The sequence below is a fragment of the Odontesthes bonariensis genome, chromosome 21 (assembly GCF_027942865.1).
Source record: "Odontesthes bonariensis isolate fOdoBon6 chromosome 21, fOdoBon6.hap1, whole genome shotgun sequence".
Classification (NCBI taxonomy): domain Eukaryota; kingdom Metazoa; phylum Chordata; class Actinopteri; order Atheriniformes; family Atherinopsidae; genus Odontesthes; species Odontesthes bonariensis.
The window spans coordinates 32,222,384-32,333,382 of NC_134526.1; the positions used below are offsets into that span (position 1 = coordinate 32,222,384).

Genomic DNA, 110,999 nt, shown 5'->3' on the forward strand with positions numbered 1-110,999 from the left:
GTACATCGCTTCCCTGAGGGATATTCAGCATCCCCTCCCTAACTAATTTTCTTTTGGGATAATTTTGTTGTGTAGTTCTCCACCATCATCTTGGCATGATGGGAAAGGCCTCCCAGAACTCAAGCTTATGAGTCCTCCGGCCGTACGTCCTGTAGTGGTTCTGAATCTGTGGAATAATATTAGCAAATCTCGCAGCGCAGTAGTGCAAAATATCATTTGCACTGTATTTCTATACTTGGGGCATCTCTCTTTGAAAGGTTCAATTTTAATGCCCAATTCATTCTTTATTTATTTATTTTTCATATGGACCTCAAATCAAAACAAAACCAAAATACAGAAAATAAATGAAAATAAAAATAAAAAATCATAAAACAAACATAAACCAAAACAAAACAACTGGCCAGTTGGTATAACCCTTGGTTTTAGGAACCAGAATAGTCATCAAGCTGCTGTGCAGCTTTAATGAGAAATTCAGTGTCATCTCCTTATTGTGCTGTGAAAAAATTTTCAAATTATCTAGTGAACAAATCATCACGATCAACATCAACACAGTTGGTATAATCCTTCTTTTATAGGACAACACCAGAATTCTCACCAAGTTGCTGTCCAGCATTCATGAGATCTTCTGTATTATCCATTTATTCTGCTGTGGAAAATCATTTAGACAGTTTTGGGATCATGACAACACACAAACAACACTCAACAGCAGACAACACAGGTTAGGACAACAGATGACAGACAACAGATGACAAACATATATCGCATTTCTGGGTTTGCTCAAGCAACCCTCCTGTTTCCATTGGGGTCTAAGTATACAAACAGTGGTCTTCATATTATGAGTCTGATTCCATGTCTTCTTCTTCCAGGTCCGGGAAGTCTTAATGCAAAAGAAGACACAAACGCACACAGAATTTTTGGGAAAATTTGAGAAGTTTTAGTAAACCATGATAAATTGTTAATTAATTGCCGAACTGCTCCACTGCAGTTTCTCCTCCTGTGTTGTTGTTTGCTGCAGGACAGAAATGTTTGTGGTTAGATCTCACCTTGGGAGCAGCACAGCATCAAGAAAGCAGACATTTTCCAATGACGAACTGATTAATTTGTTTAGGATAAATATTTTCTGTCCTTTCTGAATTCAGGTCAGATCGTGAAAAATAACATTTCAGCATAATCTGCTTTATTCTTACTTGTTTGCTAGTAGTAATGTTGTTTTAATTTTTACCAGTGGCTGTTTCGTGATGCTGAGCCGTACACAGACAGTTCAGGAATAGCATTAAGTTTTTTCCGGTTCTAATTGAATTAGAAACACCTCATGTGGTACCAACGGTGTGACATCAGAGCTGTTTCTAACATCACATAATACCAAAACATGTTTCCATACAGATATTAAAAACCTAGGTTAATTTTATTTCTTTATTTATCCTAATTCATCCTTTATTTTTCTTTGAGGATCACATTGTGGTCCCTGTTTCCAGTATGTGTGGTGTGTGTGTGTGTGTGTGTGTGTTCCCAGAGCCAGACCGAACTTCCCGACCAAATTTTATGGGCGGGGCTAAGTTCGGCTGGCACCCAGGCTACTGCACAGCCGCGGGGCCTTTAAAAATTGAACATTCTAAATGTGACGTCACAAGCTACCAAAGCTACCAAAGCAAATTCTCTGGCGAAGCTTCTCCAGCTACCTCCGCTACCAGGTAGCGTAGGTCGCTCTTGGTACATGCAGCATATGAGCTCCACTATAACTCTGTACGCCTAAGATATAGCTTAATCTGCTGCTCAGATCATCACCGGAACATCTTTATTTCATCACATCACACCAGTTCTACTGCAGCTTCATACAAATTCAGAGTGGAATTCAGAATTCTTCTGTTTGCGAACAAGGTCATCCACAACGTCGCCTCCTTACTTATCTGATCTGATTCAAGTTGCCACCTCCTCAGATCCTCCTATGGAGCATCTCCTCCTCTGCTTCCAAACCCTGAAATCTTCAGGCCATGTCTACATAGATATGTATATCCAACCAAGAATACTGATACTCCCAAACTTGGTTTCATGTGGACAGAGCCACAAACATCAGCAACACTGAGACTCTTTTCCTGCTTAAATCCAGACTCTAATCAAGACTGCTTACTCCTTGTAAATCCAACGTTACATTAGATGGTTTTATCTGGTTTATTGTTGTTGTAAGGGGACATTTTGTCTTTTGAATTGCACCTAAATATTAATTCAAATTCAATTCAGTTCAAAAATACTTTAATCCCATTCTTTACCCCGCCCATTGGGAGATGCATAAAGTATTTTTTGATTCTATTTCTATTCTATTTACCATGGTAATGGACACAATTCTTATTTTTCTTGTAGCCTTCTTTATTTTACACTGTGTCTCTTCATTAGCATTGTGTTGCCTTCATGGCATACATTTGAATGTGCCTTTACTTTAAAAAATATATATATATTTTGAAATGTGTTTATTTTACTAAGGAAGCTACAGGTTTACAGTTTATTTCCTGTTAGTAGTACGAAGGAGCTGGCTGAATCTGCTCACCTGTGTTTTTATGTTCATCCTGTGTAATCCACACTATAAACTCAACAGAGACAACGTTGTGAGTAAATAATTTCATAGTTTGATGCATAAATTAATGTTGAAAAATATTATTTACATGGAAAAGAATTTGAAGAAAAATTGTTTATTTATATGTGGTTACATTTAGGAAAAGCACATGTTGCAGAGTAAAATGGTATGTTGTATTCTGTTTTGTTACAGTTTTCACTTTGTCCCTGTAATATAATGTGAAAGAGCCACAGTAAACAGCAACGCAAGCTCACTACGACTCAAATTTATCATTTCCAAGGAAGATTTTAGCTAGTTGTAGAGCTGCAGTTCCTACAAGCATGCTGTTTTTTCTACAGCTCGGAGTGTCTATGTAGATCCCAGTCTCATCTGACCCTATCACCTGCCCCATTGGTCCGATGGCCCACTTATGACAGATGAAAATCCATCAAATGTCAAATCAGAACAGACCACAAAGACGCCATCAAAAGCCCACAAAAATGTCAAGTGACTATAAAGGAAAACAGTGGGCTGAAAACCAAAGTTGTGAACTGCAATATTTCAGCCCCCAGGCGCTCTAAAGTAGTTTCACATCAAGGGATGTGCATAAGAAAAATGAAAGTACCTAAAATTCATAATGATAGTAAAAGAGAACTGATTATACCTTCTCTCTACTCCTCCTACCATTCCTTTCTCCTTTCCAGTTTCCACACCTCCATCCTTAACCCTCTGCCCCCCACATCCCCACCTCCTTTGTTACTGCCTCTCCGTCTCTCTCTGGTTCTTCCTTCTTTATTTTTCCATCCCGCTCTATTATTCATTACTCCATCCTTCCTCACTAAGCTCCCTGCTTTTCCATCTTTGCACAGCTCTTCAAACCTGTAATGACTAAACTGTCCGTTGCTAAAAAAAAATAGCTGTCATAACAATAGATATTTGACTTTTTTTATTTTCTTATACAGGGGTTATATAGTATAGTTTTCACATGAAGTGATGGCTCATCCCAAATATGTATGTGGTCATTTATTAACAAATAATGTATTGATGGATAGAAATCATGAAGAGGTGGAGGTGGAGAGGAGGTTGATTGCATGAAAGTCAGTCTGAACAGAAGAGAGTTCTAAGACTAAAAAACTAGCAGGCAAGAAGACAATTGGACGAAAACATTGTAATACCACCGACCATCCTTTTTTTTTTTTATCCCTACAAAATGGCAAATAGACACTATAGCACTTTTCTAGTCTAAGTGACCACTTCAAGCACTGTATTCCACAAGCACAAATAATATTGTATTTTCAGGATGTTATAGGTGGCACAAATTTCGTAACAGTTTCACATAATGGAAAAAGGAGCCATGTATTGATTTGTGGAGATAATAGAGGGTATTTAACCGTTTTGAAGCCTGGAAATTGTTGTAATTTTGAAACTTTGGAGCCTTCTTTGTGAACAACTACAGTTTGGGCCACGGGCCAATCTAGGTTTTTACTAATTCTGGAGTGAGACTGCTTTGAAACAAAACAAGTTCACATTACCTGAAACATTACATTTCAGTATGAAGTCTTGGGTAAAACTAATTGTATAGCTGAGCAAATATAATTATAGTTATGGGTAATGTTGGGATTCTTCCATCCATTTTTACAGACAAGACTGCAATTCCATAAAACATCCACTAAAGGAACGTGACGAAAGCACTTAGTATGGGTGTGTGTGCAAGAGTGAGCGACTGTGAGTCACTGACTTAAGATACCAGATACTTAACTGTGATAAATGATGCAAAACTTCCTTGTAATAGGAGATACAAGAAGCGGTTAAAATGTCTGCCTAATGGAGAAATATGACACAGAATGGGGATGAATGAAGATGGTGTGTATATAGAGAATATCAAAGGACAACAAAGGAGAGGAGTTGAAAGTGAGTGAAAGAAGATGGGATGAGATCAGTTAGAGCAGAGGAGGAGGCAGGATACAAAAACCAAAGAGAAGAAAGGGAGATTAGAGGACATCATTCTCTTATAGTTTCTTTTTACTATTACTTAAGTACAAAAACAAGGCCCAATTTGTCAAAACCCTGCTTAAAATTAACACACCCTTCTCCCAAGGAGCTAAACACCACAGATATTTTGCTAAATAACACAAGTGAAAATTATACAACTGCAAAAAAAATAATTATTTTGTCATCATGTTGCACACACAATTCCATCCATCTGTTTGCTATACCCACTTAATTCAATGTAGGGTCGCTGGGGGAGCTGGAGCCTATCCCAGCTGTCATCGGGCGAGGGGCAGGGTACACCCTGGACAGGCCGCCAGTCCATCACAGAGCCACATAAAGGAAAAACAACCAAGCACGCTCACACCTAGGAACAATGTAGAGTCACCAATTAACCTGACAGGCATGTTTTTGGGCTGTGGGAGGAAGCACAGGGAGAACATACAAACGCCACACAGAAAGGCCCCAGTCTGGATTTGAACCCTCTTGCTTTGAGGTGACGGTGCTAACCATCACGCCACCAGCTCGCATTAAGATAAAACATTTCTTCCGGGGGAATCCAAGATGGCCGAGATGGAGTTACTAATACAATCAGACAGACTGCGAAAGACCAAAAGACCAGGGCGCTAGGGCTAGCCCCTCAAACGAGGCGGGTGGCAAGCTTAGCATGGTGGCCATTGCCAACCTCCTGGAAGAACATTGTGAAGCCCTCTCCGCTGATTTTAAAGCCTAAATTTCAACACTCGAAGCAAAGTTAGACCACATCCACACCACAGTGTCAGACCACGCTCAGAAGATGACGTCTCTTGAGGCAAAAGCTACTTTACAAGAAGAGCCCCTGCTGTTAGTGGAGGAATCTTACGCGACAGTAGCGGAGAGTAATGCTAAACTGTTAGCTAGAGTCTCGGAGCCGGCGAAATATCAGAGTTGTCGTAGGGTTGTCACGGTTGAGGAATTCCCCCTGCGATGAGTCAAAGGTGCAAGCGCAAATCGTGGCACCAGCACCTAGCTGTGGCACTTCCGGTGGCATCTGAGGAGATGCCGCGGCATCTACCGACATGCCACCGCTAAGTGTATCTGAAATCAATAGACAGACAAGAGTTTCAACCTTGTTCTATTTTTTTATTTTTTTATCATCATACATAATATGACACAGCTACATGTCTTTCAATGTATTAAGTATAAAAAATACAATAAAAATAATTTCTCTATCGTTCAAATTTTGACTGTTTTCTTTTAATGTCACTGTTAATTTGTCTTTATCTTTCTGTTTTTGTGTAATGCCAACCAACACCTATTACCTGATATTTGCTGATGCATGTACCAAAATAACAGTGAGTTACTAATGAGCTACGGCTTAATTTTGAATCTACAGTGTGATTCTCACCCTGTAATCCTCAATAAAATGTTAACAATTTTGCAAAACATTTCATTAGCTTAGTATAAATAATTTTAATAGGCCTACATTTTTCAATTTTGACAAAACAAGTTTTTTAATGGTTGCCAGATTGTTGTTTATATAACATTTTTGAGAAAGTGACGGCAGGAGATACGGAGCATCAAAGGCAAGGTAAGTAGGCTATGGCTTACTAAAATAATTATTTGTCAGAAATGTAGTTGATGATAAAGGAAGTAGGAGAAGGAAATAAAAAAACAAATCCAATTACGATTATTTTAACATAACCCGTATTGACCCGTTGACCTGGACTTACTAAATACCTCTTTCAGCACCAGGTAGCATCCAAGTACTCCCGGAAGATCTGGAAACTTAGTATCCAAGGCCAATCCTGAAGTTGGTCAGCTGACCCGAGAGTGGTTGGCGACAGAAAGTAGTTCAGTTAGCAAGGCTCTCCCCAGGCCAGTACGCAGCCAGTCAACCAATCTATGTGTAGTTGTGTGGCTTAAGCCAGGGATAGCCTAGAATTAGGGGGATGGTGAACAGGCTGATACTGGTAAAAAGTCATTTGTTCTGTGTGACTGTCATCTAATATCACTGACTCAAGTGAAGTCTGGTGAAAAACAGTACTAATAAAGTGCCAATCCAGAGCTGTGGCCAAAAAAGGCTGAAGGATGGGCTCATATGACAATTTAAGGTGAGTGGCTCGTTCATCAATATATTTCTGTACTGCATGGTGGAGTGGTGGTTCGCACTGTCGCCTCACAGCAAGAGGGTTCCAGGTTCAACTCCCAGCTGGGGCCTTTCTGTGTGGAGTTTGCATGTTCTCTCCGAGCACTCCAGCTTCCTCCCACTGCCCAAAAACATGCATGTTAGGTTTGTCTAGAAATTCTCCCTAGGAGAGTGTGTGTCTTGTTTGTCTCTGTGTGGCCTTGTGATGGACTAGTGACCTGTCCAGAGTGCACCCTGCATCTCACCCAATGACTGCTGGGATAGGCTCCAGATCCCCTGTGACCTGACTGACAGATTAAGCAGGTATAGAAAATGGATGGATGGATACTTCTGTGTCTGATATATACAAGTTTGTTCATCCATCCATTTTCTATACCCACTTATTCCAATTCAGGGTTGCCGGGGGCTGGAGCCTATCCCAGCTGCCATCGGGCAAACGGCATGGTACACTCTGGCTAGTCCATCACAGGGCTAACACAGAGGCCAAAGGCCATGCTCGCTCCTAAGGTCAATTCAGAATCGCTAGTCAACCTGACAAGCATGTTTTTGGACACTGGGAGCAAAGCCAGAGTACCCAGTGAGAAACCAGGAAGAATCTGTAAACTCCCCACAGAAAGGCCTCTGCCAGGATTTGAACCAGGTAACCTCATGCTGTGAGATGAAAGCGCAAACATATTTTTTGTGAAATTACTATGTGTAGTGTTTTGCAAAAAGTGTGAGACTCACAATGTGTTTGATACGGTGGCCCTGAAGTGCAAATCGCCACGGCAAATCAAAAAACACAACAGCAAAAGAGAAAACACAACGACATTAACCAAACGGAAAAGGTAGGTACCCTCGGGTGACATGAATCGTCCCTGATTGGACTGGTGGTGGTCCGTCCTTTGAACTGGAAGGACTATGGTTTACATGTTTTCAAAATATGAGCGCTGCTAGTGACAACGCACGCGCTGCTATTAAAGAACCCAGGAAAAGTTATTTAATAGCAGGGGTGGCAGTGTAGAGATAAAGTGCAGGCATAGAGGGAAGTACAGAAAGAGAAAGGGGGGGTAGGGAAGTGCAGGGTAAGTGTTGGGGTAAGAGATGCTCTCTGAAGAGCTGGGTCATCCAGTGTTTCTTGAAGATAGACAGGGATACCTTGTTCTGGTAGGCTAGCGCTCGGTAGGTCATTCCACTATCGTGGAACGACACAGGAAAAGAGTCTGGATTGTCTTCAGTGTGAGGTAGGCACTGCTAGAGTTACAGAGTTGTGTCATAAGCCTGATTGTGTTGCATGTCGTTGTGTAGACAAGAACTGCTAGAAGTAGTTGGAAGAATAACTGAATAAAATAAAAGTTTCAAAGGTGTGTTAAACGATGATTCAGTTAGACCATTTAACGATAACACAGTATATAATGAGAAATGTCAAGATTTACAGTTATTGGCACAATAGATCTTGTAACACGAGATTACACTGAATCTGACTGGGCAAAGGAAAAACATTACATTGTCTTTATTTCAGTTAGCAGTAGTTTGTACAGACTGCAGCTCGTGGCGTTTTGATGGATAACTCTCATCACTCTCCACCTTCAATAAAGTGGAGAGGATCATCGTGGACTACCTGAATATACCACAGGAGGGCATCACAGCTTCATAATTCTACAGACTTAATGCATCCCCGTTTATGGCGTGGGAGGGAGCAGGGCCCTGCCACTGCTCACACCACATATTGTTAAATAACAACAGGGACTCTCTTACAGAGACAGGGACCTTTTTTTGTTTTCTTTACAAACTGATTTTCTCATATCTAGATGCTTGCTTTGTTTCCGTTTGTATGTCCCTTTAGGATTTCTGTTAGTGTGTGGGTGTGTGCGCTTCATTTACTCTTTGTATCATGTATATACCTTTTTTTTCATGTCAATAATTTTTTTAACCATTACATTTTTTTTCTTTATTTAAAAAATAAACAAAAGGCACAGGAACAGGACAGAGTTTTTCGACAGAGCAATTACTGTCTCAGTTTAAGCTCGTTTTGCAACTCAAACATTTCAGAGAAGTAATTACTTAATGCAAGCAAACTAATGCAAAATTATTTCTTTTCTAAAAATAGACAACAGTAAAAAACAAAAAAAAATAGAATGATTTGAAAATCTCTGAAAGCAAAGTTTTGCTACTATTTCATGAAGAATATTAGTCTTCTTGAATATGATGGCAGCAACACTGCACACTGGCAAAAAGAAAACCAAAAAGAACAGGATTGAGAAAAAAAAGCTGGAAAAAATAGTGGTACTAAAAAAAGGTTGTCAGTCTATCACACTGGCAAACAAGATTTATATTTTATATCACCACTTAACCTGACGTGTATGTTTTGGACATCTGGAATAAAGTACCTGGAGAAAACCCATAAATGTAGGATTGTGGAGGTACATGCTGAAACTAATCAGGTTAATTGGCAACAGGTCAGTAAAACAACTGGGTATAAAAAGAGCACTTAAGTGGGGCAGAGTCTCTCAGAGGTACAGATGGGCAGAGATTTAGCTATCTGCAAATATTGGAGCACTTTCAGAATAATGTTCCTCGATATGAAATTACTAAGACTTTAAATATTCCATCATCCACAGAACATAATATAAAAAGATTGAGATAGTCTGGAGGCATCTCTGTGATCAGGAAAACAGCTGAAAATTAATTCTGGATGCCAGTGATCTTCAGGCCCTCAGGCATCAAATGCAGGTTAAAGCTCTATCAAGCAGAGAAGAAGCCATATGTAACCAAGATCCAGACACACTACCGGCTTCTCTGGACCAAAGCTTATTTAAAATGGACTGAGGCAAAGTGGAGAACGATTCTGTGAGAGTTATCAAAATATTTAAATTTGTTGTGGAAATCCTAAATGCCATATCCTGCATCTTTAATACCCAACAATAACCATGTAGTTTGTTCTGTGTTAATATGCAAGGAAACAGGAGCAGAATGCTTTACATTACACTTCCAAATATCAGCAAACAAGACATGTCAAAGTGAAGTTATTTGGAAACACAAGTGGTCAGAATCAGATACAATCAAACGTCTTCCACTTGGCTGTTGTGATAAGTTTTTTTTAAGATTTATGTTCATACTCAGCATGTGAAACACATGACACACACAAGATGTTCATCAACCTTTAGATTTTTGAAGCAACCATAGACAAAACGCAGAAATGAAATTTATTTGATTTAACGGCTAAAAATACCTGAAAAAAGTTGTATGGAACACTTTTTTTTGTAATTTCTTAAAATTTTTGTAGCCTTCCATGGAGCATTTTTTTCAGTTTCCACCTTAAAGTTGAACTCAGATTGAGATCCGGACTGTTTGCTGGTCATGTCATTGAGCTGATATGTCTTTCCTGAAGAAAAGATTGGCCGCTCTTTGCTCTGTGGAGAGATGCATCATCATCCTGAAAATGAGCTCCTTTGGATTGATGGAATGAGTCCAAAATGTCAGAATCCAGCTGTGCATCTCCTGTAGAGGTGATGGCTGCCATCTCCCCTGGTCCTTTACCTGCCATCAGCCCCATTTCATCACTGATGGTGGAAATGTGCTGGTTTCCTTCAGCCAGTCTGAACATATGCAGGAGCATATGTTCCATCGTTTCATTGGAGCAAACTAAAGTTCCAGCATCGTCTCCTTGGTGATTCATCTCTGAGTCTCTCTTGCATCCAACCATCCACAGTCCATGGCTGCTTCTCTTCAGCCCGCTGTGACCTGCTTTTCTTCTCTTTAGGTGTTAGTGATGCTTTCCTTTGGCTTCTCTGGATGGAAATCCATTTCCCTCAGTCGGGTTCTTACAGTTGGCTCACAAACATTGGCTCCTGTTTCTGACCAATAGGGTTTCATTTCTTTTGTTGAACATTTTCTATTTTCAGACATATCCCTTTAAGTTTTCTGTCCTGACTCTGACGTCTTCCTTGGTCGACCTGTATGTTCCCCTTTACAACTTTCTCATTCTGTTTGGACCTCAGACCCAGCTGACAGGGAACATCCAACATCTTTTGCCACACTTTGAGTTGAATTACCTTCTTGAAGGAGTTTTAGAATCCATTGTTTCCACTGACAGTTGGGGCCATGTTTCCTGTCAGTTATTTGGGTGCATCATCTCTGCAGGGCTCTCTTTTAAATGCAGACTCACTTGGATGTTTAGACATTTTTGGAAATCGCTAAAATTATATCAACTTTATGAACATTTCTTTTGCTTTGTTTTGCAAAGCCAAAATATTTTTAAGTCATATGTGTTTTGTTTATTGAACCAGGGGCTGGAATCCATCCAAGCTGCCAATGGGCAAGAGCCACAGTACACGTTGACAGGTCGCAAGTCCATCAAGTCCAGCAAGTCACCAATTAACAAATCCGGGGGAATGCAGGAATCAGTATCATGGCCAAGGACACTTCGATAAGTAGAGAGACTGTGCCACCAACCTTCTGGAATGGTCACCGTACTAGCTGAGCCAGCTCATCAGATTGTTTATATGGACATTACCTAATACACCACAAGATGGCAATATTGTATCTCCATGCACCTGTGGAAAAAATGCAGTTTACTTCAGTCAATAGAATCAGATGGTGTACTTTTGTGTTTTAAACAGTACATGACTGATAAATCATGATAACTACACGATCACTGTGATTCTTACAACTGAAGAGGAGGTAACTGAAATTATCATTGGTAGTTCGAAAAGGGAGCATCATGTGAAATGGGCCAGGTAGATTTTAGATAATTAATAATGATTATGACAACCAGTTTGTGCCCCACTGACACCTCTTGGTTATGCAGAGAGACTAGAGAAATGTGATGCTCCTTAGTTCTGTGGGTACAGTGCTCTAAGTTTGTGCTGCCAATAAGATGGCATACTGCCCGAAATCCCCTTTTCAACACAGCATCTTACATTTATCTTTGAAATACATAAGGTAGTTGAGTTTTTATTTTGCTTAATTAATCATAGACCAACGGAGGGGCCAGATCATGTAATTTTGTCAGTTAAAGGTGATAGAGAAAGGTTGAATGGGGCATTAATCCTTGTTCTGTGATGCGATATGTAGCCCAAAAAAAATTGTTTGGGTCTGTAATGGCTCAGAACCTCCCTAAAAGGCTCTCTGAAACAGCTGTTACTATGCTGGGTTTAGAATGTCTTTTTCCCTTGTTGGCGTCGTTTCAGAGCTTATCTGGCAACCTCATTATGAAATGCAGGTAGGTGATGGCGCTATTCGGCTGCCGTTGCTTGATTGGCTGCCCTTGCTCTCACTGAAAACAGAGCTATAGAGTAATACACTGACTGAAAAGAAAGCTCATTCCCTTTAGATGAACAAGCCAGAGCAAACGTGCAATTCTTAGAACAGGAATATGGCACAACACACATTTAAAACAAAATAAAATGTGACACTTACAGGCTGTACTGATTGCTGGGGTTGATTTTGTTCAGAATCAGAATCAGAATTCGTTTTATTGCCATTGTTAGTGAACAGTGTTCACTCACTAGGAATTTGCTGCGGCGTAAGGTGCAAACATGTAACATAGGATATAATAATAAAAAATAAAGAATAAAAATATATGAATATAAAATGTACAAGGTGTGTACAACAATACACAGTATCCAATATACAGAGCAACAACAGTGCAGCTTCATTAGTGCAATTTTAATGATGGTAAAGTGACTGGGGCAGGTAAAGGGGGAGTACTTGAAACAGAGGTTCTGACACTTGCTGGCACTTCGTGTGTACTCCCCACAGCGGGGAGACTCAGAACTAAAACCAAAAACGTGAAAAAGATGATTTTGATTCTCTATCCCCTTTAAAAAAAGAATATGAATTTGGCTATAATTGTCCATCCATCCATTTTCTATACCTGCTTAACCCAACTCAAGATCATGGGGGAGGTTGGGGCTGGGGCTGGGGCTGGGGCTGGGGCTGCGTCCCGGTTCGAGTCCCGATTCGAGTCCCGGACGGCGCTTTGCTGCATGTCTTCCTCCTCTCTCTACCCCCTGCTTCCTGTCTCTCTCCAACTGCCCTATCCATTAAAGGCCCCCCCCAAAAAAAAAAGATCATGGGAGGGCTTGAGCCTATCCCAGTTGTCACAGGGCGAGAGGCAGTGTGCATGCTAGACTGGTTGCCAGTCCATCACAGGACCACAAAAAAACAAACGAGACACACAACCATCCACGCTCACACTCTATTACGGCTAGGTGCCTAGCCGACTCACAAAAAGGACCCAAGAGCAGACACAGAACACTGGGAGATTTAGAGAATTAAAACAGAGTTTGTTATTTATATACAGTTGTGTGGTGTTGGAAGCCAGAGCGAGGATCCGGGTAAACGTGGAACTGAGAGAGGAGGGAGACGGTTGGTGGAGACAGGGGCGGTTCTAGGGGCGGGGCCACAGGGGCATTGGCCCCAGCTGAAATCTGATTGGCCCCCTGACGTGCTCCTGTCCTGTAACTCATCTGTCTTTTGTCCGGTTCAGTTCCGTCACAAAAAACGAAGAATAATGCTGTTTTAGAGTGAAATGTACAGTAGTCACCCACATGCGACTTTGTGTATGTTTGTGAGAGAGATGTTTTGAACTGACAGTATTTGTAAAAAAGTAAAAAGGTTTTAAAAAATTAAATAAAATGCTGTGTGTGTTTGAGAGCATTTTGTCTATGTACAGTAAAAATGCATGTAAAATTGGTTAGGAGTTTTTTTTTAATGACGTGTTTAATTAAGTGTTTGAACATGGTGTGACTGATGAAATGTATATACAGTACCTTACCAAAAATGGGAATTGTGTGCAAGGGTGTTGGACAAATACTTGGCCCCTCTATGAACACTGTGGCCCCTTGATGGCCCCTTACTCAGAAATATCCTAGATCCGCCACTGAGTGCAGAGCTGATAAGGTCATTTGTTCAGACAAAGGTAATGATCAGTTCTAACTAGGTCTAGATGGGAATCCAGAATGTTAGGGGAGGATACTGGCTGTGGTTCTTTGTTGGCGGCAGGGCAAGCAGGAAGGTAGGGGAAACAGGAATCCAACAATGGACTCTAAATCCTTAGCATGGGAATCCAGAGTGGGGAGAATTCTTCTGAAGAAAAAAAGGAAGGCAAGGTAAGTACTACAAAATAACTCTCTATGGAACACATGAGTCGGCCTACCACTGGTGAAGTGATGCTATCTGGCGAAGGCTGCTTGCTCCTGCAGCCCCACTGTGTCTTGATGAGGACAGACGAGGAACAGGTGTGAAGGCAGGAGCAATACAGACACTGGCTCAGCCCCACCTTAGGCCTACAAACCACAACAACAACACAGTCTAGCATGATCGTGACACACTTACTCCTAGGGAGAATTTCAAGTCACCAATTAACCTGACATGCATGCTTTTGGGCGGTAGGAGGAAGCCGGAGTACCTGGAGAGAACCCACGCATACACAGGGAGAACAAAAAACGAAAACTTATGCTCCTACTACCTGACTGTCTTTCATAGAACCTTTCGTTTTACTACCATTGATGCATCACACAGGATTCTGATCATTGTTGCATCCTGTAATTAGAAAGCACTGATAAACATTTTTACTTCTGAAGCAGTTTGTATCAATGATGTCTTTCAATAGGAAACTTTTGTTGTTTCTGTTTGCTTTAACATTGGGAGAGAACACCAGATTTGGGAGAGAACACCAGATTTTTTTATTTAAATTTTATAAAAAGCATCTCTCCCTGATAAATTGTTATGTGTTTTATTGGAATCAATATTTATATTTTAATTAACATTTTAAAGTCTGGCCCTGCCACCGGACCTCTCGCTCCACGTTGCAACTATTTGCCCACCATCTCTTCATGGGAAGCTTGTTCTGCTCCCTCATTGATCCTGAGCAATTCAATTCAATTCAATTCATTTTTATTTATATAGCGCCAAATACAACAAATGTCATCTCAAGGCACTTAGATAATAAAGTCCAATTCAAGCCAATTGGAATTCAATTAATTGTAATCATAATTATTCATAAAATAATCCAATTCGTTCATATAGAGCCAATTCAAAAACAATTTCCTAGCTAAGGAAACCAACAGAGTGCACTGAAACCTTTTGTTTTTTCGGTCCAATCTCCCGGCCTGAGCATGCCTGAGGCGACTGTGGAGAGAAACGACTCCCTTTTAACAGGAAGAAACCTCTGGCAGAACCAGACTCAGGAAGGGTGGCCATCCGCCTCCACCAGCTGGGGTTTGAGAAGACAGAAAGGGGGGGAGGGCCGCGGCGGCACTGTAACACCATTCAAAGGATATCTGTTGGAACAGGGAAACACAAGTTAATAACCACAATAATGTCACATATACATAAAGAGAGTAAAGTGAGGAAAGGTGTGACAGATGAGGCCCCCCAGCAGGCTGGGCCTATAGCAGCTTAACTATTGACCCATCCCACGTGACGTCACAACAAAAGCGTCAGCCATTTTGGACGTGAAAACGAGTAGTCTACCACAGCCAACAACGGAGGAGCGAGGAACATTCAAAGGAAAATATCGATTCGATCAGTAAGGTTTACATCATGCCGGCATATTGTTGCGCACCTGGGTGTACCAACAGTCACCAGACGAGGAAAGATTTGTCTTTTTACCGGATCCCCACTGACCTTGAGCGACGGAGAAGATGAGTCGCGGCGATCAATAGGAAAGACTGGCAACCTTCAGTATACCAGCGGTTGTGTAGTGACCACTTTGTTGGAGGTAAGTGTCGAATAAAGATATATAACATATACATATACATGCAAAATAAAGATAAAGCCTTAGAGGGATTTTCCACGGCACACCAGATGATCTCTCACGGCACACTAGTGTTCCCCTGTGCCATTTCAGGGTTGCCTTTCTACTAGATAAAACATAACACAGCGCCTTTAGTAAAGCACTACGACTTGGTCATTGCAGTTCTCGTAATAGCAAGATTATAACACCGTGTCAACGGGTTTACATGTCATTTATCCTGGTGAACAACGTGAAATGAAAAATGTAAACAAACTTTAGCTGTAAAAAGATGGCGCCCACTGGCTCCAGGGACGATCCACTGGTAAAAGGCAGGTCACATAGCCCGACACAAAATATTTGTAGGCATCCAAACTCTTGTATGCCTTTAGATCCTTTCCCATGTATGGCGATGGGTTTTTTACAACATAAATATAAAGGTCGTGGGGGCCGAAGTCGGGTAAAGACGAGGCGGTGGCATGCTGTCGGACGTCTGTAAACAGCCCTAGTGGAAGCAAGAATACGTCGTTTTCTAAACCTCCAATTTTCAGCTTCTCCAAATACCTCTCCCTCTGCTGGCCCACTAAATGCCCGACCTCGCTGGATAGTGGAGTTTTTTTTTGCATCTTGTTCTTTCTTCTTTTATTCAATTTTCAGTCTGTCTGTATCGTTACTGTTACTATCGTTACTCGCAAATCGTTGTCTTCTATACGTCCAAAATGGCGGTTGCTTTACGAAAGTCACGTGACTGGGAAGGGTCAATGGGATGTTTCAGGATCACTTGAGCCATCCCTAACTATAAGCTTTATCAAAAAGGAAAGTTTTAAGCCTGGTCTTAAAAGTGGAAAGGGTGTCTGCTTTCCGGACATTTACTGGCAGCTTATTCCACAAGAGAGGGGCCTGATAACTGAAGGCTCTGCCTCCCATTCTACTTTTAGAAACTATGGGAACCTCAAGTAAACCTGCAGTTTGGGAACGAAGTGCTCTGTTCGGAAAATATCTTACAATGAGATCTTTAAGATATGATGGAGCTCGGTCATTAAGAGCTTTATATGTAAGGAGAAGAATCTTAAATTCTATTCTGAATTTAACAGGGAGCCAATGAAGAAAACAATAGAATAGAATAGAAAAATACTTTATTTATCTCCCAATGGGGGAAATTCAAATTCGTCAAGTAGCTCAACGTTTTTTTAAATATTTACAATGATTGAATTAACAACAAGAAAACAACAATAATAATACTACTACTAACTAAATAATAATAAATGACGAAGTGGCAAAATAAACAAATAAATAAAAATCAATCAATCAATTTGAGAAGCTTCTCTCTATACTCAGTGATATGATGAGTATGTTTTATCACACTATCATTGTGTCATGGGACTATGTTTTAGATCACGTCTTAGTTTAGTTCTTAGTTAGATCATGTTTTAGGTTCAGGTCTTGTTTAGTTTTCATGTCATGCCACCCTCTCCTGCCCTGCCATCAGCCTCACGTCCCTCACCTGTGTTTTCCCCATCAGCTGCACTCTATCCCTAATCACCCTTCACAGTATTTAGTTTCCAGATTCCCTCATTGTTTTGTCAGATCCTTCCCCATCATCTATGGTCCAGGTCACAGTAAGCCACGTATTTATTCATGTCAAGTCAAGTCTTTTGTTTTTTCACAGTCTTGTTTTTTTCTTACAGTCTCATCCAGTTTTTGATATCCGGCTCGGCCGCGTTTTCTGTTAAAACCTTTTTTGAGAAAATAAATTAAGTTTTTGATTTCCAAGAAGTCCGCATCCTTATCTCTCCACCCACCTTTGCTGACAGAGGCGGAGCCGGAGACCTTCCGGCGGGCGGCCGGACCTCCGACGACGAGAGAAAAAAGAAAAGAGAGATCAATTGATTTGTCTGTTAAATTTTGTTAATTAACCCTGTATTTTTTTAGGAACCTGCAAAGGTGGTTAAAGCCCACATGACCTGTGCTCAGCTGCAGTAAGTTCTGTAAGTTAAAGGACACCTTTTCTTCCTGTAGCTGGGCGATGAGTAGTTGCCTGTCTGTCTGGTATTTTGGACACTGAATCAAAACATGTTCTACAGTCTCCTGGCTGTCGCTGCACTCACAGGTCCCATCAACATGCTTCTTCATCTTGTTAAGTGTGCTGTTGAGTTTTGTGTGACCGACCTCATTCTGGAGAACCCATCCTCCACCTTCTTCTCTCTTTTTGTGTTCCTAGCCCTCCCCACTTCATTCTGAATGGCATGGTACTGCCGTCCTGTGTCTCCATTGTTCCATAGTCGTTGCCATTTCTCCCGTACCCTGGCCTTGGCAACACTTTTTATCTCGGCCTTGCTGTACTGTATTTCGAGCTCAACGCTCTCCTTCTTTACAGCCTCCTTTGCCAGTTTGTCCGCCCACTCATTGCCTCTGACACCTATGTGGGCTGGTACCCATAGGAAGACTATTTCTATTCCAGCCTTTTTCAGCTTATTTGCTCTCTGCATTATGTCATATATGAGGTCTTGCCTCGATTCAGACTGAGCATTCCCTATGCTTATGAGTGCTGAGCTACAGTCAGATGCAACCACCACCTTCTGTGGCTTATTGACCTCAATCCATTGTATTGCCAATCTTATCGCAACTAGCTCAGCTGTGTACTAGAGCCTGGCTCGGGCCGGATTTTTCTGTCCGAGCCCGGCCCTCAACCGACAGAAAAGTTCTCAAATCCGACCCGAGCCCGAGATTAATTAAAATATTTGTGTCCGAGCCCGCCGGAAGCCCGAGACCAGTGACCAACGCAAAACGGCGCACCCTAATCAGTAAATACACATTGGTGACAGCGCACCATTATGCACCATAATCCATTATAGCTTAAAGCGTTTCCACACAGTGGATTTCCCCCTCTCATTTTCCACAACTTTCAGTTCTCCAGAAGCTATTTTTCTTTTAATGTCCTTCATAGCGCTTCCAGCCAACTGAGCTCGGCTGCACTGATCGCACGTGTTTAATGTAAAGTTGTTCGAATGTTCGATATGCGTGCGTGCGCACCGAGCATGCACAGACCACAGATGCACACAGATGCATGCTGCATGGCATGAGGCACGAATAGCCTACCAACATTTTCATTTATGCATATTCAATTATTTATGTTTATCACAAAAACTGACGTTTGCAATGAACTGAAACCTGTCCTCTGGCTGTTTATAATTTTCACGATGTCTGCTTGCTTTCGAGCCCGACCCGAGTCCGACAAGACATTCTAAGTTTTTTGTCTGAGTCTGGCCCGGCGGGTTCCGACCGGGCCTGTCGGGCTTCGGTCGGGTTGCCATACTCTACTGTGTACACTGCCAGGTCATTACTTACTCGTTTTGCCATTACAGCCTGAGCCCTTGGAACGGCATAGGCTACACCAACCTTTTCATCAATTTTAGAGGCGTCTGTATAGATAGCCACTGATTCTGTGTACTTTTCCCTCATGTACCACATCACTGTGCCGCTGTCCACTTCATTGTTTCGTCTCTCCTCAAGCAACCATAGATTCACTCTGAGTTCCTCACATAGCCAAGGAGGGACTGCTGGGTACACAACTGTGGGGGATATAATAACAGTACTCAGCTCCATCTCATTCACCTTTCGGTTAATGGTCCACCCAAAGCTCTTCGCCTCCTTCTCTCTTTCTTGAGTGTGTATCAGCACTGTTTGTGTCATGTGGCCGTCACTATGCCCCCTCAAGTTTGCCCAATATACTATGGCGAGTTGCTCTCTCCGTAGGTGGAGGGGCATCTCCCCCATTTCAACTTGTAGTGCCGCTACCGGGGTTGTCTTCACCGCCCCACAACATATTCTGAGGGCTTTGTTGTGGACTACATCTAATCGCTTAAGCGATGTCATAGCGGCTGACCCATACGCCATACACCCATGGTCAAACACTGACCTTATCAGTCCTGTGTATATGGTTATTAGTGCTGACCTGCATGCACCCCAGTCCACTCCACATAAGCATCTCATAACATTCAGCACCCTCTTACATTTGTCCACCATCTTATTAATGTGCACACTCCATGTAAGTTGACGGTCAAACCACACACCCAGGTATTTGAAGGAGTCAACCCTTTCCACCTCCTTCCCAGCCAGCCTCAGCTTAAATGCATCACTTGTCCTCTTCCTAGTAAATAAAATGGATTTGGTTTTGTCCTCCGATATCCTAAATCCCCACTGGATGGCCCAGTCTTGCACTATATTTAGTGCCTGTTGCATTTTCTGGGTTATAAATGCCATATTCCTCCCTCTTTTCCAGATTGCCCCGTCATCTGCAAACAGTGCAACCCCCGTTAGGTGTCGTACATCCTTGAACATGCCATTAATCATGATGGAGAACAGCAAGGGATTAACAATGCTCCCCTGCGGTGTGCCATTTTCCACTGGGTAACACTCACTCATACATCCATTCATACGTACCATTATTGTTCTGTCTGACAGGAATGCCTTAACCCATTGGAGCATTTGCCCCTTGACACCCAGCTGGTTCAATTGGATCAGCAATCCTTCTCTCCACAACATGTCATACGCTTTTTCTATATCAAGAAAAACTGCTGCTACTGCCTCCTTATTTATCTGTGCCTTCCTAAGTTCGTCTTCCAGACACAAGACTGGGTCCATTGTCCCTTTTCTGAACCCACATTGATAGTTTTCTAGCCTTCCATTGGCCTCAACCCAGTAGCTCAATCTATCGTTGATCATTTTCTCCATGGTTTTACCCATGTGTGAAATCAACGCTATAGGCCTATAGCTTGCAGGCTGCTTAGGATCTTTCCCAGGCTTTTTAAGAGGGATGATGACCGCCTTCTTCCACTCAGTTGGAATCACCCCTGACTCCCATACTTTATTGAATAACTTTAAAATTGTGCCTTGCCCTGTCTCCGAAAGGTTTTTGAGCATGCTGTAGCATATTTGGTCCTTCCCTGGTGCTGTTTTCCCTAACTTCCTTAGGGCACCCTTGAGCTCAGACCTTGTGAAAGCTCTGTTCAACACTTCCTCCTCTTCTCCTGCTCGTGTGTCAAGGCGAAATTTACTGAGAGTTTCTTCTCTTCTTCTTTTCTCTTCTTGCCTTAGGTTGTCTGTGCAATGCACCTTCACCAGTGTTTGTGCTATAACCTCTGCCTTCTCCTTACTATCGGTGAAAATCCTCTCACCATCGGTCAGCACTGGGTACTCATATGACTTTCCATTTCCTTTCATCTTTTTGATCATCCCCCATACTCTCTCTACTGGGGTAGTTCTACCTATGGAGCTACAAAATTTCCTCCAGTATTCTCGCTTTGCCCTTTTCACTGTTTTCCTTACCACTGCTAGCTGCTGCTTGTATTCAATGAGGTTTTTAAAGTTATGTGTCCTCTTGAGGAGTCTAAATGCTCTGTTTCTGTCCTTAATGGCTTGTCTACACTCCTCATTCCACCATGGTACACTAGGGGTGGGCGATATGTATCGTTTACGAAATTATCGTGAATGTTGTTTTGACGATGAGTAATTTTGCAATATCGAGATATAGGCAAAAAAAAAAAAAAAAGTTTTTTTTTTTTTTTTTTCAATCGCCAAAAATCAATAAAGTGCGACGCCAGTGGTCCTCTGCCCTTACCACGGCGCCATGCCCTGCTTTGAACACTCTAATTTTTTCAAAGTAAACGCTTCGGACCCCGCGGGACACTCAGCTAAGAGCATCGAGGGGGCGCCGAGAGGCCGGGGCTGGGACAGCGAGAGGCCGGGGCTGGGACAGCGAGAGGCAGGGGCTGGGACAGACGGCAGCTCGCCTCGCGGCGGACCGTCAGGTCGATCCCGAGATCCAACTACGAGCTTTTTAACTGCAGCAACTTTAAGATGCGCTATTGGAGCTGGAATTACCGCGGCTGCTGGCACCAGACTTTCCTTTCAATTGATCCCCGTTAAAGGATTTAAAGTGTCCTGTATTGTTATTTTTCGTCACTACCTCCCCGAGTCGGGAGTGGGTAATTTGCGCGCCTGCTGCATTCCTTGGAAGCCGTTTCTCAGGCTCCCTCTCCGGAGGGAGAAGAAGCCTGAGAAACGGCTCGAAGTTATCAGTCACCAAAGCGGCCGGGGCACCCCGAGAGGCACCCGCATGGGTTTTGGGTCTGATAAATGCACGCATCCCCGAAGGTCAGCGCTCGTTTTGCATGTATTAGCTCTAGAATTGCCACAGTTATCCAAGTAACGGTAGAGCGATCAAAGGAACCATAACTGATTTAATGAGCCATTCGCAGTTTCACTGTACCGGCCGTGTGTGCTTAGACTTGCATGCTTATGTTCATTTTATTGTGATCTTAACGCAAGTTTGAATTTTTTTTTAAATATCGTCAAAATATCTTTATCGTGAAAATCCTAAAAGATATCGAGATATTTTTTTTTGCCCATATCGCCCACCCCTATGGTACACTTTTCGTGAGAGTCTTAGGTTTTGACTTTGGTCTTGCACCCCCAGCTGCACAAATAATGCTGCAGCTGACCTCTGTATTAAAATTCTCCACATCTAGGCTGTCATCAATTCTCTGTAATAGCTCTTCACTTGTCTGTCTGAACTTATCCCAGTCAGCCTTTTCTAAAATCCATTTCTCATCTCTTACCTCTTGTTCTTTTCCTATTCCTATGCCCACCTGGGTTGTGATTGGGTAATGGTCACTTCCCACAGTCTCATCTCTCCTTGCCTCCCACTCACACCTGTCTGCTATATCCTTCGTTACAAAAGTGAGATCAATGGCTGACTCTATCCCTCTTACTATATCCACCCTTGTGCCTAAACCATCATTCATACAGACCAATTCCTTTTCCTCAACAAACTCTTCTAACACCCTTCCATTCCCATCCTCTCTCTCTCCCCATAGCGTACTGTGGGCATTAAAATCACCACACCACACAGCCTTTCCCCTAATCTCCTCCCACATCTCTTCAAACTGTCCAATCTGCATTGCTCTGCATGGGTTATAGAAGTTGATGATAAAGATACTACCCTCTCTCAACCATATCTCCACTATCACATATTCCAACTCTTCCCCTCTTTTTACTTCTCTGTATTGAATCCCCTTCTGTATGAAGGTGGCAACCCCACCCCCTTTGCCTACTTCCCTGTCCATTCTTACAGCATTGTATCCCTTAATGACAAAGTCTAGCCTTGGTATAAGCCATGTTTCTTGAACACAAATTATATTGGGCTTATTATCCAGGTTCTCAACATAGCTCTTAAATTCCTGCCCGTTTGCAAGTAGGCTCCTGGCATTCCACTGCAATATTATTAAAACCATTATGTAGGCATACTCCATTCTTGAGATTGAGATTGCTGAATTTCTTGTAGCCCATCCCTCACTGCCTCCCAATGCAGCCCTGCTACCCCCAAATATTTCTCATCCGCGTTAACAATTATCTTAATTTTTCTGGTTTGTTGATCGGTCTGTGCTGAGCAGTTGATCACCTCCATCATGAACAGTACAAAGTCACTTTTACTCACGATTAGAGTATCCTCCTTAATTTTCTCACACTTTTTACACTCAACGTCTAGCGTGTTTCTTCCAATTCGGGTTACCTGCTCTTGTGACCCTATCCTCGCACCCCTTGAAGACGGTACTTTCCTCGCTGCCTGCGCATATGACATGCCTTCTGTCACTCTTACATGCTGTACCTCTTGCATTCTCTTGCTTACTGCACAACCTCGATATGCTGAGCTGTGTTCGCCTCCGCAATTGCTGCGCTTAAGTTTAGCGTCTTTCTCGCACTTGCCATACTCGTGTTCCCCACTGCATTTGCTGCACCTCAGTTTCCCTTTACAAACCGCTGCGATGTGTCCATATTTCTGGCACTTAAAACATCTGAGCGGTGGTGGGATATACACCCTTACACCAAAGCTCATATACCCAATGAATACCTTCTCCGGTAGCTTTGCTTCATCAAATGTCAGCAAGATTGAGAGACTGTCCGTCAACACACCATCTCTTTTGGTCTTCAGCCGCTTCGCCTCTTTAACCTTAACATTGCGTATGCCTTCAACCACATCAGTTAACGCTTCAGTCAGCGGCACCCCTGATATGACGCCTCTCATAAGTTTTATGTCAAACGCCATTGTACACTTAATCTTTTTACCATTTAGCTTGCTGACTGTGATTGCTTTCTTCTGCTGCTCCTCATCCTTACACTCAACAATCAAACCACCACTCGCAGTCTTTTTAGCACTTCTTACCTCTCCAAAGTCCTTATGCAATGCCTTAGTGAGCTGAGTTGGGTTCCAGTCCTCAAATGTAGCTCCTTCCTGCTCCAACCTAACAAACACTTTAAATTCCTGCCTCCGTTCGATTACACTAACCAGGCTAGCGGTCTCCATATCATCACTAGAACTCACATCCTCACTTTCCGACTTGTTGTCTTTTGTCCGTTTATTCCTATTACTGCTCTTCGCACCTATCCATTTTCCAGCATTTCCTAAACTCCCGCTCTGCCTGTCAACAAACTCCTTTCCTGGTCCGTCACTTCCACCTCCCCATTCCTGTCCAGTCACAGCCCAGTCGTTGCCAACCACCTCCACGACACTTCCTCCACTCCTCTCAGCCATCCTTCTTCCTCCTCATGATCTAACTAAGAACTAAACTAAGACGTGATCTAAAACATAGTCCCATGACACAATGATAGTGTGATAAAACATACTCATCATATCACTGAGTATAGAGGGAAGCTAAAACTGGAGAAATATGATCTCTGCTGTTAGTTCTCATCAAAACTCTGGCTGCAGCATTTTGGATCAACTGAAGGCTTTTCAGAGAATATGTGGGACAGCCCAATAATAAAGAATTACAGTAGTCCAATCCTGAAGTAACAAATGCATGGACTAGTTTTTCTGCATCACTCTGAGACAAGATGTTCCTGATTTTAACAATATTACGAAGGTGAAAGAAGGCAGTCCTAGAAACCTGTTTTATATGCGAGTCAAATGATAAATTCTGGTCAAAAATAACTCCAAGGTTCCTCACTGTAGAACTAGAAGCCAAGGAAATACCATCTAGAGTAACTATATAGTTAGACAGTTTCTCCCTGAAACGCTCAGGTCCAAAGATAACAACTTCAGTTTTGTCTGAATTTAGAAGCAGACAGTTCTGAGTCATCCAGGTCTTTATGTCTTTAAGACATGCTTGTAGTCTGACCAACCTATTGGGTTCATCTGGTTTTATAGAGAAGTACAGCTGAGTATCATCAGCATAGCAATGGAAATTTACGCCATGCTGTCTAATAATGTTACCTAATGGAAACATGTATAAAGTGAAAAGAATCGGTCCAAGCACAGAGCAGCTCTGTAAGGTTGAGCATCTGCCACGGCTCAGAAAGTCCTGGGTTGAAAGTAAAATATCAGTTTGTTTTTTTTATCCTTCAGTGTTTCCCTAATAAGTTAAAGACATGGTTGGTAATCCTGTTCAGAAACACATTTTGTAATACTGGGTGAAATGGTCCGTCTATCTACAAAAAACCAATCAGATGCCTCTGCTTTCTGCCCACGCCCCCCTCTGCCGGCTCCCTGCTCCATGTGCGCACGTGGTTCTACCGGCTTCGGATGAAGCACTGACGGAATGGGGAGGGGGGGGTGGAGCTTAGAGGAGGGGACACTTTCGAATCTTGCTAGCTCTCTTGGTAGCTCTCTAGGATTACCTACCATAGCTTTAATGTAAATTAAAGACAGCAAATAGGCTGTACAACTTCAGCCATGTGAAAGAGACTGTATGACCACTTCTACTTATGCCATAGGTATTTCAAATCAGGACTGTCATGTTTTACATTTCTGATCATGTTTCTGTCCAGTCTTTGGTTTTGCCATGTTTTCCTCGGTCACTCTTGCCCTGCCATCAGCTTCACTCACGTCACCTGTGTTTCTCCCCTCAGCTGCCTTCACTCATTAATCACCCTCCTCAGTATTTAGTCTCCAGGTTTTTCCATGTTCCATTGCCAGATCTGCACCGTCATTCATGCTGTGTTTCAGGTTTGTCCATGTTGTCTTGTTCATGTCAGGTTTTCACAATTATTGTCAGGTTTTTGTTTTGTCAAGTTTTTCATAGTTTGGTTTTTGTATTCCGGCTCAGCCGCGTTTTCATTTGGATTATTTAAATAAATCAAGTTTTATTTTTGGAATATCTGCATCCGGGTCCTCCTTCAACACCACGCTATACAACCACTACTCGTTATGACAAGGACATATTGAAACATAACCAAATCCTTATCAGGTCTCCAAATTGAGTAAATCTATCCTCAGAGTAACAACAACACATCACATATCTTACTGTCATTATTTATTGAACAAAAATTGAGACAAAACACGGAAGCAGCGAGTGAGAAACTAAGTGAACCCCTGATCCAGCAGCTGGTAGCAGCAGTGTGTGAGAAACTAAGTGAACCCCTGATCCAGCAGCTGGTAGCAGCAGTGTGTGAGAAACTAAGTGAACCCCTGATCCAGCAGCTGGTAGCAGCAGTGTGTGAGAAACTAAGTGAACCCCTGATCCAGCAGCTGGTTTCCTGTGGGACGTTCTCAGTCTCTCTCATGGTTGTGGAGAAATCTTGGCCCACTCTTCTCTCCAGCTGCTTCAGCTCATTGAGGTTTGCAGCTTTGGTTTCTGCACAGCTCTCTGAAGGTCCCACCACAGCATCTCAGTCAGGCTGAGGTCTGGACTCTGACTGGACCATTGCAACACCTTGATTCTTCTCTTCTTCAGACATTCTGTTGTAGTTTCACAGCTGTGTTTGGGATCTTTGTCCTGTTGATGAGCCAGTTTCAGCCCAGCTTAAGCTGTTGGGCAGACGGCCTCACATCTGACTCTAGAACACTTTGGTATCCAGAGGAGTTCATGGTGGACTCAATGGCTGCAAGGTGCCCAGGTCCTGTGGCTGCAGAACCAGCCCAGATCATCAGCCCTCCACCACCGTGCTTTACAGCTGGTGGGAGATGTTTGTGCTGATATGCTGTGTTTGGTTTCCTCCAAACATGCTGCTGTGCATTATGAGCAAACATCTCCACTTTGGTCTGCTCTGTCCAAAGGACATTGTTCCAGAAGTCTTGTGGTTTGTTTAGATGCAGCTTTGCAAACCTAAGCTGTGCTGCCATGTTCTTTTTAGAGAGAAGAGGCTTTCTCCTGCAACCCTTCCACACAAGCCATACCTGTTCAGCCTGTTTCTAACTGTGCTGTCATGAGCTTTAACCTTTAACATGCTAACTGAGGCCTGCAGAGTCTGAGATGTAGCTCTTGGGTTTCTGACCTTGGGGTGACCTTTAACCTTTAACATGCTAACTGAGGCCTGCAGAGTCTGAGATGTAGCTCTTGGGTTTCTGACCTTGGGGTGACCTTTAACCTTTAACATGCTAACTGAGGCCTGCAGAGTCTTGAGATGTAGCTCTTGGGTTCCTGACCTTGGGGTGACCTTTAACCTTTAACATGCTAACTGAGGCCTGCAGAGTCTAAATGTAGCTCTCGGGTTTCTGACCTTGGGGTGACCTTTAACCTTTAACATGCTAACTGAGGCCTGCAGAGTCTAAATGTAGCTCTTGGGTTTCTGACCTTGGGGTGACCTTTAACCTTTAACATGCTAACTGAGGCCTGCAGAGTCTGAGATGTAGCTCTTGGGTTTCTGATCTCCAGGTGACCTTTAACCTTTAACATGCTAACTGAGGCCTGCAGAGTCTAAATGTAGCTCTTGGGTTTCTGACCTTTGGGTGACCTTTAACCTTTAAAATGCTAACTGAGGCCTGCAGAGTCTGAGATGTAGCTCTTGGGTTTCTGACCTTGGGGTGACCTTTAACCTTTAACATGCTAACTGAGGCCTGCAGAGTCTGAGATGTAGCTCTTGGGTTTCTGACCTCCGGGTGACCTTTAACCTTTAACATGCTAACTGAGGCCTGCAGAGTGTGAGATGTAACTCTTGGGTTTCTGACCTTGGGGTGACCTTTAACCTTTAACATGCTAACTGAGGCCTGCAGAGTCTGAGATGTAGCTCTTGGTTTTCTGACCTTGAGGTGACCTTTAACCTTTAACATGCTAACTGAGGCCTGCAGAGTCTGAGATGTAGCTCTTGGGTTTCTGACCTTGGGGTGACCTTTAACCTTTAACATGCTAACTGAGGCCTGCAGAGTCTAAATGTAGCTCTTGGGTTTCTGACCTCCGGGTGACCTTTAACCTTTAACATGCTAACTGAGGCCTGCAGAGTCTGAGATGTAGCTCTTGGGTTTCTGACCTCCGGGTGACCTTTAACCTTTAACATGCTAACTGAGGCCTGCAGAGTCTGAGATGTAGCTCTTGGGTTTCTGACCTTGGGGTGACCTTTAACCTTTAACATGCTAACTGAGGCCTGCAGAGTCTGAGATGTAGCTCTTGGGTTTCTGACCTTGGGGTGACCTTTAACCTTTAACATGCTAACTGAGGCCTGCAGAGTCTGAGATGTAGCTCTTGGGTTTCTGACCTCCGGGTGACCTTGGGGTGACCTTGCTGGGACGTCCACTCCTGGGCAGATTGACAGCTGTCCTGAATGTTTTCCACCTGTGAATAATCTTTCTCTCTGTGCAATGATGGACTGCAGATAGTTTGGAAATGGCCTTCTAACCCTTCCCAGGTTGATGGGCAGCAACAGCTGCTTCTCTAAGATCGTTGCTGATGTCTTTCCTCCTTGGCATCGTGTTAACACACACCTGAATGCTGCAGAACTTCTGCGTTTCTAGAGGTGCTCACACTGACTGATGATCAGTTAATCAGAGCATTGATCAGCAGCTGGCTGCTACTGACCCTCTTTGTTCCTGTGGAAGCAGGAAGGGTTCACCTAGTTTTTCACTCGCTGCTTCTGTGTTTGTCTGTTTTTCCTCCATAAATAATGACACAGTGTGATGTTTGATGTTCTGAAAAATATATATTTGTTCATTCTTGTATCCCAATATGTAAAACCTCAGAATTTAAGAAGAGTGTACTTTCTTTTTGTCATGACTGTTTATTTTAATATTTATTTGAATGAAGCCCTTTTCTGGTACAGCAAAGTCATGGAATACTGAGGGTAAAACTACTTTATGTTACCTGTTTATAGTGTAAAAGCTGATCATTTTGTCAAGCTCAGCCTTTTGAGGAAGTCGTAGCTTATTGAATTGAGATGAAATGTCCTACAGCAAGGTGTGTACAAAGGTGTTGCTATTGATATCACATTCAAAGCTATTCATCCCAAATGTGCTTAAGATGTCACATTTGTGAGCTGTGGCTAATACCTAATATGTCTAAATACTGATGCATCAATGTGTAAGCGTTTCATTCTTTCATTATTGCTGTTGTTTGAGCTTTAGTTAGTCTGTGCATTGGAAGGGTTTAATGAAAAATGAAAGTAAACGAGACTCCGTGCCTCTCATCACTCTCAGGTGCTATTTTGGGAGTTAGAAATGAAGTCTGTAATGATGATGTTTTGTTTTATTTCCCCCCCTTTGGCAAATAAACAGAAATTCACCAAAATACAGAGAGACACGAAAAAAGATGCTTATAAGCTTTAATTCAAGGAAGTTCAACGAAAGAGCCAGAGTGAATCGGCATTAAACGTTGTATGTGGTGAGCATGCAAAGCAGAAAAGAAGGCAAATTATCAGTGGACTTTTAGCATTCAGCTTTAGCTTCTTGGAGGTTTAGGCCTCAGCTGAGCCTTCCTCTCCTTGGTGGATGTAGCCATTGATGAAGTCCAGATACTTGGACACCTGAGTGTAGAGGCCAGGGCTGGATGGGAGACCACAACCTCCAGAGCTCAAGATTCCCACCTGCACAAAGCCTTTGGCTGTGCGACACACCAGTGGGCCGCCATCGTCCCCCTGTGGAGGCACAAACAGCTGTCTCTCAGATGCTGACATTATGTCTGTCTCTCCTCTGAGTAGTGTTCAATCATTGTTTTAACTGGTTGAGCTACCACACACCAGAAAAATATGAAAAAAATATGAAAAATACTGTAGGTAAGTAGCTGGGATATTCGGAGATGTGGAAAAAGCTCCTAAGAAATAGCAGAATAAAGTAAATTCAGTTTACTGTATGACAGGGGAGGCACTCAAGATCTTACATCAGCTAAATTACAGTTAGTAGCAACATTAAGCATCAAAGCCTACATGTCTCTGGCCATCAGAGCATTGTAGCATTCAACAGTTGGAACTTCTTTAGGTGGAACTAGTTCCAGTTGACGAGTGAGGTCTTAAAGGCAGAAGGCTTGAGCCCGTCACAGGGCGGCATGTTCAAGCTTGGACACTGCCTGATAAAATATTATTGTGGAAAGAGGAAGTAGTGAAGCCATCAAGCTGACACAAAAGAGGAAACGATAACAGTTTGTTGGACATGACTCGGCCCAGCTGAACAGTTTAAATTCAGCTCCATCCAAAGACTGGTTAGCACAGTGCTTTTTTTTTCAAACAAAAACTTAAAAATATAAAGTTAAATCAGAATGATTTCTGTTTAAATGTGACGGTCCAGATTAATGTAGCATAAAACTTCTCAGTTGTAAGTTTGTGTTTGAATAAGTGCATTTTCCACAATATTACTTTTAATCTATAAATATTTAGAAATGAATATTAGAATTGAATTTTCAACCACTGATTTAGGCCATGGATTGTTTTCTCAACATCATGGAAAAGAACTGATTCTTAAATTGTAAGACCCACCTTGCAGGCGCCCTTCCCTCCAGCTCTGTACCCTGCACACAGCGAGTTAGAGGGCAGCTTGCCGTACATGGCGTTACAGCTTTGCTGAGAAAGGATTGGAATCTTAAGCTGCTGAAGGACCTCTGGATCTGGCAGTGGAACTGCATGGACACACACACAAAAAAAAGTCCAGGACAGAAGGGGATGTGTTCATGTTAGTATGATTATATAACCTTTATTTAAACTCGGAGATATATTGAGGAAACAACCTCATTTACAATATAGACAAAATACACAAAAACATTAGAAGACACAGTTAAAAAACAACATTTAGAACATACAGGAAGCTTAACAGAAGTGACAAAGATAGGCTGCGAAAACATATAAGTCTAATTAAAAACCGGAGCAGTCGGAAGTAAAATAAGGTATGATTATGGATTTAAAATCTCCTAATGCTATGAGTGTGGTAAGTTTCAGATGGTTTTGGAAGGTATTCCAGGTTTGAGGTGCGCAGTAAGAAAAACTGGACTTTCCAAATTCAGTGCAAGCAGAGGGAACTTTCAGTGTGAGCCAGTCCTTTGAGCGTGTATGATAAAGACTTGTATTAAAAGATATTAAAGAGTTAATAAAAGATGGCAGGAGACCAGAGAGAGCTACAAAAATAAATAAAAAACAATGGCTATCACGCCTATTAGACAGAGATGTCCATTCAACTTTAGAGTACAGCTCACAGTGATGGGTGTTTGTAATAAATCTCAGGGCTGAATGATACACGGCATTCAGTGGATGTAAAGTTGTTGCTGATGCATGTCTATTTAAAATGTCTCCATGATCTAAAACTGACATAAAAGTTGCCTCCATAAGTTCCTTCCTACAATGCAGAGGAAAGGATGATTTGTTCCTGTAAAAAAAGCCTATTTTTTGTCTTATTTTACTTACTAGATTAGATGCATGATATTTGAAAGTAATTTTGTCATCAATCCAAATCCCAAGATATTTATACTTGGTGACTCTTTCAATTACTACCATTACTAGTGGAGATAGTTTGGCTAATGTAGGTGATATTGATTGATTTAGTGAAAAGCATCAATTTAGTTTTACCTGCATTAAGAACCAGTTTGTGATTATTAAGAGCAACTTGTAAGTCAGTGAAACAGTGCTGAAGGAGTTCAATAGCAGAGGGTACAGAGTCAGATATACAATACAAAATAGTGTCATCAGCATAAAGATGGATGCTACAGCCAGTGACAGTGGTTACAATGTCGTTGATATACAATGAGAACAGGACGGGTCCAAGGATAGATCCTTGAGGCACACCTTTTGCAACATGAGCAAAGTTTGACTTAACATTACCGAGAGTCACACATTGCTGTCTGTCTGTAAGGTACCTTTTAAACCATTTAAAAGCGATATTATCAAATCCAATATTGAGAAGTGTAGTTAAGAGCAGTTCATGGTCAACTGTATCGAAGGCCTTTGAGAGGTCAATAAAAAGAGCTGCACAGTGTTTCTTTTTATCTAAAGCCAGAATGATATCATTTAAGACCAGTGTTGCAGCGGTAATAGTGCAATGTTTTTCTCGAAAACCAGATTGATGAATACTTAGAGTGTACTGAAAGAAAATTTTGAAGTTGATTGTTAACCAGTGATTTCAGTATTTTTGCCAGGCACGATAGTTTGGATATAGGCCTGTAGTTATTAAGGTCGACTGTTCCACCGCCTTTATGTTAGGGAGTAACTAAGGCAGTTTTCCAATCTTTAGGAACTGCACCAGCTAAAATCGAAAGGTGAAAAATATATGTTACATAATTTACTATTAGTGGAGCAGCTGGCTTTGGAAAGTATTGGTCGAGTTTGTCCTCGCCAACAGATTTCTTAGTGTGTATAGTCTGTAAAGCCTTGGCCACTTCACCAGGAGAGAAAAGTTGTAGGCTGAAACAGGGCTTTGGTAACATGTTGATGTCGGATTTAATGATAGGCAGAGGGGGTCTTGTGTATGTATGGTCGAATAAGTTACCAGCAGACACTTTGATGTACTTTTATGTGCAAGATCAGGTCTGTATCTATGACAGCAGAGATTCAAAAGAGCTTGATTTCCAACAGCCAACAGAATTATGCGGACATGTACAAATTCATTGGGAGTGTTGAAATACTTCAATCTTCTTAGAGTGTAAAGTGGTCATGGTCAAAAGCACATGTCTTTATAGACAGCCCAAGCTGTTGCAGTCGTGTGTGTGCATTTTATAGACTAATACGAAACGTACCATCCTTGCCAATCTGTCCCCAGCCAGTGATCCAACACTCGGATGATGAATCAAAGGTGGCGTCAGCACTGGGCAGGCTCACCGCAGCAATCAGCGGGGAGGTTTTCGCCTCTCTCTTCAGCCTGATCAGAGCAATGTCGTTTTCATAGTGACTGCCCAGAGCCCGGTATTCAGGATGACGGATGACATGTGTTATACTCATGTAATGAACAGATGCCTTTTGCAGCTCATGTGACCCGGCCCAAGCTCCTGATCGATGCTCATTCGGCTGAAGTTTCCTGGCAACATAAATACACAAAAAGTTTTTCAGTATTCACCAATGACCCACTGGTTCCCACACACTGCTCCACATCTAGCTTCTTTTCAAAGGAATTCTCAGGTTGCTTACTCAATACAGTAATGTATCCAGAAAACCACAAGGGTTTGTAGGTCGGACATCACAAAGAAACACTTACTTATCCCAGCAGTGCGCAGCAGTCAGCACCCACTCCTTGTTGAGGAGGGAGCCGCCACAACGCCATTTTTTCAAGCCATTTTCTGTTGTGATGTTGAGGTGGATCATCCACGGCCAAGTGCCCCTCTCAGCGTTCTCTCCTCTAATGATGGAGCTCCTCACTTTAGCTGCTAGTAAACCTGAGAAAACGTTTCAAACTTCTGATGATGGTAAAGTGGAAGCATTTGGCCAAATGAAATATAACAAGTTTGAAATTTTCCCATAAACATGGTAACTGTCATGTTTGTATGGTGAACATGGGAAAGAGAGGGAAACAGAGTGCATTCCATTATATTATCATCCTCCAATATCAGTATAACAAAAGAGCTCATTTCCTGTTTTTTGGAATATAAGACGTAAGATTTTGCTGCCACAGTTTCTGATCTTAGAAGATTTTCATTGACAAATATAGCATCTCCAAATGTATTATTAGAGCTGGTAAATGGAAGCCCAGCCCTCTAAAACTAGACACAGATTAATCAACACAAAATAATGTTCACAGGCGTGGTATATTTACCTCCAGTGTTGTGGAGCAGTACCAGCAGAAGGAGCAGTTTACACACAGCCATGGCTGGACCAGAGTGAAGCGAAGCAGAGGCTGTGCAGGCGGCCAGGAGGAGTCGGAGCTTTATGTACACAGCTGGAGAGGTGAAGCTCCTATCAGCACCATCACCCATCCCTTTTCCTCTTCTAGCACACCAAGACAGAACATTTAATCAAGAACATTTAGGAACACTTCCAAGATGCTTGCTTGACATGTAATATTTCTGCAGCATTACAAATAAATCTCATATTTTAAATCTACATTTGTGTGAAATTTTTCCGATGCTATGATGAATAAGTTCAACAATGTATAACATAAGTTGGTCACTTATTTCCCAGCATCCCCTCTATACTACTGAATATAAAATTCGATAGGTAGTAGGTTTTGATAGTGTCGCCATTTTTTAAATACAAAGCCATGGTAATTAGGTATTTATTGTCTAATCTAGAATTTTGATCGGGGACAGGCAAAATGTACAGTTTATACTGAAGCTCTTCAGATATCCCTCTGGTTTAGTGATGAGTGCAATGAGACTTATTGAAGGATAAGAGACTTATTTCTCCACCTCAGTGGTTCTCATCTTCCATCTCATATGGAGCATTTCCATGAAATGCCACTTTATAATCCCAGTATTGCACTTTCCTTAAAACAAGGTTTGCTTATTTTTACCCCGCTATAAATAGGCTACAATATAACAAATGTCTTGCAACGGCATAATTGTACTTTAATGTATTATTCAAGAAAAACTACTACCAGTAATGCACCTTTTTAGTTCGTTTAAGGGTATTTAGGTGTTTTTTTTATGTACATATATGTACATAGACATACATATGTCTGTACTGTCATCTCCACAGCATGCTAAAGCCTCTCAGTGGAGTTAAAAGTCTGGACTTTGTGGTGTCCAATCCATGTCTCGTACTTTCTGAACCACTCTTTCACAGTTGGAGCCCGATGAATCCTGACACCTTGGAGTATGTCCGTGCCATCGGGGAAGAAAAAAATCTATCGATGGAAGAACCTGGTCATTTAGTAGAATCGTGTGGTTAGCTGACCTCACTTTTTAGCACATAACATTGATGAACCTCGACATAACAAGCCCAGATCATATCATGCCTGTCACAGAGACACATCATCTGTTCCCATTTCTTTAGCTGCATGTGTGAAAAACAGCAAAGATAACACAGGCTGACAGACAGAAAACAGGATTTCTGCAGCAACAAGGTGATTCTCAAAGAGCTGTTGCGTAAAACTTGGCATATCTCAGCATGGTGTGCAGTGTGTCCTTTTTTTATGCCTTTAATGGACAGGAAAGTTGAAGAGAGACAGGAAGCAGGGGGCAGAGAGAGGGGGAATGACATGCAGCAAAGGGCCGTTGGATGCGGGACTCGAACCGGGGCCGAGGCAGAAATGGGCTCCATGGAAGGGTGGCTGTCAAGAAGCCGTTCTTGAGGAAGGGAAACAGGGAGAAAAGCAGTTTTTGCTTTATATACTTTACTTACACATATGCTTACACCTGCTTCTATAAAACACCGATGTCATACCCCAAATCGTTGAATTTTCCATGAAAGTTACTTGAAATCCAAATAATTGGGATCTCTCTATGTATTTGTTTGTTTGACATTAGTGCTGACATCTCAACAAAGATGTGGTGAATATCGCAGAGCCGACCGGGAACCTGCGGAGTTGGCTCTGTTTCCAGGGGAATTTAATAGGGCGAAACACCACGTGACGATGTGACGTTTACAAACAAGGAAGTCACACAAACAAAGTGGCCACAACTGGTTTCCAGTCCTCTTTCCAGTGTCCGTTTGCGGAGGCTTCTTGAGTGCCGATGTGTTGTGGCCCCTGAAGCAGTGTGAGGTGTTAGTTTGGAGCCCGGCGGGAAACATGGAGGAGGAGAGCCGCAGCAGGACGGCTTCTGTCCGGCGCCCTGATGCGACCGGTGGGTCAGCCTTCTGTCACCAGAGTCCAGGCACAATTTCAAACTTTATTCCACCTGCCACTAACGCTTTGTTCTATCAATGGCTTGTAGGTCAATGGCGGAACTGTGTTGGGTTTTGGTGAGTGTCCGGTGCTCGGAACCAGCAGCGAGGACAGAGAGCAAAGCTGCCCGTTGAAAGAAGCTTTTCTCCGGGGAGCTTTCTGACATTAGACCCGTTAATCACACAATATTCATGTTGGGAGTAATATGTCAAACCAAATGGCGAGAAGCAATCACAAGAACTGCTGGCTGTGAAAGTAAAGTTGAAACGGTGTCACGTGATTCCGCGCACGCGCACAGTCAGGGCCATGTTCATTTCTGACATGTGTGCGACACACTCCTTCAGTTTGGAACATGCTTCTCTCAGAAACTAAATATTCCACACAAAGGAAGGTTTTGCTTGGTGGGATTGTGGGAATGGATGCAGTAAATACAACATATTAGAGTTCTACCCCAAACACGTGATGATTAGGCCTCCAAATGAGCTGGTGGATCTCAGGTTAGCCTAGAATTCAGTGTTGTTTATTCATTTTCAGCTTAAAGAGGGTTTGTGTTGCTTTAACTTGTGGAATAAATCCAGTGTGCTGCAGTGAATAACAGGAGAGGTTTGGGTACATGTCTGATAATGAGTGACAGGCTGACACCGTACCTATGGAATCAGGTTTCCTGCAGAGAAATGCTGCAGTCAGTGTTTTAGCTGCTGTTTACTGGATCTGTTTTTTCTTCTTTCACCCGTTCCGTTCCGTCCTGCTCAGGCTTCTTGGATTGTGCAACAACTTTGCTTATGTGGTCATGCTGAGTGCCGCACGCGACATCCTAAAGAAACAGGAGCCAAACAATTCCACTGCATCTGTAAGGAAGCTACTGTGTACTAAAGCCTTTGTGTCACATGATTCATTTAAAATAATTGCTAATGGTGGAAAAGCGTCTGTGTCGTTGTTAAATGATGCTCTTCCTTTCCATTCTAGGCTTCAGTTCCATTAGCTGTTGATTCCCACGCTGGCAACAACAGCAGCAGCAACTATGACTGCAGTCCTGTCACCACTGGGGTAAAGAGAGATTCACCACACAGCTGTCTCAGTGAACAGTCCGTACGCTGAGCGGCCACAGCGTTAAAACAGCTAAATGCCTCCAACACTTTGAGGACCGGACTCTCTGAAGAGGTCCTGCTGTATCAGGCATTAAAACATGCTAACGTATTCATTGAAGTACCGCGTTTTAGTTTGATAACTGATTGAAATCCTAATTTGAAAACAGATTGAATAAGCAAAAGGCAATCTGTGATTTCTTTGGGAGGTTTTTCAGTTGCTGCTGATATTTTACCAGAGAAATAGTTTCTTAGAGAAAGATGTTTCATTTTCTGCATTTACCAGACGCTTTTATCCAAAGCGACTTCCACTCATATCCCTGGTAGGCAGGTCGGGTAAGGGGGTCTTGCCTCAGGACCCCTACTGGAGGTAGTACCTTGTAGGCGGGGATGTCAGGATTTGAACCCAGGTCACCCACATGAAAGATGTTCCATTCCTTCCCGTTCCACACTCATTCAGCTGTGGCCTTCCACACAGCATAGTTAAACCTGAGTAACCTGCTCTGGAACGAGGATGACAACAGAAATGAAGGCGGCCTTATTTCAAATCAGTCAGGAAGAATTCCTCAGTGCTGGCGACGCTTCGATGGAAACATGTCCAGCACACCTAAAGGACATCTCCCTGCTCACATGCACACTGAGCTGTGAGGTGACTGACTTTAAGTGAAGCACCAGCCCTGGAAGCAGCCCCTCAGGTGCCCCCCTCATATGACATGTGGCTCCACCTGCACGTCTGTGCAGATGGCAGCTCAGTCTGTAATAGGTTAACACACTCTTCAGGTAGATTTCATTCACGTGCCAAACTTCTTCTTTGACTTGAAAAGATGAAACAGTTCAGACTTTTTATTTTGATCATTAATGAGAATGAGTTGAAATATAGTCTGACTCTCTTCATGGATAAATGTATTCAAACTGGTGTGTGCAGGCTGTGCTGTTAGCTGACATCCTCCCAACGCTCGTCATCAAGCTGGTTGCCCCCTTTGTGGTTCACAAAGTACCTTATGGGTAAGACACTTTGTATTTGCACGTGCAGTATTCAGAGAATGCTTCGTTGGAAAATGCACCACTCCACTTTTGGATGGAGAGGAGTGAGTAACTGGATAGTAACTGACTTCTAGAGCACATATGCTATTGCTGTGTAAACAAAGCCATGGAAATGGTAACAATGGCAAAAGCTCAATTCGTCACCATTCGTCTCCTTTTTTTGGTTGTTTTGTCTCTAGTGTTCGCGTGTTGTTCTGTGTCATCATGGCAGCAACAAGTTTCCTGCTGGTGTCCTTCTCCTCTGCCGTGTGGATGAGTATTCTGGGTAAAACCAGCTGTTATTAGCTCTTATGCTGTCTTTTACCAGTGTTGATGGTGCAAGTGACTTGAATGTGAGAATTCAGAAGATGAATTTGATGGAGTTTGAAACTGTCATTTCCTCTCTTATCTGTTGTGAGCGCTGCAGTTGTTCCACAGGAACAGGATTTCATTTTAGAGATGTGTATCATCAAAGTAAGACTGATGAGTCAACTGATGTTGAGGTCCAGCTCAGATGCAATGCTTAGATCTAGTTTTCTTGTGCATACGTTTAAGAAAAATCTGCACCATTGCGCCACACACTGAGACCTCATCTGTCTCCCCCTCCAGCCTGTTTGTGTCCAGCAGTCAGGTGAAGAAGCAGCTGGAGAGACTGAACCAGTGCCTAAAAAATAGGAAATGAGAAAAATGGGATGGAAAAATCCCCTCAAACTTAATGCAAATAAGACAAAGGAGATAATTGTGGATTTCAGGAGGAACATGAATATCACTACGTCTGTCCTGAGAGAACATGTGGAGGTGGTGGAGGGCTGCAAACCTAAGAATAAAATCCCTCACACACCATTGTATTTTATAGGAGTGAGTTTTGCCAGTATCAGCTCAGGACTGGGAGAACTGTCCTTCCTCTCTCTCACTGTCTTCTTCAGTAGGTAAAAAAATCATTATTTCATTTCATCCCCCTTTAGTTCACAAAATGTCTCTTCATTCAAGTTCTGTTTTGAGCTTTAGTCGACAGCACTGATTGGATCTGTACCTACTCTGTACCTCATGTGGTTTTTCTTTAACCCTGATATCCTGACCAGGTTGGACCTGCTGTCATAGAAACATCACTTTCAACACAATTATGGACTGCTGCAGTCACATTAACAGACACACAGCAGTGGGATATTTACAGTCCAGCCCGAAATGATTCATACCTGCAAAATTTTGACTTAAAGTTACTTTTATTCAACCAGAAAGTTTTTTTTGATTGGAAATGACACAGGCGTCTCCCAGAAGATAAAAAGATGATGTACAGGAGGCATCATTGTGGAAAAAATGATTTCTCAGCTCTTATTTACATTTGAACAAAAAATGATTCATACCCTTCTCAATAATCAATAGAAAAGCCTTCATTGGCTATTACAGCAATCAAACGCTTCCTATAATTGCTGCCCAGCTTTTTCATGTCTCCACTGGTATTTTTGCTCATTAGTCTTTAGCGATGAGCTCCAACTCTTTCGGGCTGGAGGGTCTCCTTGCCATCACCCTGATCTTTAGCTGCCTCCACAGACTCTCAATTGGATTCAAGCCAGGACTCCAGCTGGGCCACTGCAAAACGTTCATGTTTTTGTCCGCTCAGCATTTCTTCACCACTTTCGCTGTGTGTTTTGGGTCGTTGTTGGGCTGAAATGTCCACTGGTGCCCAAGGCCAAGTTTCTCTGCAGACTGCTTGATGTAGTGTTTGAGAATCTTGATGTATTGCTCTTTTTTCATGGCGCCGTTTACTGTGATCAGGTTCCCTGGTCCATTGGCTGAACCCCCCCCAAAGCATTAGGTTCCCACCACCATGTTTGAGAGTGGGGATGGTGTTCTTAGGGCTGAAGGCTTCTCCTTTTTTTAAGGCAAATGAAGGATACATCATTGTGGCCAAACAATTCAATTTTTGCTTCATCTGACCATAAAACAGAAGAGCAGAAGTCTTCTTCTTTGGGCTTTTGTGTGCCTTATCTGGAGAAGCGGCATCCTCCTCGGTCTGCGTCCGTGGAACCCAGCAGTGTGCAGTGTCCGTTGGACTGTCTGCCACCAGTAGAGTCCAGATTCTCCAGGATGGCCTTGGTGGGTATCCGTGGACTCTTTTTCACCTCTCTCACTATCCTCCTGGCCAGCACAGGTGTCACTTTGGGCTTCTGACCACGTCCTCTGAGATGTTCCACAGTGCGGAACCTCTTGTATTTTCTAGTAATACACTAATAGTGTCCGTTACACTAGGGCTGAACGATTTTAAGAAAAAATTGAAATTGCGATTTTTCTGGCAGAGATTGCGATTTCGATTTCAACCACGATTTATTTTCTTTAAATCAAGTTTCAGTGTAAATTAATTCAATGCGGCTGGCCCCGGTTCGACTCCCGCACCGGGCGGCCCTGTGCTGCGTGTCTTTCCCCTCTCTCTGCCCCCTGCTTCCTGTCTCTCTCAAACTGTCCTAACAATAAAGGCATAAAAAGCCCCAAAAAATAGCTGCGGTCGGCACCTTTTTTGTAGTCATATTAGCTTGAACTGTCATGGGATTCTGGAAGTAGAATATTAGGCTGTTTAGGAAAAATAACGAATTCTGTAGCTCCCTCTGAAGCCTGTAATCATGCTTGCAAAAATCGAGCGCTCCCGGCTGTTTTTAACCAATCAAGTTAGGGTGGAGGAATCCTACCTGTCAATCACAGCTTGTGCACACGCTGCTGAGCTTGTGTGCGCTCGCGCCGGTGTGCGCGCACACCGGTGTGATTCGGAGCTTGTTAGAGGTTGGGGGAGGGACCTGAAAGTTGTATCAGTTCGAATTTTCCGACTTTAGACTCGCAATTTTGAAAACCTGCCGACGGCAGCTTTTCAAAAAAAAAAAAAAAAAAAAAAATATGCACCAAAAAAAAACCCGCAGCTTTGACGATCGCAAAATCGTGTTGTCTGAGATCGCGATTTTCGGTCGAAAACGATAGATCGTTCAGCCCTACGTTACACTGTAGTAACAGTAATACACTGTAGCCACTGCAACTTGAAAACTTTTAGCTATGGCCTTATAGCCCTTTCCTGACTTGTGAGCAGGCAGAATGTGCAGCTGCAGGTCCTCAGTGAGTTCCTTTGTCTTAGCCACGACTGTCCACAAACCAGCTGCAGAGCGCTGCTGTTTTTCACCTGTTGAGTTGATTAAAACAGCTGTTCCCAATGAATCAGGGTAACTGGGATGCTTTAGAACAGCTTGGAGCATTTGGAATGGTATAGAAGTTTGGATTTTCCAAAAGACTGACAGTTTGCAAAGGGTAGGAATAATTTTGGACATGCCACTTTTTGTTCAAATGTAAATAAGAGCTGAGAAATAATTTTTTCCACAATGATACCTCTTGTACATCATCTTTTTATCTTCTGGGAGACGCCTGTGTCATTTCCAATCAAGAAAAAACTTGCTGGTTGAATAAAAGTATATATAAAATAAAAAATATGTGTATATATAAAATAAAACATAAGATTTGCCAGGGGTATGAATAATTCAGGGGTTAACTGTATGTACATGTATATATATATTTTGATATGACATCTTGACATTCTTGATTTCAGACATAGTCTCTGAGTTTGGGTTGTTAACACTGGTTTCCCACCTGCCTTAGAAATGTCTTAGAAGGCTGGGGCTCTGGCACTGGTGCTGCAGGTGTTGCTGGTTCCGTCCTCTACTCAGGCCTCATCCAAGTTGGTCTCTCACCCCGGATCACACTGCTCATCATGCTGGTGGTCCCATTTGCTATGATAGTTAGGTAAGTGTGCAAAGTGCTAAAATCAGAGAAGCCTGCATTTGTTACCTTTTGTTGTGAATAGTCCAGCATTTGTTCCTGATGATATCTGCAGTCAGTCATTTTCACATTCAAATCTGCACAAAAGCATTAAAGAATAGAAACGGTCTCGGGGGCTTCTTGTCTGTAAACATCATTGTTCTGACCCACAGAGTTGCCTCTTTGCTGTGCCTCAAACCTTGTGGCCACTAAAAGTAACCCATGTAGATCCGTTTACAGCTGGAACACTACAACACTTCAGTGGCTCAAATGGAACTGCACAAATGAACATAGTGTTCATTTAGCTTACCTCGTTGAGAATTCAATCTTTTGCAAAGTGAATTGGGCAGTGTTCAAAGGAAGAGGCCTGGGTCAATTTTTTTTAATATCTCCTATTGTTGTTCCTGAGAGATGGCAAGCTGAAGCCAGAGATGGGCGGACAGATGGGGGCTTTGTCAGCAGTAATGAAGGTGCTGCACCGGTCCATTGTTGGGCCTTTCCTGAGCTGAAAGGCACAACTTTCAACTTACTGCTCCACCTTTGTTCCAGTCCTTACCGATGGTCACGACATCTGTGTAGTGACCGAAAGAATGAGATCAGAGATATGCGGGGCTGAAACAAGTTTCCTTCGGAGGGTGGTTGGGCTCAGCCTTAGAGAGGAGGTGAGGAGTTGGACCATCCTGAGGGAGCTCAGAGTCTTGCTGTTGCTTCTCTGCATTAAAAGGAGTCAGCTGAGCTGGTTCAGACATCTGATTAAGATGCCTCCTGGTCACCTACCTTTGGAAGGATTTTTGGGCATATCCATCTGGGAGGAGGCCCCAGGGCAGACCTAGATCACACTGGAAAAATGATGTCCCTTCTGGCCGGGGAACACTTTGGGATCCCTCAGGAGAAACTGGTGAGTGTCGCTGGGAAGATGGATGTCTGGGTTTCCCTCCTGGACCCATTGCCTCCATGATCCAGCCTCAGATAAGCACAAGACGATGGATGGATGGAAATGATCAGTAAGGGAGTAAATGGCAGAAACATTTTATGCACAAATGACTACATTTTCCTTGGATTTTCATGGGTGCATTTGTGTGTATACTTGTTTTTCCTACATGACGGTGATGGAAATCTAACAGAACACAAACTTCTAAGGACTTCCTGTAAATATGGGGCAGCAATTTTTATCCCAACGAGTATAAATGAATTCTTATGCTTAGGTTTAGGGTAGGTTCGGGTTAAGCATTCAGTTAGGGTAGTTGGGGCTAAGGTAAGGGACAAGGGACTGCATCGTGTCAACAGAGCCCCCCACAGGTAATATTAATCAGACATTTGTGTGTTTGTATCCCAACACAATCACCAGTTATTTTGGCCTGCTGGTTCCTGCATCTTCAGTACCTCAGTGGAGGACGATGGAGACCCAGAATGCGGCTGTGAATTCAGATGAAAGACAACGGCTTGTGGATGGAACAGAAGAGGAGGAGGAGGAGGAGGAGGGGGAGAAATCTATCCCAGGTAAAGGTAACAGCCAACGGCCAACAGCACAACATAATCAGAGGTTAATTGGTACTTTTACAATTTCTTCCAGAAATGTGGAATCACCGCTCTTGGAGCTTGTTCATACAGTTGTTTCAATTTGTTGGAAAAAGAGAAAATAGCTATGAGCCAGCTTTTTTAGTGAACAGCCCAACATTCTGGCTTTGCAAAAGATACCTTTAGAAATGTTGTGCTTGGGTGAAGTTTGATATTAATACTTACATTGCTGTAATCATAATGTGTCAGTATTTTTGTTGCCACATTTCATTTGACTATAAGGTGATAAAAGCACATTTTCTGGTTTCATATGAACATTTTTCTTTAAATGAGAGCTTACACTTCACGTGACTCGCATCAGATAACTTTGTTTGGTTCAGATGTTTTATCTTGATTTTCCAGAGGAAGCGATGGGGAATCTGCATGAATATCTCAATAACAGTGATAAACAGCTTGCACTGCATTTAGAGTGAGTGAGTGCGACAGTCACAAAGTAACACTCTTTGAGAGCACTTCTTTTTAGGGGACGTAATTGATATTTACATCGTTAAATTTAAATTTGCTTGCTAAGTTAAACATGTGACTGACACTATCCATTTAGTAAGCATTCAGTTTCAGTTTGCTTATGTCCCGCATGTTCACAATAAAAGTCATTTCAAGGTCCAGTTCATAACAAAAGCCAAGCCAAGGAAACCGACATATCCCAACAAATGTCTTTGATCCAATCCCCCGTCCTGAGCGTGCGCGAGGCGACCGTGGAGAGAAAAAAGTCCCTTTCAACAGGAAGAAACCTCCATCAGAACCAGAACCAGGATGGGCGGCCTCCGGCTGGACCAGCTGGGGGCTGAGAGGACAGGAGAGGGGGGACGACAAGCACCATAACACCATGCTGCATTGTTTCCTTTTGATAGCAGTTCGTATGTTCATTACGCCTCATCAGTACCAGTTAGTCTTCTGTGCCGACACATGCCCTTCACTAACCAAAAATGAATTCCACAATGACATTTCTAATTCTCACTGGCATAAGCTAAACTGCCCCTAAAATGAGTATTACCAAAAGGACCAAAGGGACAATGTCAGCTTTGAACTTTTGAGTTGTAATTTATTGTTACGTGGGTGAAGAGATCATCACTTTACCATCAATTCTCTTTAGCTTTGGACACAGTTGCTGCACAAGCTGCACAAAAAAGGAAATTGATATGTAAATGTACTTTATTTCTACAGCCCTATACAGACAGTCCTTACGATGTACCAAAGTGCTTTACAGCAGGTAATAAATAAAGAGAAGAATAAGTAAAAACAAATAAAAACAATAAAAGAACAGTGAAAGCAATAAAATACAACAAAATTGAATAAGATAAAAGTGTCATCATACTACTGGGTATTAAAAGCAATCCTAAATAAGTAGGTTTTTAGCCTAGATGTGAAGAGGCCCAGGTCAGAAATAAGACGCAGCTCAACGGGGGGCTTATTCCAGAGCCTGGGGGCAGCGACAGAAAAGGCTCGGTCACCCCAAAGGGATATTTAGTGTCCCTTTAAAAGGATGCTGCTTTGTTCTTCAATAACCACACCGGCCATGTTTTCTTTGCCCTGAATATAACAGAGGACAGGGCTACAGGACCTCTCCCCTTCACAGAGAGGCTGCTGGTCATCAGAGTAAGTGCCTTCCTCACATGACTGTACTTTAGTGTGTGTCGGTGTGATGAACTGGGATGAAACATGACTTCTGTGAGCAGGGCTTGCTGAGGTTCATCTTTCCCCTTGGACTGGTCTACTTCGCTGAGTACTTCATCAACCAAGGCCTGGTGAGTTGCGTAGTGCCATCTGGCATCACTCTGGCCTCACTGCACTTTGTCTGCAGAGTCAAAGCAGACTTCCTCTTGGTGGAAGCTGTTTGGGGTATTGAGATGTAACATGGATTACACAGCTTTTTAAACATTAAGAACTACAGCAATGTCTCTCAAGTTGTTGAGCCAAGAATAATATCCATTTTTTATCTTCTCAGATGGAACTCCTGTTTTTTCCCGACTTCTTCCTTTCCCACGCAGAGCAGTATCGCTGGTTAGTTAACCATTTGGACCTATTATTCTGGCAGACCCATTCATTCTGATTTTAAACGGTTCTGTGTGTTCATTGTTTGTCTGTGAGCTCAGGTACCAGACTCTATACCAAATAGGTGTGTTGCTGTCCCGATCCTCCCTGCGCTGCGTGAAGATCAGGAAAATCTGGACTCTCTCTTTGCTGCAGGTGAGAGTAAGATCAGGTACAGGTCGGCTGAAAGGACACATGTTGAATGTTTAGTACATCTACGACCGCTGCAATTCAACGACTTCATCTGTGATATGCAACTCTGCCAACTCGATCAATTAGGCTGTAGAAGAAGCTGTGAATAGCACAGCCTCTCAGATTAGTCCTGAGTTGTTTCTACAGTAATGCAGCATGCTTCAATATGGTAAAGATTAGCCTGAACAAGTAAGAAATCAGACTTCATAAACATGCCAGCACAAGAGCATTAGTATCACCTGAACATCTCCAGTGATCAGGAGCAGCGGAAAAGGCTTTTCTGCCATTAGCATGAGGGGCAGTTGCTGAGAAATAACACTCTGGGGACATTATGCTTAAGACAAACGTAAAGTCTGTGCTTAAGACTGAAAAATGAATTTGGTGTTTCTGACATGCTGCACAGGTATAGTCTGGAAAAACTCTGATGTAATTCATAGTCAGTGAAAGCCAATTTCCATTTTCCACATCTGCACATGCACAAGGCCAGAATGACGTACTTTTAATTCTCTGCATCACTACGCAGAGCTCTGCCATGAGCCTCTGCACCTTCCAACGTGCAGCCGGAATATTTGGAACCGAGCAGACTGCGTGCACTCACCACGCATGTGTTAGGATCCATCTCCTTCCATAAAGCAAGAAACAACACCAGAGGAACAAGACCGAGGAGAGACTTTGAGTCAGTTGCTGTGGATAGCAACGAGCACGGGCTGTTGCTCAAGAGGTTGTCTGCCGATCAGTGGTTTGTAGTTTGATGCCCAGCTTCCCTGAACCACATGCTGCCTCTGATGCATCCATCAGTGTGTGAGTGTGCACACACTGATGGCACCATATTTGCCCCCGCTACGGACACGCCCTCCAACATAAAGTCAGTTTTTTAAATGAAGCGTCATCAGCTTGTTATCTGTTGTCTGACCACATTTGAAGTTGGTGTGGGGAACAACGTCACATCCAAACTCACGCTGCCCCCATGGCCACACTTTCTGCATGTACTGATCAAGTTTCAGGGGGAGATGATAAAGTATGTAGAAGGGATTTGTAAAAACTTTGAGGCAATGCAAGGTTATTTATACAGCAGCATTCATACACAGGCCAACGCAGAGTGCTTTACAATGGGAACAAAAACATCCATCCATCCATTTTCTGTCCCCGCTAAATCCGTGGGCCGGGTCGCGGGGGGGCCGGAACCTATCCCAGCGGTCATCGGGCCACAGGCGGCGTACACCCTGCAGGGGCCACGAGTCCATCACAGGGCCACACAGAGACAAAGCAGACACACTCCTCGGGACACCAATTAACCTAACATGCGTGTTTTTGGATGGTGGGTACCCGGAGAGACCCCACGCATACACGGGGAGAACATGCAAACTCCTCACAGAAAGAAGCAGCCGGGAGTTGAACCTGGAACCCTCTCGCTGTGAGGCGACGGTGCTGACCCCCACACCACCGTGCAGCCCCATCACAATCATACAAGGAAATGAAAAGAATAAATATTAAAGAATTCAGATCAAGCTGACAGAAAGGCATACAGGATAGTAGTTGATTAAAGTCATTAATGGATCGATGAGGCTGCAGATTGAAATGATCTGACAGTCTGAAGACACACTTACAGTAATCTGGCCTACTGAAAACAAAAGCATGAACAAGTTTTTCTCTGTCTTGCTAAAACAGAAAACCCTTCATTCTAGCAATGTTTTCCAAGTGGTGATAAGTAGATTTAGTAATAGCCTTTAAGTGGTCATTAAAATTAAGATCTGAGTCAATAATTACACCAAGATTTCTAACTTGATTTGTGGCTCTCAATGACACAGAGTCTAGGTGAGCACTGATCTTTGACCTTTTAATTTTGGGACCAAAATTAAAAGGTCAGAATGGTGCAACCCCCGCTCTGTGCCGGGGGCTGCTCTGTGCGGGGGGCTGCTCTGTGCCGGGGGCAGCTCTGTGCCGGGGGCTGCTCTGTGCGGGGGGCTGCTCTGTGCGGGGGGCAGCACTGTGCCGGGGGCTGCTCTGTGCGGGGGGCTGCACTGTGCGGGGGGCTGCTCTGTGCGGGGGGCTGCTCTGTGCGGGGGGCTGCTCTGTGCGGGGGTTGCTCTGTGCCGGGGGTTGCTCTGTGCCGGGGGCTGCTCTGTGCGGGGGGCTGCACTGTGCGGGGGGCTGCTCTGTGCCGGGGGGCTGCTCTGTGCGGGGGGCAGCTCTGTGAGGGGGGCAGCTCTGTGCCGGGGGCTGCTCTGTGCGGGGGGCTGCTCTGTACCGGGGGCAGTTCTGTGCGGGGGGCAGCTCTGTGCCGGGGGCTGCTCTGTGCGGGGGGCAGCTCTGTGCGGGGGGCTGCTCTGTACTGGGGGCTGCTCTGTGCGGGGGGCAGCTCTGTGCGGGGGGCAGCTCTGTGCAGGGGGCTGCTCTGGAGCTGATCTTTAAAAGAATGTTGCAAAAGCTGCCCAACATAGCGGCCCGTGCGGCCCCCCTTCTACATAACAGCCTTCAGACATCAGTAAGTCGTCACGTTGACTGTCACACAATGACTAATGATTCATCTCATTCTTAATGTGGTATATTCGGCTGAATGCAGCTGAAAATCCTGTTTCCTTGCAGCGTGTGTGGCTGCAGACTTCCATGTAAGTGTTGTTTTCTTCTTCTGCTCCTCTGCCTGCCACAGGTGCTGACTGCAGTGTTTCTGCTGTTTGCTGTGCGCTACCAGTTCCTGCCCAGTGCCTGGCTGGTGTTTGCAATCGTTCTCTGTGAGGGTCTGCTGGGTGGGGCTGCGTATGTCAACACCTTCTACTTCATTAGCGAGGAGGTTTGTAGTTCAGGATTATGAAGAGCCCATGTTCGATGTCCATGCAAATTCAACACTTTGTTTCCTTGCTGCAGTCTTAATATCGTATGTTACTTGTTGCTTTCCATTTTTTTCTGCAGACACAACTGTGTGCTGCTTGATTTGATCTGTGTATTATTCTGCAGTAAGGGTTGGAAGTAGCTGGGTCCTGACGGGTTTGTTCCCCCACACAGGCTGAAGACAGACACAGGGAGTTTGCCATGGCAGCTGCCAGCGTAGGAGACAGTCTGGGCATAGCTCTGGCTGGACTCGCAGCCTTTCCCATCCACCGGTACTTCTGTTCCCTGTGATGGAGCCTACAAATGGACCAGCAGAATGAAGGAGCACCACATGGATGCATTTCAGCTCAGCACTTTCTTTTTTAATGATGGCTCACAGACTTTACTCCTTCAGAAACATCATTGATTCCATATGTTCACCATTAACTACTGTCATTCAATTCAATGCAGCTTGATTTATAGAGCGCCAAATTACCACAAATGAAGGTACTTCAGTAATACAGTCCAATTCATTGTAATCATAATCCAATTCATTCATATAGAGCCAATTCAAAAACACTTTCCTAGCTAAGGAAACCAACAGATTGCACTGAAACTTGTCTTCGGTCCAATCTCCCGGCCTGAGCGTGCCTGAGGCGACTGTGGAGACTGGGACAGACAGCAAGGACGGCTGTTTGCAGTGTTAGCAGGAAGTGACCAAACCCCAACACCTGAGTGCTGGAGTTCAGCTTAAAAGAAAAGCTTTTGTTTTCCCATGTTCATGAAATCTTTAAGATAAATCATGTTGACCTCTGACTACAACTCAGAGACATTTTATGGAGGTGGAACCAAAACTCTGCTTTTAAATGACTGCAGTAATGGTGGTTTCCCACAGAGTATCTTATCATTCAGTAGATATTTACATCTCATTGTAGGAAATCTCCAGATGCACTAATGGTGGCTTATTCCTGCTCTGAGAAGTGAAAATGTCAGCTGTGAAAGGACGTGCTGCAACCAAAGACCGCTCCAAAGTCATCTTTGGATCGACTAAATCCGATACCAAAGCTAGCACATCCCCATCAAAAACTGTTTGGTGCCTTTCAACATTTGGAATGAGTTTGAGACAGATTATCGCTTCAAAAACACTGACTTATACTGTTGTTTTGCTTTTTTAATCATTTACTGAAGCGGCCAACAACACCTTGTACTTTAAGTCTGTGGCCCGGGGAAACACATTATTTTTCCTCTTTTATTCATGTGGATCACTTTTAGATGTTGTTTAATGGAGCAATTTGAAAAAAAGAGGAATGATCTGAGGTTTAATGAGCTTTCAGTAAGCCACAAAATTTCAACTTCAATGAACTTGTAAAGTAATGGACGTGGATAGTTTAATTGGAGATTCCCAATGACCTTAGTTTGTGAGATCCTCTTATACTTCCTCATCATTCTGTGCGTATGTGGCACCACTGTGCCTGAGGTTACTGCTCCATGTTGGCCTGGACAGAGATCATTCAGACCCTGAACATCCAGCAGAGTCCAGGCCCTGCTCTCTCCTGCATTATCAACATATTTGTCGAAAGCGTTTGACACTGTTTGACTCCTTCATTCAGGACTCTCAGAGCATGTTTTCACTTGGTTCACAACTTAGTTCAGTAATAGGACTCAGTGTATTAAATATCAAGTCCATTTTCTAAATGTGTTATTGTCCACCAGGGGGTGCTGCAGGCCTCTGTTTGGGATTATGGAGCTCTTCTGTATATGAATGCTTCTGCTCAGTATCTTTGAATGATTGACACTGCTTGCCATGCTTCCCTGATTGTAACCCGGGTGGAATGCCCTGTTAGGCCACCCGAAGGATGGTATACTTTTAGAAATAAGGCCATACTGGGCCTACTTCCTACCCGTGTAGCACAGAAGTGCTGATGCCAACTCTTTCCGATCATTTGTTGCTTTCTCTTTCATGTGTTCATTCTGAATTTGTAAAAGAGCTTCTGTCAGCTCTCCACCTTTTGCATGGAAAGACTTGAAACTAACTGAGCTCATTTAAATCCAAACAGAGTTCTTGAACCTGACTCCACTACATTAACTTGTTGCTTGGAAATGTAATGATTTGTTTCTTTTTATTTGTCTTTTGCTTGCGTTTTAATTGTGTAATTTTGTAGGTGTGTTTTGTTTTTGCTGTTGCCTGTCTCAGCCAGAACCCCCTTGAAAAATGTTTTTAATCTCAGAGGGATTTTCCTGGTTAAATAAAGGTTAAATCATTTTTTTATTTATTTTTTTTTAAATATCCAGGGAACAGACAATGAGGTGGTAAAATCTTACAAGTACCTGGGTGTTCACCTGAACAATGGACTGGACTGGACTGGACTCATTGTACCACTGCACTTAGACAGAATGGGCTGAGTAGACTGGACCCGCTCAGAAGGCTCGGGGCCTTCGGGGTGCAGGGGCCACTGCCCAGGACCTTTTATGGCACTGTTGTGGAATCATTGGTTTTCTTTGGTGTGGTCTCCTGGGGCAGCAGCATTTCAGCTGCTGACAGCAGGAAACTGTACAAAGTGATCAAGAAGGCCAGCTTTGTTCTGGGAAGCCCCCCGACACGGTGGAGCTGGTGAGTGAGAGGGGGATGAGAGCAAAGGTCTCATGCTTGAGGATGAACAAGCTCCATCCTCTGACGGAGAGTCTGAAATCACTGACGGGCTCCTTCACCGGAAGTGTGAAGGAGAGCTATCCCAAGTCCTTTATTCCTGCTGCAGTCAGCTTTGCTCCAAGAAGAGCAAAAACAAGCACTGCCTCATTCAAGATGTCCTCTGGACAGCAGCACCTGAATGCGTTGTTGGGTATTAACGGCACGTCACATGTTCCTGTGCCATGGCGACTATCGCAGTCCCATCGCAGCTGCTGGCCTTCAACTGGACTCCGGCCACGAGCCCGGTCTGGATTTTATTTGGCACTTATGGCCTTTATGGGAAAGTAGCTTGACAGGAAATGGGGCAGAGAGTGAGAGAGAGGGGAAGGACGTGCAGTAAAGGGCCCAGGAGTCAGGACTGGAACTGGGGACTGAACCACCTGATGAGATAACCAGCACCCCTTACAAAAAGAATTTCTGATTTGAAATTTGGGAGACACCATTACAGTTTTTCCACTTTGCCTCATTTGATTTTAAATTAGCCTGAACCCAGAGGGGGGGTTTAACATTCAATTCAATTCAATTCATTTTTATTTATATAGTGCCAAATACAACAAATGTCATCTCAAGGCACTTAGATAGTAAGTCCAATTCAAGCCAATTGGAATTCAATTAATTATAATCATCATTATTCATGAAATAATCCAATTTGTTCATATAGAGCCAATTCAAAAACAATTTCCTAGCTAAGAAAACCAACAGATTGCACTGAAAACTTTTAATTTTTCTTTTTTTACATAAGGATGAAGAAACAAAATGGCAATAGTTTTCAGATGATATCCTAAACCCATCCCAAATCCCAGCTGTATTTGCTACACAGCACCCAGTTTTTCATACATACTTTATATATTTTTCATATACGTGTGTGTGTGTGTGTCACCACCTGTTAGAACAAACCAAGCCTTGAATGGCTGAATGCTGTGGCTGCCTGCTTTGTGTGTCGTTGAAGATGACTTGCGTATAATACATGATATTATTGCCATTACTCTACACCCAGTAACCTGAGACGTTAGGAGCATTTAAGGAATGTTTGCAAATTAATCAAAAGTTCAAAACAAAGCAGTGACTACAAGCTCTGTGTGCTGGGTTTTATCAACTACTAAATTCTCTCAACGTCTGACGGGATGGGAAGTTTCTGCCATCTTTAAAATTCTACGCTGATATTATCTGGGGTTCACCTCAGGCTCAAGGAGAGGTCACTGTGCTCTGGGGCAACTTCTGGCTGCTGTGTCTATTTCTGCATGCCAGCCTTCTGTTGTTTGTTCTGTTCTTTTTGTTGTTTTCCTCTGATTTCATATTCCTTCAAATCCATTTTCTATTCCCACGGAATCCGTCGGTTGGTTCGCGGGGGGGCCGGAGCCTATCCCAGCAGTCATCGGGCCAGAGGCGGGGTACACCCTGCAGGGGCCGCCAGTCCATCACAGGGCCACACACACACACTCACTCCTAACCCAACATGCATGTTTTTGGACAGTGGGAGGAAGCCGGAGAACCCGGAGAGAACCCACACATACACGGGGAGAACATGCAGACTCCTCACAGAAAGAAGCAGCCGGGAGTTGAACCTGGAACCCTCTGCTGTGAGGCGACAGTGCTGACCCCCACACCACCGTGCAGCCCTGCCATGATGAAACCCTTTTCCATGAATCTCATTGTCTGTTTTCTTTGACTCATTTTCAACCCATTACCAAGCCACAACAGTGGGAGCGCGTTGCTTCACTGAAGAGTTTCAGGAAGCAGACAGAAGTATAGATGGATCTGAAAGTTTTCGTGTCTTGTAAATGATGGTTAAGCAAGAATGAGTCGGGCTGTGAAAGACCCCTGCCACACCAGATGTGTCTGAAAAAGAAGAGAGTATGAGGACAGGAGAATGATGAATGAGCCCTGACAAGGATCAGTGATGAGGAGGCCGGTGAACGGGTGAGTAGTTTAGGAAGTGGGCTGGTGCTGAGTGCAGTGGGTACGATGTATACGACGCCATGCCAGGTGATTAGAGGGGGGCCTGAGGTGTGGCTCTGCTTCCTAAGTTATCAGGTTAACTGGATTTATTTCCTACTTGGGTAGTTACATATCTGAATATGTTAGAAAATTGGTAATTACCACTATCAAGGATTATCAATCCATTGTCTTCTCTTTTTGATAGGTCTTCACCGTGAGGCAAAGCATTCCACATTTTGATTTAGCCACCAAACAAATCAAAACACACACCAAGGCCAAGAGGGTCCGTTATCTCATCTTTTAATAACACATTCATATCTATGCTCTGTTTTGTTTACAAGGAATTAAAACAAGTGTCGTTGAGGACTAAAGGAATCAGGCAGGCAGAGGGTGAAACTCCATACATTGTAAAGGCCAAAGCCACTGTCAAGTGGAAGGACGGAGACCTCCCAATTCTAATGTGAAGGGTCTTCACAGGATCCCAGCATGTGGACATGTGGTGCAGGGCCTCCCTCCTTCCACCTGCAGCAGCACCGTCAGCTCAAACAACAGAAATCATCAGAAGTGAAAACAGATCATTGTTGATGTCCGAGGTCCTCGCAGGGTGCGCTAACTTTTTAACAGAGAGAAAGAAAAGGCTAAATGCACCCCAACACAAGAGATACAATCTGCTGTCATAAAAAGGAGAGAGAAAATTAGGAGTCAACAAAAATTAAACATGGAGAATATTTTGAGTTAAAAAAGTAAACGTTTAATGAAATGAAAAATAATCTAATGCAAATTGGATGAAGAAATGTATCCAAATTAATAGCAGGTGGTACATTTTTGTCCTCCCCACTCAGTTCATTATCATATTTTATAATCCTTTCATAATCCACAAAGAGTGAAAAAAGAAAATAAATTCATCTTTGGAAGAGGTATCATTTTTTTTTAATAGACTATCCACTAAGGTATATGGTGATGCCGCTACCATGTCATCCATTAACCTACATTTCCTTTGAGTACTTTCTCTCTTCATCTTTTTTTTTGGGTTCTTTTTCAAAAAGAAAACACTGTTCATCTATTTTTTTTTCCTAAGAGGTAGATTAACAAAGCAATTCCATGGTTTCCTGCGTCATTGCAGAGATGACTGACAGGGAAGGGACATGTGGAGCAGCAGGGCAGAGCTGAACTGAAGGCGGAGTGTGGGAGTCGTTAGCAGTCAGACGCATGTAGCACAGTGGAACACAGTGGTGTCGGGTTGGGATCTGTAGTTAGTGATTAGGGTCGGCTTTGAGCTTCACAAGAGAAACAAGAGCACTTGTACTTTGCTGTTGTTGGTCAACATGTGGTCCACTGAGGGCCACAATGTGAAATGCATCCTCATCCCTCATCACCAAAATGTTTCCATATTGGCTTTGGTGCAAGTGTCTGTGTCTGTTTAGTTAACTCATTTATTTTTACAGTCCCATCTATAAACTGTGGAGGTACACTTGCTAAAGCTGTAAAAATAAATTGAAGTCGGAGTGGAGAAATGGAACTGTACTGTAAAATAAAGTGTCCCATTTTCTGTCTGCATGTCTCAGCTGTCTGACTGAGGGCTTTGAAAGGAAATAAAGAAACAATCTTCTATCAGTTTGCGTATGCTTTGAGGTAGCGTTACTGGTTCTGTGTCAAGAGGTTTGCATGTTTGTTTGTTTGTTAGTTTTTTTTCTTCATGGTATGGTGTTCTCTGCCAGCTTTCGTTTGATTAAGATTCTGAATCCCATTTCGACGGGGGGATTAATGTGTCAGCTGCTGTGCCGCCTGTCGGGGGCAGAGCTCCACACTGTAGTTCAGCCTGATGTCACACAGCTCCACTCTGTGGCCATGAACAAGACGTCTGGTGAGATCATTTACTTAAGTCTGACCTCAGACTTAAAGAAAGACAAAGGAACAATAACAGTGAGGTTTTTTTTGGGTTTTTGTTTTTTTGTTGTTTTTTTTATTTGTTTTGTGCCAATTTAATGCAAATACTTTACATTAGTGCTGACCATGTCCCCCAAAGAGAGTTGAGCTTCATCCACTATACTATGGCAGTTAGTAATAGTTTGAATCAACAAATGAAGTGACCATGTAAAGGGTGAGAAGCATGGCTCGTGGTGAGCAGTCCACTAAAAACGCTCAGCACACTCTCAGCTCAGCTCAGAGCCTCTCTTAGTTCACTGGCAGATTGTGCAGTCTGAAACTTTCCCGCTTTGACTTCCTCCCACTGAGGAGAGCACTGCTTTCAGGCACAGCAGGCCTGAAAAGGTTTAACAGTGCTTAAGCTCTCATTTTCTGTCAAACACCAGACACAAAGTTAGCAAAGTGCTGGTGAAGACAAAGGAGGCCTTTGCAGCTGAAGAGAAATACATTTTTTAACAGCTTTGTTTGGCTTGTTGCTTTCCAGTACCACCAAAAGACACCAACAAATTTGTACATTTTGTGTGTAGCATAATAATTGAGCCACACAGTGTGGATGACATACGTTAGTGAAAATGGTCAGCAACAATATGAAGTATTGAATTTTTATTTTAGTATGAATTAAAGGGGTCAAACATGCACGATAAACTGGTTTAAACAGTGTTGGAAATAGCTCCATACGATTACAAAGAGTAAATTTTGTTGTTAGTGTGTGGTTACAATATAACTGTGGCACCGCAGTACCAGACTGTCCATGAGCCCATACAACTTACAGTATAGCACTCAACTTGAATTTAAACAAGTCACTAAGTTCACTTTCAGCCTGGAAATGATCCAATCTGGCTTCTAAATGCAAAGAATTCTTATTCCATTCTCCCTTCCAGAGCAGGGGCGGCAGCATGATCTGCGGCCAAGCTTCGTTTTCAGCCCTAAAATGGAGTTTCTCTGCAGTACATCTAAAGAAAAGAAGGGGAGGGGAGCAGGTCATATCCGAGGTGACACATAACCATGTGAATGAGGAAACCTTCACCCGGGAAATACGTGTGGCCAGAAACGAGGACCCTCTAATGTGGGTGAGTTTCACAGGTTATGTGTGGCTCCACTGCATCTTCGGTGGGTTTGGCACAGTTCCTCATGTTCTCAGCTACTTGTTAGTACTTCAACATATTTAGTAGCCGTTTTGTTAATAGATCTGTGCATTAAAATGGTAAAGAACAAAACATGATCAAATTAAACTATTTTCAGTTTTTTCCAATAATGAGTTAGACTGTTCATCTTTAAAGAAAAAAAAAAGCTGGTTTAAGTAAGAAAATCAAAAGTTGTTGAACAGAAGTGAGCAAAACAAACACGATGGAGACCAGCGGAAGAGAGGGCCCCCAACATTCCTGCCCAAAAATGAAATCATCTTCTTCTGAGTCAGTGAAAATATCTCACTCTTCTCCGAGAGTACTGGGTGATGAGGAGAAGGTATGACGATGTTCGGTGGAAGGAGGGGGGACGGGGGGCCGAGAGGGGGGAGTGGGGTGGGCTTTCAGTGAGCCTTCTCTCCAGCCCAAAGCCAACAGGTGACCATGCCCGCTCCCTCCTCTCATCCTTCCCTCGCTCCTCCATTTCACGCTCTATCTTTTTTCTGTGAACATTTGCACAAGCTGTTCCCAGTTATTTTGTTAGTTTGAGGCTGTCAGCGCTTTTTTTCATCAATTAGTGCAACAGTACGTCCCCAGATGTCACGTCCGAATAAAGCTTGCTGTATTTCAAAAATAAGAAAATGACATAAGTTGGAATTCCTAAGCAATCCAAAAATCTGCAAGCTGAGTAATGAATCCTAAAAGTGTGTCTTGGTGGTTATGAACAGAGCGCTATGGTTCAGAGGGAGGTGGAAACTCCACACAGAACGACCGCGTGAGCTGGGAAGTTAGCACCTCCGGGCAAAAATGGAAGCACAGACACGAAAGAATAGATTGTCCCTGTTTGTTGGTTAGCTTGTGGGGAGCCGACGAAGGTTTGCTGTGAGCATCGGAGAGCTGGTAGGACCTCAAAAAGATCGGGAGTTATCTGGCAGTGTCCTTCACCGACCGGCGCAATCCGGCTTTCACTCTTCTGCTTTTCAGAATTTTCTCCAAAAATACAAAAGTATCTAATCAACATGTACAGGTTGTAATCTATTATGCAGCAGTGTTGTTGTTGTTTTGCTCCCATTTTTTCTTTTTGTTTGTAGAAGATTCTTAATTCTCTCCATCCTCTGTCGGGTGGTACACAGATGGAGGAGCCATAGGTTCATGTCCTAGTTTTTTCTGCTTTTTTTTTTAGTGTCACCCAACCACATCCCATCAGAAAGAAAAAGAAAAAAAACGTTTAATATCAGTAAACACACACACACACACACACACACCTCCATCCACCCATGCCCACCGTGTGCAGCCTGCAGGGAGCCTTTGGGGCGTGGTGGTCAGTGCACAGGTAATAAATATTCACATTCAGAGACATCAAAGCTAGCTGCAATGTGTGAAGTTAGAGTGTCCTCTTCTGTCTTCATGTACAGTTAAGCTGTAGATGAGTTCTCACTTAAAAGCTCAAATTAATATGTCCCCGTTGTGAGTGAGAAATGGAACCTCTTGTTTGGTGCTTCATGATGATGTCAGAACAATAAGGAACAAGAGGGGTGTCCCTCAGGGCTCGGGGGGGCCACAGGCCATGGACACTGAGGCATAGGGTGGAACGTCATGTCTCCAGAGGTTCTGCAGTTCTTTAAGTGAGCTCAGTAAAAGCAGAAGGTTTGCTTACCTTGAGCCCGTCAGAAGCCTCTCCACACCCTACTGCTACTACGGCCGCTTCAATCACTCCTCAGGCAGACAGAAAGCATGGATCCTTACCAAAAAGGGCAAAAAGACCATTTCCTCTGGAGACCAGCATTTTATCGGTCTCTGCTGTTTAAAATAACATCTCCTGACCATCCTGAACTCATTCAACCAGCATCACATCAAGAACTGAAAAGAAAAAAAACAGAAAAAAAACAACCAAAGCAACAAGACAATATCGAAAAAAGAAAACATACTTTTTTCTTAAAAAAATAAAAAATATTCAGGACTATCAGCTCTTTTTCTTCTTCTTATATAAAACACCAGCAAGCAAAAAAAAGTTAGGAATACTGAGGTAACTTTACCCTGAGGTAGGTTTTTCTTTTCATTTCTTCTCTAATCTGTTTCAATATTGGCAAAAGCGTCCGTTCTGGGACCCTGGCCTTCATCATCATACACAGGCAGGGTCTGAAGGGTCCGGAGGGTCTGGAGGCTCTGGCCTCAGACCTGTGGCAGAGTGGGAGAGGAAACCAGGAAGCTGCTCCCTCCCTGTCTGATTTCAACCATCGCTGAGCTCAAGGCATCGAGCTGTGGAAGACTTTGCTTTTCTCCTTCCTTCACTCATCCAAGACCAGCCTTAAACTGCCATTAGTGCAACGAGCACCTGCGGCATTTCCCCTTCAGGAGCAAAGACAGAGGGTCTCTGGCTCTTCAGAGAAAGTCATCCTGTTTAAGAATGCTCTTGAATATTCAGCGCAGGAAGAATGCAACGAACAGAAAGTCTCAGACACACCTGGTCAGACTTCCTTATTCAGCTGCAGCAAAGCCTTCTCCGGCTCGCTGCCTTCACTACATTCACCTGAGGGGCTGGGCTAACTCACATATCATATATATACAATATATATAAAATATGCCATAGAGGGGAGCAGGCGCTGGCCAGCGAGCATGGCTGCTGGTGGAAGGTCGTTTTCTGATGATCAGGTGTGAGCTGAGCCGCTGCATTAGAACTGCAGGACCAGCTGCGACCTGCGCTCCCTGACTGTCTGCTGCTGCGCCTTCCTCCACCCTGCTGAGCATCAGGGCATCAGAGGGCCATCCTGAGGGCCTCCCCAGGCCCCCGTCTGGCTGTAGGCTACATAATGCTACACTTCATAGACCAGGGACTGGGAAATATTCAACGCACCCTTTTTATTCAACAAATTAAAAAGCAAGGTGGTCAGGCGCAGCAGTTTTAAGATTTACATGAAGATTATATATTTACAACCTCATATTGTCTTCTCTTTTAATCTACTCTCTCTGCTATTCAGAAAAGCTTTTAAAGAGCAGTGTTAACATCTGCGGCCCCTCTGCAGGACTCCCATTGGCTCGGAGGTAAAGGGGGCGGGGCTCGCACCGCAGCCCGGGCCTGACCTCCGGAGCCTCTGCAGCAGCTTCCCTGCTTTCTCTCCCAGCTCCGCCTCACTGCATCTTACCATTAATAGCTCTGAATAAAACATTTCTATACATACATCTTTCTGTTTAAAAAACCACCCTTAAAATATAGGGCTGACTGCGGATGGTTGGAGAGGCGTGGAGGGCGACTCAGAAGGACCAGCGGGCCACTGCGGGGGTCTCTGACATCACAGAGCAGCCCAGCCTCTCCTCCCTGCAAGGGGGCAGCCACAGCCCACCCTTACATGGAGACTCCCAGGCTGCTGGAACCTGTCAGACCTGTTCCTGGAACCTGTCAGACCTGTTCCTGGAACCTGTCAGACCTGTTCCTGGAACCTGTCAGACCTGTTGGAACCTGTCAGACCTGCTGGAACCTGTCAGACCTGTTCCTGGAACCTGTCAGACCTGCTGGAACCTGTCAGACCTGTTCCTGGAACCTGTCAGACCTGCTGGAACCTGTCAGACCTGTTCCTGGAACCTGTCAGACCTGTTGGAACCTGTCAGACCTGCTGGAACCTGTCAGACCTGTTCCTGGAACCTGTCAGACCTGTTGGAACCTGTCAGACCTGCTGGAACCTGTCAGACCTGTTCCTGGAACCTGTCAGACCTGCTGGAACCTGTCAGACCTGTTGGAACCTGTCAGACCTGCTGGAACCTGTCAGACCTGTTCCTGGAACCTGTCAGACCTGTTGGAACCTGTCAGACCTGTTGGAACCTGTCAGACCTGTTCCTGGAACCTGTCAGACCTGTTGGAACCTGTCAGACCTGTTCCTGGAACCTGTCAGACCTGTTGGAACCTGTCAGACCTGTTCCTGGAACCTGTCAGACCTGTTCCTGGAACCTGTCAGACCTGTTCCTGGAACCCGTCAGACCTGTTCCTGGAACCTGTCAGACCTGTTCCTGGAACCTGTCAGACCTGTTCCTGGAACCCGTCAGACCTGTTCCTGGAACCCGTCAGACCTGTTCCTGGAACCTGTCAGACCTGTTGGAACCTGTCAGACCTGTTGGAACCTGTCAGACCTGTTGGAACCTGTCAGACCTGTTGGAACCTGTCAGACCTGTTCCTGGAACCTGTCAGACCTGTTCCTGGAACCTGTCAGACCTGTTGGAACCTGTCAGACCTGTTCCTGGAACCTGTCAGACCTGTTCCTGGAACCTGTCAGACCTGTTGGAACCTGTCAGACCTGTTCCTGGAACCTGTCAGACCTGTTCCTGGAACCTGTCAGACCTGTTCCTGGAACCCGTCAGACCTGTTCCTGGAACCTGTCAGACCTGTTCCTGGAACCCGTCAGACCTGTTCCTGGAACCCGTCAGACCTGTTCCTGGAACCTGTCAGACCTGTTGGAACCTGTCAGACCTGTTGGAACCTGTCAGACCTGTTCCTGGAACCTGTCAGACCTGTTGGAACCTGTCAGACCTGCTGGAACCTGTCAGACCTGTTGGAACCTGTCAGACCTGTTCCTGGAACCTGTCAGACCTGTTGGAACCTGTCAGACCTGTTCCTGGAACCTGTCAGACCTGTTCCTGGAACCTGTCAGACCTGTTGGAACCTGTCAGACCTGTTCCTGGAACCTGTCAGACCTGTTCCTGGAACCTGTCAGACCTGTTCCTGGAACCTGTCAGACCTGTTCCTGGAACCTGTCAGACCTGTTGGAACCCGTCAGACCTGTTCCTGGAACCCGTCAGACCTGTTCCTGGAACCCGTCAGACCTGTTGGAACCTGTCAGACCTGTTCCTGGAACCTGTCAGACCTGTTGGAACCTGTCAGACCTGTTGGAACCTGTCAGACCTGTTCCTGGAACCTGTCAGACCTGTTGGAACCTGTCAGACCTGTTCCTGGAACCTGTCAGACCTGTTCCTGGAACCTGTCAGACCTGTTCCTGGAACCTGTCAGACCTGTTCCAGTCCCACTGAGGATCAGCTGGCTGCAGCCACACCCAGGCCCTTCCCTCTGTCTGTCCCTCCGTCCCTTCATCCTTCCATCCACACTCAGTCTCTCTTCTGGCCTGTCACCGGGTCTCTGTTTTCAAGTTCCATTTTCTTTAGATTCTTTTGTTTTCATTTGTTTCATATTTTGACTTATTCCTCCTCTTTTCTCATCTTTCTCATCGGGCGTACTTCCTGTCTCCGTACATCTCTCCCTGTCTTTCGCTGGGTCCGTGTGTCGCTCTTCTGTATTTGTCCGTCTCGCCGTCCGCGCATGTGTCCGTCAGTCTGTCAGGTGGGCCCGCAGGTGCCGGGACCCTCACTTCCTGCGCGGCTGGTCCTGAGTCAGTCCCTGCGTGGGGCTGCCCATCTCTGTGAAGCCCTGGGGGTGGGGGCCAGGGCTCATGGGCACGCCGCCTTTCACAGGCTGTTTAACCTGCGTCAGGATGTCTCGGATCTTCCTTTGAGCGAGCTGTGGAACACAGGAGAGGTCAGCGGGGGGTCAGAGACTCAGCAGAAACATTTTCCTCCCAGCTGCAAACAGACATTTCTGCATCTATAGAAAGACATTCCCTCAGGATTCGATGTGAGACAGAATGAATAGTGCATGTGAAGTGCATGTGTACCTGGCTGGCGTAGAAATGTCCGTTGATCTTCACGATGACCTGGTCGTTTTCATCAGGAGTCTGTTCTCTGGGCACCACCACCTCTGCTGCCGTCAGGTTCTGCAGCTCGTTCACCTGAAGGCAGAAAAAACGGCTGCTCAGTGATGTCTCACTATAGCCTCTTTCACACTGAGGAAGAACCCGCGTTTAATTCGGGAATTTAGCGTGTCCGCTGTTGCGTTCACACTGCCGACCCGGGCTGCCGCGTCAACTCGACTCGCCTTTCGACGTGGGCGTGGCGTGAGGAGTTTAAAAGACAGAATGGACAGCTGATTCAGAACAACAGCGACAGGTGAGGACAAGTTTCACTCTGTTTTACTCTGCAAGTTCGAGACATTTTTGAAGATGGCCAACTGGGGAGACAAGGGGGTCCGCGAGCTCCTCAGCCTCCGAGCAGAGGACGTTATTTACCATCACATGTCGGGGACGGTGAAAGATGGACCTCTGCTGGAAGGGCTGGCGAGAAAGATGGGAGAGCGCGGTTTCCCACGCAGCAAGATGCAGGTGACCAACAAACTGAAAGCCATGAGGAAAAAGTTCCATGCGGTTAATGACCACAACGGCAGGAGTGGCAGAGGGCGATTGGACTGGCCATATTTCGACATGTGCCACGCCAACCGGGGAAAAATTTGATGCAGACTGGCTTGTGCCTACGTCATTGTACACGCCCAGCATTTGATGTGTTTGGTGTGACGCTCTGCCACTAGGTAACGCCCCCTGAACTCGGCTTCAGGCGACACGGGTCACCAACACGCCAAGCGTTCACATTGCTCGACGCCGGATGAAGTGGCAATTTGGACCCGCTAAGGTAGCGGGTCTCAGTGTGAAAACAGCTGCTGATGCCTGACTCCCTGAACGATGGAGCCCCTCAGAGGCACACTGTGCTGCCCTATCTGAGAAAGAGGTGGAGAAACGTACCGTCTTCCCTCCTTTGCCGATGACCCTTCCCGCAGCAGCGGCGGCCATCTTGATGTGAGTCTCCAGTTTGACCTCTTCTTTCGGCCCAAAGAAGTTCTCCTCCTTCAGTTTACCGTAGATTCTGCCCTGAGCCTGAAGGTGGAGGAAACAGATGCCAGTTGTTCTCAGCAGTACAGTGTGCCACCAGTCTGGGGACGTGGGGATAAAATGGGATGCATGACAACCAGCTGTTCAGTGTTTACTTTGAACTGAGCCTCGGGAGGTCCGGTCACAATCACCATCCTCATTTTGGAGTCTGGAGTTTCAGCTGGTGCAATCTGGAGGGGAACAAAGAGAAAAGCCACATTAGCAGTTCAGGACAAAGCAAAAAGAAAGCCCTGATGTGTTTCACAGTTGAACTCACCTTGATGGAGGCCCCGGCGAAGCGGCTCAGCTGCTTGATGTGCTGGCCTTTCTTTCCAATGATGGCCCCGACTGCCTGCGCTGGGATGTAAACATGGACCGTCTCCTGCTCTGGGGCCTAAGCACACACACAGAGACTCCTGGGGTCAATTCATCACAACATCTCTGAGAAAGATCTGTTTGGGAGGATGACCAAATGAATGTGCAGGAGAAAAGGCACGAGGCAGTGTGTTAGGAAGAGTTCTTTTTCTGTATTCTTACCCCAAAGCAGCCATAGGGGGTGCCACCAACTGCATTTCCAGGTGGGGGTGGGGGCATATTAGAGGAAGAGGGGAAGAGACCCAGAGCCCCCAGGTTAAGGCCAGGGATCAGGTGGGTCTGTTGCTGGGAAAAAGCAGAGCACAGGGAGGGTGAGCTGCACAGAAGAGGAAGGCCAGCTCCAGTCCCAGCGCTGGACCTCAGGCTCCTCCATTTAGCTCCCGGAGCTTTCTCACAATCAGAACAGTAAAAGGGAATCATGATGATGTGCCGTCTTTCTTTCAAATATTGTGGCCTTCTTTTCTTATTTTCCCAAATTAAACTAATCTGAGGATTTCATGAGGGGTAAAGTGTCCAAATCCTTCTTGGGAACACGGGATAAGTTTACATGCAGAGTCATGTGACCCCCTGTTTACAGCAGTTAATTAGAGCACCCACCTTTGTCCTGGTACATATAAATGACCAATCCCTTTCCTGACCAATGCTGTGAAGCTATGGCCTGAGAAACGTTCAACACACCCAGCTGCCTCTCACCTCCTCTGGGACACCATGTGAGTCCGGCTGAGCTCCCTGCTCAGACGCTGTCTTTCAGCTACTTTAGTGTCAGAGGAGGCTGTGCTTCTAAAATCAGGATTCTATCAGAGCAGACTTGGGAAACGCTTTAAGTGACACGTGGTGTTAATGGGCTGATTTTCAGTCCCACTTTCTGACTAAAGAAACAGAAAAAGATGGGAAGGCTTTATGGGGAACTCAGCTGCATTAATACACACTTTGCTGTGTGTCAGAGCACCTAGACCTAGGTCAGACTAACATACTTCCATGCATTTTAAACATCTGATTTTGCTTCATTACTTTTTATTGTCCCATAAACATCTTAACTGCATCTTGTGGACCCCACATCAGAAACATGGTTGCTCCCGGGGAAGTTAGATTCCTGTGTCAGTGGGTGTGCATGGGCATGGGATTGTGTGCACTTACATTCATAGCTGCAATGTCATTCTCGTAGGCCTCCCTGACTTTCTTCATGACCTCCACTTCAGCCTGACAGCAGGCTTCGATCGAGCCTTTGACCGTGATGGTTCTCTCAGGATTGTACAGCGTCAGGTCCTGGAGACTGCAGATGTTACACCAAGAGAGCTTGGTTATGCACACATATGCCAGACATATTCCACTTCATTAGTTCCATGGTGGCCCATCTGCTGTGAAGTGTATGAAAGCTACTATGTGTGTCTTCTTCCATGCCAAAGACATAACCCTCTCCATTTCTATCAGGGATTTTCTTGAAAGAAACCAATCTAGAACCTTCAGAGGACTTCGCCAAATCCTATAGCTCTACTCCAAATATTTCTTAGCCAGGTCTGGAACTTAAAGGTAGGATAGGAGATCCTGGATTTTGAGTCCAGCGAAGCTGCATTTTGAAAATACACAGGTAAAAAGTCCCAATCCTTTTCTTCACTTTCCCCCCGAAGGCACGCCTCTAGAGTACATGAACGAGCACTAAGGTGCACGAGCGCTGTTCTGACAGCAAGCATCGATCGTTGCCGTATTTAGTATTTAGTATTTAGTGTATGCTAACTATACGTTTAATAATGCTAGGTGCTAGCCAAGCTGGCTCTAGTTTAGCTTCCTGCCAAGCTTCTGGACGCGTAATTCGTTCACGGAGCAGGGTACGCGCACAGGGGGAAGGAGGGGGAGGGAGGAGCAGATTGCAGTTTGATAGACGGCATCAGAATCCAATCATTGTGAACGGTCCGTTCACAATGATTGGATAGTGTTTTTCCTAGATTGTACGTTCTAGAGGCCACAAAAACTTTTCATATTTGTGTCAAAACTTTTAATTAATTGGTTGCAATGGGGGTGTGAAGAGTATTTCAAGCAATATGTAAAAAAAATGCTCCAGAAAAAGAACCCCTACCCCACCTTTTAGGTTTAGTAATACTTCAAAGACTTTGAATCAAACTTTGCACTGTATGTCTACGGCAGGAGAAAGATAACTAAGATTATATTCTGTGGTGTGAGTGTTTTTTAGCAAGAATGCGTAGAAGTGTCCACTTCATCACCAGTAATAAGGAGAACGTCGGATCATTATCCTTTGATAGAAAAAAGCATCCAACTGTTGGTTAAAGTAGCAGCTGTTGGGTGGGACTGCTGCAGACTTCACAGGCCAAGCTGAGAAACTGAGCAGAGGCATCAATGTTTGGCCAGTTGGCTTCAGATGAGCCAACAGTTCTACACTGTGTGCACAATAAGTCATATTTCTGAGGATTACTTGTATTAATGAACAGTGCTCTCACTCAATCCAAAATGTTAATAAAGCTCAAACATGAAGATTCAAGAAAGTATAAGTGAGCTTTCTTAGGAGAATATCTATATGTGCACAACTATTAGTGTGCAGAATGATCAAAAACACACATTTTCCCTTCCCACTTTCTGATTTTCATCTGTTTGAACATTGTCCAATTCTCACTTAAACATTGTCTTCTAAAAACTGGCAGTAGGGTTAGGAGTTGAGTCCATCTTCAACCCGAAAAGGTCCAACCAGCTCATCTTTAATAACACCAGCCCATAGCAGTACCCCACCTCCACCTGGCGCCTGACTGGAAGTGGGGCTCTGAGCCTGTTACTGATGCAGCCAGAATGCATACCATTTTGCCAGAGGAAAAGAAGCTGCCTAATAATTCTGCACACCTTGATATAAGGCGTTGACCTCCTTAGGCCACACCCTCCCTCTTTACAGATACACATCCCCTGCTATGGTTCAATCCATTAAGCATTCCAGTTTATACAGCTGGGAGTCAGAAAATATTCATAAAAATTAGAATATGGTCAACATACTCATTTGCCTAATAATTGTGCACACCATATGTATTGTGAAATGTACTATTTTCTCTTTCTTTCACAGATATGTTTTTATCACTGCTTCTGTGTTTTGTCCAATGAATAACGACACAGTGACATGTGACGTGTTGTTGTTACTCTGAGGATAGATTTACTCAGTCCTCAGACCTGGTCAGACCATATTCTGTAAAACCTTTGAAATAAAAGCATTTTCACACTGGCTGTGTGTGTGTGTGTGTGTGTGTGTGTGTGTCTTACGGGGAGATGGTAATCTTGGTGTCGGTGTCCTGCTCTACTTTTTTCAGGTTTCGCCCCTCCTTCCCGATAAGGCGGCCAACGAAGTTGTTGTGAGCCAGAATCTTCAGAGGAACCTCATCAGCACTGACAACATAAAGACACGTCAGGGCCACAGCCTGGTATTAGTAAGTAAGGTAAGTAGTGCCACAGTAGTTTTGCATGCTGGATCTCTGTGTGAGGCCTACGTCTTGGTGTCCTTGGCCTCCTGGTGCATGATGTCCAGGATCATGCGGCAGGCGGCTGAGCAGCCCTCGGGGGTGGAGTGGATGCTGATGGGCTTCTCGGCAGCGCCTGCATTCTCCTTGCGGTGAACATCAATCCTGCAGTGACACCACACATTAGCTTTAGTTCACCAAGTCTGCAGGTTGGTTAACCCCTGACCCCTGACCTCACTGCATCAGCATTCAGGCCAATATTTCAGTACAGTACAGGGCAACACATACATTTACCACTTAACTGACTACAATTATCAGCAATGGAAAAATGAAACACAAAACTAAACTGATATCTGACATTTAGTTCACACTGAGGGTGTGCTCTAAAGGTCCTTATGAATGCTGTGGCATCTTATCAGGCTACCAACACAGAAAGTGTCCAAACCGATTGATCAGAGCTGATTCATCACCCACTTGCTCTGCGTCTGCTTGGTGATGTTGCGAATAGTGGCGCCCTCTTTGCCGATGATGGCTCCAACATACTGCGTGGGTACCAGCAATCTGAGAGGGATGTCGGCATGTGGAGTTTTAGTGGGCATCCCAGAGCTGGGGGACCCACCACGGAGTCCAGAACGGGGTCCGTAGCCAGGGCGCCGACCGTTATCTGGCCCCCGCTGGCCTGCCTCCCCCTCAGAAGTTTCATCAGGGATGTAAGAGACACGCAGCGCATTGTTCTCAAACTGGTATCCATTCAGTTTCTGGATGGCTCTGTGTTGGGACACAGCCGCAGAATAGGGTCATAAATACCTTCCCAATAAACTCAGCTTATTAACTCACATCTGAGTATCTTTATGCTACATTTTTCCAAAGGCCTACAACACCAAAGATTATCACTTCAATGGCTTTATGATCTGAAACTGCTTCCATTTCCACTCTCACTGCATGCAGGGGCATAGATGATGACAACAGAGTAGAGGTAAACGTTTAACGTATCTGTAACCGGGGGATAGTTCCAAAGTACTTGAACTTTGCTTAAATATGCTCATTTAAAAAAACTACTGCCTTTGATTCTAACCCGTTGGAGTTCGAATGAAACAGAACAACACTAGCGTTTAGGATGATGCAGCCTGACACAGTCACTGAGCTGATGCAGAGCTGCTGACACTAACATGGCTACAGTGTTGTTGAGCTTCATTTCTTATGCAGGTAAAAATCATTTCACGAGACTTTCATGAATGACTCATACCTGGAGGTGAATTAAGTTCTACATGTATGATGAAAACTGTTGGAAATGTAGCACAGTGCAGTTTGGAATGTTAGCCCTTCATCCGTCTCATCCTTTAAGAGTAGATAGGGCCTCTCGTGTCAAATACATTCAGGAATTTGCTTGAACTTGTAATCAATAATCTGCACAGACTAATAATGTTATTTTTGCTTTAAAAGGCAGCACTTCCTCCTTAATCAGGACTTAAATTTCAAGTACATTTCTTACAAGTCACCACTAGATGGCACACACGTACCATAGAGAGGGAAAGTGGATGCGTCTGTCATTAATGGAGCTCAGAATAATAAGCTCAGAATTATTTAATAAAAGACACTTTCATTCATCTCTGATGCCATAATGCAATTTGAATTTTGAAGTGTACATGTTAAGATTAATTCTTCATTGCATTTTTAAATTTTAATTTTTAATTTTTTAAAAAATGACAAACTGTCATGTATGTACCTAAATGTGTAAGTGACAATTAGAGCATGAGGAATAATAATAGAAAAAGTAGTAGAAGAAGACTGGCACATAGGAACTTACTGCCTTGCCTGCTCCCGGGATGCATATGTAACATTAACCACTGCAGTCTCACTATCTGTGTTGACTGAAAGAGAAAAGTTCAAATAAATAGATGTTGTACACATGTACACAGCTGCCATGGTATTACAAAGTCACATCTGCAGCCCACAGTATATCTGACAGTGTTGTCATAAGCACATTGCATTCAATCAAAGCACATTTTCTAAACAATTAATGCAGAGTGTGCACAAGCTCTGGCCTTTCATCACCTTCCCTAAAAGTTCCCGCACAAATACCATGTATCCTGATACAGATTCAAATCAAATCATATCCATCTAGGAGAGGAAAAGGACCATGTCAAGATTTCCAACTGGACTGCAGTATGAGCAGTGGGAATCTGCTTAGTGACCAGTGACATAATGTCAATGAACTCCATCATGAATATCATACAAAAAAATATATTTGATCAACTTTGAAAACAAATTATGGGTCACAGGACACACGATACTTTGACTTCAGTTCTCTTCCTCGGCCAGTAGACTTTTTCTTCAGGATGTAAAATGATTGCTTTATTGGTTTGTCAGTAATTGTCATTGATATGGTTGATGGTAAATAATGGACACCAATCTTTACTTACTTTCAGCTTCTAAATTTACCCTATGTGATATTATTAATAACAATAATAATAATAACAATAATAATAATAATTCTGAGGAAAGCGGTCACGGGCATTTTCCACAACATTCTCAGCTTAATCCATTCATTGAAAAAGGAGCTTGTAGATTAATGTGATTATGAAAATCAACTAGCTTTATTGTTATTTTTCCCATTTAAAGCTCTTCTCTATTTATAGCTAAAATAATGTCAGCCTTTCACTACGTAACCCTGGTGTCAGTCTGTACTGTTGTAGTTCAAATACACGTCAAAAACAAAGTGTTTTTAAGGGAGAAATACTCCCAGCATGAGAACGGAAATCACAGTCAGTGGCCAGCCTCATGGCCATGAGGAGAAGTTAGGCCCATCAGTCCAGGGTCCCACTTTAACAAAGCATTAGCCACATCATAGGGTACCATTTAAAAGTAACAGGTTGCCTCTGAGCCATTGGAAATGTAGTTCATGCAGAAAATAACACAAGAAAAAGACAATAAATTTTGAAAAAAAGCAGCCTCACCCTGTTCACAGTTTTCAACGGTTCCACACTGTGCTAACAGGCCATCCAGAACCTGACAAACACACAGCAGAGAACACTGTCAGCTAAACTCGGAACAGAATTACACAAATACACAGAAATGAAGAAACCTTTGTGGATATATAATATATATAGAACTGCCATTAGTTCAGCGTTTTCTCAAGTCTTTTTATCACCTCTCCAGATTAACTTGGATGGAAACGGTTACTAAAACATGAAAGAGGCCCAACAAGCACAGCAAATGCACCAAGTTCTGCAGTGCGTATGCAGATAGATTTTAGCCTCCAGCATCTGTGATTATCAAACCTTTGGGAGCAACACCTGAAAAGGAATCCTGAGGAGCCATCTGGGAGTGGGACATAAAGCCGGTGTACAGGAGCAGCAGCTTCTGGGTGATCACATGAACGCTCACAGTCCCACCGCATGAGTCAGACTTCAGCAAATCATTTTCTTCTACATTTCATTTTTCAAACCATTTCATTGGGTGAAATCTCAGGTGTATCAAACAGCTATTTACATTTGAAATTTCCTATTTTTTTTATCTTTTGCCTAATGAATGATAAAAGGTGGAAGTTAAATGGTTCAAAGGTTTGCAAACTGAACCTTCACTAAGACATAATATCTCCTGCTCATATTTCACATTCAAATCCGAACCAATGGTTTCATTCTCCATCATAGTGCAAGTGCTGCTTTCTCTGCTTAACCGAATAAAACCTTTTGCTTTAGCGGAGAGACGTCGCCCCCATGTGGACACACACACACACACACACACACACTGCCTGCCTGCCTGAGGTGGCAGGCCATGTGCCACACCGCTGTACACAGAAATGCACACAGACCACGCGCCACATATACGCTCCATGCATGTGGGCTTTATTCAGCCTTGTTTGATGAATTAACAGATTAAAGTGGGGAGAATAGATTTAGCTAAATATGTCAGAACAGAGAGAGAAAGATCTACAATTCTAAGAGGCGGTTTTTTTTATCTGTTCTCAACATTACATCCTTCAACATTTAGATTTTGGAGATATCAGAAGAAATAATCTCAGTTCTGTTAGCAGCACATTGATCAACCCACAATAAACTAAAAGCAATAAAACCTTTTCTCTCCTACCAAAGATGTGTGTTGTGCAATCATTCTGGCAATGAGAGGACTGACAGCCCAGGTATTACATGCATTACGGCCTGTTGTTTGAGCCATCAAAATATTGTCACCTTTGTTTGGGATTTCTGCTCCATGAATCAGCACCGACCCATAAAGTCGCCACCACTAACATGCCTGAAGAGCTGCAAATATCTGCACTGAGTCAGCCTGTGTGGCATGACACCTGCCAGCATCCAGACTGCCCCGTATGGAGACTGCTGGGGCGGCTGCTGGGGCACCTGCTGGGGCGACTGCTGGGGCGACTGCTGGGGCGACTGCTGGGGCGACTGCTGGGGCGGCTGCTGGGGCGACTGCTGGGGCGACTGCTGGGGCTGCTGCTGGGGCGCCTGCTGGGGCGGCTGCTGGGGCGGCTGCTGGGGCGACTGCTGGGGCGACTGCTGGGGCGGCTGCTGGGGCTGCTGCTGGGGCGCCTGCTAGGGCGGCTGCTGGGGCGGCTGCTGGGGCTGCTGCTGGGGCTGCTGCTGGGGCGCCTGCTGGGGCGGCTGCTGGGGCGCCTGCTGGGGCTGCTGCTGGGGCTGCTGCTGGGGCGCCTGCTGGGGCGACTGCTGGGGCGCCTGCTGGGGCGCCCTCCCGCTCTGCCACCCTCCCAGCACCTTCAGATGCTGATACAAGTCCAGCTTCATGCTTTCAGGGGCAGAATGTAAGGACAACTTTGACCGTTAAAGACAAAGCTGTTGTGTTTCAGAATACTTTGAGGAGAACTCTGCTCTGTACTTTGAAACTTAAGTCTTAAAACATCTGCAGCTCATCCAGAACGCTGCTGCTGGAGTTTTAACCCGGACTAAGAGATCTGAACACATCACAGCAGCTTTAAAATCTTTACTCTGGCTTCCAGTCAGTCACAGAATAGATTTTAAAAGCCTGCTGATGGTTTACAAATCCCAGAACGGTTTAGGCCCAAAATACATCTGTGATATGTTCAGAGAATATAAAGCCAGCAGAGCTCTTAGATCCAAGGACTCAGGTCAGCTGGTCCAGTCCAGAGTCCAGACTAAACATGGAGAAGCAGCATTTAGCTGTTATGCTGCAAACAAGTGGAACAAACTGCCAGTGGAGATTAAACTTTCACCAGATGGAGACATTTTTAAATCCAGGTTAAAAACATTTCTGTTCTCATGTGTCTATGCATGAAATCTGCACGATATCTTTGAATTTATCTGGACTGTTGCTTGTTTTTAAATGAATTTAAAAGTTTTCTCCAGCTAAACTCAGACAAAACTGAAATCATTGTCTGTGGCCCACAGAAACAAAGAGAAAGTGTTATCAGTCACCTTGAGACTCTCTCTCTAAAACCTAACTATCAAGTTAGAAATCTCGGGGTAATATTGGACTCAGACCTGAACTTTAACAGCCACATTAAATCTGTAACATCAGCAGCTTTTTACCGTCTAAAAAACATTGCCAGAATCAAAGGAATAGTGTCTAAACCAGACTAAAGCCCTATTCGGACGGGACTAGTTCAATGGGGGGACGTATGGTAATGTTGGTTAACCAGACGACGCCAGGGAGAAGAAATTACCAATTCGGACGGGACAAGAAATCCCTGTAATATTCATCTAACATGGGAGGAGTTGTTGGTTATGCACAACCGTCACATCCTGGATGCTATGCACATCTTCATTTCACTTCCGTAAACCCCATCTGTAAACAGACATGGCGCCGACCATGCGTGCTTGCAAGCAGCGCTTCATCCAGAACCTCCATGTTTGCAAACACACACCTAATTGTTTCTCTCTTTAAAAGGATGTGACGACATATTCCGTACTTATTACCGAAGGTCGCATTCGCACGGGATTAGTATTACCTATGGGAGATACTCCGGACCGTTTCACAGGAGGTAGAATTCTCGGCAAAGTTTACTGACATACTCCGCTATCTTTACTGACATGGCGCGTTCGGACGGGACTAGATTTCCCGGTTATTATTACTTTACCCCAGGTCCCCCCATTAAACTAGTCCCGTCCGAATAGGGCTTTTGAAAGACTGATTCATGCGTTTGTCTCCAGCAGGTTAGACTGCTGTAACGGCCTGCTCACTGGGCTCTAAACGGGCTGTAAGACAGCTGCAGTACATCCAGAACGCTGCTGCTCGAGTCCTGACTAGAACCAGGAAATACCACCATATTAGTCCAGTGCTCAGGTCTCTGCACGGGCTTCCTGTCGCTCAGAGAATAGACTTTAAAATCTGGAACAGTCTTCCAGAAGATGTGAAACAGGCCTCAACTCTGACAATGTTTAAATCCAGGCTGAAAACAGTTCTCTTTACCTGTGTATATGACAACTGAAAGTATTTTATCTGCACTCTTCACTTTTAAATTAATTAATGATTATCTTTTATGTTTTTTTTCTTTTTTTAATGATTTTATTGCCTTCTTGTGATTTTATGTAGCTGTAAAGCACTTTGAATTACCTTGTGTACGAATTGTGCTCTATAAATAAAATTGCCTTGCCTTGCCTATTTGTTTCTCTTTATATTCTTTTATGTATTTTAATGCTTCTTCCACTCCCTGCTGAAATGCTTTTATTTTATGTGACGCACTTTGAATTGTTTTGTACATGAAATGTGCTACAAATAAATTTGACTTGATTTGAAAGAGTGTTTGATTACAGTTCCTATGATGAGTTCACATGCACTCATCTTGGACAGAAATGTCATAGCAACACTGGGCTCCTTCCTTTTTTACTGTACAACCTACATTTTTATTTCTTGTGGTTTTTATCTTTATTTTACATGATATCATGTCGTCTGAAATTTTTTATTATATATATTTTACAAGAGTTGGCTTCAAATTGCTGCAAACAATGTACGTCCAAAAAAAGAGGCATAAAAACTTGTATTTAAAGCCTAAACCTCAGAAACTTAACAGAAAATGTCTAAATGATTCTTCATCTTTCACTGCTGGTCATAATGAAGCAGAAGTCATTACACCTTAAGCCAGATGCGCCAACAAGGTCACTGAAACATACCGAGCACATTCCAGTTTCAGGTGGTTCTGCAGCTGATTCCAGCAGAGGGAATAACTTACTTAAACTCCTGTTACTCACTTCAGTGCCTGCTTTAACAAGATGGTCAGTAAATGTTGTGAGAAAAGATTTAAATATCCCAGCTAACGAATGATATACTGGTTTGATTTGGACTTTTTGGGAGCATGTGATGATCACATGACTGAGGTGAGGATGGCTGGATCCCAGCACACTGTTGAAGCTGGAATACTCTACAGGCCACTTATCTCTGACACATTCTGGCTGGGTATGAATGGAAGACGGCTGTATTCATTTTATAGCAAATCTTTACCATCTGTATATGGAAGCAGACATATATTTTAGCAACTAATTTCACAGAAGAGAGATGAGGGGAAAAAATGTGGTTGAGGCATAACCAACTGTATATATACGATTACTGCAAGAAAATAATGAAGGGAATAGGAACTAACCTCCCACTGCAAGTGAGGTGGAATGTTTCTGATCTGCAATTTCCTAGTCCTGTGGGCAGAAGAACACAGAAAAATGAGAAAATTAGAAATAAATCGGCAAACAGAAAGAAAAATAACCTAAAAAAGGTAGAGATATAATCTGTTTGAAGTTATAAATTCTGTTTGATGTGAACACAAAACCAAAGCAGCGCACTGACCTCCATCTATAGGACTGGATAGGCGACAGACGCTTACACAACTTACACACAAGCAGTGTGCACGACAACACACTGAACTCTTCTTTTACAAGCACATTTCACTTATTGTCACCAAAACAACAGCCTGGCCAAAAAGTCACACACTCTTAAAGGACCACCTTTAAGATGAAAACAGTTGTTGGGCCACCTTTAACTTTGACTGCAGTGCACATTCACCTTGTGGCACTAATTCTTCCTCAACATCTTGCATTGATGATGGAGTTGGAGCACTGCACTGTCATCTCCACAGCATCTAACACCTCTCAGTGGAGTTAAAACTCTGTGGTTAGCTGAGCTCACTTTTTAGCACATAACATTGATGAACCTCGACGTAACAAGCCCAGAACACTTGCTTATTTAATTCCACGTGGAGACTCTTTTTTTGGCCAGGCAGTGTGCATACCTTGTAAAAAACACATTGTGTCCAACATGCTGTTTATATGCTGGTAACCCTGACTCCAGAACTGACTGACAGAACAACATGATGCAGATTGGATTTGGGTTGTAAAAATGGGCTTAAGGTTTTGAGTAGAATAATTACCACCTGTGTCTTTGTACAATGATACAGGGATGGGGTCTACAAGTAGTTTTCCTTCTTGTTTCATTGTAAATTCGATTTTCATTTAAGATGATGACTTCTAATCATTTTTGTTGTCATTGTGTTGAAATGCAGCTAAAATCAAAACAGAAAAATCAGTAAAGGCGGTGCTAGTCACCATTTTCAAAGTGCATTACGTGTATTAAATGCAAAATGACCTGATACTAATACTTATTTGGGAAAATAAAATATGTATTTAAGTTGGAAATTGTATGGTCTAATCCCCCTGCTGTAGGAGAAATACATCTTAAAGAGAAAAACAGGACAGAGTGGTGACAGAACATATGTGCAATGTGAAGCAAGTTGTTTTGTTGTCCATCTGCCCAACCATCCATCTTCCTTTCCCGCCCATGCTTAAGCCGTTGCCATGGTTTCGACCAATGGGCTAAAGGGAGGATAAACAGGTGGCGATGGTTGGGGTCAAATAAGTTTTCTGATGGAGATTTGATGGGGGTTGGGTTGGTTGTAAGCGAGTGCTTTTTGGAGGGAGGGTGGTGCTTTACAAAGGCATTGGAGAGGATAATGAGTAGGTGACACATGGGTTTGGGTACATCAGAGGGCATGAAGGTTTTAATGTCCATGGAGGTAGCTACTCATGCAGAGGTGTTTATGGGGGGTTTTATGTGCGTTTTCAGCTGAGCTGGACGCTGGAGTTAGCAGAGGGTCAAGCACTGACCAAAGATCAAAGAGCTTTTTTTGTGTTTTTATTTTCAGGATGGAGGCTGGCAGGTATTCGCCAAGCACAAAAGACTATTCATCTGTGCTGGAGCCTCCTGGGGGTTTGGGTGGGCTTTAGCATTGTAGGAGAGAATGGGTAAGAGGGGGTTGTTTAAAGCTTCTGATGTTCATTTGGGTGTGGTCGCTGATTGTGCTAAAGATGGGGCATGGTCTTGTCTTGTATTTCTACATTTAATTCGTTTCGTGGGTTCCACTGGGAACCACAGCTGAATTTATACGTACTCTCAATCAGACAGTTTCATTAAATGTGACAGATGTAGTGCTAATGCCAGTTCTGCGTGAGGTTGCAGATTTACTTCAGTGTCAAACAGCTCATCATTTAGCTCCTGTTCACATCAGACACAGTTTGATGTTATGTTCAAGGCTTGAACCAAGACAATCTTTTCAATCTGCAAACTTCATGTCAGGGCTGAATTATATTCAAGTGTATTCTATTTGTTAAGATTTGATTTTTAAGAGATTTTAAGAACTGCTTTATGTTGCTAATGTGATGAGAGGAGTGGAGCATGAATGCACAGATCTCTGTTTATCAGAAGACTGAAACTGAAAATCAATTCACGCATAAAGTTAAACTTTTTTTTTTTTTATCTGCAGTGAATCCGGTCAGAATCTGACAAGCAGCTAAAGTTCCTATAGATTCCTATAGTTATTAATGTGGAGTAACATTATCAGCTCACAGCCAGGGCTTTAACTCCGTTTACACTTGGCTTTTAGTAACAACGTTCCAGAAAACTACAATGGTCTTCACGTTCCGTGGTGTGGACTCAAAGAAAAAAGGGCTGCCTCTTCTAACACTGATAGGAACAGTTCAAAAGCTGCGTCAGTCAGATAGCACCTAAGCCTGTTCACCCTGACGATGTATGTCTATGCAGCAACCATTTCTGACAAGACACCGAGTGTGTGTTCACACATACAGTTGAAACGAACTGGGCTGCTTTCCATTTCCACTGGTTGGAAAGCAGAATGGTCTGAAGCTAAATGTTAAGGACAAAGAACCAGAGAGAAAGGAGAGGATACAGAGAATGCTTAGAAAATGACAGGAGTGTGCTTTTCAAGGGAGGCGGAGGAGAGTATAAGGCTGTGGTTTAAGAAGGGGTTAAAGGTCAGGGGTCAGCTCTTCAGAGCAGAGAGAGGATGCCCCTGGACTGCACCAAGGCAGTGTGCACATCCAGCCAGTCTGTAGCCTTTATACGCTTTAAACATACTCCCACCACCTCTCTGCTTTGGAGCTTCACCAACCCCATGTCTGGAAGTTGGGAGCAGCCTCAGAAATCTATTGGGCAGAGTAAGCTGTGACATATCTACATGCATGAGCAGGGTTTTTACACGGGTCAGAAACACCCACGAACATCAGGCGTGTGAGTGCAATGTGAAAGGGTTTCATCAGCAGCAGGCGGGACGCTGACATGAACAACAATGGTCTGTCTGTGCATTTATTTCCTTTCAAGGACATGTGTGACATGTGTGTTTGAGACAGGTATGTACAGGCACTCATCTATGATCTCATCGTCCTGCTGGAGGTGGGCCTTATCAGTCGTGATGCCTGCAGCAGTCAGTTCTGTACTGTAGCTGGAACGCAGGCCGACACAACAGTCTCTCTTAAAGTTAAGTGTGTACACAAGGAAAATGACAGAAAGGCACTTATCAGAGCAACACATGCACATTACGGAATATACATGCACACACTAATCATACAGCTTCTGTTAAAGGTTATAGAAGCGTCTGTGGTGGCAAGTATGTCAATAAGATCTTATTGTCCACAGAATGACATGATGCACCATCTGAGGAAATGTGTGATGGTTGCATGTCTCACATATTAAGAGGAAAGCCTTTAGTGAGACCATGGCTTAATCCCATCTCCTTGCCTCCCTGCGGTCTGTGATATTGTCATTGTTACATAATGACTCGTGCTACCAGCTTTACTGTAGTGGTAACAGTTGTGAACCTGTAACTGCACATGGCCACGTGCTTCAGCACTATATCTGACCTTTGGACATAAACGCACCAGAAAGGTTTCATGTTTTAAAGGGATTATTCCAGATGGAGCCATTCAAATTCATGCTGTAAAGCAAATTGCTTTCAAACTGATTATTTGAAATTGAAAAAAAAAAAACAATTCCATTAAACGTTCCCAATGATAGTGAGTTATTCAGCTTGACATGATTTAGTGGCTTTTGGATCAATAACCACATTCATCCACTTTTTACTTTAATGAAACTAATATCATTTAAGTCACTTCTATTCGTTTTATTAACTGTCACAAGCACAGAAACCGTTTTTACATGAGATATTTCACATTAATGTCTTCGTGGATCTATGAATTCAGACTTGATGGTAAGTTCTGACCATGGTGTAAATGGGTCGCCATTTAATCCAGTCAATGCGCTTGTACACTACTCGTCTCACACTCACACTCACAATGCACAGTGCTTTTTTTGTTCCAATCATTCATACACTGCAGGCAATGTGGAGATCAGTGTCTGGCCAAAGGACACTTTGACATGTGGCCCAAAAAGGTCAGTGGTTCAACTCCTGGAGCTTTGGTCCAATGGGCAGGCGACCGCTCTTCCTCCTCAGCTTTGACACGAGATTGGAAGTGTTGTATCATATTCCATATGAAGTCACAGTTTCTAACAACTTTTCATCATATTTCATATTAGTATGCAGTGGTTGTGTGAAACTGGATGTAATTACACTACAGTTTCAGCTTAGCAGGCTGTCAGAGGAGAAGATGAAGCATCACACTAAACTCTGTAGGTCCTTCTAGTATTAAGTTTCTCTTTACAACATGTTGTTTTGCCATAATATTTTTTAAATCAAGCTAACATAGACCACCGTGTCCAACAAAACAGCGGTGGATGGGAGCAGTTGGAATAAGGATTTATGGTCAAACTAAGAGCAGAAGCTTCAGTTTGGACACTTTTATCTTGTTCAATTATCTTAGATAGGCTACTGAGAAAAAAAAATAGCGCTGCAGTTGATTACCATTGATAAAACTGAAGCAGAGAAAGTTTGAACAGCTTTGTTCTTGGGTTCTTTTTAATACCACAAGAGATTCCTCTGAGCAGATGATCATATGTCATATTAAGCCATCATAAAACAGGCCATGTGTCGGCCTGTTCACGTATGCCTCTAAAGCCAGGACTGGTGTGCATCACCATCATGTGTGAAAGTGTAAATGAAGTGCGGGGCTTGTTGTTTGCTCCCCCGCTAATGGACCCAGACCCAGGTAAGCTTGTCAAAAGACAACAGGAAATACAATAGAATCAACATGTAGATCAACATAAATACCATTGATGTGTTTTATCAAATGGTTCATGCACTTGTACGGGATGTGGACATCAAGTGGCCATCTGATAGGGCCATTACAACCACATCAATTGTTCATTTAACGTAATTATTTGTAATAGCCTCCTTAAAACACAGTACCGTGCAGTTATTAGGTTAAACAGGAAAAAACGAGGTGATAAAACATCCTTTAATAAACCACACTGTTTTATAGAAGCAAAAAGAAATGACTTTTTTTCTTTTTCAAATTGATGCCACAGATTACCGTCATCACTCTGAGAACCCACAATCCAGGGATTAAAGCAAAAAAAAGTCGTCTGACTGAAATTTTTAACGATTAAACATCAGATTGAGTTTCCCCCCTTGTACCCCTTCGGAAACCAATGTAGCCATACCTCTGCCCTCAATACAGAACGTACATTGGTTCTATGCAAGGAATGGAGCAGTAGCGGCTCGTGGTCTGAAAAATAGGCGGGGCAGATGATCTGCGTTATCAAAATGCAAGCTTTTATGGAGCATACGCAATAGGCCAATAGTCTATGCAACCATACGCAGGGGGAGATGTGCGCACTCGCATAAAAGTCTGCCATACAACAAACACAAAAGCCCCATGAAAATGAGCGAAGAGAAAGTTTGTGAAAGGAATTAATACTGCCTACGTTTCAATTAGAGGGAAACTTGTCGCAAAGCATTACCTAGCATGGCTAATTTCATGGCACAATTCAGATGCGCCTTGCTGGACTCGTGTTTTTTTGCCTTTTCCGAAAAATGCTTCATGTCACACACACCGAGAGTGCTCCAACCTAAGCTAGCAGACAAGTAACCTACTGTACATGTAAGCTGTCAACACATTGTTTACTGTCTCAACATTCCTTTGCTCATCAAGCTAAGATATTTCATTAAATCCCTCCCAGTTTCCCATTTTGCAAAGACTTCGTTCACAATCACTTAAACTTTGTAAGATAGCAACTATAAAGTAAAATCTTTACCTACCACAAACGTGAATCCGGATTAAACAGCCAATATCCTTCATCAAATCCGACATAGTTATCCGTTTTATCCAACAAGTTTGTAGGGGAATTTGGCGGCTCTGAAGTTCCCACTGGCTAGATGGGCGGAGTAATATATTTCTTAAACCCTTTGAGTCCTTTCCATGTCCAGGGCAGATCATACACCTGCCCCAATAGCATCTATACAGGCGCGCTAAATGTAACATGATATTATGCTACGTAGGGGCCTACAGTGATTCTGATTGGTAGAATGTGCTCGAGAGTTCGGCGGGGCCGGGCTTAGCTGAGAGCAGACCAGGCATCTGCCCTGGCCAGTGGCCATAGATCTAACGTTAAGCAGCCACACTGGAGGTAGGCTATATTTCAGCGAAAATAAAAACAGATTCCACTCGCAAAGTCCGTCACAAGCCACAATATGGTGTAATACGATTCCCACTGTGATTGAAGTTGAAATAAATATTTTATTTATAATTTATAATTATCTATATTTTATCTATAAAAGAAAGGTTGGGGGTGTGGAAGGCGGGGCTCTGCCCATCCTGCCCAAATACAGCGGCCGCGGCTGGAATGGAGGGATAATGGAGATACTTGATCAGATGCCTCAGCAGACTGTATGATTCTATAACATGTGAAAGTGTGTCCTTTATGCTGTCCTAGCCCAATTTTACACATGCCTTCCTATGACCTAATGCAAGTGTTCAGTTTTGTTTCCAAGGGATAAAAACTTTCACAGTGGATTACACACGCATTCATTTTAACCGCCTGGAAGGGGGGAAAAGTTTTAGTCTATGCATTCTTGTGGCAGCACATTAGATAGCTATTCTGGCTATTTAATGGCATTCCACAGAGTGTTAGCTTTGTGAAAAGGCTAAGTAGGTTAGTTTATGATGAACTGTAACTCCTGTAGTTGGCGCAAAGACCTTATAATTGCCTAATTCTTTGCATTTATTCTGTGACAAAACCACTTTTACATTTGTTTATTTCAATTAAACTTTTTTATTGGACAAATGAACCAAAAAAATTCAAACAAATCCACAGAACAGAACCAAAACCAGAACCAAACTCCTTAATTCTCACGTGAATACCGCATGCTGGTCGCCATGCTGGCCAATCATAACAAAGCTCTGTCGTAACCAGAGCTGGGACTGAGCACTGAAAGTGAAACCTAAGCAGCGAATGGAAAAAAAACTTGGAGTCGGCTCTCACCTGATGCGAGCCGGCTCTTCTGATTCACTACAAAGAGCCGGCTCTCAGAGCCGATGCTTGTGCGCATGACCCATTACTATTGTCCACGCTGAAACTATATAATTTGGACCGTTTGGGTCATTGAACGCTGATGATTTTCAGCGAATTAAAGATGCGACCAGGAGTAACCTTATGTGGACATCAGTTCACAGACTTGAAAAACCCCTTTTCTAATGGGGGTTTCCAACATGTAACTTAGGCCTCAGGTACCGGTCCAGCATTCCTTCTATATTGCTCTAACGAAATACTATTTTAAGGCGTGTATTTGTAAATTATAGCTAGCTAGGACTAATAATTACTGTAAGTCATTTTTCCACGCAGTTGTAGCCCCGCCCCCGCCGTTGACAACTCGTGTTCCTTTTTTTTTTTTTTGCCGCACCTTACTTATCAGGGGAGGGCGCGGCTCAAACATAAAGGAATCAAAACAAATACTGCTGTTAATTTAATCTGTTACATCACATCAGTATTATAATAAAATCCATACACCAAACACCCGTTACAACCCACCCTCCCCTTTCTCGATCAGGACGATCTCCCAGTTGAGTTCAGTTGACGGAAAATCCGTCTGGACAAACTATGCAGGCTGTTCAGCTGACGGAAATCCGTCACAGCGACGGAGAACTTTAATCCATGCACAATCTTACAGAGTAGAGAATAGTTCTGCATCCGTCTTTAAAGGTTTCAGAGTCCAACCGCTGCTCTGAAGAAAAGACAACGGGAAGTTTACATGGGGTGGGCAACATGTTGAAAATAGAGCGGCTTCAGTTCTGGAACTCATTATGGGGGTGCAACATTAGGCAATGGGTCAAAGTTCAGGCTGTGTTCTCCACTGTGACCCTGCCTGCTGCTGCTGGACTAAACCTCCCTTTCACAATAAGGAGGGTCTCCATTTTGAGAAGGTGAAACGGGTGGGCCCACAGCCTTTTTATGTAGCAGGAAAAGCCTTTTTCACTTGAAATTATACTATAACGCGTGTTTGCGTTTCAATCCGTTTGTGGTAAAAAAAAAAAAAAAAAAAAAATGGAGTTAAGGACCGAAACGTCGGTCCATGTCACTGCGGTTCAGAACATGCGCAGATATCACCGGGGGAACAGGAACCGAGTTGTGTTGACATGACCGCTTTGTACTTTCATTGTTTGCTTCATAAGCCGTTCCTTTGAGATGAAAATTATTTAGCACTGTATGAATGTCCTCAACACCTTGAGCAGCTCTTCTCTGAGCTGTGGCACAGCACCTCCCCTCTCCTCCCCTCCCCCTCCGGCCGGCCGGCCGCCCGCCATGTTGTGCTCGTGTGGTATGGGCGGGAAGACAGCAGGCCTCAGACCAGGTTCTTGGAAATGGCTCCACGGCTGTGGGCTCAGTCTTGAATGCAGCACGGAACGAGTGTGATGAGGAGAAGGCTTTCAACAGGCAGCTCGGAGATGAATAAAATATCAAAGGAAAATTAGTGGCGATACAATGATATCCGCTCCATAGATTACAGCCCTGTGGATGTGAACCAGGTTATCGGAAGCCTAATTTAATTGGGTTCTAGCTTCATATTATTGCTTCCCGCTGGATATTTGAGCCCACCGCCTCGCGGACGGAAGATGGTTATCAGAGGGCCGTTAATGTAACGCCATCTCTGCCCTGTCTTTGTCTCCCTCGCGCGTACACAGAACGGGCGGCGTGCACGTGAGAGCCAGTAAGCGGCCATGTTACATAGGCAACGCCTATTTACTACAACGAGTGAGCAGTCACGTGACAGAGCACATCCCGGGAGAGGAGAAGCTGACTTGGCCCCTCCGCGGGTGGGTCCTGCGGCTCCTGTGTTCCCCCAGCCGTCACCCCTTCATCCGGGGCTTTACCTCCACCACTGAGAGGTGGCAAAGATGGATATGTGGGTCCTACACGTCCATTTCAACAGAACAGCTTGATCCTGCTGTTCTCTACACACAACACGAGAGGAGTAAAATACACCTTTCACACGCACGTGCTCAGATGCGCGTTTCACCTTCAGTCCCCGCATAAAGCTTCCACTCCACGCTGTCTCAGACTAATTAATGGGAGGAATAAGCAGCTTAAAATACAGCTTAGAATAGCATCAATAACACTATCAACAAGACGTTCTCCCCAGCGCGCGCAGCCCAAGTGGGGGAGGACAGCACAGCAGCGTGGACGCGTCCCTCCATTCCATTCATCAAGTGGGTCCGAGCTACGGCAAGAGAGGAGGTGGTCTCACACACCGCACGGCTATCAGCCGGGTCCCGGTCCCGGTAAACGTGTGAATGACTCCAACATGGCTGCTGAGCATGTTCCGTTCTCCAGCTTCATGGGCTGTGTGCTTCATGACAGGAAACTGATGGGGAACATTTCTTTCAACACATTCAGTTTCACCTGGGATTTTTTGTGAAAAGTATTTGCCCAAGAAAAATGTAGAATCCCCCCTCTGGGGGATGAATAAAGTATTTTTCTATTCCAGTTAGTGGGATACAATCATTTTAAGGCATTTCTGCTGAAGGTGTAACGGAAACAGAATCCTCAAGATGAGTTTGATTTTGAACATGACACCATCACATTTAAAAAATATAGAAATGATCTTTATCTCTTTTGATAGATTAGAGTGAGTGTTCGTTCAGAAACTGATCAATTCTATTTGTAAGATAACCTGCGAAAATTCAACAACAGACAATTGTGTTAAAGACAATTATCAAAGAGGGGGAAGGTTGTTGTCTGAAGTTAATAACACTCATCTTGTGTATTTTATACCCTTCAAAGCACATCTACTCAAACTATTTCAAAACTCATTCACAAAACTTTTCTTTTTGGCTGGTTGTCTGATCACTTCACCATTTTAAAGCAATCATTTGAAGCGCACAGCAGCCAATAATGAAACGACCAAAGTGAAAAGTTTAGCTCATAGTTTTAAGACTGAAGCTGAAGGATCTAAACTAATTATTAATTTAATTCATGTGCTCTAATGTATACTGAATTCTAAAGTCATTTTGGAGTCTTCATAAATCAAGAATATTTATTGGCATAATGAAATTTAGTTCAGGAGCTCTTGGCTTTGGATACACAAAATATATAAGGCACACAGTATAAAGATATCTAAATAATATACAAAAGAATAAAAATAGTAAAAGTTAAAGTAAAAAGTTATAGTGCAAATGGTGCTTATAGCTAAAGATTTGATTCAAGAAAAAAAAAAATCGAATCAAACACATTTCATTGAGAAATTTGTACAGATAAACACAACCTCAATCACTACATTACAGACCACCAAATCCCGTTTTAAACTGGCTTTAGATTGTTTTCTACTATCAAGTTAAACATTCAGATCCAGAAGTGCTAAAGGACAAGTCACTGAAGAAGCCTGAGAACTATAATCTGCATCGGAGAGAACTTTCAGAACTCTAATTGTGTACGACTGATTCCAGGAACAGATTGTGCAGTGAAAACGGTTTTAATCTTTTACCAGATGTTACTAATCTTTATCAGAAATTGACAGTTTATTTTGAGAGCTCAATTACATCTTTTAACCAATCTCTTAAGAAATGGAACACAAAACCTCTTTGGATGTGTAAACATATTTAGTAATAAAGAACTTCAGGTTCTGAATCTGCTGGTTGGAAAATACTTCAGAACAAAATTCTGTTGAATTTCTTGATTAATCATCCACAATTCAAATCATAAGCACCTACAAGTCCAAAGACATCTGGCCATTTGCTGCTTCCATTTCTTTAAAGACAACACCATCTTCTAGGTCTGAAACTAAAAGCAAAAAAGAAAAGCTTGCTTTCTAACACTTGGGAGGGAAGTTCATTCCAGTGGATGGGGGTCCTGCCTCTGACTATCTGCCCCTCCTCAAAAACAAAATGGGGGAGAAGGAGGAAGACAGAAAGCAAGGAGGGGTTTCATGCTTTGTTTAACCCAGAGTGTGTGTCTGTGAGACACAGAGCTGCACAGAGCTGAGAGGTGTGTGAGCGGGCTGACGTCAGTGAATCAGTGAGAAACAGGGTGGGACCAGCGGCAGCCTATCAGGAAGCTGCACGGAGAGGGGCCCGTCTCCTCTCCACTCACTTCCAGCCACTCAGGCTGCCTGCCTGCCTTGGACAGAAACGCAGCTGAACAGCAGAGGGCCAGCTGAGTCCCTGTTTCTCCCTGCTCCGCCATCCAACTAACTGCAGTAAAAGCTACATTTTCAAGAACGAAAAAATAATGCTCAAGACATTTTAACTCTAATGAAGGTTTTCAGTGGATTTAGCTGAGCAAGCAACAGCAGAATGAGCCGACACATCCATCTAAATCCGAGTATCCTACTACCTTTGTACATCTACTGCTGTTTGTGCAGTTCCATTTGAAAAATAAGCAAACAGGAAAAATAGAAATATCTTTGTTCCAGTTTTCCTCTGTGGACTTCTACAATCTATTTGTTTTTTTTACAGCTTATTTAAACTGTACACGTGTACAGAAAACCATCTCATTAGTGCCATGCTTTAGTTCAAAATCATTTCAATTACCTCCCATATATATTAGTAAAAAAAAAATCATTCATACATTTAAAACCTGTGGATTTTTTTTAATAACTTAAATGACCCTACAAAGCTCAATTTGTTCGTGTTCTCTGCAGACTTTTTCCACATGGCACTTGCTCATGGATGCAGGTGGTAAACTGAGATTTAATGAGCTCAGAAGAAAAAACGTACCACCATTAGAAGATCAATGAGAAAACTAAAGCTGTAGAATCCCCAAAAAAAAAAAAACAGTGGAGGTTTGTTCAAAAGGTTGAAATTAAACTGGAAAAATTGCTTTTTCCTATAGTTGATATAAAAGGGACAGAAGTCCGATAATTCTGCAGAGTCCTGAAGAGAACATTTGTTTACCTGAATGAAGAAATAGTTTGTAAAAATACAAACATTCATTTGGACAATGACACACACACTTCTGGTATTAAGTGTTAGCAGAAATCAACACTTAATTATTCCATTTTACCACATAATTATTAATCATTAAAAATCCAGCTGGACAGAAGCAAATATTTAAAAGTTAAGAAATCAAAAAATGCATTGCAGCTTCTTCTTAATTAACTTTAATTCAGAGGAGAAGAAACTTTGTCAAATCCAATTTTTCCCACAACACGGGAAAATTTCAAGATCAAATTTTCTCAATTTAGTCAAAAATTTAAAAAAAATAAACATTGAAAGGCTCAATTTTTTTTTTCTACCATCAACAGCCTGGAAAAACCATTTCCAACAGACTGTGGGGATTCCCCTGAACACGGCCGGCGCTCATCAGCCCGGGATCAAACCACCCAACACTGCATGTTGTTGTGTCACAAAGTAAAAATGTGTTTGTGTCATCCAAAGTCACAACGAGCAACTACTGCAGCACCTTCACACTCTCTCACACACACACACACACACACACACACACACACACACCACGTGAGCCAGGGCAGTGGATGTGATACGGCACACCCCCAGCTTGCACACGCCCACTTTGAAGAAAGGGGAGGCATGACACACTTTCTCACTGGGGGGAGGGGCCCCTCTCACTCCCTCGCCCTCTGCAGCTCACGTATGTCTGCCTGGAAGTGTGCATGAGTGTGTATGCATGTGTGTTTCTGAAGCACATGCCTGTGTGGCAAACATGTGACCAGCCGGCACAGCCTCCATTTTAACTATTTGAAAATCCCACTGCGAGGACAAAAAGGAGAGGAGTCCAGGGAAAGATGATGCAGAGCAACCAAAGCCAACACCACAGCTGAAGCATTCCCTGGTTGAAATGTTCAGTTAGCTCCTTGATTAATAAATCAAATTCCCACTTCGTCCTGGCTTCTGCAGACATGAACATATATAGCCCAGACTTCTTCATCAAATCAATGGACAAAAAGCTCTGCATCATTCTCAGCCATGCACTAGATACAGCTCATGGGCCGTATCCTCTTACTTTAAAGCACACAATTAGACAGGAAAACATACCCAAAAGGGGGTTCCACTGCTGCCTTTGAGCTTAGCATTTAATAGAAAGGTATTGACTTTTAGTTTGGTTCAAACTCATTGGAAATTAGTCAGCTGCATAGAAAATCACAAGTTTATTTCACACAATTTCCAAAAATCATCTCTACGGTGTTTTTTTTTCTAAAAGTGAATCTACCTGATCGTGCAGTGCTGAGCAGACATTGGCTGTGAAACAGTTTTAGTAAGTTCTGACCCCAGCCAGAGGAAAAGGAGAGTTTTACCTGGACAAACGCACTGCTGCACAAGCTCCAAACTGGAGCCAACTGAACACACCTTCCTCAACTTAAACTGACAAAGTCAGTCATCTTTACAGAGTAGAATATACAAATATGGATGTACATATGTATTCCAGGCTAACTGTGACAGAAAACCAAAAACACATTTTTCATACACTTAAAGCTGCAGTCGGCAAGTTTTCAAAATTCCGAGTCTAAAGTCGGAAAATTCGAACTGATACAACTTTCAGGTCCCTCCCCCAACCTCTAACAAGCTCCGAATCGCCCCCCAAACCCCTCCCCCTCTGTGGACGAGGTTGTGCACGTGAGTTCACACCAGTGTGAGCGCACACAAGCTGGGGCAGACTCACGCTCAGCAGCGTGTGCACAAGCTGTGATTGACAGGTAGGATTCCTCCACCCTAACTTGATTGGTTAAAAACAGCCGGGAGCGCTCGCTTTTTGCAAGCATGATTACAGGCTTCAGAGGGAGCTACAGATTTCGTTATTTTTCCTAAACAGCCTATTTAATATTCTACTTCCAGAATCCCATGACAGTTCAAGCTAATATGACTAAAAAAAAGTTGCAGACTGTCGCTTTAATCAGCTGCATATCACAACCAGAAAAATAGAGTCATTTAAGCTCTCAAACAATTGTCTCAAATGAAGTGAGGTGAAACTTTTCCAACAGCTGAATTAAAGCCATGCAACACGGCATGAAATCATATTACGCCTGCATGATGGAGAATCTGTTCTATGGGGGTTCTGTAGACCGAACTTTACACTCCTGGGGCGGTCGGTGGCGTAGTGGGTTAAGCAGCCGCCCCATGTACAGAGGCTATAGTCCTCGTGCAGCTGGCTCCGGTTCGAATCCCGCATCGGACGGCCCTTTGCTGCGTGTTATTTCCCTCTCTCTGCCCCCTGCTTCCTGTCTCTCTTCACTGTCCTATAATAAAGGCATAAAATGCCCCAAAAAAAACAACAAAAAACTTTACACTCCTTTGTGTGCTTAAAGGGCCAGGCCACCTACCTCGACTGCTGCCTGCTAAAACTGTTGGAAAATGTCTTTTGCAGCCCCTGAGAGAATTATTAATATAATATAATATCAATTATTGATCAAAAATCTCTTAAAGCCTAAAAAGGTCAAATAGAAAAACACAAAATTTTAAAGATTCTTTCCAAATTTAATTAACCAGGAATGTTCTTACTATCTAAGTGCCTTGAGATGACATTTGTTGTATTTGGCGCTATATAAATAAAAATGAATTGAATTGAAATTGAATTAAAGTCAAAAGTTATTTTTGGTCTCATAAACTAAATTAGAAGATTTGTCATCATGCTCAGCTATAAGACATGGAAATAAAGAAGGAAATGCATTTATCCCAGTGGGTGCATTAATAGAAGGAATGCATGGCAGATGTATGATACAAGGCCTGCGTGTTCATACAGTTTTTTTTTTTAATTTCCAGCAGGAGCAGAGCAAAACGGCCTCCGATCCTTTGGATGTCTGGCTGTAGCCACTCAAAGAAATGAGATGTGAACAACAGTGTAGTAGCTCTCCAACTTTACAAACCTTTTTAACAACACTGGTCAGTCTGCCCCTGGCATAAGCCGTTCTGTGGATGCACGTGTCTGAATAAGCGGGGTTAGAGCAAACATGGCTCTCAGACTGGTTACCTTTCCAGGCTAATTAGGGACATGAAGACCGATGGTGGTGCATCTCTCGTTATCTGATCGGTATTTTCAGGTCTTCTGTATTTTCAGCTTTTGTTCAAAACAGTGATAATTCTTCTACATATCCGTTATTGATATGTCTAACGCTGTTTAATATTCTTATATTGTGAGCTTAAAAAATCCTCAAACAGAAATGTTACGCAGCTGTTCCTTTCACCAAACAACATGAGCAGAGAGGCCTGTTCGCGGACCAGAAGCCTTTCTGAACGTACGCGCTGGTGTCACTGTGAATCAGCCAAAAGCCCATTTATTCCACTCAAAATATGCTAAATAAAGCTTTGATGATGTCATCTTTAGTGAAGACACTGACTACCGTTCTCAACACTTCTACAAAGACTGAGACCACAAGATGGAAGAGAATCAGTTATCTGGTTCAAACAAAGTGCTGGTGGGATGACAGTTTACACACAGCGGACAAGAGAAGAAGAAGCAAGGAACAACAGTTCTATACGTGAGCCAGCAGCTACAGAAACTCCTCCCACCAGACCGGAGCCCAGCCAATGAGAAGCATGGGTGCCCCATAGGTTCCTTAATCTTCAGTTTCTTTTTCCTCACTGCTGAAAAAATGTCAAGAATTCAGCTCTCTGCCTGCCTGCCTGCCTGCCTGCCTGCCTGCCTCACACACACACACACACACACACACACACACCTCTTCAGTTGTATGGACACATAAATATAAAAAAATGGAATCTTCAGCAATATGTAAGATTTGTTTTATCTTAGAAGACTCATTAAAAGCCTAATGAATGATAAACGGTAGCATGGGATTTGATGCTGCTAGGTTGATGTAAATCATTGTTTTTCGCTGGTTTACTGCATCTACTCTACTTTATTTCATAGATTAAGTGCAGCTTTATCCTTTCTGCCTCATGCTTTATAAAAGAGGCCCGTTGTTCTTGGACAACAGAGGTGGAAGTAGAGGAGCTGGAGGAAAATGTCTGCTATCAGTTTAACATTCCATCCATGAACACGCAGGAAGGTTTTATTTAATAAGTTTCTAACAGGCACAGATATGAACACAAACACAGGAGGAGACGCTCAGTTCAAATGCACTATAATAATAAATAATATGTATTAAATCTATAGTCACAAAATTTAAAATCTAATATTGTTGTAGTTAAATAAAAAAATGGAAAGATTGAAGTAAACTTTATAAGGCTTTGAATGATGCCATTTCCTGCTATTCTTCCTTAATCTGCATCTCTATGCATGCTTTCTGTCTGAAAAAATAACCACCGTTTGCATTCTTCCTCTCTGGGTTATCCTCTGTTCAGAAATAATACGATAGAATCCCGCCTCATCTATAAAGCCCTTTTTAATGTCACATTACAAAGTGCTTTTCAGATCAAAAAGGTAACAAAATAAAGAACAAGCTATTGAAACACTGGAAAATAACAATAGAAAGCATATATAGTGGAGCACACTTTGTGCAGGTATGGTACCACTTGCCTTCTCTGTTTCTATTGCAAGTGCTTTTGTGTCGTGTCACCACAGAGGGTTGTGGAAGCAACACTCAACTCTTTGGCAAGAGAAACAGAAAGTAACAAGGCAGTAAACTTTACCAATTGTGTGAAAGTGATGGAAATTGTTCAAAATTCCAAGGGGATCACAGCCTGTTGCCAAGCACAGAAGAAGATTGTGGAACCAAGCCAGAGCAAGAGTGGACTGAGGTCCCACAGGGCAGCAAAGTCTATACTGTGCCTCAAAACAGAAAACTCTGAGTCTAAGATCTTTTACAACTACACAGGGAACATGAATATAAGCACAAGGATTCACCTCCACGCAGATTGGTCTTCTTCTCAGGGTAAAAGCATGACGTCACTGAGATTTTTCTATATGAGGCTCAGAATTATGACAGCAGCTCACTCTGGGACAGGAGCTTGCTGATTCCATCGTTAGAAATTACATTCTACTTCCTCTCTAAGTGACATTAAAATGATCTGGATTCAGAAACTGAGATCCCAACACTCTTCCTGACAATCATGGTTTAAGCTGTTCAGTACAGCAGGTGGGATTTCTGTTAACTATGGCAGCAGCTTTAGAAATAAAGATTGATTGAAATATGGCATCATTACATAGAGAGACTGCTGAAAGTCACGTCTCCACCACATCCAACACTCAGAAATATTCTCAGCTTACATTTTTACACAAGGCTGGGTTTAAAGGTGATAAAGAAAGGTTGAATGGGGCATTAATCCTTGTTCTGTGATGTGATATGTAGCCCAAAAAACATTGGTTGGGTCTGTAATGGCTCAGAACCTCCCTAAAAGGCTCTCTGAAACAGCTGTTACTATGCTGGGTTTAGAATGCGTCTTTTTCCCTTATTGGCGTCGTTTCAGAGCTTATCTGGCAACCTCATTATGAAATGCAGGTAGGTGTTGGCGCTATTCGGTTGCCGATGCTTGATTGGCTGCCCTTGCTCTCACTGAAAACAGAGCTATAGAGTAATACACTGACTGGAAAGAAAGCTCATCAGAATCAGAATTCGTTTTATTGCCATTGTTAGTGAACAGTGTTCACTAACTAGGAATTTGCTGTGGCATAAGGTGCAAACATGTAACATAGGATATAATAATAAAAAATAAAAATATATTAATATAAAATGTACAAGGTGTGTACAACAATACACAGTATCCAATATACAGAGCAACAACAGTGCAGCTTCATTAGTGCAATTGTATTGATGGTAAAGTGACTGGGGCAGGTTATGAGGTGATTATGAAGTGTTCATAAGTCCAACTGCAAGGGGAAAAAACTGTTTTTGTGATGGGAGGTTCTGGTCCGAATGGACCGAAGCTTCCTGCCCGAGGGGAGCGGTGCAAATAGAGAAGGGTCAGCTGTGATCCGACCTGCTCGCCCCACAGTCCTGGAGACGTGCAGGTCATGGATAGATGGGAGGCTGCAGCCGATCAGCTTCTCAGCGGAGCGCACAGCTCGCTGCAGTCTGTCTGTCCCTGTCGGAACTGACCCTCTACTGAGCATTAAATTCCGACTGAAGCCTGCTCTTAATCGTGTAAGCTTTGTGAAACTGTACTCCGTGAAATGCGCAGCGCAAAGGAAAAGTCGGCGGTTGTATGTACTGGGGATGCTGTTAAAAATAAATAAAAGCCATTGATTGCGAACATTGCTTTCCGGGGGAAGAATATGTAACGATCGTAGTCCGCTTTCACAGCCTTGGAAGGCTCACCTGTTCCTGTTTCTCGCCGAAGGGGCGTGTCTGAAACGGGGTGGCTGTGGATTTGGGTGTGGGGGGGCGATTGATGAAAAAGTGACATCACTTTTTCACAAAAACGGATTGGCACTTTTTCTGGGGGATATTCAAAAAAGGGGGAGTACTTGAAACAGAGGTTCTGACACTTGCTGGCACTTCGTGTGTACTCCCCACAGCGGGGAGACTCAGAACTAACACCAAAAACGTGAAAAAGATGATTTTGATTCTCTATCCCCTTTAAACTATTAAACAGCATTTGATCATGCCGTACACATCACATCACTGAGGCAACAAGGATTTACAATCAGCCATCTACATTTATTTAACTTAACGGCTGAATTTATATAGCTGTATATAAAAAAATGTTTTGTGTGTGTTTTAGCCTTTAAGTAGATGGTAAATAATGCTGAGATTATTCATTTCACTTTTGCACAAAAAATAAATAGATATTTTGGTATGTTGCTTATTTGCAACAACAGGCATAATGGTCAATAATAAGATAACAAAAACACAGTAATATAACAGTGAAAAAACAATGTTTTTTTATTCACCCTTTTTTTTTTTTTTTACATATTTATTTATATAAATCTGCAACAGGAAATAAGTCCGTCACTTTGCAGTCGTAGTGAATATGGACTAACCGGCATTGGGGGAATAAAGATGCTATCTCAGCTGGTTGATTGAGTCAAACGGTTTGTAGCATATATGCGACAATAGGCGTTAAGGGGTTAAGAAGTCAGTAACAATGCTGGGAGTGCCCACAGGGATGAGCACATTCATCCACAACTGTGTGGAGACATGAAGCCCGTCCACCTGGCTGAGGTACCAGGGGCGAGCCCATACTGTGTGGGGACATGAAGCCCGTCTCCACCTGGCTGAGGTACCAGGGGCGAGCCCATACTGTGTGGGGACATGAAGCCCGTCTCCACCTGGCTGAGGTACCAGGGGCGAGCCCATACTGTGTGGGGACATGAAGCCCGTCTCCACCTGGCTGAGGTACCAGGGGCGAGCCCATACTGTGTGGGGACATGAAGCCCGTCTCCACCTGGCTGAGGTACCAGGGGCGAGCCCATACTGTGTGGGGACATGAAGCCCGTCTCCACCTGGCTGAGGTACCAGGGGCGAGCCCATACTGTGTGGGGACATGAAGCCCGTCTCCACCTGGCTGAGGTACCAGGGGCGAGCCCATACTGTGTGGGGACATGAAGCCCGTCTCCACCTGGCTGAGGTACCAGGGGCGAGCCCATGCTGTGTGGGGACATGAAGCCCGTCTCCACCTGGCTGAGGTACCAGGGGCGAGCCCATGCTGTGTGGGGACATGAAGCCCGTCCACCTGGCTGAGGTACCAGGGGCGAGCCCATACTGTGTGGGGACATGAAGCCCGTCTCCACCTGGCTGAGGTACCAGGGGCGAGCCCATACTGTGTGGGGACATGAAGCCCGTCTCCACCTGGCTGAGGTACCAGGGGCGAGCCCATGCTGTGTGGGGACATGAAGCCCGTCCACCTGGCTGAGGTACCAGGGGCGAGCCCATGCTGTGTGGTGTCATAAAAACGCTGCACACTGATTGGTCAGACAGAGCCACCCCCTCTCTGCAGCCACATGCACACAGACACGCTTGTTCTGAATAGTTTAAAACTGTGTCACACACCTTCCAAGATAAATCCCAAAGTTGCGTATCGTGTTTATGACGCATCGCGCTCAGTCTTTATGATCCGACAGCTGATCCTGCCCACAGAGAGGAGAGAGCGTCTGATGGAAAACAAAGCGGGGAGGAGCCGTCCCGAGGCAAGCTGCACTGGGCTGTGCAATATGCTGTGAGTTTACACATTAAAGGGATAGTTCGCCTCTTTTGACATAAAGCTGTAGGACATCACATCGCCTCACATCGCTTGGCGGTATTTTTGCCTACCTTCATATCACTGTGTCCAGCCACCTAGCGATAGCCGCACCTGTTACGGTGTTTACTGCTCGGAAGCAGGGGACTGCTCGGTCTGCACTTCAGCCTGCACAGTCAACACAGCCCGTAGTGATACGAAGGTAGAGAGAAATAGCGGCAAGCGATTGTGAGGTCTGACTTTTTCTGGAGGGACGATTTTGTGATGCAAATGTATTACTCTTTTGAACGCATATTGTTTTGAGAAGCAAGACGCTTTATTTTCGGGACCCTAGCAAACTAGCCGGACTACTTTCGTCAACACCAAAACGAGGCTGGAACTCTGCTCACAGGACACAGCAGGGGGTAAGAAAATGTTCATAAATGATATTGCTAATATGGGATGTCATACAGCTTCATGTCAAAAGAGGCGAACTATCCCTTTAAGTAGGCAACTCAAATGTTTTACCTCGTTCTAAGCAGGGAAGAACCACATCCATGATATGAAACTAACACAATTAACATGAGAAAAAATAATCAATCAATTCCACATCCTTTTGGACCCCTGCAGGCTTTCCATAGCTCTGTATTCTGAGCAATAAAACTAAGTGAAATCCAGTTGAAATTGAATGAAACTTTTACCTGAAAGTCACAAAGTTTATTGTGTTGTGTTCACATGTCACCACAGAAACCAGTAAACTTTAGAAAGAAAGAACGTGCCCACCTCTGACAGTCTGCAGAACACACAGACACATGTTTTCATAGTAACCCAACCCTGATACCAGATAGAATCTAACAAAGAGGCCTCATAATAAAAAACACAAGCTGCTGTGGAAGACGGTGATTGTTTTCTGATTTGGTTTCTCCTTGTCACATTTCACAGTGGTGTGCTCATGGTTACAGTAACTGTGGGGCTATGAACAACTGCGGAAAGGCTGCTGAAGACCTCTCTGTTGAAAACAAGCCGAGTGTTCAGAGACGGTTCGGATTTTCCACAGATATCCCATGATGCACCTGTACATCCCAGTCTCCTCACCATCTCCACGCAGCCTGTATGGTGTACAGGCTGCGTGTTCATGTGCTGCAGATGAAACAGTAGCAGGTCCTCCTCTGCAGTCTGATGGGAGGTGTGAGCGGCTCTACAATCCCACCATTTCTTTACCTCTACAGGGTCTGCTCTGAAGAGCTGACCACTTGTTACTTTAATGCAGCAGAGCAATCATTTGAACCTTTTTCTCCACTTCACTGGTGAGCTTTTCTTTCAGTAAAACTGCTTCTTCTTTGCTGTTGCTTTCATTGTCATGTCTGTTTAATTGAGGTGTGAAATATCAGGGGAGTGTCTGCATCCATTCATGCTAAACATGGCAGAGGAAATCAGCTTTCTGCATGTGCTTTGAGAAAGAATGACATTTCTAAAAGAGCTTTATAAATCTGGGGTGAAAAAAATGTATATGCACATTTCTGGCTTTGTATCTATCACCATACAGTTTGATCCACCTGGACCCTGGAATCTCAGGCAGGTAATCAGCAGAACAAACAATCAAACTGGCCAAGTACGAGTAAAAGGATACGACTAGAAATACTCTGGGACTAATGGGACACAGGTGAGCAGAAAATAATGAAGGACATTTTTCAAAATAACTCACAACACAACCCATAACAGCAACACATCTGATTCTGCTCACAGATAGCTTGTACCAGACCTACAATCTTCTACAGAGATGGGACACATTCTAGAGCTGTGAAAATTTAGTAAGAAAGAAAAAACCTCTGTGTGCAATGACAAGTGTAGTGGTCCTGTGCATATGCTTATACACAAACGTATAGAAGCACAACCCCCCAACCACCATGCAAACCCAACCCCTGGGCCTCAACCAACAGGCCTCCACCCTCCACCCTTCTTTGTCTTCATCCCTTCCAATGCCCCCTCCCCCACTTCCATTCCTACTCATGTGCTGGTGTGTCAATTATGTACCCAGATGCGTCTGAAATTTATTTTTGGTGAGCAAAAAAAACACACACACATAATAAATATATATATATATATATATATATATATATATATATATATATATGTGTGTGTGTGCGCTATTAAAAACAACACACAGCAAAAGAGGAATTTCCACTGGGAAAGTATAAGACGAGATGATTCCATATACCACAAAAGGACTTCACAGACAAACAGCTCACAGCAGTAAAATGGATGAGTGCACAGACTGACACAATATTAAGAGTAACGTGCAAACCAAGACCAGTCACTAATGATACACCTAAAATCAAGATGGAGAGAGAAACACAATGTGGCCAACACATTTCCCATCCATATGTGACAACACTGCGATAAAATAAAGGACATAATCCACACTTCCTGCTCACAGCAAAAGCACCGGCAAAGTCAGCGGTGGAAGAAGTCGATTGGTTCATTCCTGAAAACTAAAATGACCCCAAAACCTGGAAGAAAAGAGCTTTTTCCCTATGAGAAGGGCTGACAATGCAGAGTAGCTCAGGCCACAGGTTCTGCTTACTAAAGATAACAATTAGTGGATTATTATGACAGCATATCTACACTCATACCATTTCAATTTGGTTGAACCTTCGAATGCACAGTGAGAATCCGATTTTGATATACAGGTCTGCCTTTAAAGCTGGACTGAGTGAGAGAGAAATGCATTTAGGCTGGCTTGATTCTTTTATGTTAGGAACTCAGGACATCAACAACTACAGCCATCACTGACAAGCGCAGCCGTCTGTCACCGACACACCACAGAATACGTTCATGGAGGTGCCACAGAATACGTTCATGGTGGTGCCACAGAATACGTTCATGGTGGTGCCACAGAATACGTTCATGGTGGTGCCACAGAATACGTTCTTCGTGGTGCCACAGAATACGTTCGTGGTGGTGCCACAGAATACGTTCGTGGTGGTGCCACAGAATACGTTCGTGGTGGTGCCACAGAATACGTTCATGGTGGTGCCACAGAATACGTTCGTGGTGGTGCCACAGAATACGTTCGTGGTGGTGCCACAGAACACGTTCATGGTGCCACAGAATACGTTCGTGGTGGTGCCACAAAATACGTTCATGGTGCCACAGAATACGTTCGTAGTGGTGCCACAAAATACATTCATGGTGCCACAGAATACGTTCATGGTGCCACAGACGTCGCAGCAGCCCGTCCAACTGTGCGTCCAACATACTCCAGAAATACAGGGAAAATATAAAACACATGCATCTCTCTCTTCCAGTCTGCTCGTCTGTCTGCTCACATTTCTATCACTTGGTCTCGATTTGTGGAAAGTTGGAGTGGTGCAGAGAACATGGCAACATGCCAAGAGACGATGACAAAGGGTGGAAAAACGAAAGAGAACGAACATACTGTACCAAAGAGGTGAAAACTGGAGAATGGGAGTATGAACACAGAAAGTCAGCGTATGTGTGGGCAGGGAGGAAGGACCTATCAACTCCTCCCGTCTCCTGCCAGACGATTGGTCGCACCCCCCTCGCTCCCTCCACCCACTGCTGCCCTCCCCCTCCTGTTTGCCAGCAGTCACAGAGGAGGAAATCCAAACACAGCTTGCTGCTCCCTCCCTCCAGTGCTGGGGGGGGGGGGGGGGGGGGCTTTAAAGTTGCACACTTTATGTAACAGAAAAAGGAAAACAAAGAGCACAGCTATTTGTTAGGATAAAGTATGATGATATCTGATTTGAAAAGGAGGATTTCTTAAACTGTTTTTGAAGGATAAATGATGAGGATTTTATTTTATTTATTATTGACTTGATAACAAAGAAGGCTGAGGATATAGAAGCATGGAGCTCCTGCTGGAGCTTGTTTAGTCATTACAAATGTTTGAAATTGTAAGGAATATACTAATCACATCGAAATCTACAATTTCTTGCAATTCTAGTGACAACATGGCCAAGAAAAAAAAAACTCCAGCAGCCATCAATGTGATTAATAAGCTGATCAATGTCACAGCCACGTCATTCAAGCAGGAGTAGATGTGACTGATGTGGGATTCTGGATTTTACCAAAAGTAATGCCCATGTTTTCATAGTTTTCTGTTCGAGTTCATTCTGGCTGTTTGCTCCAAATATAGAAGAAACAGAAGAGATGCTTTTTCTCAATGTCTGAGCTGATTTTCTGTCTGTAAAAATGCTGCTGGCTGAAGATATGAACTAATTCTTAAAACTCATGAACATGAACCCACAGACACACTCAGGACTCATAATGAATGAGAAACACACGCATTTCAGTGATGATTTGGCCTAATAAAGTACTACATGTTGCTTCCAAATGTAACCAGCATGAGAGGAATCCGTCCGTGTTTTACAGAAACATTCCCGTTGGCTGACACATCTAGAATAAAGACGGCTCTGAGTGAAAGTCGCAGCATAGTCGGTCCTGACTCCAGTCAGAGCTGCACAGACTCTCACTGTTAGCACACCCACGTCTTTTTCATGTTTTTCATTTTCTAACAGAAGTGATTGGTCGGGAGGTGGAGCTTTTTCATTCTAACCCTAACCTGTTCCAGAGCAGGTTATGTTTCCAGAGTAAGTCCTACAGACAATCCTGAGCTCAGCAGGAATACCTCACTGAGCTACTAGCCCACTTCCTTTCACTGACCCTAACTGAGCTGTTGACCGCTGCATTTAAGTTTTACAGCCCGACTAAAAATCCCTTTCTACTGCTAAGACTTTTTACAAAATGTACTGTAATTCGGAGCAGTCTTCACTATTCAACAGTGTTTGCAGTAAGACATGTTGGAGTGTCCATCTCACCTTTGTCCCACACAGATCATACTGAAAATTAAAACCTTCAAGGTTTGGCTCATGTTGATGAGCAGGTTTTCATAAGTCGGTGAGATTCAATGGACCTTTCTGGTCTGCTTCCAGACATCGACCCTCACCGAGTCGCCATTTGCTCCTGTGCTGCCCAAAAGCTCACAGGGGCCACTCTCTCCATCACACAGGAACACAGGGTAAATATGAAAAGTGGCTCTGCTGCCTCCATGCACCTTTAAACTGAGCATCAGGTAAGTTCCAAGTCTGTGCACAAGTAACTTTTTTTTTTTATATAACCGACTGTCAAGCTAACATAGCCAGTTAACTAACATGAGAGGCAGCAGGTGCACCAGACGGGATATTTCACACACAGCTCTCAGATGAGACTCCATGTGCATTTACAGGAAGGTTTAGGTGTGTACAGGTCAGGAAATAAGTCAGGGTGCAACACAAAGCTGTTTTTCTCACAGGAAGTAGGCTGTAGCCAAAATATTCCCCAGATCGATTCATTCATGTTACATTCCACCGTCATGAGTGTACATTTAATTCCACGATCATATGCAAAAGAGAGCATTTCAATCACAAAACTATCGTACTGGTCAAAAAAATAAGAGCCCAATGATTCTAACCGAAGAAGCCTGTTCTGGACAACATATCCGGGGTATCTTTAGATGACCGGGCTTAACTAACCCTTTCAGCAGAGACCGGCTACGGCTATGCAGTACATGTTCATGTAAAACGGACGGATCGGGCTTCAGCTGACCAATCACAATTTTACATGTCTATCAGACTGAAAGTAACACAGCTGCTGCAGTCAAAGCAGAAAGGAAAGATGAGCAAAAGCAAAAGAATGACAACTATGTCAATGTAGAACTTAATCTGATCAATATTACTGGCACTGTAAGCACCGTGATCTGGATCTGATGACGTCCGACTGTGGATTTTAACTCAACACATATCACAGTAAGTGTCACCTCACAGCAGTGATGCAAAGATTCTGTGTGATGAATGTGGTGCGTTTGTGTTTCTGGGAGAAAGTTTCAGTCTAATTCTATCCAATGCAACACCGGCTGTTACGGTTGACATTATTTAACAGAAAAGTGATGAAAAGCAGTCACTTCGATTGTTGGAAATGTCTTAGTTCATTTGGATTCATCCAGGCTGTAAAATGATATGATAGAAAGGATCGGACTTTTCCACTGCTTTCAGCTGGACCAGTTTTAAAGCAACATGAAGCTACAGATAGTTAGCATGAGGTAGTTTGATACACTTTAGGAGAAAAGTCAATCATTTTTAATTCGGAGAGGACTTCTTAAATAAAATAATGGTAGTTTCAAGTCTTCCAAAGTCATCAGGAACAAGTTTCAGAGTAATGAGTCTTTGTTTGAAGTATCCTCTGTCATGAAGAAGTGAAAGTAGAGCGGTGCAGTCCATCACTGGTGTTGGACTCAGGCTCGGCTTTCTTTTTGCATTTTCTTAAGGAGCTCATTGGTCTGGAGGTGGAGCTTTTACATCTGTTGCCCCTTGTGTTGGACCTAGTTAGGTTCCCAGCACAGGTTGCTATGGTGATACAGTTTAGTAAAAAGTGTACCTGCTTCACAATATTGAAAATCCAGAGCTGAACCTAAACCACTAATCCTGCTTCACAGTACAGGCCCAAGGTCCAGCTGTTCATTCATGGTGAGGGAAACACGAACGTGCTCTGTAGTATTCAGGGAATCAACCCAACAACCCAAAGTACATCACCCAGTGCAGAGGACCAGATTCAGCTCAACGCTCCCCAATATTTCTGCATCCAGTGCGGAGGTTGCCATCCCAAACAGCTGGTGCAGGGGGCTTCTGGAGCTCAGGAGGTAGAGCAGTTGCCCTTCAATCGGAAGGTTGCTGGTATGATTCTCAACTTCCCAAATCTACAGCTTAAAGTGTCTTGGGCATCCAAATGCTGAAGTCTACATAGTTTATGTGCCTCCCCTTGTTCTAATTTAGGCTTAACTTTCAGACCAGATTGTACACCTCAATGCTACACTTGATGTTAACTTCAGCTGTTCCATCTGTTTTCCCATGATGGGATGCAATCAGGGCTCCACTCTGCAGCTAAAAAAAAAACAGATACAAAGAGGTAATATCATAAAAGATGTGAGAAAAATCCCCAACTATTACAATCTGCTGTCATGTGGAAGTTAAACTGCAAACGGTTGGTTGATGGGCCTTTATCCATCAAACCCTTCCGGAACTCTTTGTTTAATTATACCATGATCTTCACACAGAGGATCCTCAAACAGTGGAGTTGTAACAGCAGATGGGTTAACATTTCAAGATTGACCAACAGCAACGGTGACTGCACTGAGATGGTTTAAAAATTCTGACATCAAGTGTGACAGCTTCTGTCCTACAGAAGCCTCTTCACGTTGGACAACTCACCACTATTTGGTTCTGAGCTACACTGGAGAACGATTTCATCTACATTCAGTCCCACAAGTAGTGAAAACAGTAGGCAGGCAGATTTCCAATCAGAAGTCATGAAAACATAACAACCCAGATAGAAAGTCATCACTAAGTGAGCTGCACACAAGACTGCAAGAGTGAGCGTAGCACGAGAGCAAGTCTTCAAACCGAACCGACTGTACAGACTGTAACGGAGGCTTCAAAACTGTCAGAAACACCAACCAACAGGTAAAAAAAAAAAAAAAAAAAAAGACAGACATGATGGATTCATTTTACCAATCTGCATAGTGACTGGCAGCTCACTCTCAGCCCTGCAGTGGACGGCTGATTCCCGTGGACCAGTTAGAAATTGCCTATTTTTGTCAATAAATCATTCTAAACTGGAACTGTGGTCCAGGCCAGCCTGTAAGACAGTCAGAGCCTTCATGTTTCAGTAGTCTGCTGGGTTGTCACTGAAAGCTATAATCTAATTGTAGCTACCAGCACAGTAAGGGTAACCATGGTGATTTTGACAATGAAGAGAGGAGCCAATCACATTGTTTTAGGAAGGTATACCCATGTTTAAAAAAGCCAAATACGTGTTCCATAAACGGGGTATGACAGTACTGGAAATGCTGAGAGGAGGACAAGGAAAAGGTCAGCGGATGGATGGATGGATGGAGGGTCTGCCGACTGAATGCATGGAAGCATACCGTTGGAAAACAGTTGTACGCATGCTGGTATTAACAGCCGGAAGAATTTTCTGGCATCATATTTTTCTTTTTAAAAGAAGAAGAGGCTTTTTGTGTGAGCCGTGAGGAAGTAATAATTTAAAAAAAGTGAGAAATAATACACAGAACCAAGACGCTAAAAAGGTCCATTTCTCATCAAGCCCTACAACACAACCAGCAAGAAATTCGAAATGTTTACATTTTTTTCAGCGTTGCACGGCACTTTGATCCAGTGCAGAGCTATTTCAACAATGAGACCAGCTTCAGCTGTGGGAAAAATCTCATTATTGGGTTCACATCAACACTGAAAGAAAACGGGACTCAACTGAACCAATGGAGACAAGACATTTATTCAAGGAACTTTAGAAAGAGATATTATGGTGAAGTGGCCTATGGTGGACAGATGACGTGTCCAGGGTGTACGCTCCCCTCTGCCAGATGGCAGCTGCGATAGGCTGCAGCCCCCCTCCCACCCTGAATGGGGTGAAGCAGCATTGGGAAACGAATGGAGGAAAATTAACGAGGGCAATTTCACGTCAAATATTCTGCTATTGATCAACTTTCTGTTGATATAAAGCTGAAAAAAATGAAAAGTAAATGTATTCCTTTTCATACTCTCTGGATAGATCGAAAACATTAAGAAGGGAGGAATTTATGAATTTTGGAAAACAAAAAGTAAATTTATTTTTTAAAATGACAGTATTAATAGTTAAAGTCGTGGGATTTCTGCAAGAAAATGGGATTTTGCAGACAGGCAGGATTAATGAAATCTTAAGCACACACACGCTAACTAATATACATAATAATTATTTATATTATATATATATATATACACACACACACACACACACAATTATATTTATTATGTATATATATATATATACACATATATATATATGTGTATATATATATATATATATATATACACACACACACACACACACACATAATAATTATTCATATTATATTTATTATGTGTATATATACACACATATATATATATATATATATATATATATATATATATATACACACATATATATATATATATATATATATATATATATATATATATATATATATATATATAAATGTATGTACAGATATGTATATATGTTTAGCTGGTCCGTCCACCCTCACCTGTCACTTTAAACAGTCAGCAGTGGTTCGCTTTTACAGGGACGCCTGGTGGGGGTTGCTTTACACCCACAATAGAGATTCTATACATTTTTTGTCTCCACGCAGGCGGGTTCTCTTCCTCTAAGAGTTGAACCAGCAGCACACACACAGTCCAGCCCCCTCTCTCCCAACTCTTTCCCCTCTTCACACCACTACCTTCCACACACCCTCTGCAGCCTGACACACATTCCAAGCAACTTCCTGATGAATACTATGACTGTTTCACAAATGTAAAACTTCTATTTCCATCTTCCATAAATACACACACACACACACACACACCATGTGAATAACATGGTCAGGGGTCAGGGGCAGGCGCCTCCCGGAGCTAATAAGTTATTCAGCACTGATCCTTGCAGAATCGAAGGAGAAGGAATTGAACTCTTACTCTTGTAGAAAGCGTACTGCCCCTCCCCCCGCGGTAAGGGTCAGTTCCCTCTGAACAGCCACCCCTCCAACAGGAACACACACCTCTGTCGATGTTCCATTTCAGAGAAACCGAGTCAAAGCAACTTTATGTTGATGTTTCACTTTCAGGTTTTAATATGGCTTCTGCACGGCCTGCAGTGCATCAGAGCCCAACAGCTGGAAGCTTGTATTCTGCTCACATTAAAAAGGAGAAATATTCAAAAGATAAAAGCTATTTTTTTTCATTTACAGAAAAAAAAACCGTGAAAAAGAAAATACACCCCGGAGGAATTAATAGCTTATTGCTGTTGGACAGCTAGGATATTCCAAAGAGTCTCTAAAGCTTTACGTTAATGGAGCTGTATTAGTAAAAAAAATATGTTCAACGCGCGTGCATGCCCTGGTGAGCGCGTGTACACAGGCCTGTGAACACTTTAACTAAGATTTGGGACAACATTGGGATGAAGTGGCTCTTGCTGGCTCAGGGTGTGAACGGCCATTTTGAGAGAGGCTCCCAAAAATGATGGAATGAGATATTAACCATTTGCTGCCTAATTAAGTCCAGTACGGACCCGCCAGCAGAAGAAGGGGGTCTGCTGTAATCCTGAGCGGCGCGTGAGGCGGGCAGCAGATGCAGAAGGACATAGCGCGCGCTGCTGCAGCTCCAGCTTCACGCAAAGCTTCGCCATTTTGCCTCCTCACATGAAGGGACTCCTCCGCGAGGACGCACCACGTGTTGCGGAGCAACAGAGGGGCTCTCACCCACCGTGGCCCCCCACACTAATCACATTTAAAATCATGGCTCTTCAGGGTTATCATGGTGAAGGTGTGGGACTGTGCTCGTGCAACGCAGCCGCGGAATAGTGCGCGGGCCGGTGGGAGGTCTGAGGCCATCATAGCCTGCTGCCATGTTGTCCCCGAGCACGTTCTGCTCCGAGGCTCGGCCTTGTTGCCCAATGAGACCACAACGCTCGTGTTTTCGTCCCACAGACGTGTTGCAACATTTGTGTTTTGCAGCTGAGCGGAGCCCACACACACACACACACACACACTTCCAGCGCGAGCACCAAGCCTCGCTCAGGAATACACTCAGATAAATCAGCAATCACACCAACACTGATCACACAGCCAAACACTTCTGCAGAGCCACCGGGGAAAGCGGCACAGCTCCCTCAGACGTGCACACATGAAGCCAAATGGCGGCGCCGTGCACCGCGCTCATCCCGTATCTGTGCCAAAGGTTACAGCCATGAATGATGGCCTATAAGCGAATTCCTTAATACTGTTAAAAGCACTTCAAGTCTGCTTGTGAGCCCCAACAGACTCCAGCGAGTTAAAGAGCTCCCACTTGCACTCAGCCCGCTGGTGTGAGCCGTTCCACCATGCAGCAAACTGGGGCTTTTTCACAGTATTACCACCCGGCAGCCAGAAGCAGCAGCTGCCGCAGATAGGACGCACAGCTCGGTCAGAGTTCTGCCTCTGCCTCCAAACAACTCCATGAAAGCAGCACAACTGCACGGTGTGTTTATGGGCCAGACTGAATGACAGAAAATAATCTGCATCCAACGGTCAATAATCCTGCCAATAATAGTGATAATATAAGAGAAACTCATCTGCAGCCACAGATAGCTGGATGTGAACACCTAAAACACACCTGGTCCAGTTAGACTATTTAAACCAGCTAAACACAGTGGGTAAATGGGACTTTGGTGAATAAGAAATGCTTAATTAATCCACCAAAAAGAACGGTGCTGTTTCCCAAACACATGAACAATATTTTTTTTTTTTTTTTAAATCAAGTAGGAAGATTAAAAGCTTTAACTTTGCTCAGCAGATTATTTCTGTGCCACTCAATCAACACGAGATTTTTAAAGTGACGTGGAATAACGCGTTAGGCCGCGTCCCTCAGCAATGGCCGACACTCACACACACAGTCACACACTCACACACAATCACACAGCTCCAAGAAGCCTTTAAATCACATGGCGCTCCCATCATTTCAGGCTGCCCACAGCACAACATTCCCCGCACATGAACCACACAGCAGCCGCTTCCCAGGGCCTGGACACGGTGATGCAACACATGGAAGAGAGGATGAGGAGGGAGAACAGTGCTGAAGGTGTACAGTACCTTTGCTTTTTGGGGACGGAGTGTTCAACCTCAATACGTTTCCCATGAAGTTCCACTTTACCTGGGCAGAGAACACAAACAGAATGGGGGCTGAGAACAGTGCCGCTACATGCTAACTGTTTACTGGCTGCGGGCCTGGGCCGGCAGGGCAGGGAGCAGAGGTGGAGGCCCTGCACTAACATCTGCTTTTATTAACACAATTACTGGAGGTTTTTCTCAGCTTCACCCTGACACAGTCCCAGGGGGAAAGGAGCCCAGCGGGGCCTAAAACTTGTGGGCCACGAAGTGCCCCGCCGTGGCCTGCCATAACCTTCAGAGGTGGGCTCTCAACTGTCGGGCTTCCTGTTTGGTGGCTTTTTCTTTATTTTTCTGTAACTATGATTGGCAGGGGAAATATTTAATGCTCACGTGCCGTATGACTAGAATATCTTTGGAGTTTCGTGATGGTTCATGGGGAAGTAGGGATAGCTCACTGGCATGGCGACCTTGCGTTAGAGAAGCAGGAGAATGAGGCTACGTGGAGCAGACACCACCGAGAAGCCGAGCCCAGGAGCGGGGCTGGGTGCTGGGCGCTGCCCGGTGCTGCTGATGCCCGGCGGCACCGGGTCAGGGCTGGTGTCGGGCCTGTTTTGGTATGTACACAGGGAAAGATATTTCTCTGTCTTTGTCATAGTGGAGTGCCGACTCAAAGGGGGAGGGGAAGCAGCGAGGCTTCCTTCTGTAACCCGGAGAGAAGCTACTCAATCCAAGCTACGAGATGTGCAGGCACGCGGACCGCCAATAAGATGCCCGTGTCCCTGAAATGCCACTTAATTCCAATCTCTTGTGTTAAATTGCAACAGTCCCAATTAGAGCGTTCCATTCTGTTTTACAGTAATCTCCAACGTGTGCCCCCCCCAAACTTTAATGACTCCCATGGGCGTGTTACCCTGCACACATCACAATACACTAAGCTAATATCAAGGAAATAATTGCGTGGACATATTCTTATGGAGCGCGTGTGTGCAGGAGCCCCGGAGGTGTGTAGCGGCAGTAAAACTGGGACACCCCGCGGAAGGTGCAGCAGCAGCCGGGGATGCACACCGGCGTACACGGCTTCCAAATATAGAATCAATGACATTAACAGTGACAAGATGGGGCGAGTAGGGGCGAGTAGTCCACCGTAACTCACCAGAAAACGTCTCGATGGCTTTCATAGCCCAGTGGTCGTCAGGACAGTCCACAAACGCATAGCCGTTTTTCATGAGGAACTGTCCGGAGTACGGGATCTTATGCTCGTCAAATGTTTTCTCCAAGTCCTCGGCGGTCACGCAGTCGCCTAGATTCCCAATGTACAGCTTGTGCATGATGGAAATAGTTGTTATAGAATCCAAAAATAAGGCGACAAAGCAAAGCCAAAAATGAATCAATGTTAAACCAGAAAAAAAAGTTTCTCCTCTTAAATTGGATCGTAAAGCAAGAGCCGGTCACACTTTCCACTCATGCACAGAAAGTGGGAATCACGCGAAATAGCCAAACATCTACTCTGAGTCAGAAAAAAAATGTCGCAAATTAAAGTTAATTATCGAGAGAAAAGTGAAATAAAAAACTGTTCAGTGGGATCAGACGGTGAGTGTGCGCGTTAGTCCTGAAGCGGAGGAGCAGCAGGCGGAGTGAGATCCGTGGGTGAGCAGCCGGCCCCGGCACTGAAGCAGCAGCCTCTGTCGCTGAGGAGGTGGGTGGGTGGACTGGGAGCACTGGGGATGCCTCCGTGCTGGAAGAATGGCAAAACTATGGCGATACTGGATCAGGACAAATGTTTTCTAGCCTTCCCTCTTTCAGCCTACTGCCGGCAGAGGGGTGACACCGCCCCTCCGCCGACTCTAATTCACGTTTTTTCCTTTTTTGTTTGCTATGAGGAAACCACGTGGTCTGTGTGGAGTAGGTTAGAGGCGGAAGAGGAGGGGGAGCTCTCACATCCAAGTGTTCGCTGCTCTTTGTACACACAAATGGAGGTTCCTTCGCCCTGTCCTGTGCTTCTGGGACTTTTATTAAACACCACGCACGCGCTTAATGTGCTTCTGCTCGTGCCGGTGAATATGAAGCTATATTGGAAGGCCACTCAATACTGTGGGCCTAAGTTGGGAAGGGGCGAGCGAGCCTTTAGCATCCAACTGTAAATTCAAGCACTGAGCGGGTGGAGGCACTTTCTGACAGTTCAGGAGCTTTGAACTCCCCCCAGCATGAATATGGTGAATATGATGCACGCTGAGCCGGGTGGTGGTGACTCTGACACCGAACTGAAGCTCGGCTTCTCTGGTCCAGGGACGCTGAGCTTAGTTCCACTCATGGCTTCCCATGTACGCCTGATAAAAGGTGTCAGGTATGGCGGCGGTCACTTCAGCTCCCACAGCAGAGCAGCTGACAGGCGGGGGGGACTACTTGGCCTCAGCCTGCTCCAGCACCGTTTAAAGGGACGTGGGACCAGTGGCGGCAGGATTTCCGCTGTCGGTGAATAGGCTCCGGCACGCGACATGGCGTTGGAATACACCATGAACAGGGCGCGGGAGGAATGCTAACATTACTTTAGGTGGAACACATTTGTAGCGTGTTCAAAGTGGCAGTATGGCGGAGTCCCCGACCCACAGAGCAGCCCTGTAACATGGAGGGGGTGACACGGCAGAAGGCCTGGCCAGCACGCCACCTCCGCTGAGCTCAGCGGGCTCACCTTTCCTGTTGGCCATTATTTCTAGTGGAAGAGTAGGGTTGGAAACGCTCTGTGTTCCCCCTGAGAAACTGTTGAGCGCGTGCTGCCATAATGAACACGCCCGGGGGTTACGTGTCACTCCTCCCCTGCCTCTGCCTGCTCAGAAAATGGCTTCTTTTCACAAAATGGATCCAAACCATGAGCCTGTGTGTACTGGAACCCTGACGGGTGAAGGTTCGTATGTGTTCCGATTTAAAGAATCTCTTCTGTTGTGTGAGAATAATTTTTCAATTAAATTTGATATTCAGAATAATTCTTAAAGGCACTGAGGTTTTCTTGCAAAGTTGGGGTTCTGTTTAATTATATCAGCATTATGCTGTGTTGTTTCTGAAAAAAAAGGAAAGACTGAAGCATGTTTGGGAGGAATCGGGATAGATAGGTTCAATATTCCATCCACCACTGAAAAGCTAAGCATGATTAAAGCAAAATCTTTCTTCTATTAAACAGCCCAAAGTGCAACTTGTGTTTTCTTTTTTCATTCTGCTGCAGATACAGTTTATTTCCTGGACTGAGATGATCTCAGGTGCTCTCTCCATAAACACACATACACACACACATAGGTCAAAGGTAACAGTTGTCAGAGGTCGGTGACCAGCAGCAGCATATTTACTGAGATGAAAGAGGACTGAAGTAATCTTTCTCAAGTGCTCACCAAAACACACCCTTGGATTAAGGTTACAAAATATAGGACTCAATTTGATATATATATATATACACACACCACATATATATATACCACCCCTGATTACCTGATAATTCATCTCCTCATTATTCTGGTAAAAACAGATTAGTAATGTGAAAATGCCAGTCACTGGACACGAGAAACACCATTCTCCTTTTTTCCCCATGAAATGTACTTGTACCAAAATAACAGAAGAAGAAAGTAATTGCAATAAATATTCCGTTTCGGTTTTATTCCTGCATTATCATCCTTGTTAAGTGTTGTATTACTGCCAGATGCACTCATGTGTAAATATGTAAAGCTAATTTCTACTGATGAGCAATGAGATTACTACATTCCCGGTGATCTAATCTCTGGAGTCATTCAGCCTCTTCCCCATGCTGTGTGATGAGGTAATGATGGTGTTTTATGGTTAAACTCTAACATCTCTTTACATATCTTCAGACTGGGCTTGCTCCTGCGAACAGTGACGGAGGAGTTCCACCATCCAGCTGCTGCGTCACAGCCCTCATTAGGTCACTGTGAATCCTTGTTTTTGCTGAAAGTAATTCACCATTCACACAGGGTTCTTCTGCTCAAATCACACGTTTGCCTCCATAAAAGCACCAAATGTGTACATTCAATAAATCTGTGATATTCTTTATTTTTTTCAAACCCACTGCAAAGACCAAACAACCCCATATCCTTCCACCTTTGTTCTCTTCCCATGGAGTTCAGTTTGGGTGCCGACCTGTTGGCTCACATGTTTTCATATTCATGGAGCCCTGAATGGAGAAAACAACAAGCCACCAATGAGCTGTTTGGGCAGGTGAGTGAGCCCTTAAAAAGGAAAACTGATTGTCCATTTTTTGTTAGAATCACAACTTAAGAAATGGAAAAAAAACAACAACTAACACATCCCTCAGTTTCATGGAAACACTCATCTTATCTGTGATGTAAAGTTGGAAAAAGGTTGTGAGTGTGATGATGAGTAAAGGAACAGCCAACATAAGAAGCAGGGTGTAGTTCCACTTGTGTGGAAGACGTTGAGGTGGGCTGCTCCACAAACTGATAACAGATGCCCTCATCAGACCAAAAGGCCACTGTCAGAGGAAAAACAGCTTAGAAACTGATTAAAAACACACACGCATTCAAAAAAAGAATACTTGATTTCTTGTGAAATGTTGCCTTTAATTTATTTTTTATGTTGAAAAACTTGGGGACAAACCTCTGTTTGGATCTCTTCTGGTGCCAGCTTTGTTCCCGGGAGCAGGTGGACCTCTTAGATCAGCACGGTCCTGCAGGGAAAACATCAACCTAATGACAAAGTCCTGTTGGAATAATGAGGACGCTCAGGCAGAAAGGTTTCAGCACCAGAATGAATCCAAACCAAAAACAGAGATCCACTCATTACTGAACAGAACATTTAACAACAGATTTCCATATAAATTTCACTCTGAACCCACTTTTTTCATATTGCTTGTGTATGCCTATACAGAATACACCTAATGTTCTGACATGTCCTCTAAATCCCTTTCTGAAATAAAGTGTCAGGAAAATGGCACTGTTTGCTGCTCATTGTTACACTTATGCATCTGGACTGGAGACATTCATTTATTTGCTTACCAAATGCAGCAGGTTTTACCTCCACTGTGTCAAATGTTGAGAAAACAACACAAGTGAATCCCGTAAGAGTGCTTTTCTGTCTGAGACTGCAGGCTTCAAATCATTTGCTGCAGCTGACATGAGCTCCACCATCAGCCAGAAAGTTTGTTATTCCTCATCATTTAACCTTTTGTCCCAGTTATATATTCATCCTTGAGCCCTTTTATAATATGAGCTCAGGCATACTAAAACGTTTGGACTCATACACTCTTTCCAAATATATGGAAAGGTGTTTCCAAATGTCTCACTGGTATTGTGGGCTGTTAGTGTGTTACCTGTTGGACAACAAATGATCTGAACATGGAAGCCAGACAGGTGTGATGTAAAAAAGCTTAATGAAAATAATGTTCAATCATTAGCCAATAACACAATCAAATTTTAGGAACTAAATACAAAGTAATGAAAATGTTTGAAAGAAGCATTCAGATATTTGACTTTAGTACATACGGCACAGGTTGTGCATTCATAAAAATAAT

At 43.7% G+C, this 110,999-nt stretch overlaps 3 protein-coding genes across 3 annotated transcripts; 1 reads left to right on the top strand and 2 right to left on the bottom strand.

The window, feature by feature from the left end:
• Positions 1 to 28,900: 28,900 nt before the first annotated feature.
• On the bottom strand, positions 28,901 to 33,404 carry LOC142371273 (tryptase-2-like). The gene is made up of 5 exons (XM_075453904.1): positions 33,314 to 33,404; positions 32,759 to 32,936; positions 32,304 to 32,581; positions 30,061 to 30,200; positions 28,901 to 29,226 (listed from the first exon to the last, which is right to left on the bottom strand). The coding sequence occupies exons 1-5, from the start codon at positions 33,363 to 33,365 to the stop codon at positions 29,047 to 29,049; spliced, it is 828 nt and encodes a 275-aa protein (XP_075310019.1). The 5' UTR covers positions 33,366 to 33,404; the 3' UTR covers positions 28,901 to 29,046.
• A 1,644-nt stretch (positions 33,405 to 35,048) lies between these two features.
• LOC142370752 (battenin-like) lies at positions 35,049 to 50,095 on the top strand. The gene is made up of 15 exons (XM_075453202.1): positions 35,049 to 35,282; positions 35,373 to 35,400; positions 36,077 to 36,173; positions 36,290 to 36,370; positions 37,334 to 37,413; positions 37,632 to 37,717; positions 38,288 to 38,360; positions 41,065 to 41,208; positions 42,572 to 42,723; positions 44,345 to 44,397; positions 44,478 to 44,546; positions 44,747 to 44,802; positions 44,895 to 44,988; positions 47,675 to 47,815; positions 48,028 to 50,095. The coding sequence occupies exons 1-15, from the start codon at positions 35,228 to 35,230 to the stop codon at positions 48,142 to 48,144; spliced, it is 1,326 nt and encodes a 441-aa protein (XP_075309317.1). The 5' UTR covers positions 35,049 to 35,227; the 3' UTR covers positions 48,145 to 50,095.
• A 10,475-nt stretch (positions 50,096 to 60,570) lies between these two features.
• On the bottom strand, positions 60,571 to 107,301 carry LOC142371025 (insulin-like growth factor 2 mRNA-binding protein 1). Its single transcript, XM_075453613.1, has 15 exons — positions 106,623 to 107,301; positions 105,452 to 105,512; positions 73,644 to 73,692; positions 69,028 to 69,079; positions 67,878 to 67,941; positions 66,545 to 66,838; positions 66,101 to 66,235; positions 65,877 to 65,999; positions 63,759 to 63,894; positions 62,784 to 62,906; positions 62,524 to 62,640; positions 62,363 to 62,437; positions 62,121 to 62,252; positions 61,164 to 61,277; positions 60,571 to 61,009 (listed from the first exon to the last, which is right to left on the bottom strand). Exons 1-15 carry the CDS (start codon positions 106,795 to 106,797, stop codon positions 60,857 to 60,859), a joined length of 1,803 nt encoding a protein of 600 aa, XP_075309728.1. The 5' UTR covers positions 106,798 to 107,301; the 3' UTR covers positions 60,571 to 60,856.
• Between the last annotated feature and the right edge of the window lie 3,698 nt (positions 107,302 to 110,999).

What these genes read in the sequence shown, in the direction of transcription:
- LOC142371273 (XM_075453904.1), bottom strand. Translation starts at nt 33,365, where the DNA reads ATGGCTGTGTGTAAACTGCTCCTTCTGCTGGTACTGCTCCACAACACT. An exon ending in ACTGCTCCACAACACTGGAG is followed by an intron (nt 32,937 to 33,313) that starts GTAAATATACCA and finishes ACGTTTTCTCAG; the next exon opens with GTTTACTAGCAGCTAAAGTG. An exon ending in GGGACAGATTGGCAAGGATG is followed by an intron (nt 30,201 to 32,303) that starts GTACGTTTCGTA and finishes GTGTCCATGCAG; the next exon opens with TTCCACTGCCAGATCCAGAG.
- LOC142370752 (XM_075453202.1), top strand. Translation starts at nt 35,228, where the DNA reads ATGGAGGAGGAGAGCCGCAGCAGGACGGCTTCTGTCCGGCGCCCTGAT. An exon ending in CGGAACTGTGTTGGGTTTTG is followed by an intron (nt 35,401 to 36,076) that starts GTGAGTGTCCGG and finishes CGTCCTGCTCAG; the next exon opens with GCTTCTTGGATTGTGCAACA. An exon ending in AGAGGCTGCTGGTCATCAGA is followed by an intron (nt 44,398 to 44,477) that starts GTAAGTGCCTTC and finishes TTCTGTGAGCAG; the next exon opens with GGCTTGCTGAGGTTCATCTT.
- LOC142371025 (XM_075453613.1), bottom strand. Translation starts at nt 106,797, where the DNA reads ATGCACAAGCTGTACATTGGGAATCTAGGCGACTGCGTGACCGCCGAG. An exon ending in CTCCCGAGGCTCAGTTCAAA is followed by an intron (nt 62,253 to 62,362) that starts GTAAACACTGAA and finishes CTCCACCTTCAG; the next exon opens with GCTCAGGGCAGAATCTACGG. An exon ending in GACATTTCTACGCCAGCCAG is followed by an intron (nt 61,010 to 61,163) that starts GTACACATGCAC and finishes TGTGTTCCACAG; the next exon opens with CTCGCTCAAAGGAAGATCCG.